We start from the raw sequence: 144179 nt of genomic DNA, 5'->3' as shown, positions 1-144179 counted from the left end.
AATGCTTGTTTCTCTCCCCACCACCACCATCCCAGTGTACAGTGATCCTGGCAAGCCTGTGGGTGAAGCCAGCATCCTTCCTCCCCACTGCCTCCAGCCGCAGCAGCAAGCAGTCAAGAAGGCATGCATGGACCCTTCCTTAACATGTGCTCAAAGGCAATTAGCAACTCTTTCTAGTATTTTATTGCATGGTCCCTGGGGGGCCTCCCCCCAGAACCGGGAACATCTTCAGAGTTTTTTCTGCCCGCCCATCCATCCATCCCTCCCCCTGCTTCCACACCACAGCTGACCACAGGGAGCCAGGTAGTGAAGGTAATGGTGGAGCAACCTATTATGGGACATTCAGTTGTTTTGGTCCTACCACCACCAGTGGTAGTGTATGTGCTGTCCCCCACTGCGCTCATGTTCCATCCAGCACCAGTGCCCCCTGCCTGCTGATGCTGTGACCAGTGTGAAGTTCAACGGAGAGCGCAGTGGCATCTCCAGGATGGAAAATTTGCAACAGTGTGTGGCAGCCCTTAACCCTTCAGTATTTCAAACCTTTGTATTTCTTATAATTCACATTTCTATTCCAGTATCCGCTCCCCCTGCCTGCTGGACCCACCACCACCACGGTGTTCAGCACTTCCCAGAATAGTGGCATCAACATAATGGTAAGTTTCCAACTTTCTAGAGTTTGGTACCTACCTACCCCTTAACTCTTCAATATTTCAAACCTTCCTATGTATTATAATTCCCATTCCAGAAACATGACGATTAGTCAAGGTGGATGCTGCCTGCCAGACTGTCCCCCCAGTCTATGAAGCATCCCTGGTGATGTATAGGTAATAAATGTTCCAATGACCTTGGATGGTGGGGGTTCTGTGGGTGGGAGGCTGTTGTTTTGACTTTTGTTGGTTCAAACCCCTCTTCTTCATTTTTCTTCCTCTCCCTGCAGAACACTATTGACATCATAGATGGAATATTTTCAATATTGATACTATCAAGAAGCCACCTTTTTTTGTTAGGGTTATAAAATTCAGAAATTTGAAATTATGTCAGTTGTTTTTTCTTTTATACATACATACATAGGCAGACTGCGTTTTGGGAGTGGGTAGGGTCAGTTGGTTGGGAGCAGTGCTGGCTGCGCCTGCCCTTCTCAGCCTGGGAATTCTTTGCATGTACACAAGATAGTTTCACAAAAGACAGGAGGTCACATGAACCATTTGCTGTTAACAATTATTTATAAGATGGGCAGTTATAGACTCATGGCATTACTGGAAAAATGAGAGGTCCTCCAATGCTTTCTTTACCTGCAATCCCAAATCCAGGATCACCTTGTTGTAAGCAATAGTCATCCCATTGTCCACCACCCCCTTTGCCCATCCACCCCAGAACAGGACAGACAAGAAAAAGAAGCAAGCGGCAATACTTGGCCTTGCATACGTGCAGGGAGCTTGAATGAGGGCAATTCTTCTGTGTAATGGTTGGCCTTTATTTTTCCCATCACCCACCTCCAAAACACCATCCCTAGTCAATCAACCAAAACACCATCACCTGTCCAATCAGTCAAGCAGGAGCAAGTACAAATCAGCATTTTTTCTTTCTGCTCTTTATTTTTTCACAGTGAATTGAAATGTTATCTATTTTGATAGGGAAATCATAATACAGCTGAAACAGTATAGACATTTTTGCTTAATTAATATTGATCAATATTGACCACTATTACTATTATCAAGCATGTAGTAGCATAAGTGTGCATGTGCATGTGTGCACACATGTGTACATGTATGCGTGCGTGTATGTGTGCATAGACAGACTGGGAATTTTCCCCTGCCAGAAGCAGTGTCATATTTTAGCCCCAGCCCTGGGGCAACAGGAAGGGAGGGAGAGGCCACAGCCTAGGGTGCAACAGAGGGATGCTCAGGCCAAAGCTAGTTCAGAAATTGTATGCATGGCTTGTGAGGGCTGAGACACCACTTACACTTTATGGGAGCATGATAGCATGATTTTTTATTTTAATGAACACAATATTGTAAGCGTTTGGTTACTTGGTCTTCACCCCACCACTACCCTGAACCAGCCCTGGCTTCTTGAACTGGAGTGGTGGCTGCCTGGCTTTGGTGGCAGTGTGACTGCCCTTCCATGGCTCAAGAGCAGGCTAAGCTGTATTGGCTACCTCCTGGACAAAGGCAAACCAAGGGGAACTACTTTTGCCTTTCTGTATCCGCTTTTTAAAGTGGAAATTCAGCTGGAATCTGTTTTGACACTTGGATTTCACCATTTTGTCCAGGATAATCATGTATCAAGCCCCATATGACCTCTGGGACTCCGCAGCTATGTCTACCAATTTCTTCATGTTTTTTCACATGTCCTTCAAGATGGCATCATCTGAATGCATGGACGCACAGAGTTCATCCTGCCAGGACTCCTCTCATGACATTGGCTTGTGCTGGCTCTGCCAAAGCTTCCATCCAGGTTTCTCAGGAGCGTTGCTGCTACCAGTGCATGTCCCTGCAGTGCGAGCTGGAGTCTGCAGTTGGGTGGCACATCCCTGGCTGCATACCTACAGGCTGGGGAACTCCATTCTTGTCAGTACAGAGGCAGAAAAGGATCTTGGAGTCATCACTGATGCCAAGATGAACATGGGCCGGCAGTGTGGGGATGCAGTCAGGAAGGCCAACTGCACCTTGTCATGCATCCACAGATGCATCTCAAGCAGGGCCAAGGAGGTGATCCTCCCCCTCTATGCGGCACTGGTCAGGCGGCAGCTGGAGTACTGCATCCAGTTCTGGGCGCCGCACTTCAAGTGGGATGTGGACAACATGGAGAGGGTCCAGAGGAGGGCCACTTGCATGATCAGGGGGAAGCAGGGTAAGCCTTATGAGGAGAGGCTACGGGACCTGAACCTGTTCAGCCTCCAGAAGAGAAGGCTGAGGGGATATCTAGTGGCCTGTTACAAACTAGTTAGAGGGGACCAGCAGGCACTGGGAAATTCCCTGTTCCCCTAAGCACTGCCAGGAGTGACCAGGAATAACGGTCACAAGCTGGCAGAGGGTAGATTTAGGCTAGATATCAGGAGGCGCTACTTCAAGGTCAGGGCAGCTAGATCTGGAACCAACTTCCAAGAGAAGTGGTGCTGGCTACTACCCTGGGGGTCTTTAAGAGGAGGCTAGATGTACACCTGGCTGGGGTAGTTTGACCCCAGTACTCTTTCCTGCCATGGCAGGGGGTTGGACTAGATGATCTACTTAAGTCCCTTCTGACCCTAGAAACTGAAACTATGAAACAGATCTCAGGGCCTTGATCTTGTACCAGACCTGGATCCAGTTACAGTTGTGCCCTTAAGCCTGCATTGCTTTTGCAATGGCAACATAAACAGGCTTATTCCTCCTGTTTTCCAGCCTGTCTATGATGCTTTGCTCTGACCAAATGTTGATTAAGTCCTGCAGTTCTTTCTGAGTCCAGTTGGGTCCATGCATGTTGGAGGTATCAGCCTCCTGCTCCATGACCACCATACTGCTGGCCTTCACTTTCTGAGACATGGGGAAGCAGCTCATGGTCAAAAGTAAGTGATTCACAAATTGTCCCTGGCAAAATTTGGGGGTCTGCTTTATACAAATGCCACCAAAATTCAAATGATTCTGAAGCCATCACCTGTGCTGAAAGGTGAAGAAACAAACCTTTGCCAACAAAAGACTTGTTAATGGAATTGAGTATGGGACACAGAAAACCATTGTCCGTTGGGATGGCTGCTCAATGCCCAGGAATGTTACCAAAATTGATTAACGCCTACCCTGCCTGCTTGTGTTTTGGCCTGTTGTCCCCTAGTTAGTCCCATAATGAAGGCCTTTTTGTTATTGCTGAATAAAGTAATTTTATTGCAGAAACAAAGTCTGTTTTTGCAGACCTCACAAATGTATTCAGCTGGCTGGTCCAACATTAACTGGAGGGGACTATTACAAAATCTTCTGTTTGCAACCTTTTGATTACAGCTTGTCTTGAGCAAAGACTTGATGCATTGGAGCATGGCTGCACAAATGCCCAGTGCCCTGGGGCTACTTGTTGAAAAAACAGTGGTCACCTATAGAATGCAGCTAGGTAGACAGAAATCAACCCCGCCCCACCCCCTGCTGGTGTGGGGGGATGGTGATGATATACTAAATGTGTGAGATCTCACAAGTGGCTGATGACGAAGAAGGGCAAAATGGAGAATCAGGCAGAAACACAGGAGGAATGGAAGTGGAGAATGAAGAACAACACAGGCTCCTTTGACATGGAGAATCTGGAGGACATGGATGAACAGAAGGAGGAGAGGATGGTGGTGCTGAGATGGCGATGTAATGTACTGCTGACCTGGATCAGAGTAATGATGAACCGCCAGATAAGCATGCTAGTGTTTGCAGCATGTATGCATGCTGTTGGAATAGTGCAAAAAAGAAAAAGGGTGATATACCAGGGAGTGGTGGGAAAACACAGTGGAATGTGAAGATGCATTGGAATATGACTGGGCTGTGTTGAGAAAGCTCAGGAGCAGCATCCGCACCTTCTGGGCCTGCAAGAGCCGTTCAGAATGGTGGGAGCAAATCGTGCTAACCGCTTGGAACAACCAGCAGTGGCTGGAGATGTTTTATCATATTGTCTCAATGCCGGAGCCCTACATTGTGAGGCAGGACACCAACATGCATCAGGCTATCCCACCAGACAAGACAATGGCAATGGCCATCATGAAACTGGCCACCCTATGCAGCCTCTGCAACGTCACGAAACTCTTCAGTGTGGCTTCCTGCATGGCTAGGGTGGCAACTTGGGAGGCATGCTAGCTGCTAAAGGACATCACTGCAAATTTATCTGCCTCGGGAATGCGGAGCAGGTCATAGATGGCTTCGGTGACAAGGGGTTTCCTAACTGCTTGGGGGCTTTGGACAGCACTCACATCCCAGTGCTGTGCCTTTTGGAAAGGGGAGGTCTTTCACAAAACACAGGAGGGAGATCTTTCACAAAAGATAGATTTGTTTCTGTGATGCTACAAGCTGTGGTGGACCACTGGGGCTGGTTCGCAAACGTTTTTACCAGGTGGGCTGGCAGTGCGCATAATATACATGTGTCAGAAACTTTCCTCTTCTTGGCTTCATGGAGAAAGGACACTATGCACCCAAAGCCCACAAGACAGTCATCCTCAGTATTGCTGTTCCCCCGGTTATATTAGCAGACACTGCCTACCCCCTAAAGCGCTCGCTCATGAAGCCTTATGGAGGGAATGTTTCAGACCCGCAGAAGCTGCTTTTCAACTACCAACTGAGCAGCTGCAGAATGGCCATTGAATGCACCTTTGGCCAACTGAAAGGACATTGGCAGGCGCTTACGTGCTAGCTCAAGCTGGAGTCAGAAAATATCACGGCATGTGTAGTGGCAGCCTATGTGCTGCACAACATCTGTGAGACCCATGGGGAGGCTTTCAGGGAGTCCTGGGCTGAAGAAGCATGACAGGAAGTGGCCAGACAGAGACATGGCTGAGCAGCAGCACAGGTACTGAGGAGATATCAACAAGGAAAAGCTGGTTAAGCAGCGCTTGTGCAGGACTCCCTAGCAGGACATATTGCTGCTGAAAGCAACTAGCAGTGCTCTTTCTTTTCAATGCAATGAATGTTTTTAAGATTTACAACTAAACATCTGTGTCTGTCTGCAGGGGTGTGCGGTGTAGTGGATGGGGGGTGGAGGGGAGGGGAGGATGAGCAGGGTGGGGGGCAAGGTGGATTTGGGTAGGGGGTTGCTACTTGGAGGCTGGCAGTGGTTGGGGGGAGGCATTACACACTGGAACCTACTGTCCCATGGGTGGAAGGGTTAAGTACATTGGCTGCGGGGGGGGGGGTTGCCCGGCATGGGAAACAGGTGGGGGGTGAGTGAATATTCTGAAGTCCACCTGAGGAATGTGACCAAGTGGGGGGGGGGCATATTCCACCCAAAGCCCAACAGCAACCCACCATTTCAAAACTAAATTCAGAACACCCTCCCCTCCAAAAGACATTTGCAGCACCATTGATGTGTCCCCATGGAAACTGTTCCAAACACTGGAAGCTTGGGAAGTCTGGGAAATGTAGCTCTAAAAGGTCAGAAAAGTTCACCATCAGCCACACAAAATCGCCAACCAACTGGGGTGGCAACAAACACCCACCCACATGCTACTTTCCATCCCATACAATTCTGATATCCTATCAGTTCTTTATATATAAAAGCGACAAAAATCATATATAGATGCACCAGCCTGAGCCTAGGCGGCTGCAAGTAACAGGTTTTTGGGGGCAGGGACTGTGGAGATTTACATGCACCTCCTACCATAATTCATTAGGAAAGATAAACTTGGGGGGGAGACTGGTATTTAGCTACCCTTGCTGGAATCTGCATGGAATGTCACATGAGACCTAACTCACTCAAAGCACCTGTCATGCAAACACAAATGCGTCGCACCAAAATAACCAGGGTTAACATTTTTAAGGAGCTGGAAGTTAAGAAGGAACAGTTGCTGTGTCATCTACAAATGCCCTATAGTATTTTTCTGATGCTGCTGTGGGATTTCCTTATAGACTTAAAGACAGTGAAGGGTTCATGTTTTTCTTGGACAGCTATTGACAGCTAGGACAGTAATGTGACCAACAAGAAGGCTCTTTGGGTGAATAGCTAAATATTTATTGTTTCTTTGGTTCCCTGCTTGGTCTTAATCATCCAAAAAAAAATTGACTGCCGTTAGGAAAATGACAAAGGCCCAGAATATCCAGTGGAGTGTAAGTTTTGAAAGTGGTATGCAAGATTGACTCTATTACACTGGCATTCTCCTTAGCAATGTTTGCAATTCTTGAAAGATGGTTTACCATCATCCACTGCAACTATTTTATATTTAAGCATCTCTGGACCACACAATGACATAGATTACACATATAAACTAAGCCTATATCAAAGACCAAAATGCCTGCCAGAGTACTTTCCTCTTTTAGAGAAATGTGTACCCCAACTGTTTGGAGCAGGGTTCACCAATAATCATCCCACTGATACTCTACTACATTGACCCTTTCCAGCTGTGTGATACAACAACCTATATAGAGCTGGTCCAACAATATCCATCAAATATCAAAATCCAGAAAGCATTTTTTTGGTGTTTTGTTTAATAATACAAATAGTTCGTACCACTCCCAACCACCATATTTTCATTCAAAACTTGAAAACTTGTCTGGAAATAAAGAATTTCATTCCAGATGGTACACATATGAATTTGTGTTTGGGTGACTCATGCTTGGAAATCATTTCCCATGATGCATTATGCTCAGGGGACTCCAAGGAGGCACCACAGTGGGTGTACTAGGGAAGTGACCATGATACAGCATGGAAGATGTAATTCAGTTGGGAAGTCAGTGTCTTGGAAGAGACAGGGCCCTAAGATGGACCCATTTTACATCTTCTCTGATGTCATTATGGGAACAGATGAATTTAAGGACAAGTGCAGCATTGAAAAATATTTTTTGTTTTTAAGAAAAATAACTAGGACAAATTTATGAGGCCAGGGAATAAGCTGGATTGTTTTAAACTTCTAAACCAAATAGTTCTGAAAAATTAAAAAATATTTGAAATAATGAACAATTTTGTAGAGAGAGAAAAATGCAGTCCTGACCACTATAAATAATCACAATCCTATAGCAGTTTTCCTAAGAGTATGGATGTTTGCCTAATATCCTTTGATTTTTCAGCATGGGTAAATATATCAGCTACTAAATTTGGCTTATCTGTTTGGTACATCTAGCTTCACATAGTTATGGTGGTGTTCATCTTCTTACAGAAAGTACTTGCCTTACATGGTGGTGCTACAAAACAAATGCTAGATTTCACCTCAAAGACAGCTGCATTTCCTTGGTAAGTGAATAATTTACCTACCTCTCAGTGATGCTGTAAAGCTTTATTAATTGGTGTTGGTAAAGCACATTGACCTATTTAGATATGAGAAGTGCAAAGTGTATTGTTACCTGTAGTATTCTTTTCAATAGCCAGATTCTTTTTCAACCCAAGCCACTACTGGCTGAATGTGTTTGCTGCCTTCTCATTCATGGTTACTTCTCAAGTTACGGGTTCAGTCACGTTAGAATTCAAGGCATATTTTTATATATGGGTTGGGAGACGCACAGGCTAAAGCACTACAAAAGAATTGGCTAAACAAGATACTGAATTTCATCTCAAGTCCTGCCAACAGTTAGTCTTCTAGCCTTTGCCTACAGTTACATTGTTACATCAGTTTTGCAATATGTAGCTTCTTCAAAGGGGACTGCTGCTAATTAATAAATGGATGAAAAACAGCATGTATTTGGTTTACTGTTTTCCAGTATCACTGCATCCCTAGGCAGCGAAATCACCATCTTCTTCTCCTCCTCTTTTTAAAAACTATTCTCTTACAGAAAAGACAAATTAATGACCTGGTTCAGAACTGAAACTCCTCTTCATACTCGTGTAAGTGGCTTTATATGTATTCAAGCATGCTCCAGAACTATTGAAGGTTAGCTCATTCATTATATTGATTGACAGTAAAGCATCAAGAAAAGCATCTATCTGTGACCATTTTGTCAAGAGAAGCACTGTCTGTACCCTGCTATCTGCGTGTATCTTGGCATTTTGGCACAATATCTAAATCAGTAATGAATGAAATGCAGTTCTAACGAGCACAGTAGCATTGGCTCTGACAATGCTTTTAAAAACAAATACAGGATTACAAAGCTTCAAGTGAGAAAAGGGGGCAATGCTCTGAGAGCTTTCTCTGGAAAAAGTTTTCTTTTTTTTCTCACTTTATTATTTTCATTATAAAACCTCTTGAAAAGCAGTGTCACTATTAGTCTCTTTTGAATTTGTTACATATTTATGAGTCTAAAAAACCTCTTTCATTCTTTTACTTTTCTTTTGTTATGATTTTTGTTTTATTTTCTTGTCCTAGTAGTGTGTAATATTGAATAATCCAGTAGCTACCCTGGGGTTTTAGATAGGGCTTGATAAGGTGGTGTCTTTTAAGAAGGTATACTATTATAGGACAGCCAATTTGAAAAATGAGCTTGTCAGCATGATGGCTTGCAAAATCACTTCTGAAGATAAACAAATCATAAGGGAGACTGACTGATTTTTATTATTGTGCACAAGAAAGTGACATATGGTGGCTGCCAGAAGATTATTTCTATCGCACTGAAATCTAAAGTTTGACTATTTCCACTGGGTAGATTCTCAACTGAAATAAAAAAGAACAAGTAAAAATAAATAAATTCATGGTAAGATTTTGCAAAAGGTATGCTCACAATTTGAATAGACTTGCTTTCCTTGGGCAGCAATATGATAATTGGCAATTTTAAGTCAAATTAAAACTGAGTCTTACGTGAATTGAATAATCACCAAGATTCATTCATTAACATATTTTCATCTTTTGGAAAAAATGAAACTCAGGCATCTGGCTACTAAATCTATACCATTTCTTCATCTTAGTGCATATGTTATCAGAAATGAAATGAAAGACAATATTGTAACACCTTTATTCATGCCAAGTCTTACTTAGTACCATTGTAAGTGATCTCACAGGGGTCAGTGAGGTCACTGGGGGTGAGGGGGTTGAGCTGCCATTCAATAAGAATAAGACAAAAGGGACCATTTATGATTATAAAACTGCTGAAATGTTGACAAAGCAATAGCAGCCATTAGTCAAGAGAAATATGTAATGTAAGTGGGTCTCTGTACTCTTCTTCAGCTGAAACACAAATTTTAAAGGCCTTAACCTAGTTTCAGATGTTTTGCAACTTTTTATGCACTTGCATGAATAATTTTACATTTACATGCATCACACAGTTGTTCACACAAATGATGGAATGCCTGTACACCAAACAATCTTGACTTGTACTCACTGGTCAGGTACAGAAATTACACTTATTGCACAGTAGGCATGCAGAAAGCACTTTACAGTCATAACCACACAGGTGGTCAGGGCAAATAGAGTGCTGTGAATGTAGTGGATCCTGCTCTAAGATAACCCTGGATAGATGTGGTATCAGACTTCAGTGCTGTGGTTTGAGTGCCATAATTAACATCTGTACCAGATCCCGTCCTGACTCATGGTAGGTTGCATTATGCCAGCAACCTATGAGGCTTTGCCGGCCCCTGCTCATCCTCCCTCCCAAGGTGGCATTCTAGCCTTAGCCAGAGCTTGATTCCTCTGTCTATGTGCCAGGCTGACTCTGCCCCTGATAAAAGTCAGTGAATCCTCTGTCCTCAGGCCCATGTCTTTTCTCTTCATCTGGCCTTGCTGACTCACCATGTGGGTACAGTCTTGGCAATGATAGTTATTGCTCTTGCCCAATGTCTTTGCTTGGTCCATTTTCCTCTTTGGGCTACTTCTCCCCCCTCTGACTCCTTCACCTAGTGTAAACCCATGCACACAAATAAAACTGCTCACTGTTGAATTTGTCTTATTGCATAGTGTCATGGGTACAGGTAAGCAAGTGCTGAATGGGCTTCAGCTCCAGTTTCAGACTGAAAGAAACTAGGGATGCCTCTATTCACAATGATCTTATCTTAAGACTTACTTCATCTGCACTGATTTCTGGCAATGGGAAAATTCCCTATGAAAGTTAAAATTATACTTGAACGTGCCCAAAATGTACATCAGCACACCTATACATACTAATATGTAGCATCACTACTTTCCAACTTGTCTGGGGAAACTCTGTAAAATGTAGATTGTAAGAATCACTTACACTGCCTGTGCTCAATACAGGCCACAGGACCAGAAACCCATGAGTCCAGCTCACAGACCTGAAGTCCCAGAAACTTTGGATGTATACAATAGCCCACAAAGAAGCAGACAGTGTTTCTCTGTTCTTATGTCTTAAAGCCAATTTCTAATAATTCTGGTCACCTGAGGAATGGTTTAGAATGGCTTGATAGAAGGCTGGTTCAGATGGTCTGTTGCAGAGTTTGAGGTATACTGTTGGGAGCCCCAGCTACCTTTCTCTGTCAAGCTCTCATATTTTTTGTTTTATTGGTTACCGTTTTACAGTTGTAACGTTTCCTGGCTTTATGTATAATAATATCCAATGCTCATGCTAACCTAAATGAAGTGTTCCTTTCTTAGACCCACTCAACAATAAAAAATAAATAAAATAAAACCCTTCTTGGACACAGTGCCTCTGATGCTCCCTTTAGGAAACACCTTACATTCTTCAAAGAGAGGAGAGGAAACTCTTTTTTTGCCTTCTCAATCTGCTGCCTGCAAAACATTTTTTTCCCCTTCTGAAACCAGTAGATTGCTTAAAATCTGTACAGAATTTTGGAAGCTGAGAGACGAACCCTCCTGAAGGTCTAGTGAGTGGAGGTAGTCAGGTTGTCCTGCTTGCCAGTTCATGCCCCAGAAAAGATAAGTAAGGGTACTGACAGACATGCTCTCTCTGCTGTAACTCATGGCACTTTCCAGGAAGCACTATGAATTATAGCAATCCCTTGGACCCAACAGACATTTGCTGTTGGGTCCGGATGGGAGTTGGGCAATCAAGCTGCAGTTTGGAGTGGTTGCTGGTTTGCAGCCACTCTCCCATAGTGCCCCCCCACCACACACACATACACAATCCCCCAGTTCCAGTGCTGTCTTCAGAATGGAAGAGGAGGAAAGGAGTGGAGGGAGCCCATTCTGGGGTTTTCTCAGCCTCATCTGAATTTGGGGTGGGTGGATTGGAGCTCCTCCAAGGTGGAGCCCCACCTCATCCATCTACCCACCTTCCAGGCATACTTTAATAACTTTTCACTTCTTTCCTCCATTCAGTGGCTTTTTGGGGGAAAAGCTAACATAAAAGCAAACTGCATTTCTTTTTATCAGTACCTACAATCCATAATATCTATTCTCTCCATCTTGCATTCTCCAAAGTGATTACAGATGCATCTGATGCAATAAGAGGCTTCTTATTCTCAGAAGTATTTTGTAACGTTGTGATACAAACAGTGTCCTGTTCAAAACCTAGTTTATGTTTGCTTGAGATTTAGGTTAGTTCTGAACTCTGAACCAAAAACTCTCTGGACTCATCTATTTAATCAAAAATCACTTTCACATAGAGAAGGGATAAAGCTTTAAATATGAAATTTCAACTTAGGTGCATAGGGGAGAGTTTGCATTAGAGTCTTAGAACTGAATCTGGAATATGGTTTTAGTTCCGACACTAAAACAGGCTTGCTTATGTCTGTTTTTGAAGGGATACAGCTCTGGATGATAGAAAGTAATAAGAGGAGATGATCACTCCTAATCCCTGTCTCAGACCTCCTCTGCAATTTCCTTCCTTTTCAAAATGAATTTGTAATAACACAAAACAACCACTTGACAATGTGTTGCCTTGTGTCTTCTCACTTGTGACATCTATATTTATTTTGAAATCTCCTCAAAACAGGGACTTTGTACTGTATCAGTTCAGGGATGGGGAAAGAAAAAGTAGAAGTGAGGAAATGAAATCTAAAAAAAATGTACAAGTACTATTTTGAGTTGAAATTCATAACATGCCAGTAATACAATCCACTACATTAAAGTCCTCCACGTTATAAGGATGTAAAGCAAGGGTGGCTGAGTTGGGCCCTAAATATTTGCCAACCTTTTTTTTCTAGAGGGACTGTTCCTGCCATGACTTTCATTCTCATTCAATGCAGATAGTCTCCCCCTCTTTTTCCTCACTGGTCAAATAGCTAGTATATGATCAGTTAGGTAATTCAGTATGTGGGGGAATGAGGTTGGGGGGCGGGGGGGGGCAGTGAATGTCCAAGCCAGGGCAAGCACACACATCTCTGGAATTTAAGGAACCACATGGGCTGTGGAGCTTTGAATTTTGCAGCAAGGGTGGGGTGCTTGGCATAGTCGGAATCATGCTCGTGGACAATTTGAGATTCTGGAGGTGACCTAAGCAGCAGAGTCCAGGTGAAGTGGGAGCAAGGGCCCAGCCTCCAAAGGGAGAGCAAGAACCACATGCTGGGAATTGCACTCTTGTGAATCCACTGCTGCTTCCATCCATCCTTCCACCCTTCACCCACCCTTTTGGAGCCAGATCCTCACCCACCCATGGACAATGACACTCCACAGGCACTGCCACAGACCATAGATGAATCCCATCAGCCAAGTCCAGGAATCAAAGTGATAGTTCAGGGAAATAAAGGATCTCATCGCCATCTAAGGTAAGGAGGACATCCAGTGCCAGCTTCAGATAGGGCATCAAATCAGAAAAATCTTCAAGGGTATCACCCAGCAGAAGCAGGTGATGGGGCACAATGGAGACAGGGTGCAGTGCCTTGCTATAGTGATGAGGCGGCATTATTACCACATGCTTGATGCTACCAAGCAGTCTGTGAGCTGGAGGCAGAGCATGCCATTCTACAAAGACCTGTCCCACACACCAAAAAGAGTGCAGCTGTCACTCCCATGCCCATGGGACCAAGGGTGTTCCAGAGAAGTTGCTCACAGGTACCCTGACAAAGGAAGAGGAGGGACAAGGGGGTTCTATGTCACCATTCTCCATGAAGAATGCAACTGTTCCACAGAGAGTCCTATAACACACCTCCCAGAGGTGCAGCACATGTATCAGGTCCCCCAGTACCAGCACAATGACCAGTATACTGGCACCACTCACAGAACCCATGGCCATACCTCCTGACACTTCTCCTGACAAGTCAGGCCACGCACAAGGATGCTGTACAACCCATGATGGCAAGGTTCACTCCAGCTCCATGCGACTGTGACAGGGACTCAGGTTCCAGGGAGATGCAGAGTCCCTGGGGGGAGGGAAGGAAGGAAGGGACAGTGGGAGGAGCTGCGGCTGTTACAGGCTACCCCCTGCAGTGATAGCCCTCTCTCAGGTCATTATGGCTGAGAAACCCACAAAGGAATTGGGGCGGAAGGGTGAGGGGTTAGGAATGCTGGGGTGCAGGGGAGGCTGAATCACCTGCTTTCTGCACAACCCCTCCTTCCCCTGCTGAAGCCTGGAACCCAAGCAAGGTAGCAAATTTCCCTTCTTGCTACCCTGACCAGCTCTTGGGTCCTTAAGAGAGCATGTCCTATTGAATGGGGTCATAAATATGTGCAATTGACATGTCCTTGCCATTTCTCTCAGGGCCCCAATATGCTTCATAAGAGATTGGAGTCTAAACACAGATAACCCTATTGCTCACAAGTAAACAGCTCCCCTACCCTCCAGAGCATTCACAGAACAGCATCAGCAGTGTTTAATGAGCTCAGCAGGGAAAAAGTAAACAGCAGTTTTGGCAGAGAGCACCCCCATGGTCAGAGACATGAGATGATGCGGCTATGTCTGGCAACCACTAAACAAATGAGGGGAAAAAAGTCTCCTTGCCAAAATAACCCAGATTTCCTAACCCTCCCTTCATCCCTCCCTCCTTCCCCGTAACTCCAGGAAAGGGACACTGTGACAGAAGGATTCCCACATGGGAACCATTATCTTAGTTGCTTGGCTCTTGCTGCTAGGGTGACTCCCAGGTTCTGCACCTGGACAGGTTGGTAAGTGGCCCAGCAGTACTTTTGGCCTTCCCCTCTGATCTGATCTGTGGGTGAAGTCCAGTGGACACCGTTTGATTCCAGTTCTTATGGTGCAGGCACTCACTGCATTGACTCCTTGGGACAACCCCCAATCCCCATCCCATGATTGTGGGCCCATCCTGGCCCTAGACCTTCCCCCGCTCACCACTTCTATAAGCTAAACAACCCCACCCTTTTGTCTGTAGGCTCTGCATCTTTGCACAGAAGGTCAGATCACAGCAGACAGCATAGTGGGTTCAGGACAGGTGGCCAAACAATTGCAGAGAAAATGAAAGGTGTGCATATGAGGCACTGGCAAAACAAAAGAGATACTACAGGCTGTGGTTGCAGCTTCCCAGCTTGGGCTGGCATTCTGACATGAGCCCCAGGTGTTGGTGAGGGTTGCGGGTTCATGGTTCTTGGGGGAGATATGGCTCTGAGGGTTGAGAGGCTGAGGGTCCATATGGGAGATCCAGGAGTCCTTGGCACCTACTATGGTGGTGCCCCTGCCCCTCATCCAAGCACAGCAGCTACCTCAGCCTGCAACTTTCTCAGACGCACTTTGGGCCTGGGATCATGGAGAGGGAGAGGGAAAGGGGAATGATGCCCAGGCAGCAGTGCCTATGACACTAGACCAGAGGAGCCTGTGGCGGGAGACCCATGGTAGGATGCTAGGGCAAGGCCAATTAAAGCCCTCTGGGCCTACTTATCTGGAGAGGGCTCACAGTCCATGTGGGTGAGAAGCTAGTTGGCCATGGCTTTGCAGATCTAGACAGCCTACCACTGTGTGGGGCTGGGGCCACCAACGTTATGGGGGGTGGTGAGAAATACAGGCATTTGGGATACAAACACATATGTACACACAGAACCCAGTGCCTGATACACACGCAGACACTTAGCAGGCATGGGGTACACTGGAGGGGGGCACACAGGACAAAAAGCTGGTGGCCTGTGGCCATGAAAGCTCATGCCATGACAAGCTGCTGCCATGTCAGGTCCATGATATCCCTGCCAGACAATCAGTGGTGGGTTGCCTGTTCAGCTCTGCTAGGGAGTTCTTGGAGCCTCGGGAGCCTGAGGGGCATGCTGAGAGGCATGCAAGAGACCCCCTCCCCGACCTGCTGGGCTTGGGCCATGCAAGCAGGCTCCAAGCACCTTCCCTTCCCCCCAAAAAAGGGGGTTAGGTGTGTTTTGCTTGCTCCCGACCTAACCTTGAGTGATTAAAGTTAGAAAGTTAGAGCACTTTCACTTCAAGTGTCTTGAACCCCAGTACTTAGCCACTGTATGAAGTCACTGTAAATGGGGCTGCCACATATAACTTGTGGGTAAAATTTGCATGCATAAATAAGAACTTTTTTTTTAATTTGCCCGTGGTTTAAAACTCTTCAGATGGAGATTTAATTAATAATGGGCCAAATTCTAATATCTATATTCAAGTTTGAAAGTGTTAATCTGTGAGTAATAAGCCCATAGAAATGCTTGTGAGCTAAGGTACTCTTGCTTGTCTCACTTCATTATTGGTCACACAAAACCATGTAAAACTCTTCCAGGTTCAGAAACAAAAAGGAATGGGCTTGGAAGAGACAAAGATATGTTTCTTGGCAGGCAGACTTAAGAAATTGAGGGAGTGTCTACATGTGCATTTACACTGGCTTAAAATTACTATGCAGTAAATTACTGCACAGTAAGCAGGAATAGGCCAGCATCTACACGTGCCTGCCCCCTCCCCCCCGTAGTATTAAAAGATTCTGTTGTTCTAATATTCTGCTTCTCTTCTTTTTTTTATAGGAAGCAAAGGAGCCAAAATAAACCTAATGTTGATTATAAATTTCTGGGTACTAATCAGGAGTAAATTTCATACCTACATGATGCAGGTATCAAATATATGACCAAGTCAGTGTAAGTCACCATATTTACTGCACAGTATGAGCCTTCATGTGTGGACACATGCCCATACTGTGCAGTAATTTTGGTTACTGCTCAGTAATGAACACTTGTAGACACACCTTGAGAGCAGAAAAACGAGAGTGTGGAGACAGTGATGCATCTCCTATTTTCCCTTCTTGTTTTCCTACCTCCCAAAAGATTGTTTATCTGTGACTTAATTATTTATGTTACCACTTGTTTCCTCTTCCAAAGCAGTATTTAAAAGATTCTGCTTCTCTCTTTTTTTTTCTTCCCATAGGAAACAAATGAGCCAAAATCAGCTTAATGTTGAGTATAAAATTCTGGGCACTTAAAGCCATTTTGTAACCACTTGAAAGCAGATCTCTCCCTGTCATTCATATCCAAGTCAGTTAAACTTCCAAAAAACCCACTGCTCACAGTCTATATTTTATTTTCAGATTTGTGCACTTTGCTAGTTTTTATTTATTCCTTTTGATATCCATATTATCTTGTGGTGTTTGATGGAGAGATGGCATGGCTGAAAAAAAAACAAATAGAATCTTCTACTCCAAGAATTTTGGGTTCTTATAGATATGCAGGGAGCCTGCTCCAATGTGCTGGAAATCCAGTTCGTTGGAGCAGACTCAATCTATTCTGCCAGAGCACAGAAATTGACATGCTCTGGCAACCTTTCATGTCACGTGTATCAGCATCTCCATGCATCCCTGCACTGAAAAAATGTCAGCAGGGCATTTTGTAATAAAACGCATCCAATAAGCTTTAGTTCAAAGTGACCTGTTGCCATTTATTTGGTGCAGGGTCATGCAGAGCTGCTGATGCATATGATGTGCGGGCGCTTTTAATTAGCACTGCTTACCAGTTAAAGCACCTGGTGCTGCATCCCAAACCACGTGTAAAAATGTCCTTTGTGTCTAAATTCAGAAGCAATGTTTATTCTCTTGTCTTTCTAGTAAGTGAAACCAACCTCATTGGCATGTCTCTAAGCCATCAGATGTGAATCTTGATCTAAACTTTGGGCCTAGTTTTACTTGTGATCCCAAACAACCTGGGATTTCTGACTCTCTAACTGGCTTATTGCGTTTGGGAAAATGGCATATGACAGCAAATTGTTGCACAAAGGAGGAGAAAATAGAGGAGAGAGAATACGTTGAAATGTGCTATGAAACTTGAAAATAAAATGAAATATGGGTTTGTTTCCTACAATCATGTTCATCTCATCTGTAATAACAAATGTTGGAGGCTGGTGGAAAGTTTGGAGAGAAACAATAATTAGAAATAAAAGTCTGGGTGTATCTATACCAGATCTATGTTGATCCCAAAACCATTGCTGAGAAACGACCCCCACCTACTGCCTCTTGGTCCACATGTGTCATTTGCCAAAAAAATATCCATGTAGCCAATACTTGACGCAGGCCAAAGGACACTGATAGGATCTCAGTGTAGGATGTGCTTTGAGACATACACCTGGCTCTGCTCTAGTGGTGGCCACATGATATTCTTTTGGCATGCGGTACATAAACAGAAGGAGTGAGTGATCAGGGTTTGTGTGTTGGCAGCAGACTCAAAGTGACCATGGAGGGTGGTATGGCATAACAATCTAGGGCAATGAGAAGAGGGAGACTGGAATAGTAAGACTGAAAGAGGGATAAATTGTGGGGGTCAGACACTGGTCTGTGTTGAGGATGGAACCACACAATTCCATGTGGAGTTCACACATCACAGAGGTAGAGATAAAAAAATACTTACAAAAGCTCTTTGAAAGGACTAAGGTGGAAGTATGGGGTTGCTGCAACTGGAGGGCAGCTAATCCAATAGATTTGCGTTTTAGCTTCCTTTACAAAGTTCATTTTGTGTGCTGCAGTGACTGATGGAAAGAGGTAAACTGTAGTATTGCGCTGTAACAGAATCTTAGCAATGTGATCGTGCCTCAAGGACACTTACTGGTGTTGACTGCATATTTACAAGGATCCAACCTCTGTCCTGCATGCAAAAACCAATTGCTTTTTTATGTTTTTTCCCCCATTTTACTGAACTTTAAGGCACAAACCATTTTTAGAAGGGTTTTTTTTTTAGTGTGTCATATTTGAAGGAATGTGGTAATTTCTTTAGTATATATTTCAGGCAAAGCATTTTTTCAGTGTTATCAAAACCCAACCCTATGTGTTAAAGCAGAATATACCTCAGAACGTCAATTAGTTTGCGCTGCTTCTGACTTTTTTCATTTTAATCTGCATAGGAATGTCTGCAAACATGTAGTCCTCCTGAATTTATTTCTTCATTGTTGTGGCTCAGTTGAGGGGAAATTAATTTAGTCTTATATTTATTTTATTATGCTGAATTGTTCCTTTCAAAGATGCTGGGAGCAATTGAGACAGTTACGCAAGAGAAAATGGAAAATTGTTAAATATGCATTGTTTTAGCAGCCTCTGTAGACAGTTAAAATTGTGAAAAGTCTATTAATTTAAACCAGTATCATTAGAATGCTGCTGTTTTAGCAAAATGAATCTCAAAGTATATGAATTCAGAATTGGTATCAACAGGAAAGAACCAGAACTCTACTTGGTGCAAATTAGCACAGAGCCTTTGAGGTCCATCACTGAGGTGCCCAAGGATAGTTTTGGCCCTGCTTGTTTGTTTATGACCACCCTTTTCTCTCTAGTTTCTAAACAGAGACCATAGGATTTTTTATTCAGGTTTAGGGAAATTAAATCTGCATAGTCCCTCATGAAACACAGTAACAACCAGTGATTTTAGGCTGAAGTGCTAGACTTTTATAGTACAAAAGCGTGCATGGTCATCAGAAGTTTACCAGTAGATGGATGCCTCCATAACTTACAGGAGGGATTCACCATCCACCACCACCTGTTATTTCCTCTTGGCATCAGTGGTCTCAATCTTTCCCTTGCTAGGAGTGCATGGCTTAGTCTCTTCTGCTACTAGAATCCAGGACTCCACCTGGAGAAAAGGTATGAAGCCCTGGCACTGGGTGAGAAGGAGCCCACTTCAGTACCAGGAAAGGCCAAGACTTTCACCCCTAGTAGGGGGAGAATCGAGACCACTGCTATCAAGTGAATGTGTTGGTTGATGGTGATTGGCATTTTCCTCCTGTGGGGCAAGGAAGTATCCACCTGCCCATTGGCTCAGGAGGTCTGCTGCCCATCAAGCAGGGGAGATCATGCTCAGGGACAACCAGCATGGGTTCATCAAAGGCAGGTCTTGCCTGACCAACCTGATTGCCTTTTATGACCAGGTAACTAAATCCTTGCATGATGGTGTTGCTGTGAAAGTAGCCTTTCTAGACTTTAAGAAGACCTTTGATACTGTCTCTCACCCCATCCTCATTAATAAATTAAATGACTGTGGCATTGATGCCTACACAGTTGGATGGGTAAAAAACTGCCTGATGGGTTGCACCTAGAGAGTAGTGGTGGATCGGTCGTACTCAACCTGGCAAGATGTGAGCAGTGGGGTCTTCCAGGGCTCAGTCCTTGGGCCCGCACTGTTTAACATCTTCATCAGTGACTTGGACGAGGGGGTTGAAAGCACATTGTCCAAGTTTGCTTGGATGACACTAAGATGCGGGGTGAGGTGGGCACACTTGAAGGGAGAGAGAGGCTGCAACTAGATTTAGACAGACTACAACAGTGGGCAGATGAGAATAGGACGGGGTTCAACGTAGATAAATGCAGAGTGCTGCACCTTGGGAGAAGCAATCCACAGCATACATACAGGCTGGGGAGTTCCCCTCTTGAAAGCACAGAAGTAGAACGGGATCTTGGAGTCATTATTGACTCCAAGATGAACATGACCCGCCAATCCCAGACTTCAGCCATCAACGCCAGCCATACCTTGTCATGCATCCAAAGATGCATCTCAAGCCGGTCTAGAGAGGTGATCCTCCTCCTCTATGCAACACTGGTAGGGCCGCAGTTGGAGTACTGCATCCAGTTCTGGGTGCCGCACTTTAAAAAGGATGTGGCCAGCCTGGAGAGAGTTCAGAGGAGGGCCACCCATTTGGTGAGAGAGCAGCAGGACAGGCCCTATGAGGAGAGACTGAGGGGCCTGAACCTGTTCAGCCTCAGCAAGAGGAGGCTGAGGGGGTACATGGTAGCCGCCTAGAAACTCATCGGGGAGATCATCAGCAAATAGGAAGAGCCCTATTCTCCCCAGCACCACCTGGGGTGACAAGGAACAATGGTAATAAGCTGATGGAGAATAGGTTTAGGTTAGAGATCAGGAGGCAATATTTTACAGTTAGGGTGGCCAGAATCTGGAACCAGCTTTCTAGGGAAGTGGTCCTTGCCTCTACCTTGGGTAAATTCAAAAAGAGGTTAGATGGTCACCTGTCTGGGGTCTTTTGAACACAGCATTCATTCCTGCCTGTGGCAGGGGGTCAGGCTAGATGATCTGTTCAGGTCCCTCCTGACCCTAGCTACTATGAAATTATAATAATCTTCAAATACCTGAAGGGAGATCAGAGAGAGGATGAAGATGGGCCTAGCAAATTTGCAGAAGACACCACGTTGTGTGGAGTTGCAGACACTCTGGAGGATAGGACTAGGATCCAGAATGACCTGGATAGACTAGAGAAATAGTCCACAATTAAGTAGATGCAACTCAACAAGGACAAGTGCAAAGTCCTGCACTTTGGACAGAATAATTATATGCACAAATACAGACTGGAGAATGAGTGTCTAGGTTTGCAGTACTACAGAGAAAGAACTGGGGGTTATGGTAGACCCTGTCATGGAAAAATCTTAAATGTATGCTGACAACACAGAAGAGGTTAAACTGACATGCACGGTTTGAAGCTGTGAGTGGAAAGTTCCAAGGCTCACCCAGCCCTTGCCCCCTGGGTGACCTGCGGACCTGTCAATCATTGTTGACCTACTTTCCCCACAGACCCATGCTCAGATTGTGTCAGCTTCTGGCTGAGAGCATGCTCAGTCAGAACTTGACATGAGGTAATCTGACTAGAAATTTCTCTGCAGAGAGCGTTCTGATTGGCTACCAAATTCGTATAAAAGTTCAGTGAACCCCTCCCTCGGGGGGAGATCGCGTTAACTGAAGACACAGGCTGCTGCTGCAGGGACTGTCTCTCAGTCAGGCTTTAGGGCCTATTGATCTTCTCCGTCTCCTTTGCTTGGCACTTCGTGTTGCTTGTTCTACTATGGCTTCCACTCAACTTACCTGGCTTCCGACTCACCTTCACACTGACTTTCGGCTACGATTTTGGATCACCCTTTCGGACTTTGTTTAACCTCGGCTCGACTCACCTGGTTTTGACTTCGGCTTCCGACATCACCGCTTCTCATCATTGTCCTGTGGGACTGGCATCACGCGACTTAACGTGTACAGTGTTACAGTTTACGTTTTGTTGTTTGTATTCCCCATTAATGAGCTGTTGACCAGCCCTGGGACTAGGTCTTCGGACTGAACCTCGTGGGCCAATAGACCCCTCTGTTGTTAATTGTTTGTGTTTCAGCAACTGTAACTGAAGAAAGCAACCTTGTGCCTCTGCTTCAAAGCGTGAGTAAATAAGTCATCTTTAGTTAAAACCATACGCTTGGGTGCCTCTCAGACTCCGCAGCCGCTAATCCCACCTGTCCGTATCCGATCGCCACCCCCGGCCCACCGTGACCTTGGGGCCCGATCCATTCGGTTCGGTTTTTCCCGACAGACCCTAAAGTGAATATGAATCAGCAGTGTCCTCTTGTTGCAAAAAAAGCCAACAGGATACTCGGTTGTATTAACAGGAGTGTCACTTTCACAGCAAAGGAAGCTATTTCTCTTTTTCTCTGTGGGATTAGCGGGCAGGCATAGGAACAATGGTCTCAAACTGAAGCAAAGGAAATTTAGCTTGGGAGTTAGGAGGAACTTTCTAACTATGACTATGGCCAAGCATTGGAACAGGATACCTAGAGAAGTTGTGGAATCTTCTTCCCTGGAAATTTTCAGGAATAGGTTAAACAGACATTTGGTTGGGATAGTTTAGTCAGGGGTGATCCTGCCTTGGGTAAGGAGCTGGACACGATGGCCTCTTGAGGTCACTTCCAGATCTACTTTCCTATGGTCCTATGATCCTAAGTGCTTCCCTATTTTGGACTATATACTCAGCCTTAACTTATTTTATTCATTTCCTTCTAATTACTCCTTAATCCCTGTGTTCAGAGGAAAAGCCAAAGTGGGGAGAGGGGGAGTTGTTTGTTTGGTTTTTTTTCCTCCCACCTCTTTCCTATCTAGACTACAGACCACCAATGTCCAACACTCTCAACATTTTTTCCTGGTGATGACTTAATAGATTCAGAGAGTCAAAGGATAGGGTAAAGTTTGTGCTGGACCTTGATTTTTATGATATTTTTAATGACTGTACAATCTCTTGATTTCTAAATTTTTCAGTACTCAGATAAATCCATATTCTTAGCTTGCAATTGCTGCTTTTGTAAGTCTTGCATTTTCTCAATTAATAGGTTGCATTGTTTTATCTTTAATTAGAACCTGTAGCCTGTAGGAAGTTTTTGTAAAGACTGTCAAGTCAATTATTGGTAACCACTGACGTAAAAACAAAACTCTAGAGCACTTTTTTTTTTTTGGGGGGTGGGGAGTCCTAGTGCTCAGCACCTCTGAAAATCAGCCTCCACATCTATATAACAGAAAGGACCAGAATCCAAAATTTTAACATTTTCAAACTTGGAAGTTAAAAAATCTGGATCTAGATATGAATTTACCCAAATGTTAATGTTGTCACACCTCTGAAATTGAATTCAATTTTAGATCCAGATCTTTTAATATGAAGTATAATTGACACAGAAAAATATAAGCATATCATGCAATAATTATTCTAAGGTTATTGGCACGTGTTATACTTAAGAAATGAGTAATCAGTTATTCACATGCACAGTAGTTACTGTCCATGTGTTAATGCAATTAATGGCATGATAAAGCAAGGAATAAGCTAGAAAGTTATAAAACAAAATATGTATAATAACTTGATGGCTGGTTCCTATCAAGCTATTAATTGAATGTGTGGCCAGGCTGATTAGGGTTCCAATCCTGGCAGCCCATCAGAGTCAAGGACCCAATGAGGGAAGAGGCAAAAGCCCCCCCAGTGCATCCCAAACCCTTGCCCAATGTGCCCTGATACTCACCATAGAAACTAAGATGAGCGGTGGCTGGAAGGAAACACCGACGCAGGCTCGGCAGTTCCAAAGCTGCCTGAGTCTGCAAATCAGCAAACATTGGGGGTGTGGCTCCCAAGAAGCACAGGCTGCTCAAAAGGCAGCCAGAGATTCAGCTGTGCCGGTGCCAGGGAGCAGGGAGCGGAATGCCGGCTGGGAAATGCCAGCTGCAGAGCCAGTAAGCTTAAGTCCTGGATGCCAGAGGAAGGGGCCGGGCATTTGCTGGAGGACCCAGTTGGGCAAGGCAGAGTGTAAGCCCCAGGACCCGATGGGCTTGAGGGAGCCCCACTGGGGAGCAGCAGCCTTACGGTACACCGCAGGGGAACAGCGGGCCTCCGACCAGGCGCTCAGATGCATGACAGGGGACTACAGGCACTCCTGGACAGCCCCACAGCAAGCAGAGCACCGGGGATCAAAGACTTCCGGGAGGGGGAAGTAAATGATGCCAGCTGGTTCCAGCTGGTCGAGGACAGCTCGACCAAGTCAGCTGGGCCCCAAGGAAGTCACGCTGGAAGAGCCAGCAGAGGCTGGCCACTGGGCAGATGCCTGTCCCCACACCTACTAGGACAGAAGGGACAGGTGAGTCCCCCAAGTTACCAAGGACCCAGGGAGATGGAATATCAGGAACCTGTCAGCAGATGCTGGCCATTTTTCAGTTAACTACAGTTACAGTTAGCTCTGGACGGGGCAGGGTTAGTTGCCCAAGGGGCCAGACCGAAGACAAGGGATGGACCCAGAAAGACTGAAGGCCAGGAAGACCCGACCCGTTCAAGGCGGGCCATGTGGATGAGGTGAGATCATCCAGGGGAAGATCTGTGGTGAGCAGCATCTGCCCAGGCCATGGACATGGTAAGGGTGGGATAAAGGGGAGGTTGGAGCTCCATGAAGAAAGGCCAGGGTTGAGACCCCCTTGGGCCACCTACAGGGAACTGCCTCCCCAACAACGAACATCAAAGACATGACAGGTGAGAAGGAGCAGCACCTGAACTATCTAGGTGGCACCGAAACCCAATCTCACCCTAACTTCGCTGGGTGGCAAGGCACCAACCAAAAAGGGGCCAAAGCCCTATAACACCTAGAAACGACAGACCCCAATGTTCCCCTGAAGCTGGGAACCACGATCAGCTGCTGCTCCCAGCCACAGGGGCACATTGTAGTGCTTGATTCGCTCCCTCGGCTGGGAAAAGCAGCAATTGGGGGTCCCAGCCTTCAGGGGACACCTGGAAGTAAGGTCTTCATTTGATCTGGGTTCCTAGCTATAGGAGTGTACTATGTGCCCCTTCACCTGGAAGCCATCGGCTGCAGGAAGTGTGATTGTGCGGATCACACATCAGATTCCACCCTGCCTTTAATTGTACATCTCCCAGGGGCCTTAGTAAAATCCAAAGCCTCAACAATACTACCAGAATAGTTAAGAGTTTTCCACTGTGAGTTCGCTAAAGTTTTATTTGTTTCATTGTTACAGAAACTATTGCTGCACTATAAACAAAATTTACTGCAAGAATGTTTTTGAAATGATTGTTTTTACTTTGGCTACCTGTCATCAGACTACTATTTGTTTACATCTTCATGAGCTGTATATATTAACTGTACATGAGCTAGCTATCAGATGAACCAAAAAGCAAATGTAAACCTCCAAGTTCTAGACTTTCCTCTGAATAGCATATAAAATTGACATTGACATCCGTTCCTCTGTGTATTTTTAAGTTTCATTAATTTTGATTATCATGCTCTGTGAACAGTTTAAATAAATGCTGAGCAACGAATATAACAAATTATTAATGTCACTCATATTTCAAAGACAGCTGCAAACTTGCATGCATTTATTCTTTGAATTCTCATGCCCTATTGTCATAATTTAGATTATGCTAAATGTTCCTTTGGGAATTATTAATTAGCCTAAATTCTATCAGCAATAATAAAGTTTCAAGTCTTTGATTGTGGAATAGTCTGTGATAATTACACTACTTTAGAAAACACTGAAACAAAAGAGATAGAAGGGTGAAGGGAGGAAGTATGATCTTCTGGTTAGCACAGGATACTGGGCTTCAAAATACCCAGCCTCTAATTACAGCTCTCAACCTTTAATCACTGTATGATCTTTTGCAAATGATTATTCTGTCTTTTTTTCCTCTTCCCCATCTGTCAAATGAGAAAATAATACCTAGCTCAGAGGGGTGTCATGATACTTTAGTAATTGCTGTTTCACTAAACACAGCCAGTGTGCTCATCTCTGTAGAAGACAAAGTTAACAAAATATTCATAAAATACCAGAATGAATACATTGTATGTAGGAGCCAGGTTTCCAATAAACATTTAATAAATTATCACACATGCCAAGCATACTTAAACAGAAACAGCATTGGCATCAGAACAAGTAATTGGGCCCAAACCATAAAAAAATTTATAGAGAAAAAAAATCAGTTCTTGGTGTCAAAATTTGAGTTCAAATGTCTCTATTCACATATTTAAATAGAAAGATGTGCTGTTCAAAGAAGTTGAACAACTGTGGTGGTATTAGTGAATGTTCCATCTATCCATCCATTTCTATAGTGGTGTCAAACATAAATTTATATGACTTGATTTTGAGTCCTTAGAATCATTTTGATTTCCTTATCATGCCTAATCACAGTTTGGCTACCACATTGAGTTTAATTTTTGGAACGAACATGTATCTGATCATAAGGTGTGTGCCCTTGTAATATGTATTTGTAGGATTGCATTTATATGTTGCATAGTAACAGAAAACAAGGTACTACATACGTTAAATGCATATTATACTAATGTGAATTCTGTCCCATTTTCCACAGCAAGCAAAATAAACGTGTGCAGAAGAGAATTCAGTACAAAAAAAGAAAGATAATTAATTTGAGAATCGGACTTTGTTTTCAGTTCTTTTTGAAAAAATACCCTGCCATATTTACTTGAATCTAAGATGACCTTGAATGTAAGACGACCCTTCAATAATTATATTCTATATGTGGAGAATTTGTATATTGATTATATTTTTCCATGTATAGAATCTAATTATTGGAGGGTTGTCTTTAATTGATTTCCCACCCCCCCGCCCCACTGTAGGCAGTAGGGGCAGCAGGTGGTATGGGGAGATCAAAAGCTTCTTCCCTATTTGTGCCTATCGCCCTGCCAACTCTTCCCCCTGCCTGCTTCACCCCCACAGCCATCTCCCCCCTGCATCCCCTTGTCCCCATCTCCCCCCCACCTATGCAGCGTCTGCTCCCCTGCCTGCCCCTTGCCCTCTTGCCCCACTCCCTTTGCTCTGAGCCAGCAGGATCCATTCCTGTTCTAGCCTGGGGCACTAAGCACAACCCCAGCCCAGTCCCTGCAGCAGCTCTGCAGGCTACACACCACTGCTACAGGGCTGGGCTGGGGCTATGCTCAATGCCCTAGGCTACAGCATCCACAGAACCTGCTGGCATGGAGCAAAGGTGACAGGGGAAGAAAGAAAGGAGCAGATGTGGGAGCAGAGGCTGCATAGGTGGGAAGAGATGGGGACAGGAGGATGTGCGGGGAGGAGGAGATGGCAGGGTGCAAGGTGGCAGAGGCTGGGAGGGGGCAGACAGCAGTTGTAGCTATGGCTCTGACCCTGGATAAGGGCTGTAGCCTGAGCCATAGCAGCTACCTACCTCCCAGTCACCTTTGTACATGATTCTAAGATGAGGGGCTTTCCTCCCTATGTTAAATGAGGGAAAAAACCTTGTCTTGGATTTGAGTCAATATGGTAAGTAACACTTGCACAAGAAAATCTGTTTTATAGTACAATTTTAAATGGGAAGCTTTAGGGGAAAGGAATGAATGAATAGGGAAACATCAACAATGAATTATGATTCAATTTTATTTGGATTGAAATGAGAACAAAATCATTTTGAATCCATTTATTGAAAAACATGGAAAAGTATAAATGAAGAATTCCCATTTATTTGATCAACCTTAAAACAAAGTGATATCAAACAAGGCTATTAACATTAAAGTTGTTCTTAAAGGACTTAATTCTCCTGTCATGCTAGTTTCAAAGAGTGAGTCAATGGAAGGGAAACAAAAGAAATATCAGGCTAACATTTATGTTTTGGGGAGTGGGAGGGTTATTAATGAAATACTATTTCACAAGCAAATTAATGTTAAGCAGATCTGTCATGAACTACTAATGATTTTTGTTTGAATGATTTGAACTTGAATTGATTTAATGGAACAGAAACAATTGTAACTTGCACATGAAGAAAGACAAAAGTATTCCTGAATATATTGGCAAAGTTTGGGGTTTAATGCTATCCAGGTTATTTAAAGCAAATTTCATACAAATAATTCCATGTAGAAATAAATTATTTTTAATGATGTACAAATGTCATTCAACCAGAGGAGCATGCAGTATGACCATTAGAGAAAGGTGCATATTAGTTGTGGGTCAAGTAATTATGTCCGTAAAGTTTATTAAAGTACTTTGGAATCCTTCAAGCTAAAAGATACTATGATATGGGTAAGATCATTATTACTGCATTACTCAAAACATAGTAATATTGCACATATTCACACTGGGCAGAAAAAAAGATGGGAAAAGATATTTTTCCTGAACTTTACAGTTTCTTTCACATGCATTGGCTATAATTAGTAGACTGTCATGGTGGCTGTGTTCTCTCATACAGGACTGAGTGTAAAGGGGCCCTGCCCCATTACTAAGAGGCGTGGAAAGGTCTTTAAGAAAAATGGCTGTTCATCCCACATGCAGAAAACACAATGTAAGCTGTGATTGACAGCTTGGTGGGGAAGTGGGGGGTCAGGACCTAGGGGATACAGCCACAGGTTTCATAAGGCTAGGACCATCGCTAAGGCCTCAGATCAGCCCTGACCTGCCAGGGCAAAGGAGCTCCAGACTATGGAGGTGATGAAGGAAGCTCAACAGCACCAGGCATTGAAGTTAAGTTAACTATTTTTTGTTAAATATTTATTCGTTATCCCTGTGGTTTGACACAGACTGAAGCTGGGGGTGAATTTTAGTTTGAGAGCAGCTGGCTTACACCAATGTTTAAGTTTACCCTGGGGCTAGGGACAGACATTCAAAAAGCCAGAACCTGAATTGATTCGACCTTTGCAGGTTAGTCTAACCTGGCTAGGCTGAACCAGTTTGTAACTTGACAGACATTCTCTCTGGACTGAGGAACTGTGAGCACATGTCTGCAGTTGCTTAGGCCAGGGGGTGCTAGAACACATTCTCAACTGCAGGGAAGCTGTGCTGGCGGGGGAGGGGCATAGCCAGTCTGGGCTGAACTGGCCAGGGAGGGGTTTAATTCCCCCTCTCTATCCCACTGGCAGGGACCAGAGCCAGGTCTGCTGGGTGCTCCCCCCTGGCTGTTGCAGGGACACCATGGCCCCTGAGGCAGATGGGAAGAGGGAGGAGAGTTAGCTTCCTCTCTACCCCCACTGGCAGCTGGGTCTGCCCACTGTCGCCACTGTGCTCCCTCCACCAGGGATAGGACCCCTGCTGTCCCCTCCACCAGACACCAGAGGGAGGAAGAATAACCCATCCCTGCCCCCCCAAGGGGCCCTGTCTGGCCATGCCCCCACCCCATCACTGCCGGGCTGGAGTCCCCTGACCCATCCCCTTTTCTGCCTCTGGGCCGGCTGAGGCTGGCAGGCAGTGTGTGGGGCAGAGGCCCGCAGTGGGGCTTGGCTCTGCCCCCAGAGCTGGGAGCCATGTCACCCTCTTTGCTGGCCAAGAGGATGAGAAGGCAATGTAGGGGGTGCACATGCAACCCCTGAGAGCACTGATGTACCCCCTGACAGCCAGCATGCCTCACTTAGGTGACGGGCAAGGGGGCAGGGGGGAGAGCTGGTATCACCCCTGAGAGCACCATCTGGGGAATGGGGGTGCTAGGAGAAGTGCTGCTGGCATTTCTGGGTGCAACCCCTGGCACTCCATGGTCGGCGTGATTGAGGCAGACTGTCCCCCCAGGCTGGTGCAATTGGCTGCAGGGGACCCCCACCCCGGTCAGTGACTGGCCGCTGCGGGGAGGGGGCAAGTTCCCCCCCCGACTCAGGAGGTACCAGTTGCTCATGTCTGGATCTCATCATATAAATTATGATCAGGGCCCTGGAGGCGCAGGTGAGGGAGCTCCAGGAGAAGATTAGCAGGCTGAGGGGAATCAAGGAGGTGGAGGAAGACATTGACAGCTATTTTCTTTCCCTGCAGGGTCACTCACCCAAGGAAGAAACACCTCAGGAGGTGCCCTCCAGTGCAGAGTGGCAGATGATCACCTCCAGAACCAGGGCTGCTTGTAATACAGCAGTACCAGTTCCTCCAGTCCAGCTGGAGAACAGGCACAAGGCCCTGGCAACTCTGGAGGAGAAGGAAGGAGAGGAGAAAACCAGAGAGGAGGCAACTCTCCACGCTCTTCACGTTCTGACCAGGCCGAAGGAGCTAAGCAGGCCAGGAGGAAAACGTGTCGAGTGATCATCATAGGCAACTCCATCCTGAGAGGTACAAGAGGGCCCCATCTGTCGCCAGGACCCTTCAACACGCGAGGTCTACTGCCTACTTGGAGCAAAGATTCAGGACATGAAGGGGATGATCCAAGCCGTGATCCAGCCCACCTATTACTACCCCATGGTCCTAATCCATGTGGGTACTAATGATGCAGCCAGGAGAAGCCCTGATCACCTGATGGTGGACTACCATGCTTTGGGATGAGTGCTAAAGGAGATAGGCACACAGGTGGTTTTCTCTTCTATCCTACCAGTGAGCGGACATGGAAGACAGCATGCAATGTGCATCGCGGAGACCAACTGGCGGCTTCAGGAAAGGTGTCTTGAGGCAGGCTTTGGCTTCCTTGACAATGACTGGCACATCACAACAAGAGACGTGCTTGGATGGGATGGGCTCCACCTTTCCCCTAAAGGTAAGTGTGTGTTCTCTTCTAGGTTGGCGGATCTCCTCCGGCGGGCTTTAAACTAGGCTAGTCACGGGAAGGGGAAGATGAGGGTGGAGGAAACATTGGACTGCCAGACCAAGCAACATCCACAAGTACAGCCCAGCCTAGGCCAACAAGCAGAACATATACACAGGTAAGCAACAGGGGCCAGGATAATGCTGAAAGTAGGAGGCCAGTGCACACATCCACAGGAGGCCTCAAATGCCTCTACACAAACACTCGTAGAATGGGAAACAAGCAGGAGGAACTTACCCTCCTGCTAGCTGACACCAACCCAGACATAGTGGGGCTCACTGAAATGTGGTGACTATCAAGTGCTATAGGCTGTACAGGAGGGACAGGATAGGAAGGAAAAGTGGGGGCGTGGCACTCTATATTAAGGAGGAATACACATATTCATCAAGTAGCAAAGAATCAGAGGATGGGCACTCAGAAGTGCTTTGCATCAGGCGAACACCCAATGGAAGGGAAGCGCCATTACCAGGGAGGACTATACTGCAGTTGCTTGGAGTTGCAGGGGGGCAGTTAGGAAGGCCAAGGCAGAGATGGAACTGGGACTAGCTTCCCTGATCAAGGACAACAAGAAGACATTTTTTAAATACATAGGGAGCAAAAAGAAGGTTCCGGGTAACCTGGGGCCCCTGCAGGACACGCTAGGAAATTTGGTCATCACACCAGATGACAAAGCCAATATATTTAACGATTTCTTTGCCTCCATTTTCCTGAGCAGGGACCAGAACAGTCACCTCCCCTCTGGGCCCCCCTTAGATCCCAAGGGAGGTGCATCTAGGCCAAGGGTTAGTGAGGAACTAGTTAGGGAACTTCTGGAGAGACTGTATGTATTCAAATCAGTTGGTCTGGATGATCTCCACCCTAGAGTACTGAGGGAATTGGCTGAGGTCATTGCAAGACCCCTGGCGCGGCTTTACGAGCACTCGTGGTGCTCTGGTGTGGTGCCAGAGGACTGGAAGAGGGCCAATGTAGTTCCCATCTTCAAAAAGGGGAGGAAGGAGGACCCAGGAAACTATATCCCTATTTATTACATTGTAAAGTGGGTTCCCTTTATGTGAATTCGAGTTATGCACTGTTTTCTAGGAACACGTGTACGGCATAAAACGAGGGGAACCTGTATCAAGTGTGTAAATAGACTGAAACATGTAAGTGAGATGCTATTCCATACCGCATGGGTCCCTGAAAACTATTACTACAAAAAGATGGTTGATTCCTCCTGCTTCTCCCTGCTTTTTTTGATTCAGTCTTACTGGGAAGAGAGGGGTAGATTTGACAGCAGGGGTATTAATACAGGGGTGGCCAACCCGTGTTACAGGTGCCACAAGTAGCATGGGCAGCATCTGTGTGTGGCATGTGGTAGATCAGGCAGGGAACAAAGGGCAGGAAACAGAAAGCAGAGCATCAGATTGGGTAGGGGAAAAGGGTACTGGAGTGGTATTCTGGGAGGATATGGGGCTAATAAAAACATAAGAACTGCTGTTTACTGAGTCAGACCATAGTTCAGAAATGCCCAGTGTCACACAGTGGCAGACAGTGGATGCTGAAAGGGAGAATAAATAGGATATGGCCAGGGCTTTCTCTGTTGTTCCTTTCTTACTTGCAGTCTCCACCGTTTAATTTGTGAAACACCTGCAAAAACAAGTAGGCTTCTGTTGTATTAATGAATTTTCAGGGACTTGAACAAGGAGGAATAGAATCACATTTTCATGCCTAAATCCACTTGTTTAATAGGTGAAAAAGAATGTGGACTCTGTAACCAGTATTTTCACCGGGAGTAATATTTCTGAAAAAGGCATTGTTGGGTAGGTTGGAGGGATGGACAGACTAAGAGAAGCAATCAAAATGTCATTGCTTAAGGCTATTTCATATTAAAACTCTGCTGCTTATATTCTATTTGCCATCTTTTCACCTGCTATTACTTTAAAATATTCTCTCTGTCATGTCTGACCATTTCGTCTCTCCATGAGTTTATTCTTTTTGTTTTAGTTTTGTTTGCTTTCCTTCTCCGTTGTTTTTACCTCCTGGATTTCAAGCAAAGATTGCCTTTTATCCCCAGAACTGGTCTCCACAGATTAAGCCAAGCACTAGAATGTTTTGTGAAGCTTCTGAACAATTGAAATCTCTGAGTTCCTCCAGTGGAGTTTAGATGTATGCACATCTTTGCTGCTGTTGTTGCAGCAACTGTTACAATCTCATAATAAAAAGGAAAAAAAATCCATTAGGGTTTCAGTAACTAAGGCTCACAAGCTGTACTTTTAATTGACACTATAAAGAATATCAGTTGAGAAATTCAGTGCAATGTGCATTTTCAAAGGATGTTAATGATGTGCACCAGTCTCATAATTTGAATGACAGATCTACTCTAAAAACTAACTGAAAATAAAGCCATTTTACCAAGACTGCTGCTATAGGTGAAGAGATAACTAAAAATGCATTCATTTTAAATGTATACTTAATGGTTAAGATGGTGAAATAAATGAAGTAAAAAGGTTACTTCAGCAATGAATTCTCTCAAACTATCAGACCTGTGGAACAGACTCTTTTTAAAATTATTTTCCAGTTTTCTGGGAAACTCTGCAATTTGGGATATTTTCCATTCTGAAATGGAAGAAATGAGCAGACAAAAACATTCCTAAATTTTCTGTGAAATGAAGCCAGGAATGGTTCCAAGTTGACTGCAACATGCCACCTCCTTTCAAATTTTTAAAATGTTTTTATGTAAAAAGAAAAAACATCTGACCAGGTCTACTTATTATGGTACCGATCCTGATATGGGACACATGCAAATAAACATTTTCATCTACGGTGTGTCAGGAGGGTCCCATTAAGTTCAGAGATGCATTCAACAGTTCTTAACTCTGGTATCCAACACAGGATTTACAATTGATTTGCTACTTCAGTATGTTGCACAGTGGGCGCATCTATATGAGATGCTACTGAGCAGTGGTTACTGAGCACTTATTTAGTACTTGATTATACAAGTATTAAATAAATGTGCAGTAACTGGAGCTACTACACAGTAGTGCCAACAAACACCTTTTAAATGATGCTACTGCGCAGTAGCGTATTAGCATGGTTGGTCTTGTGACATGCTACTGCACAGTATTATTTGGCTACTGTGCAGTCAGCATCTCATGTAGATGTGCCCAGTGTGTTCATTTTTGAAGTGAGAAATGGGATGAAACCAGAGCCCTTTAAAATCTCTGGGGCTGAGAGACCAACAAGGATCCTTCAGATTTAGATGCCCACAGAAAAGTGAGAAAATCTTTAATTCCCACCCCCCCACTATTTGGCATAATTTTGAATTTTGTGTACCTTTCTGGCCTGGCAAATATCTCATTAATAGTCCCTATGAGCCATTTTATTTAAGGCATCTGGAGTATCTCATGTATCAACATCCATGTGCTTAAAATGGTGGCAGGGGCTCTTAAGCTTGTCAAACGAGCTTTAGTTAAAGCACCCTTGCCACCATTTTTAAGGGTGGGAACACAGGTACATGAGATGCTGGAGTCTGTTGGAGCGCAGTAATTATCACACTCCAGCAGACTCAATTAATTGAATTTGCTCCAACACACTGTAATTACAGCATGTTAGAGTTGCCTCGTTGCTCATGTATAGGTGCCCTAAAATAGCTACCAACCAGCAGTTTTGTCAGGCTAAATAACCTACAATAGTCATCAACTGCCATTGCATTTCCTCTACTTTTTTCTTTTATTGTATTTCTATAGCTTATTTCTGTAGACTTCTACTGCTGCAATATATACAGGACAGATCTGAGGGCCAATTTAGTTAATTGAAGTGTTTCCATTTACCTGGCTTGGTTTTGTTTCAGGATCACTGTAGAACCCCCAAATTTATACATCTGTCTTCCTAAAACCTCTGTGATGGGGAAGTATGATTTCATTATTTCTGCCTTACACAGTAGGAATTAGGGCAGAGAGAAGTTAAGAGACCTCCCCGAGGTCACACAGGAATTCTGTGGCTGTCAAGAATGGAAGCTTCACTTCCTCATTGTCAGAAGTGATCTTTTAACCACAGGAGCACCATAGTCAACTTTGTTGAAAATCTTAAGTATCAGCAATAAATTGTTTTTGTTTACAGGGATTTAATGCTGTCTAAATGGTAAATGGTGCCAGCAACTTAAGTGAGTATCCCCAGGGTTCGTTTGCTCATTGCCTATGTGACATTTAGAATTTTAGAACAGAGAATGAGGAGACCTTCTCCTTTAAACCTCATTGCTGGAAGTCTCACATCCACTGTAGTTTCTCTGGGAATGTGTCCTCAGGAAAATGTATGGTGACTGCCAAATGAGAGGGTGTTGAGATGCTGTTGGGCATATTTTAAGATATATATTTCTATTTTAGTCAAGATTATCAAAATATATGACAAACAGTTCATGTCCACTTTGCCATTGTTTAAATATTAGCATGTTTATTTTGTTGGACACCAAAGGAGGTTGGAGATGGATGGACTGGTTTGTTAGAGATGATATATGTTTGTTTGGAAAAGTTCTGCTGATTGGGCTCAGTTAACAATGGAGTTTATGCTGAAGGCATGTTGCTGTCTTTGTTCTTTGTTGCATTAGTGCTTTATGTAATGTCACAAGTGTCCAGATAGAAACAGGTGGTTGCCTTTCTGTACTGTAATTACCAGGGATCCAACTTTTCTATTTGACACAGAAAAATATGGTAAAACTTGGATTTTCTCCTTTAAAGAAGAAAAACATGGGAAACAGTGTGTTTCCTCTTGCAGCCTGGCAGAGTTCCAGTAGTCAAGGGTTGGTGGGGGGGAGCAGAAAGAGGGTGATCAGCAGGGGGCGCCATGTGCATGTGTGCACATACACATGCACGTCAGCCTGGGGAGCAGCTCCTTGCAGATAAGTCTTGTGGAGAGGGAGAGAGGGAAGGAAATGAGGACCCCATAGTGAGAGAGAGAGTTGGTCAGGGCTGGAGCTGGGGCTGAGGATGGGGCTGCCCAGCTGGACAGTGCATGGGGCAGTGGGGGGGAGAGTGAGAGGCACCTGTGGGGCAGGGGGTAGCTGTGGGTTAGGAGTGAGGAACAATGGCATGGGCAGGGCAGTGGCATATCAGGGCTGCTCAGCAGCACAAAGCAGTGGGGCGTGGGGGCTAGACCTGTATCTTGATGAGTGAAGGGGGAAGGGAGAGCTCTGATTTTCCATGATAAAAAATCCAAAATCAAATGCCAAAATGTATAGGTATTTCGAATTTATTTTATTGTAGTGATTGAGGTACTGGTAGGCTTTCAGTTTGTTTTAAAATAGTTTCATAGTAGCTAGAGTCGGAAGGGACCTAGGTAGATCATCTAGTCCGACCCCCTGCCTTAGCAGGAAAGAGCACCGGGGTCAGATGACCCCGGCAAGGTGCTCATCTAACTTCCTTTTAAAAATCCCCAGGCTAGGAGCCTGCACCACTTCCCCTGGAAGCTGGTTCCAGGCCCTAGCCGCCCTGACTGTGAAGTAGCGCCTCCTAATATCTAATCTAAACTTACCCTCCGCCAGCTTGTGACCGTTATTCCTGGTCACTCCTGGCAGCGCACGGGGGAACAGGGACTCCCCCAATACCTGCTGATCCCCCTTGACCAGTTTGTAGCAGGCCACAAGGTCCCCCCTTAACCTTCTCTTGTGGAGGCTAAACAGGTTCAGGTCCCGTAGCCTCTCCTCATAAGGCCTGCCCTGCTGACCCCTGATCATACAAGTGGCCCTCCTCTGAACTCTTTCCATATTGTCCACGTCCCTCTTGAAGTGTGGCGCCCAGAACTGGACGCAGTACTCCAGCTGCGGCCTGACCAGTGCCGCATAGAGGGGGAGGATCACCTCCCTGGACCTGCTCGAGATGCATCTGTGGATGCATGACAGGGTACGGTTGGCCTTCTTGACTGCCTCCCCACACTGCCGGCCCATGTTCATCGTGGAGTTAATGACGACTCCAAGATCCTTTTCCGTCTCCGTCCTGGCAAGAGGGGAGTTCCCCAACCTGTAAGTGTGGTGCCGGTTCTTCCTCCCCATGTGCAACACCTTGCACTTATCAGTGTTAAACCCCATCCTATTCTCATCCGCCCACCGTTGCAACCTGTCAAGGTCAGCTTGTAGCCTATTGCACCCTTCTAGTGCACCCACATCCCCCCACATCTTAGTGTCATCAGCAAACTTGAACAGGGTGCTTTCTACCCCGTCATCCAAGTCACTGATGAAGATGTTGAACAGTGCGGGCCCGAGGACTGAGCCCTGCGGAACCCCACTGCCCACATCCTTCCAGGTCGAGAAGAACCCATCCACTACCACCCTCTGGGTGCGGCCCTCCAACCAGTTGGCGACCCATTTGACCGTGTGGGCATCGACACCACAGTCTCCCAGCTTTTTGATGAGGACAGGGTGAGAGACAGTGTCGAAAGCCTTCCGGAAGTCCAAAAAGACTACATCCACAGCAACCCCTGCGTCTAATGATTTGGTGACCTGATCGTAAAAGGCCACCAGGTTGGTCTGACAAGACCTGCCACTGATGAACCCATGTTGGTTGCCCCTAAGCATGCATTCCCCCGCAAGGCCCTCCTGGATGTGTGCCAGGAGAATTTTTTCAAAGAGCTTACCCGGGATTGAGGTAAGACTAACTGGCCTGTAATTTCCCGGGTCCTCTTTTTTTCCCTTTTTGAAGATAGGGACCACATTGGCCCTCTTCCAGTCCTCCGGCACCTCGCCAGAGCACCACGAGTGCTCATAGAGCCGCGCCAGGGGTCCCGCAATGACCTCGGCCAGTTCCTGTAGAACCCTAGGGTGAAGATCGTCCAGACCAGCAGACTTGAACACATCCAGCCTCTCCAGAAGTACCCTAACTAACTCCTCGCTAACCCCTGGCCCAGGCGTGTCTCTCTCGGGGCCCGAGGGGGGCCCAGCAGGGAGGTGGCTGAACTGGTCCCTACTTAGGAAGACAGAGGCAAAGAAATCGTTAAATATGTTAGCTTTGTCATCTGGCGTGATGACTAAGTTGCCCATCGTGTCCTGCAGGGGCCCCACATTACCCGGGACCCTCTTTTTACCCCCTATGTATTTGAAGAAGGACTTCTTATTGTCCTTAATCCGGGAAGCTAGTCCTATCTCCAACTCTGCCTTGGCCCTCCTGACTGCCCCCCTACATCCTCGGGCGACTGTAACATAGTCCTTCTTGGTGATGACCCCATCTCTCCATTGGGTATATGCCTCCCTTTTAGCAAGGAGACATTCCCGGATGCTCTTAGTGAGCCATGGGGGTTTATGTGCCCTCCTGCTCCCTTTGACCCTTGTTGGGATTACCTCCCTTTGGGCATGGAGGATCGTCTCCTTAAGGAGCAACCACTCCCCTTCGACATCTGATTCCCTTCCCCTCTGGGTCCTCAGCGCTTCCCCAACGATCCTCCTTAGCTTGTTGAAGTCAGCCCCCCTAAAGTCTAGGGCTGTTGCCTTGCTGCAGCCCTTTGCCACCTTACGCTGGATGGTGAATTCCAGCAAGCGATGATCACTGTCTCCCAGGTGGCCCATCACCCGCAGCCCCCTCACCAGGTCATCACCCGTGGCCAGCACCAGGTCCAACAAGGCATCTCCCCTGGTGGGACTGTGCACCTCCTGGGTTAGATGGAGGTCCTGCACTCTGGCTAAGAACCGACGTGAGCGATCAGACTTGGCTGACTGCTCCTCCCAGCAGATGTCTGGGAAGTTCAGGTCCCCCATGATGACCACATCCTTAACCCTCACTGCCTCTGTAAGCTGACCTAAGAATTCCTGGTCGAGCTCTTCTCCCTGGTTGGGAGGTCTATAGTAGACTCCCACCGTTAAGTCTCTCTCCCCTGGACTGCCTTTTACTCTAACCCAGAGCACCTCAGAGTGCCCCCCCTCTACCCCCTTGCTAATTAACGAGGAAGTATATTCCTCCTTGATGTAGAGTGCTACTCCTCCACCTTTCCTTCCTATCCTGTCCTTCCTGTATAGCCTATAGCCCTTGACACTCACCGCCCAGTCATGCGATGAGTCCCACCACGTTTCTGTGATCCCTACTATGTCAGGGCTGGTGACAGCTAGGAGGAGGGCGAGTTCCTCCTGCTTCTTCCCCATACTTCGAGCATTCGTGTAGAGGCATTTGAGGCCTCCAACGGTTGTGCCCACTGACCCCCTAGTCTCAGCAATGCCCCGTCCCCCATCGCTTACCTGTTTCTCCCTTTTGACCATTGGTCTGGGCTCGCTGGCTGTTGCTGGGCCTGGTAGTTCGTCTCCTCCGCCCTCACCTTCCCCCTCCCCCGACGAGCCTAGTTTAAAGCCCGCCGAAGGAGGTTCACCAACCTGGAAGAGAACACACGCTTACCTTTAGGGGAAAGGTGGAGCCCATCCCATCCCAGCATGTCTCTCATCACAATGTACCGGTCATGGCTGAGGAAGCCAAAGCCCGCCTCGAAGCACCATTCCTGTAGCCTCCAGTTGGTCTCCGCTATGCACATCTCGTGACGTCTGCCTCGACCGCTCACTGGCAGGATGGAAGAGAAGACCGCCTGTGCGCCCATCTCCCTCAGCACGCCTCCCAGAGCATGGTAGTCCTCCATCAGGCGATCAGGGGCTCTCCTGGCCGCATCGTTAGTACCCACATGGACAAGGACCATGGGGTAATAATCGGTGGGCTGGATGATGGACTGGAGCATCCCCTTCACATCCTGAATCTTCGCTCCGGGCAGGCAGTAGACCTCACGTGCTGAGGGATCCTGGCGACAGATGGGTCCCTCCGTACCTCTCAGGATGGAGTCACCAATCACGATGACGCGACGCTTCCTCCTCTTAGGCCTCTTGACTCCCGCCGCCCGCACAGGACATTGTGTGCACAAAGTCTCCTCCCTGGAATCTTCCACTGCTCCCTCCTCCTCCAGGGCTGCCAGGACCTCATATCTGTTCTCCAGATGGACAGGAGGAACTGGTGCCGCAACATGGTTAATAGCCCTGGCGCGGGAGACCGTCTGCCACTCAGCAGTGGAGGGCTCATCCCGGGCTGCCCTCTCCTCGGTCGTACCACCCTGCAGAGAAAGAAAATACCTATCAATTTCCTCCTCTGCCTCACGGATTCCCCTCAGCCTGCTAACCTCCTCCAGGAGCTCCTGCACCCGCTCCTCCAGGGTCCTAAGGCGGATACCTACAGGACAGGTGCAGGAGTCCCCAGTCCCTGCCCCCGCAGACCTTGCCGGGCAGTTCCCGCAGGCCAGGGGGTTGGAGGACGGCAGCCCCCCCGAGGGCTCTGTCTGGGTGGAGGCCTCGGACAAGCCAGTAAATATACCAATAAGACATTTTGCTTAACTGATACGTGTGTGTGTGTGTGTGTATAGTGGCATTTCATTTTAATCATGGAAAAACATGGATTTGGGGGGGTTAATCAGATAATTTGCAAAAAAAAATTTATCAGATAATTTGTGATTTTCAAACAGAAAACCAGGATCCCTGGTAACTGCCAATTAATTAACAAAATACTTTGTCTGCTCCTGGTATTACTGAAATCAATTAACTTGAATAGAGAAAGATCCAGACCCAGAAAAGGTTAGTAAGGCAAGGTCTGTGTTGTTTGATGGCTTCATTTTGCTTGGGCCTGTGTGACCTTCTCCTGTATTTATACTTTGTACAGCACATTCCCCTAAATGAATTTCTACTTGAAATGAACTATGGCTTTTGCACAGTGCTTAGTATGAAAGATAGAATGGCCTGTGTTTCCTCAAAACATTTATAAGAGAGTTTTAAGTCAACCTCAGAACTTTAGTTCAACCTGGACTGAATATCAAGTTTCCTAGCAACAGCCCCCCCCCACCCCAAAAGAAAAGAAAAGAAAAGGGTTTTGTAACCAAAGGGGTTGAGTAGTGTATCTCAACCAGGCCATTTTGTTTGATTTTTGTCTTTGTCAATAAAATTTGTAATTTCATTGGGTTGTGGAGAAAAGAGATTCCAAAGTACCTCTATAGTATAGTGATAAATCTTCCTTAACCAAACCTTTAGAAGCTTGCTGAGCACTAACTAGATATTTTTGTGCAGGGAGTATGAAGAGTACCAGTTCCAATTTAAAGACATTGAGTTCTTAGTAACTGCTTTAGTAATCCTACTGTAAACATACCTGTGGCATACTTTTCATACGTCTTGGAGGAAAATTAATTAGATTTAACTTTTAGAGTAGACTGGCTAAACTGGTTAAATTGCATGAAATCCCTGTGTAGGCACTCATGTAGCCTTCATTCAGTTCAGTTCAGTTTATTAACTGTGAAAGTGAATTGAAAAAATTGAATTCAGACTACATCAGTACTGAATTATTGGGTGAAGTTATGGTACACTTAGACCATACTAAATCTGTGGAATATTAAGCCACGTTAAAGTTAGAATCTGCAGTTGCACCTTAAGAGTTAATACCTTCCCTTGCCTGCACAGCTCTGATGGCTAGAGGGCTGGTAAGCATGAATGTGGCTAGTAGCTTGCTCAATTCCTGCTCAGGGCGGTGGGAGTGGGGAGTGCTTGAAGCAGTGCATTCTGGGATGTTGGAAAACTGCAAATTTCTTGTATGATTTCTCTGGAGCAGAATGAAGTTGTGCTAACATAAGCTAGGTAGCATGGCCTGAAGTTAACCTTCACCTGAAGTGGCATAACTTGGAGATTCTCAAAGGGCACTTAGCGTGAATTAAGAAGCTCTATTGTGTGGACAATCAAATTTTAAGTGTAATGTGTAACTTCACTCTAAGCCTATTCAAAGAGTCATATTTTAGTTTTTGTTTGACCAGTTTTACTGTAACCAATCTACTTCTAATTCACATCTTCATATATTTTTGGATTAATTTTCCTGAATGTCCCTGTATAGATAGACAAATCCTTCTTCTCTGATTGAGGCAGTTTTCAAGGGCAAAAACTCTCAGGTAATCAGAAGATCCACATTAACATTACAGCCGCTTATTGCTCTGAAGTTCATTTATTGCTCTAGTGCACTGTTAATTTATTAAGTTCAATACATTGAATATGAACTTGTGCTCTCCTAATTTTGATTACACAATAATGATTCCCTTATGAAAAGTTTTGGGGAGGGTGTTCTTTAGGAATTTGTCTTTAAGAACTTCTTCTAAACAGATAGATCACTACTTAAATTCAGAGTTACTGGCACTATGGACAATTTATAGGTGAAAAACTTGGTTACTGTACAATTAAGTTTGCCTAGTGATAGATTTTGTCCTTCCAGAACACCAAGTTCTGCAAAACTCATACTTTCCAAGTGGTGTCCTATGATAACACAAAAAAGCAACATGGAAACATTATTGTTTGACTGTATTACATGGGGTCACTTCTGCAGAGTGCTGTAATATTTTATTACTACAGTCTGATGGGATCAAGTTAAATCTGTAACATGAGCTATTTCCATATGTACCTCTCCCACTGTTCTCCTATTGGTAATGTTCCTCATCTTTCTTTGCCAGGGGGTGGTTTACCTGCATGTAAAAAGTAAGAAAACACAAAAGGGATAAACACTGGGGGGGAAAAAAAAAAGAAAAAAAAAAAAGGAAAAAGAGAAAGATGGTTACATTAAAGAAACTTTGCAATGAGGTGAGTCTGGATACATTATTCATTTCCACTCATTATCGATGACCGCTCAGCGGTCATTCATATCTGTGCTACGCTCTGTCACTCATGAGTTATAAGGTTATCGGTAATGAGTGGAAATAAATAATGTATATACAATCTTCCTATTCAATATCCTTTGTGTTGTATATCTAATTCCTTGAAAGCATGTCTCCAGAGAAGCTCAGACCTTGTGAAAGGAATGCAGCATTCCAAAGATATAATGGTATTAACTAATTGTAGTCATACACTCTGTTTTGCATTATAAATTACCGTAGATTGCTGTTTTTCCTATTCAAGCTAGTCCTGCTCCAAGACTTTTTGAGCGAATGGGAAGAAGGCTCACACACCATTCACTGGGCTTTAAGGCCCAATTAGTTGTTATTCATTCATTTAGATTCTGCCACTGTATCCGTAAAGTAAGGCCTGGATGGGGATGGAGGGTAGCAGGATTGAAGAAGATTAATGAAACCCTCACTCCACATTCTCCCCAGGCTACAGAGTAAACCATTGTGTCACTCTATAGAGGCTACTTCTGTCCAATGGGCAATACATCCCATATGGGACATTTATGTGGACTACCCTGTAGAGGTGGATGAGAAACAGTTCTCCTTGCCATTTTACATCTGTGTCTCCCCAGTATGCCTCACTCCAGCATATAACAGAAATGTGCTGGTCCTGCATTTACAGACCAAAAAGAGGGACGGTTTAACTAGGCCTGCACCCTTGACAAACCCTGGGGAAAAGCAGGGGTGAGGAGACGGGAGGGTGGAGAAACATTGGAAGGGGGAGGGGGAGGGTTCTGGAAGCTGTGGGGGTGGGGGAGGAGGAGCATGCTGGAGTCTTACTATGCTGGTGACCCAAAAACTGTTCTCTGCTGCTGCCACTACTGCTCCCACAGCCACAGCCACAGCCAGAGCAAGTTCTGCCTGTCCCAGCTGTTGCATTTACAGGAGCAATGCAGTATACATGCACCAGCTGTGGCTGCAAAAGCAACACTATAGGGCTGCTTTTGCTGTTGGAGAGCTGATTCCACAGGGATTGGGAGGGTGGTGGGATATTCTGGTGCCCCTCCTAAACTGGTGCCTAGATCTGGTGCTCTGCTCACCTACCCCCAGTTATGCGACTAGCCAGTTTCACTACACAGTGCCACTCCTCCCTGCACGTGAAGCCATGATGTATAAAATCTCTAAAAATAAGTAAAGCAAAGATGTCTTGGAAGTTTTGTTCCCCTTGATTTCAAAAGAAGCAGGGCCGGGAGCTAGCTGGGCTTCCAGTTTCTCCATTGTTCGGTGACTTTCATTAATGGTTGCAGACTGTAGGATTTCACTTGTTGGATACTGTCTGTAGTGATGAGGTGCAGAAGTAGCCACTTACAAAGTAAGTTTGTTACAGTTGCACTAGGCCTGATGGTTTGCAAAACTCATTCTCATTTGAAAATTTTTCTGCCTCTTCTCTGACCTTGTGTCCTCTGTTGCCAAGCACTGCACTTTAAGCATGTTTTCCTTCTTTCTCTTTGCTTTACATTCAGTACGCTGACACAGCACCAATTTTGCTTCTAGTCTGCCTTAGCAATATATGTCAAATTCAGTTGAAAAGCCCAGTATGACTAACAGCCTTTTTGTAGACCTATTGTACGGTACCTCAAAATAGTCTTTCTCTGGTGTAACGAGTACAATAAGTGGGCATTAAGGACAAAACACTCATCTGTAACCTTTCCCAAGCTGATACTGACTAATCCTTTTTATAAGCAAGATAAGGCTACAGTTTCATCTGCGTTTGAGTGGGATTCTGGAGGAGAAGGAAGGAATGGGAATGAACCTAATGCAGAGCAACACAATTAGTATGAAAAATACTATCTTATTTTCTTTCAGAAGGTTTGTCACTATCTTAAAAAGAATTTGTATAGGCCCCACATGCTTATTAAAATTTATAAGGTTTTAACTTACCTGGCTCTGTCACCAACTGACAGGCTGTTCTTTTTTTTATCTGTTGCTGTCTCTACAAACTCATTTTCACATGAAAATGGGTTACTTTTGAATGTGATAACTATAAAAATGATGTCAATTTGATTTCTCTGTCCTCTATGTATCTCATTCTTTGTCAATCACGTCATCCATGTTTTGTATCTGGAGCTTTGTGATTCTCTTGTTTTGTTCCACTCTTCTTACTCTATCTTAAAAAAATAAAAGGCCTGACACGCAACACTGATAAACCCCTTAGATTATTACATACTGAGCACATATACACATGCCTTTGCTCCAGCCTGATTACTCTGGTGTAAGCTACTTAGGTATACCTATTTTCAGGCAGACACCTACACACGCAGGGATTAGGGGGAATATTTGGCCTGTTTCCTGCAGCCCTGCAATGAACTCCTATGGTCACTGCAGGGAGCTCTAGGCTCTGGCTGAAGCTAACAGAACCCAGCATCCGTCTTTAAAAAACCACACCTTCTGTCTGCTGTCTGGCCAGCCACTTCCTTGCCCAGGAGCAGTGTGCCAGGTGCAGGGACAGCACGCCGCAGCTTTCTCCTTGGCCACTCTCCTCCCCACGCTATGGCTGCTCCAGCCCCTTCCCTGGCAATGACGACCAGTGCCATGTGCAAATGAAGGACAATGCCCTGTTCTGCTGGTTGCCATGCTGGCCTGCTGGCTTGCTGCACTGACTGTTGCCTGGCCCATGGCTATCTCACCCCACACCCAGCAACTAACTCTGTGGCCACCAACCACCATCCCAGGGTTGCCACTGCAGTTGTGCCACAGCCTACAGGAGGGATGCTGATGACAGGCTCCATGATGTCACCTCAAAATAGAGCCCCTCCACTACCCGCCCCACCCACCAACAAAAAAAAACCCTTTTCCCTGTGCAAACTATTTACTAAATGATTTTTGTCAGGTCCCAGAGCTGGGGGCCATGAGGTGGGGGTGCCTAGGAGGCAGACCCTAGGGGCAAGTGGCCAGCACCCTGGCCTCTGGCTGTTTTCCCTGTGTGTTTGGACTCTGGGGCAAGTGGAAAGGGCTGGGGGTTCACCTGAGGCAATGGCAACAGTGCTCCTCTGGTGTGGCTGGCTGCTCCTCTGGTTGGCAGAGTCCAGGCCCAACATGGTCAGTGTATGGTTCTAGCACTACTCTAGGTAGCTGCCACTCCACACCCTGGGCCCAGACAGAGGGGTGGTTGGCAGGGCACCTGGGGTAAGGACCAGGCCAGGGGCACCTGGTGGCTAGAGGTGGTGGAAGACCTCCTCCCAGGTCCAGGCAGGGGCCTGCAGCAGGGCAGTGGGTGACTGCCAGGGGCCATCTGGGGCTAGGGCCAGGGGCTGAGCAGCAGGTGACATGAAATTTACCACCAGAGCCAGAACTGTGTCCAGCACCTAACGGTCATCATCTATGCCCTGCATTGCCTGGCCCAGGATGACATGCTGCACCCACAGCACCTGGTGGCCTTGGATTCCCTTCTCAGGGACCCTTTGCTACTCTGAAATCTCTACTTCTATATTCTTTTTCTCCCTCTTTTACATCTTTTACTCTTCATCTCTGGGCATTGTTGATTGGTCTCTGTCTGGTTGTCATACTCTCCATGTTCTGTCTTGTCAGCATATTCTTTTGTTTCACAAACCCATCACATGCACATGTCCTAATCTGGGCTTTTACCAGAGTCCTCCTAATTTGGTCCATCTACCAAAACTGGAAATCTCAAGGGCTCTGCAACTGGGCACTGTAACCTGGATAATGCAGCAGCATCCATTATCTCATGTTATGGAACAGTGTGGTACATGTCTTCAATAACCAAGCCTGTGTGTCTGCTTGCTGCTTGCCTGTGTCAGAAACAGTGGGCCTTGAAAAAACATTTAGAAATCAATTAACTTTTGCCATTGCCCTGGACCATAATTCTAATGCAATATCTACTTTATCTACAAGTCAATTCCTGAAAGCAAACCTCTAAATATCATTTTCTAGCCATCACTGCTGCTGCAACTCCAGACCCCACTGCCCCCCTCTCCTTCTGCAGGTCCACCACTCTGCTGTGCTGCCACCCAGCCCACAGTGCCTGGGCTCAGAAAGGACACAGGGCTCCCGGACAACTGGGATAGGAGCTGCCTGTGCCCCCACCCTCCCTGCAGGGGTCCTCTCCATGGGAGCACCCTGGGGCTAGCTTCTTGCCATGCTGCTGCTGGGTACTGAGCATGCCCATGCTGTGCATGCCCCAGCTGGTGCATGATGAGCTGTTTGCATGGTCTGAGAGGGTGCCTGACCCACTAACCCTTCTGCTGCTGATTCTCAGGGTGCCCTAGGTGCACCTACACACTTGGTATGGGACTGTGAGCTACAACAGCATGGGAGACAAGCCCAGGCTGCCCCACAACCTTTGCCACCACCTGAAGGGCTACCTGTGGCTGTGCTTATGTGTCTCTGCGAAGGAGGACATCACCACCACTATCAGCATGTTCCTAAGCATGTGAGAGGCCCATGCCCATCCAGCTGCTGGGGCATGGCTTGCTCAATAAAGTTTAGCGCTGTCTCCTTCCTCACTGTGTGATGGGGGGGGTCAGAACCTGGGGCCAGGGGAATGCGGCCAGGCCAGGTGGAGGGGGGCTGGGTTGGGGAGGGCCATCTTTCTTCCCAGTGCAGGGGCTTACCTTGTGGCTTTCTTTGATAATGTATCACTAGAGGTGCCAGGATGGGGTAGGGGCTCAGGCAGGCCACCTATGCTGGTGTAAACTGCATGGCTATAGTCTGGGTCCTGGGGCACCAGGATGGCCATCAGTTGCAGTATAAAGGGCATGCACTTACAGACATGGCCAGACCAACGATTGTGGTTGGTTATGGTAACCCACTATGCCTACAAGGCTTTGACCTTTATGTGGCATTGCTGCCTCAGGTTAACCCCCTAGTGGCTGGGCAGACCTGGAAGCAAGCTTGTTCCTGGGCCATGTCTACACGTGTTACTGTGCATTAACTAATCCCACTTAAATTTTCTACTTGTATTTACAAATTTGCATTTACAAATTTTCTGGATAAAAAAGTAGAAAATTTAGAAACAGAGAAAATAAAGTAGAAAATTAAAAAAATTTCTGCTTGCATTTACAAATTTGTAATTGCATTTACAAATGGAAGTAGCAAATTTAAGTGGGATCAAGGGTTTTAACTACTCAGTATGTATGTGCACATTTGGATGTGCGCAGCTACTGCACAGTAAACTATGCTAATGCACAGTACCAACTCTTTTGTAGACACGTCCACTGATAAACTTGTGGCATTGTGTATGTCAGAGCTGCTTCTACTCCTAACAGCCCTTTGGCTTCAACAATAAGATAAAATAAGTTTTTCTTTTATTCTTTTCTTTTTTTCCAATCTCATTATCCCTGTAAGTCACTTGAAATGTGAAATCTTTTTATTCCTTACTCAGAGCTCTATTTTTTCCATAATGATTTTTGTATGTTTGTTTTGAGGACTGTTTTAAAATAATTTGAAAGACAGAAAGGTAGAGAATGTTTGGCAGGGCAACATGGAATTGATATAATCACTCCTAATGCTGCAGATAGGAAGTGTATTCACCCAGGCCTTGAGCCAAAAGTTTTGGCAGTCAATAGTAGAGCTACCAGGGTTTAGAATCCAGCAACCCAATATGCTAACCTTCCTGAAGTCAAAAGAAATTTTCTCATTGACTTTAATGGGAGCAGGATCCCCAAAGAGTTTCTAGGACTAGAGCACATTTGTGCCTTTTCCCCCCTCACTAGGTGCATCTGCATGTATGTTTTACTGAGGAGTTGACTACCTAGTATTAGATTGCAGGAAATTAACTCTGCCATAGAGTACTGTCTGCCCCTGTACTACACAGTTATAGACTGTAACTATGTGTACTGAAATGCACATGTAGATGGTGACAGGGGCTGGTTGGGGCGCAAGGGTGCTAAAGTGCAGGGTGGGGTGGGGCTGCCTGCCGTCTAGCTTTGCGCTTTTGCACTCTCATCCCCCAGCCAGCCCTTTTGCCACCTGACTGCCACCCAAAACCTGGGGCTGACTCCCTGGGCCCCCTGCTCCACCCTGGCTTAAAGTGCTACAGTCCCAGGTACACGTGTAGGTGCTGCACCCAGGAGCAGCTTATTCCAATGCAAACCTCACCGGAGTTTATTTTGTTGCCTTAATAGCACATGTAGATGCACCCACTGATGCAGACAGGCCTGACAAATTGACAGTGCAGACCTTACAACAGAAGGGTACTGGTGGGTATTCAGAATTAAAGGAATTGATGTCCTTATGTACCTCTTCTCAAATATTGATTCACAGCAAAGTTAAGATGAAATACGTAAGTATTCCACCTATTTTTATAAATAGATAAAATGAGACAACATTCACCTGTCAGATGCTGTTTGCTGCCTTTTTCAGTATTTCCTTCTACTTCTTCTGTACTGTTTCTTTGTGCTTCTGATGGACACTCACCTTCACACCCCATCTCTGTTGGCTGGTTTTCTGTCATTTATCTCTGCAGTAGGTTGTGTTTGGTTCCCTAGGTAACATTCCACTAACATTTCATTTTTGTTCCCATATGCCACATTTTTCCCCTTCCATGACAGTCAGACAAATCTACAGTGCCTCCAGGAGGTGCTAGGAGAGTTCCATGATGAAGTACACATACCCATTCTGTGCAGGCTATGCTCCCCCCAAATGCATCTATCCATTTTGTTTTGGATGTCTTTTATTGGGGCACTGCCCCTGCTGCTCTAAGAATGGATGCATTGCATCTCTTTATTGTGTCAGGAGGTGAGTATGCTGTGTAGGAGGCCAATCCAGGGTAGGGAAGGTTCACAGAGGGGAAAGGAATGGGACACTGATGAAATCCCTAACACAGTCTGGAGGTAGTGTTGACAAGTCCTCACTGTCCCCTTGGCCATTTTGAACATGTGCTTGCTTGCAGACACCCAAATTCTATGATCCAGGGTTGCCACATGTTAATAGCGTGGTTCTTTGAATATTCAGAATTCTATAAAGTTGAAAAGTTCCTTTCCTAATAGCAACACTATTCATGATCATCCTGGATTCCCCATGCTTGAGACCTCTGGACTTATGCAGCCTCTCGGTATATCCCCTGAACTCAGCCCCAATGTAGCTTCTCGAAAGGTTGAGCCCCTGGCTCCTTGGACTCTGAGACCAAGTCCTTTAGTTCCTGACTTCCCTTGGTTGTCCTTCTGGCATATCTCCTGGAGAGAGACTTCATCTCCTCAGATGTATGGAGTGCAGAGCTGGAAGCTATCTTTAAATTATGCCAACTTTTATTAGTCCACAGCAAAACAGCAGGATCCTTGGGCCCTGAAATCCTGGTAGTCTGGACTGTTGTCTCTCATGCCTCTCAGGCTCTTTTCTTCCTTTCTTTATCACTCTTCTCCCTTGTGTTTAGGAGTTTCCCTTGCAAGGCAGTCTTTTCAAACAGGGCCCCTGTGACATCCCTCCTTAGCACCAAAAACAGCAGGGAGTTTTTCCAGGTGCCCGAGCTTGTGCAATGTCTGTGTGCCAACATGCACATATTAGTTCATTGTTGTCTAATAGCCCATTCTCTCTGGCAGATCTTCACTGATATACTTCAAACCACAATTAACTCCTTCTTTTGCAGTGTACAAGCTAATCAAAGGACCTGAGGCATGCAACATTATTAGAACATGGACACATTTAAGACAGAAATATTATAAGCAATACCAGTCTGTCACATGCTTGGTAGAGAATACTTTTAAATGTTTTGCCTGGGTTTTCACATGTCAGTTGATTGCTGTGGTTTAACACAATCTTTTTGTGTTTTGTATCTCCAAATGATGGAAATGAAGGGCTTGAATAGCATGTAGATAAATATTGCCTTTTCCTGATATGCAAACACCTGCTTTCACCCTTAGCTACTGCTTACATTAATTCATCACCTGGATTAAATGGGATGAGTGGGCCAATTTACATTGCCTCATTTTGGATTAATTTGTGGAACATCTTTATTCATTTGTTGTTGGGGGGGGGTTTAATGGAAAAAAAAAGATGTCATTGGGAACCAAAAAAGTACATTTCTTTTTAAGTGCGTATTAGAAGCTGTTTTGAACTGTTTATATTCGGCATTTTAGGATAGAAACACGGTTTCACTGATTGCAGGACATGGCCATATGTTGTCTAAAAGTTCAACATGATGAAAAGTTTGTAGTTACATGCTTTTTTTCTGACCTACTTATCGCCCTGCCCTAGGAAGAAAGAAGAATCAGAGAAATCTTAAATTCCCTTTCTGTTGTCCCCTCAAGGGAAGAGATTTGGTATCTCATTGGCTACATCTTGGCAATCACTTTCCCCTATTGTTGTTATCTGTGGAGCATCTCAGTAACCCACTGTACTTTTCTTCCATACTCTGTAATCCAGGGGGAGTGCCCACTTTTGTTTCCTTTTGTCATCTTCAGGAAAAAAAAAGTCCTGCCCTTCATATTTATTTGTAAGGTTCCTTCCCCTCAGGCAACATCTTAATTAAAAATATTGTGAAAAGTGCAAAAATTATCAAAACTTTTACAAGGGGGTTACCACTGAAAGGGCAGACTGGAGGTTGTCAGTGTAGAATTGGACCTTACAGCTTACATATTTTCATAGTGTTCAAATAATTATTTGTATATGTGTGGCTCTTAGCAAATTCTAATCCTCTTTTAGTAAATGTAAATAGATAATGTCATGAACTCAGCACTCTACAGTAACAAGGTAATATACATGTACAAATAAGAAAAAAAAATTTAGAGAGTCACATTTTATTGTCAGGCTACTACAGACTTACTCTAACTTAAGAAGAAAAACAGTTTTAACAATGATAAATGATACTTTGAACATTATCCTTTAAATAATCCTTTGCTGTTTTATTATAACAATATGAATCATGATGAATTAGTTTAACATTAATCTGGATGTAACGTGATTTGAAAGGCCTATTCAGTTTATAGTGAAAAGGCTTTAAAATTTTATGTCATAACAGTAAAAAATGAATATTATGTTACACGGCTATTAAATAACGTGGGATTTATAATACTGTATTTTAAATTTCATTTTCCTCCCCCATTAACGAGCATTCTAAGGCTGAAAAGACCAAGAATGGTTAGAGATGGCCTGCAGGTATTAAGTTCTAATATTATAGTTTTGTCTTGTTTTAAAACTATGCATATATCTCATTGTTTTGATGCCCATCTTGAAATACCTTAGCAGGCACTTTCTCAGGATCAGGACTTTGAGGTATGGAAATCAACATTTTTTTTTAATTGTTGTCTTTATGTTACCTTTAGGCTTGGACCAAAGATCATGATTAAGATCTATCATAGGATTATAAGAAAGTGTTTCATTCCAGTGCAGTTCAGCAGAAATGGTTAGGGAAAGTCAATAGTTTATCAGTCTATCTAGGTCTAGATGTATCATGATGTGTAGGTCTAGATGTGCATCATGCAAAACTGGACAGATATTTCATTACACTACATTACATTGTATTATATATTTGATTTTTTTTTGTTATGCAGGTTTTGACTTTGCCACAAAAAGTGGAAATTGTTTTTTTGAATTAGCCATTTTTATTTTTCTTATAAAGAATCAGAAAATTTTTTGGAAATCAGACAGATTTTATGGCAATTTTTGTTTCATGCAAAACTCAGCTTTATCCAAAAAAAAAAAGTTTTGGTGAATTATTTTTCTCTAGACTGAATAATTCTGTATATATACATTCACATACAAAAAGCAGAGATGAGCTTATGTTCATATCCCCCACTCTGTGTTTCTTGTGTTTGTAGGGTGTTAATTGTATGCACTTCTTTTCAAGGAAGTTACCTACTCCTGTTTTGTATGATGCCCAGCACAATGGGACACTGATCCAGACTGAGGCTTTTGAATATTTCAGTCATAACAGCAGGAAGAACAACAGGGGATCACAATCCTGTGTTTTTGTGTCATCACACCCAGTGAAGCATATGAATATAACATTCACCTCCTGGGCTCCAGAGTCATGCAAAAACAGGGGCTCTGGCCAGACCCTGTCATCAGACCTCATGTAGCTCAGCCAAAATGACAGGTGCCACAGCACCCCTTCTGCTCGCAGGGTTTTCTTTGCTATAGTAGATGACTGGGGAAGCACCTTTAGTGACCCATATAGAGTCACTAAAGAAGAATAGATGGAGCTGTAGTGTAACATTTAGGTGCTGAAGCACTACTTCCTAACTAGTTATGGGAATAGACAGAGGTTGCGTGTGTGGGCCAAAGGATAATAGTGGTGGTGATAATAATTATAATTCTCATAATAAAAAATGGGTTAGCTACTTAAGGACACTTCTGAAATTGACCTGACAGTGCAATTCTCCTCTTGCTGTGCTGCTGCTTCAAGCTTCAGTCCAGAACCCCCAGGGCTAATAGGGACCTTTCCTTTGGCTTCACCAGGTGTTAGATCTGATGGATTGCCGTTGGAAGCAGCACTGTGTATTCCCTATCACTTGAACAGCTGTCTTTGTTTGAGTTGTTAGTCTGGAAATTTATATTTGTATAAGACAGGAGTGGGCAAAAAGGGGATCCAGCCTGCCAATTGATTGTATCTGGCCCGTGAACAGGTGCCTGCAAACGCATGAGATCCAAAGCATGGGCAGCCAGAGGCTCTGGCTCTGGGTCTGGCTGCTGTGTGGTGCTGGAAGGGCAGAGCTCTTTCTGCCCACCACTGATGCAGCTGTGAGCTGTTACCAGATTTGTCCGCTACTTTGGGGTGTGCTCATTTATTAGGGCTAGGGTCTTGGTAATTCTATTAATGTGCTGCTTGTGTTACTTATGTTTCTATCCAGAGCTGTATCTCTCCCTTGTGCAAGCTCTCACCCCCAATGGAGCTATCTTGCAGGACTCAGTTCAGTGGAACTGGGTTCCTCCAGTCCCCAAATCAGTCATACACATGAACACACACAGATTAACGTGACACGCCTGACCTGGCCGGGTTGATCAGCATGGACAGGCTGACACCCTCATATGCCAAGAATCAGTTCATGAGAGCAACAATAACTACAGTCAGACACAAGTACACAGTTAAACAGAATACCTCTGAATCCAGCTGGGTGTCCAGATGACACCGTCATGGGCCAGCATTCAGTTCATTAGGGCATGTCTGACCCAAACTGGGTCAATCAGCCTGTACAAGCTGATCCCCTTATGTGTTTCAAATTCAGCCCATCCCAATCTTTTAGCCTCTTGATGAGCAGACCCCACAGTATTTTTGGGTTACACGGGGATCTTTAGCTTAGGTAAAAGAAGCGTTGCTGCAGAGCAAGTGGGAAAGGAGAAGTAAAGAAGGCAAAATATACCCAGTTACCACCAGTTTGACTAAAAAAGTTATTTATTGCTAAGTATGAAATATACAATGGCACTAGCAGTAATAGACATACAAAGGAAAAACAAACACAAAGTCACAGTATACCCTGGTTTCACTAAGTATTTGGGGAAACTTAGCTCAAGCTTAACTAATACAGTTCAGGTTCAGAAATCTGTGCTTAGAGAGAGAGAAGAGAAAAGAGAGAGAGCTGGGATCTCACCAGTCCAAGGCACTCAGGTTGCAAAGCTGACAGGTTAAAGTTCTCAACATGATCTTTGAAGGGAAATGATCTGCTTCCTTCAGCCTCTCCAGAAGAAAGCGGGTGGTATCAGCACACACACTGCTGCTTCTTTTACAGATTTTTATACCCTCAGTTCAGCTTCTTTCAAGCATTCTCAGTAGTGTAAATCAAATTGTCTTTTCTATTGACAAGGGGTTATCTGGGTGGAACATCTCAGGAAACTGATTGATACTCAGGAAACACATACTTAGGAGCCAGCTTGACATTCCTATGGATAGCAGATATACTGATGGGATATCTCCTGGTGTCTTCAGAAACAATAGATAGCTTGCAGCATCAGGGTTTTAGATTTTTACTTGCTGTGAACAAGCCTCAGCTTAGCATGACTTTTCCAGATCTTACTATAGTCTTTTAACAGACTTAAGGCACTTATTGGAGTGTTCATAACCTTTTGTGGAGAGGACTTCCACCAGTCATCCCGGGAAAAGTATGACAATACTTGTGGTCAGGGCTCCAACGGGCTGGATGCTGTGATGAACCCATTAAATGTTGCCCATACCCCCTCTGACTCGGTCTATTGCCTCAGCATTCCCTCACCCGGCAACCGAGTTTTAGCCAATTAAGTTTACATAGGCCTTCCATAGTGGGACCGGGGAATGTACGGCCCGAGATGCCTAGTAAACTTACTTCTGCTTAGAGGTGTGTCTGTGGGGTGGGGTGGGGTGGAGGAAAACTCCTTTGTAAATCCAGATTAGAACTGGTCAGATAAATGCTGAGCTAGGTGTGTGGGTTGATTAGCACTTGGAGCACAGATTCCCTATCATGCAGTGCTCCCCTGCTTCACTGATCCCAGAATTCACTGCAGTCTCTGCTTCAGGCTTTCTGTTCTCCATCTCTCATGTAAATGGATGATCATCTGGTCCCATCTCAGATGCAAATGAGACCTAGGGCAGTTGTTTCACTCTTGTCACCCTTATCTGGAGGGTTTTAGGTGTGCCTTTCACTGCATCTTAATCAGTTTCTGTTTAGGTAGAGGAAGTGGGGGGGGGGGGAAACTCTTTGTGAGTCAGACAGTCTGCGTCCTGTGTCAGGGTTCCCCAAGAACATGGAGCTCAGAGGTAACAGGGCCTGGGTGGATGCCCCAGTCCCCACGTGGAACCTGCTGGTCATGTCCACAGCTATCACTGGTGTCCATCTGGGGTCACTTCCACTGTACCAGGCAGGTGCTGGTATAAGCTATGGATGCAACTGGCATGTTCCAGACGGGGTGGAGATTGGGGCGGGCTGCAGCTTGAAGTAGGGTGGGGATCAGGGCATGCTGAAGCTCTGGGCAAAGTGGTGATTGGGGAGTCAGGGAGCAGGGTTAGAAAGTGAGAGAGAGGATAGAGAAGTGTGGTCATTGAGAGGACACCAAAACTCATGAAGTGGCCCTCCAGTCAAAATAATTGACCACCTTTGATATAAGATCACAGCTGTACGTGATGCACAGGACTGAAGGACAGTACTTTTCCCTTCCCCTATTTTCATTTTATTATGGTGGGGGTTTTAGAGTGGGTTGGTATCACAGGTTTTCTCAGTGTCATATTGTTTTCTGCTCCATGGCTTCTCTCTCTAAACACAGTGATTATTTATTTTATAGCACTGAGTTGCCAAGAGGCCATGGCAGTTATAAATGCAAGATAAAGTTCTGGTGGCACTTGTTAATGTGTATTACCACAGTGGCCGGGCCTCCTTATGATTGGGGATAAATTCACCTAGGCTCTGTGTAGAAACCAGGGCTGGCATAACCAGCCAGGCAACACAGGCAGCCACCTCAAGTGGCCAATTGTAGGGTGCAGCAAAAACAGTGCACACACACCTTGCACATGCACACTGGGGGCTGCCTCTGGAATCTGAGCATACGCAGAAGTGAGTAGGGCATCTCTGGTGCTACTGAGCTGCCGCTTTGGGGCTTGGATGGTGCCTGCCTTTGGTTCCAGGAATGATGCATGGTGGGGCAGCTAAAATCCTTGTGCCACTGCTGGTAGACACAAAACAGAAGCCCTGGTCTTGAAGAACTTTCAGTCTCAGTGGTCACTTCTCAAAGCAGGTGTGGGGCAAAGGCTGTCAAGACTAGGTTAAGTTAGGCTTATTTCCTGCAGCCTGATCATATGGACCCAAAAAACTAACCAGAGCAGGCTGACCCAGCAGCTGGGGTAACTGAGCCTAATGAACAAACCAGTGCAAGCTGAGTCCTAGCCCCTTCCTTTGATTGGTTTTTGGTCTACTCTTAAGGAACTTTTCTGGCACCTGAGCCTTGCTACACAACTTACTGATCTTCAGTCCTTGCATGGCTCCAGTCCTGGTAATTCTGGTTCTCTGACTCCTTGGGCACCAGATACATGCCTGATGCCTACTCCAATGCCTTCTAATTAGAACATTTTGGAGCAGACTCAATTAATCAAGTCTGCTCAATCAGGTAAATTTGATTAGAACACTCCAGCAGCCTCAGCATCATGCATAGTTAGCATCTGGACATTTCAAAATGGCAGTGGGAAGACTTTAACAAAAGTTCATTGAACGAGCTCCAGTTAAAGCACCACCACCACTGTTTGACATGTGGGACACTGAATACACAACACACTGCAGGTGTTTTAATTAGAGCAGCCCCAAGAGCTGCTTTAATTAAAACACCCCCTGCCCCCTCACCCCCAAAAGTACATGTAAAGATTAGGACTGTGTGAAATTTCACCAGCTGTTTTGATTCAACTCTATTCCAACTCATTTCTAGCTCAAAACAGCAAATTGAATCAAAACAAAGGGCTTTGAAACAGCCTTGAAACAAAATGAGGATAGTTGAAATGTCTTGAAAGTTTTGAAATGTTTCGAGTTTCAAAGCAGCCAGCAGCAAGATGGTGGGAGATGGGAGAACCAGGGCTGTGTGCTCAGCAGCAGCTGGGAGCACAGCCCTGGCTCTCCCCATCTCCCACCACTGGGCTGTGGGAAGTCAACCACAGCACAAGGGAAGGGAACTGAGTCTGGGCTCAGTTCCCCTTCCAAACTCTGTAATCAGGCTGGGGAAAGGAACTGAGCTCAATTGCTCAGTTCCCCTCCCCAGCCCTATGATTGAGCTGGGGATGGGAACTCAGCCCAGCTGGCCTGATGTCCCATCCCCAGCCCAATTGTAGTGCTGGGGATGGGAACTCAGCCCAGCTGAGCTAACTTCCCAGCCCCAGCCCGACCATCACAATGAAGTTGGGAACTCAGCCCAGTTCAGCTGAGGTCCTTTCCACAGCGCGATGATTGGATGAAATGTCAAAACAGTGGCAAAATAGCCTTGCTGTTTCAACAAAATGAAACAGAACAGCTGTTTCAACCCAAATTGAAATTCAAAACAAAACGCTGTTCCGTCCAAACCTCGAAACTCAAGTTGAAATAGAACTGTGCTGTTTTGCACAGCCCTGGTGAAGATGTCCCCTGGTCCCTGGTAAACCCTCTGGTTCAGTGTTTGGACTCTGGTTTGACTTCAGCCTGCTTCATGGCCTCTGATCCCTGGGTAGTCCTCTGGTTTGGTTTGCAGACTTTGGGCTTTGGTTCCAGCTCTTCAGTTTAGAACACAGGTTGCACTCAGTTTCTCCCAACCCGCAGTTCATCCCTGCAACACTTCTGGTCCTCACTCCTGGCTCCCCCCACAAGGCCTCACTCACTTGTGAACTGTGACAAGGCCAGTCCAGTTCCCTTGCATCCTGTCTAGTACCCCATCCACAAGCCAGAGTATCATTGTCAGTAAAAATATGATATTGTCTTTGAATGCACCAGTTCATGGGCTTAAATTCAATGTCTGCATGACATCAGGATAAGAGTGCTTACCAGTTTGCAGGAGTGAACCCTAAAACTGCATTCACAATGCAGACTGTATTTTGAGACAGAAAGATAAGGACGTCCATTACAAAACTGGGGATCATAACTGAGGTCCCAATGTATAATGGCAACATTTTTAGTGTTTGTCCATTATTAATCTCATTATTACTTACGATGAGAATTCATATTGCAATTAACTTATTGTGTATTAGTGAGGATGTAATATATGAATTAAAAGACGTATTAATTCTATGCAAGAAGCAATTAAACTTTTATGGCAGAATATCAGGAACATGGACCTGAGGGTATTATGAGAGTGATAAAGCATAGTGGAATGCTATTTTAGCAGAGAACAAAAGGGAGCCTTGGCCCATTTAAAAAACTTTTGAGTCAAATCCCCAGTTGGTGTAATTCAGCTCCAGTGATTGGTGGAATGCTGTCTATACAATGTCAGTAGCTGCATATATGGTTATGTGGCGTTCTAGCTTTGTAAAAATGGAAAGTTTCTCCTTATAATTTATTTTCTTCTTTCCTTTTTCAGGAGATATTTAACCTGTGAAAAAGAATAGTCACATGTTCACGTGTATATCCATTTCAAAATGTATATACTATGGCATTATGGCACAAATTACTCAATACCTCTTACGGCTGTCTGTACTCTGCTGTTGATAGTTTAAGCACAAAACCCCAGTGTTGTAGACAGAGATTCTTGCTCAAAATCTGATTGCTTGACCTCTGTTCTGATGAGGTTCAGAGGTTCACACCATATATTTATTGCACACCAGTGTAAGGTAACACTGGTTTTTACTTTTTATTTATTTATTTAGCAAGTAACCTCTGCTTTATAACATACATAGCTCTCCATTAACTTGGGAGATGAAGAAAGGCTAGCTGCAGCCAGCATGTCACTTCATTCACCTTAATTCATTTCCAAGAATAATTCACAGCCTAAATTGGCAAAATAAAATTGAAAAGTTTAAAATAAGAAAAGAGAAATATCAGTAACAGAGTGTGTGTCTGTGCCTGGTATAACAATACACTGAGAGAGACTGCCCAACAGGAAACAACAGACTAGGAAACTGAATCACAGAATACAGAGCCCAGGAGTCCATCGCTAATGGCCACTTCGGGACTCAAAAGGCCTCCACTGAATAGCTGGTTTTTTATTCTTCTCCCATGATCAATTTTTTGATCCACATCAGTTTCCTTTTTCTGTTGTAATTTTCTATCTTAGCAATTGACCACTGATATGAAACTTTGGCAAACATCTTCTGAAAATGTAAGCATGTAAGTAGAGTTACCATATTTCCGAGTCTTAAAATGGGACGTTCCATTTTCACTCCCCCACCCTCTGCCCCAGCTCTCTGTGCTCTACCATAATCAGTTGTCTCTGTGCTCCAGTCTCAGTGGAATACAAAAAGGTGTCAGGAGGGGCTAGGAGTGAATCTGACCCCTCTCTCATGCCTCATTTGCTGGAGTGGCACTGCATTGCCACTGAAAACAGGATAAAAGTGTTTATTTGATTAAACTGACAGGATACCTGGGACAAGCATTTAAAACGTGATCGTCTAGGCAAAAATTGGACATATGGTCACCCTAGATATATTCTCTCTTTGTCTCCATTGTTTAGCAAGGGGGGTCTCATCTTCAGAGGCCCAAACAAAAGCAGACATTACTTCCTCTTCCAGATTTTAATCAAGTGGTCCTTTACCATCTGACTTTATCAAACAATAAACTGTTTCACAGCTAGAGATAAATCTATAAAGCCTCAAATTCAGGAAAGATATATTCAGAAGGGATATAGGCTACGGAGGTAATTTATTCCTACCAGCTATACAATAATTATAAAATATGCCCTTAACTTTTAGAATATTACTCCAAGCACCTTGTTAAATGAAAGGAATATTTTAAACCCTCAGTTTAATGTCTTCTCTAAGTTTAAGCTACTCTACCTACAGATATTATGGAATTAACATTATAATTGGTCATTTTGCTGTGATGTTTTAAAAAGTGTGAGCAGAATTTCATATACTCATGTTGACTACTGGTTCTTTTAATAAGGATCAAAGTTTGGAAATTTAATTCAGGATAGCTCGGCCCACTTATTTTGTAAAAGATCACAAACAATCTGCCATATAAAGTATGTGTTACCAGTTCTTGGTCTGTGGCATGGATGTAGCAATTCAAATGGTGCAACTACACTGTATAACTTGATAAAACCCTTACTGTAGCTCATAGGATCAAACGTATGGCCTGTGGGCTGGATCTGGCCTGTGGAACCATTCCAGCTGACCTGATGGTAGTTCAGTATACTACCAGAAACTGAAGGGGATGTGCCCAGTGAGGTGTGGCCTGTTGCAGAACTTGGGGGTCCCTGGAACCCAATGGATTTGGTCATTGGGTAAGGTGGAGCTGTGCAGATGCAGTGCTTGCTTGCCCTGCTCCTGCCTGCCACAGACCTGTACTAACACCAGCTTCCACACTCCACTCTAACACCTGCCCTTGAACCCATGCTGCTCCATCAAAGTGGACCTGCACCACTGGAATGCAGTGTAGGAGGAGCCCACACAGTTTCTTTTCAGCCCAAGGTCCAGGATAAGTCTAACTTGCTGTACCTAACTTGCTGTACCTCTCCAAAGCCTCATGCTCTGGGATCAGGCCCTGCACTGTCTGCAAATGCTGGGATCAGGCCCTGGCACACCATACTAGCCCTGTCCACCAGAATTGCATCCTGAGGCCTAGCACCATCTTCTTCTGGCCCCACATGCCAGGATTGAGCCCGTGCCTCTCCTGCCCCACCCTTAGTGACAGGATCATGCCTGTGCTGCCCTGCCCTGCATACTGTGATTGGGCCCTGCACTCCAGATCCTGGGTCTGGCACTAGTCTAGGGTTCCCATATGTGTGGGTTTTCCCAGATGTCCTCTTTTTTGGCCCCCTATCCTGCATCTGAGCAGGTTTTTAAAATAAGAACAAAATGTCCAGGTTTTTTGTTGTTCTGCCATCCCAGGCTGGCTGGGAGCAGATGGGAGCAGCAGGCCAGGTGACTGGCTGTCAGGGGGGTCATGGAACCCCAAAAGCCAATCACCTTGCAGTAGAGCACAAGAACAGCATAAAAAAAAAATGGGGATGGAGGGAGCAATGGACAGTGAGAGAGCAATGCGGGAGCTAATTGGGCAGCAGGGCTGGGGGGCAGAGTGCTGCAAGTCAGGAGTGAGGGCCACTGGCAGGGTTGGGGGGCAGGGGGCTGTGGGTGGGGAGTGAGGGGAAGCAGCAGGGTTTGGGGGGGCAGGAGCCACAGGTCAGGGGTGAGAGGCACTGCCTGAGTTGCTGGGGGTCTGCAGGTCAGGGGCGAGGGGTGGGCAGGGGACTGCAGGTTGGGAGGGCCACCATCAGGGCTGATGGGCAGGGCAGGGGGGTGCAGATTGGGAGTGAGGGGCACTGACAGGGCTGGGAGGGGCTCAGGGGGCTGTGGGTCTGGAGTAAGGGGCACTGGTGGGGGGGAGGGGCTGCAGGTAGGGAGCAAGGGGCACCATCAGGGTTGGGTGGGGAGCAGGGGGCTGCAGATTGGAAATGAGGGGCATGGGGGATGGGATGGGTAACTGCAGGTTGGGTGTGCAGAATACTGGCAACACCAGGGGGCTGTGGGTTGGGAGTATGGGGCATCAGAAAGGGGTGGAGGGAGCAGGGTACTGCTGCTTGGGAGTGAGGGGTACTTGCAGTGCTGGGGTCATTGGACCTGGAGTGAGGGGCAGCAGCAGGAGGTGTGGCTTGTCAGTGAGGGGCAACAGAATGGGCAGGGGCAGGGCACCGGCATGTCATTGCCCCGTCCCCCCGCATCATATCCCCCTCCCTGCTCCCCATGACAGATGTCCTCTTTTTTGGATCTGCAAATATGGTAACCCTACACCGGCCCCACCTAGCCCTGTGTACCGGGATCGCGCACCATGCCACCCTTCACACCTGATCTAGCACACAGAGACTAGGACTCCGCACAGGTCTAGAAATTTGGAAGCAGTGGAGTACTGGATTATACAGCTCTGGGTCTGGACCTGATCCATACAGGACTTCAAACCATACAGAACTTACTTATTCCCTTGTGCTCATCTCAAAAAGAGCTTTATAATGAAAATATACTAAGTAAATAAATCATCCTTTGAGGGAATCACTTGGCATTCTTAAAAGATGACAGGAAAAAAAGACATTGTTCATTCAGTTCATTACTAACCATTCTTAAAAACAGTTGACTAGACTAAAGGCTGTACAACATTTAGTTAAGCCAGTAGCATAACTAGGCAGGGTAAGCTGGACACTAGCCATTATGGTGCCTCTTGTTCCCCCAGTCTTTGCTCTAGCAGAAACAGTCCTGCATCACCCAGCCATAGGAGCTTACTCTGTTAATCACACAAAATAATATCAGATGCCAATGACCACAAATTGACTACACCAGGTATGTGACGATGCATGAACAACTTGGTGGTTTTCATGCGAGTATACATGTACAGATGTACAGATTAAGTCTGTTTACCTGTACTGTGTGCATGCAACTTGGACATAAGCAGAAGATCACACACTTTTTGAGACAATGTATCTAAGGTTTTTTATGAATCTGAAAAGTTTGTCTAAATAAAAGGGAGACAAGTGGTTAAGCTAGTCCCTGCCTGGAAGATCCTCCATCCTTTTTGTTCAGCCCTTGTGTAAAGAGGTAAATACTGTAATATGTAAATTAGTTTTGTAAATTGAGTGGTACCCAATTTAAAAAAGTTATGAGGGGTGCCTCAGGACCGGTGAAGGTACCCTGAGTCCAAACAGATTGAGAACCACTGATTTTTTTCCACTTACATCTGTCCGTTCCTACAGCATTGTTTCAGTTGCATTGGAAAATCTTGTGCTGGTAAAAATGAATGCTGTATAACTGTTACATAAGTCCATTTATTTGGGAATAATCCATATTTGCTTCACAAAATAAAAACTCTTTAAAATGGATTATTTTTATCCAGAAGGCAAGAAGGATTTGGATATAGACCTCAGAAACTTCTAGCTTCATATTAACATATATTACTTTTTTGTTTATCTTCCCCAATTCATACAGTGTTTATGTAGGATTAGGAAGGTCTTCATTGAGTTCAGTCCCCTGCTACCACAAGCAACCAACATCAAAAAATTCCATTAATAAATATAGCAAGGTGTCTTCTAAAAGTAAGTATGTTGCCTGCTACTGGAAGGCTGTTCAATGGTGCTACCAAGAGTGAGCTAGGTCTTCAGCTGAGCATAACCTGTTCTAGACCTCAAGGGCTGTAGAGAGATTCAGTAGCTACAGAGGCTGTCTGATAGTTCCTCCATGCCATTTAACCCCAAAAAACTGGACACAGTAGAAAATCTAAGTCCCTTCTTCCTTCCTGTGGAACAGGGGTATCAACTCACCTGCCCTGTGGGCCAAATCCAGGTTGTGGGGCTCCCTGCAAGCCAGTGGCTGGCAGTGCCAGAGCCAGTGGCTGCAGTGGTAGTGGCAAAGGCAGTGGAGGTGGCAGCAGGGACAGTGTCAGTAGGCCAAGTACCCATGAGGTGAGTAGCAGAGGGCCAAGCTGTGGAGTGAAGCGCAGTGGGCCAAGCAGCCACAGGACAGGGGCAAGCCAAAGCTGTGTGGGCCCAGCCCTTGCTTATCCCCCTGTCACCACTGGTCATGTCCAATGAGGCCCCATAGTCTTGGATTCTGTAGCAGGCCCTGCTCCCCACTAGCCTATCCCTGAATTACCTGGCCTGCCAGGAGCTCTGTGGGCTGGAGGAACAACTCTGCATGGTGTAAGTTTGATGCCCTGGGTGTAGAAACATTATTCTTTAAATATTAAATGTGTATGGTATCTCTTGTCTGAGGAATTTTACAGCCTAGTTGTGTGTGTGTGTGCGCGTATGTATGTGGATATATGTATAATTGTACAGTACTAATGGAACAAGTGGTGGATGAAAAGAGCATATGCTCTCTCTCTCTCTCAATCTTCAATGTCCTATATTTTACTATTGTCCTATATACTTTTTTAATATTTAATTTGTGAGTTGAAGTCCACACTCATTGCTGTAGATAGGTGCTACCAAAATTATTTAAGAATTGTAGCAGGAGGCTTAGTATTTTGTTTCTTAAAGTGGTCCTGCTACTTTAAGAGAAGGCAGGATGCATGAGAAGCAGCCTGCAGATGTGGCTGGGGGCAATTAGAAACCACATGACCTAAAGGGGCTGGGCTACCACAATATAAGCCCATGACTTAGGATGAGCAGGAAGTCTAGCCCTGACAGCTTTGGAAGAAACACCTCCTGAGGGGCAGGGCTGAGGCAAGGCTCCTGAGTGATACTGAGCTGTGGCAAGCAAGACTGGTGATTTAGAGCTTGAGACTGTATGGGTGGTGGAGGCCTCAACTGGCCAAGCAGAGGGGCCAGGGCCTGAGGGAGAGGGGCCAAAGCTGAAGAGTGCCACAGTCAGGTTCAGGGACCCATAGCCCAGGAGAGACAAGAACCAGGGTCATGGACCTGAAGCCCAGGGGGGATGAGAACAAGTAGGGCCAGAGAGCCCATAGCCCAAGAGGTTTCAAGTAGCCAAGGAGTGGAGCCAGGGCCCAAGAGTAGGGACCAAAGATTGAGGAGGAGCCACAGCTGGAGACTGCTGGGGCTAAGGAGCCCAGAGATCTGAACTGGCCTAGAAGTGAGCCCAGGGCCTAGGGAGAGGGGTCAAAAACTGAAGAAGGACATAGCTGGAGAGTGACAGGGAAAGGGACACATGGCTCAGGAGAGGATAGAAACAGGGAGAGGGGCCTGGTGTCTCTGAGAGGTGGAAACAGGATCAGGTACCCAGGGCCATACCTGGGAGTAGCCAAGATGGGGAAAGTGCTTAGGCATGGGTGGAAGGAGACAGAGGCCTGAGCCCAGAGGACTCAGCTCTGAACTAGTGGGTGACTGGTAACATCTGCAAAGCTTGAACATGGCTAAAAGAGGAGATGAGGAAGTCACGTAATTATCCCTTAAGGTGGTGAGCAGTGACATCTGAGTTCATGACTGGTCCATCTTGCTTAGAGGTCTCCTTTCTTATAAAGACATAATTACAAGAAGGCATGGCACGTAGAAAGGGACATTCTCTAAATAAATCAAAGGCTGATTGATAAGGGCTGAGGGACAGGACAGCCACCCCTGGGGCAGGACCCCAATACAAGGATCTACTCTTTTACTTTTTACCAGTGAAAGAACTCCTATTGTTTCAACAGGAGCAGGACTGAGCTTCTAAAAGGCAGCTCTTGTCTTCTGCATAATTCAACAAGCCTGCTAAGACCTTATGGAGTCCTGAAATAACCCGGAAAACTTTATTTCTTCCTTGAAGACATGGGCACTGAGCAAAAGTACAACTTTTTCTGCTATTTTTCAAAATGCAGTCATTATGATTACAGCTCATTCCTTTATATTGGACATCTTTAACAAGAAAAGAGGTTACAGTGTTTAGAATGTCCTGTATATTTCCCAAGGAATAATTCATTACATGACGCACTTTGGTGATGACCCAGGAATGTCCTAGATTTATAAAATAAATCCGTTAATTTCTAATATTAAGGGGCTGGATGAGGACTTGGATTGTGTGTCCATGCAGGGAAGTAAAAATGATTTAGAGACACCCTTATACCTCTATACATTATAACTCTGCATAGGCTCCCTGGAACTTGGGTCCAGGGCCATACAGATAATTAGAGCTATGTGTCCATTCATTTCTCTGTGAAGATGAACAGGGAATGAAAGTCTTAGTTCTATCCTCTGTATCCACTACCCATAGAAATTCAGCCAGTATATGGGAAGGATAGTTATTTACTGCTAGTTTAAACCAACTATAATCCTGTAATACAGCACAGAACTATCTGAGAGAGACGTTTCTGGGGCTAGGTTTAGACATTAAAAAAACCTGAGGTGGAATTAATCCAAGTTACACAGTTTTCTTTAAGTGGCATTGTTTAGTTTGGTAGTGAACAGAACACACATTCGGGCAAATCTTAGGCCAGGGTCCACCATTTTTAAACCATTCTATGTGAGCTGAACTTCTGTTAGGGGCCCTGTTACAGCTATAGACTAATTATGTTTGCCAAACTTCTGTTCTGTTATGGGTATAGACTGGTTTCTTATCACTTTTACCAGTAAAAGTGTAGTGTCTGTACCTGGCCCAGGTCACAGTGGTTCCTGTGTTCCAGGGCTGGCACAGCTAGTGACCACTTGCTACTCCGTGGCTGTACCAGAAGTCAGAATCTCACCCTATAACTCTTTTCTCTCATTATTGCAAACAATTCTCACTTAAATAATTCCCCAAAGCACCTGAAACACAAGCAACCACAACAATTTGACGATAACAAAAAACAAGTTGAAAACAATCTTAAATAGCAACAGTTCTCCAAGTGCAGAACACCTTAATCATTAGGAAGAACTTGGGTCTTGATGGCAAAATGGTACATGGGAGCATTGGGGGGCGGGGGGTAGTTCCCTGCATAATCAGCGGTAGACCTGAAAGTGGACCAGAAGTATTTTCAGTCCACTTCTGGGTCCACCACTGAGTGTGGCGGGGGGTGCCCCCAGGTCAGTGATTGGTGCCTCCTTGGTCTGGGGAGGCACCCAGGGTTCCCCTGCAGTTGTTTGCTGAGCTAAGGGGTGTGCAGGGGGTGTCCCCCATGTGCTTGGCAGTGGATGCAGAAGTGGACCAGAAATACTTCTGGTCCACTTCTGGGTCTGCACTGAGTGTGCAGGGGACTCCCTCCCCCCTCCCATGCTTTTGTGGAATGCTCCATCTGCCCCACCATCTCAGCATTCATGAGGTGTGTCTGGTGACCTTGAGTATGCTATGGCTTTGAGCTTGTTTGTATGATGTTTCTTTTCTTTTCTACCATGGTGAGAAGTTTTTCTAACATAACAGTGATAGCATTGTTACCAGCTCAAATTAACTTAACCTGGCACTAACCAGCTAAATCAGAGGGATGAAATGACTGGACATGTTAATGAAAGGTGATAAGAGGTAACCAATGGACAATGCCCAAATCAAGATACTGGTAAAGGACCAAATTAGGAGATGTGCATGTGACGGGTCTGTTGAACAAAGGAATATGCAGACAGGATACAATATGGACAGTAGGTTGACTGCAGGGAAACCAGTCCAAAAGCAGCCATCAGAGTAGCAAAGTCGAAGCAAAGCATAAAACAGTCAGCAAGAAAGTTATGTGTGTGTTCAGTCTTCAACACCTATCTAGATTTTGATTGTGCCAGCCATAAAGACTTTCCACTGACTATCTACTGACATACTCTCTGCTTTCAGGAACTAATCAGCCACCTTTTCTTTTGAGCAGAGTTACCATCTGGAAATTGGGTGAGATTATTGTAATTAGTGTTTTTTTCTCTCTCTGCATATAGAAACTGATAAGATAACATTTGTTGTATCAATAATGTTAGACTTTTATTAAGTCAACTGTTTTTTTCATATTTCATGTCCATTTAAGGGTCAGTTGTGCTTTAACAATCCCTTAGTGCTATCTGGTGGACAGTGGTGCTAACATGAGTTTATATCCATGTAAAATCCAATGTGAATTATGGTTTACATGCATAATTATAAACATACCAAGTCAAAAGAAATGCCAAGGAGTTCTAATTATTTTTTTTTTCCTACATCACTTCTATCACTTTAAGGTAAAGTTAGTCAGGTTAAATTCTCTCTAAATCTCCATGTAACAGAACCCAACATGAAATAACCAAGGTAAGTCCTATATAGTGGTCTTGTGTGAATGTTTGATTAACATCTCTGAAGTAAACTGTGTTGGCAATGGAATTTGTCGGGCTATGCATGTAGACAGAGGTTGATTTAATCATAGTGATTTTCAACTGCCACAAATAATGTTACATCATGATGAAGAAAATAGTCACATCTTGGAAGCAGCCCATGTGGATCTTAAAGAATTTATATGTTGGTTGGTTATAATATTATAATTTCCAGTGGAAGCCATTATATTGATTACAATCAATTAGTAATACACTTCTGTTTACACTGATTAGTACTTTTCCTTTAGAAGGATTGTAGCAGGGCACTAAGGTGCCTGCTACTTGTACAGCCGGGAGAACTACCCAGGTGCCGGTTGCTAGGGCAGCCAGAGGGAACTAGTGACCCACACCTGCCAGCGGTCAGCTGACGGGAAGGGGCAGGGCCTGGCTCCCATTTAAACCCCAGGGCTGAGGCCAGGTGCGCAGTTCCTTACTGGCAGCTAAGGGGAAAGGAGCTCTGCCTGAGCAAGTAAAGAGAAGAGGTCTGAATGCACAAGCAGCTTGATCCTGGTGAGAGATGGAGCACCCTTGGGGTGGTGTGAATGATGTTTTTGCTGAGTGGTGTGAATTTATGTTATAGCCCAGGGGCTTGTGTTTTGTTTGCTGCTTTAGCCTGGAGGTTTGAGTGAGGCTAGTAAGGGTTGGAGGAGGCCTCGTAGGGGACCCACGGCTCCTTGGAGCTACCATATGCTTACTAGAACAATCTTAACCAGTCACTTGACCTCTGTATGCCTACGCTTTTTAGTTAATGGAATCACCTACTGGTCAGAGGCATGCAGAGAGACATTTCTAATTCAGGTCAAATATAGATGAGCTTCCAGTATTAACACAGTTTCAAATGGAGTAGGCAGTAACCACCTCAGGATTCAGTCAGCAGTAGACATGTAGGGTGCTAGCCACATGGAGGTTTAGGACATGAAACTTGTTACTGGGTTGAACTCAGAGGATTAAAATATGTGTCTAAAACAGTACCTACTAGGGCTGTGCAAGTCTTCGGATCCCGCTTCGGCACTTCCGGATCAAAGCAGGATCCCAGTAATGGTGTACGGAGTGGGTTGGGGGCATCCAAAGTGTTTTGGACCCACTTCAGATGCTTCAGAGCTGCTTTGGCCATTTTGAGGCATTTAGAAGAGGGATGGAGAGTGGGGGGGGGGAGGGAAGGGGAGCATGGCGGGGAAGACTGATGTCTGTAGGTAGCCAGTGAGAAGGATTTCTCCCTGCCTGCTGCTTTGTCATGTTATAAAAGAGTGGTTGGGATTTAGCTTAGCTGAGCTTAGTTTATCTTAGCTATTCAATTCAATTAGTAGTATTACAATTCAATTTATTTCTTTGAATTATTTTTTTGGGAACTTGTTTTGGAAACTTTGCAAAAACACAGTTGAGTTTTCCCAGCCAGTGTTACCTATCACTGTGCATGGAGGCACAGATTGCTTGCATACACACATGCACATACACAGAGACCCAGAATATAGAAAAAAATCACAGTGGAAGAAGACAGACAGATATTACAGAAGAACAAGACACAGATAATATATTGAGACACAGGAAGACACACAAATAATTTTGTTCACAGCCCAAGATAGACACAGATCTTCACAGGAGAACAAGACAGACAGATATCCAAAAGGATTCACACACACACACAGGCCTTTTGCAGCACAGTAAAGATCAACATGAAGCGTGCTGGAAAGGCAGGTGCCAGGTCTTCTGGCAGGGGAGGGAGAGGGGGTATGGGGAGAGCTAGAGCTGTAAGCCCCCTCCTCTGCCATCCCAAACAGAGACACATTCTATTCCCGAGCAGCCATGACATCAGTGCTGCTAGTGGAAGCCAGGTGGTGGGAGCAGTGTCTGCACCTAATGTCCCTGCACCTGCATCACCTCTGCTCGGTCCAGAAGTGGGCACCAGCAGTGGAATCACTGTCTCCTCCACCTCAATTTCAGCTCTCAGCATGAGCCTCCCACTGCCAGACAAGGAGCTGGAGCTGGAACCTGGGATGCTGAGCGCACTGGCTCAGGCAATTCTGGGGATTGAGGGGGAATCAGAGTTTGTACTCCATACCCCTCAAGTTTCCCCTAGACCCAGGTCTGCTCTGGAAAGTAGCACCTCAAAGGAGGCTGAGGTTGTGGAGGCAAGTGGCTTAGCTGAGGCAGCTCCTCCTGCTGTTCAGCCTCAGCCTGCTAAGAAGAGGGAAAAGGCAGCATCCTTGCCCTCAACCCAGAAGCGGGGGAGTAGTGTAGTGTGGGATCATTTTGAGGTGGCAGATAATCCCAGGTTTGCCATCTGCCAGCACTGGCGAAGGCACATGAGCTGTGGCAAGGACGTGAAACGCTTCTCTACCATGACCATGCTGCTGCATCTGAGGAGGCACCACCCCCTTGCCCTTCTTCCTGCTGCTCAGCCTGGCACCAGCGCAAGTGTGCCGAAAAGGAAGTCCTCCACTCACTCCGAAGTCCCTTTACCCCCAAAGCAGGGGTAGGCCACCCTGGACCAGTGGAGGAAAGGTGTGCAGAAAGGGGGGCACATTCCCAAGGTGCACGAGATCACCCAGAGCAGTGGGGAGATGCTTGCTCTGGATAGCCAGCCCTTCTCCCTAATTGAGTGAGCAGGGTTCAGGCAGTTGGTAGCACTTCTGGCCCCATTTTACAAAGTGCCCACACACGCCACCTTTAGCAGGGCGGTGGTCCCCTCCCTGTATCAGACATGCAGGTAGTACTTGAGGGAGGAGCTGCGCAAGGCAGGGCCACAGGTAGCCTTGTACTTCACCTCCGACATCTGGAGAAGCCAGGGTGGCGATTACGCCTACCACTCCCTCACAGGGCACAGGTGCGATCAGTCAAGCCATCAGTGGGCTCTACTACAAGCCGAGGTGCTGGATGAGATCCACAAATCAAGAGAGATCATGGGGGCAATGAACCACGTGGTGCAGGGGTGGCTCATTGGGAAGACTGACCTCACCCATAGGTTCATGGTCACTGACAATGGGGCCAATATGGTGATGCTGTCTGTGATGCCAACTTTGTTGGCTTCCACTGCATGGCACACAGGTTGCACCTAATAGTGAGGGATGCCTTGGAGGGGGACAGGGCTGCCAGTGACAGCACCACCACTAGTATTGCTACAAGTAAGGTGATTTCGAAATGCAGGAAGGTGGCGGGCTACTTATACCACAGCATCAATGGAGCAAGATGCTGTGGGAGAAACGGGCATATCTGCTTATGAGGAAACAGTTCAGTATGGAGAGGGTCAGAATCAAGGCTCTTCCCCTCAGTATCCACTTTCTTCCACTTTGTGATGCAGGATACTAGACTAGGTAGACCTGGGGACTGACCCAGTATGGTACTTTTGATTTTCTTATCTGACTAACTTCTTTGAGAATCCATCCACAGCCTATAACCCTCTCCCAAAAGTAGGTCCTTACACTCTTTCTTTAGAAAATTTAGCAGAGGTCACCTTTTTTCTTAATAAATAAATAGATAGCCAGAGAAGAAGGTTCTCTTTAATGTGATGCCTAGCAGTTAGGGCACTCACCCAGACTGGGAGATGAGGATTAAAATCCAGTAGTAGCCATCACTGCATTTTGTGCAAAGCCCCAACCCAGCAGTTATTCATTGGACACACTTTTTGGACCATCTCCCAAGTCAAGCCACTTAGGAGGTTTAGGTGGAATACATTCATGAGACTCCTGTGAAGATTTTAAAATATGTTGTGTCCAGTCAACAGTGTCAAATAACAGTTACCAAACTGAGCATTCACATGCAGTCATAAAAATAATTACTAAGCATGATCATTTACATTTAAAATATGATGCTAATAGGAAACTGCAAATTAGGGTTATATCCTGCCATCATTTCATGCTTGAGATTCTCAATAAAGTTAATGGAAATTTTAATGTTATGAGGAGTAGCTGTACTGGATGTACACTCCATACTGGATAAATCTCTAAGCTATGAATGAAAGTATGTTGAAAAAACTGTGGTAAAACTTTCTGAAGAGAAACTTATGCAAACAATAAAACTGACAGACCAACACCATAACACCATTATTGGTCACATTTATTATAATAACTATAATAATAAAACTTGCATATATCTGGAAACTTTCATAGTCAGAGGATCCTCAAGTGTCTTGGATAAGTATAGTGATATCAAGAAAAGGAACAGCAAACTCTAAAACCATCTTGTATAATATTACATTTATGAATATAAAATAGTCAATAAATAATTTATGAAAAAAGTTTTAAAACTAAGTAGAGCAGACTGGAAATTTTTCAGACAAAAAGTTTTAAATAAAAAAATGTCCCTTTTTGGAGAAAAGGAAATTGTTCATGTAAAACTGTTGATATTGTCAAAATGTATTATTTTCATGAAAACTCTGGGGCTTTTTTGGTATCTTCAGTCCCTTCCTCGCACTGCCCTCTCTCCCCCATCCCCCAGCCCCACAAGTCAGGATCAAGTCACAGGGCCCTGCAGTCCCCATGCCCTGTTCCGTCATGTTAGTATTGGGCACTGGGACACTGCACCATCTCTGTGTGGCTCACTGCATCAGGGTCACAATCAGGCTCTGGGACCTGACACCACCCTGCTGGGCCCTTCATGTTGGGATCAGGTCCCATGTACAAGACCTAACATGCAGGGCCACCGTCCATAGGATCCCTATGGACCCATGGGTAGGGTTGCAAATCATCCAGGATTGCCCTGGAGTCTGCAGGAGTTAGATATAAATCTCTAGGAGACTGCAGAGAGTCACCCAGGAGATAAATGATAGGGCAGTCGTTAAAATAAATATTAAATGTTGAATCCAATTTATACAGTAGTCTAGTAGGTTTTTAAAATGTAATAGTAATGTGCATTTGCCTTCCTGATGTAAACTCTACACACCGTAATCTCTAACTGATATATGCAAGCACACAGGTATGTTTGTGTTATGGGTACTGGGCACATTAGTGTTCTGGAAACCTCCCAGAATAGGTTCAAACAGAGTTGGTGATCTTACTTGTGGGCTGGATGACATGGCACCACGGCTGTATCTGGCTTTCAGGCTGAGGGCTGAGCAGTCCTGAATTAGTCGAATGTTAGTATGATGGGTCTAGGAAACCAAATGCTGGCATAGAAGAGTTGAGGGGCCAGTAAAGTAGGTGGAGATCACTTTGGACTGCTGCTTGATTCTATCTCTTTCCTCCCTGAGGATATCAAGACTGCAAGGTGCAGAGTTGTTGTGGCCTGGCCCAGAGATAGGCCATTCCTAGTGCATAAGATGTCCTTCTAGTCGCAAGCCATAGGGAAGGAATGGAGACAGCAGAGAGGCTTCAATGAGAGAAAAAGATGAGACTCTAGGAAGGGTAAAATACAATGAATGCTGGAGGACTGAGGTAGGAAGGGGTCTACTGAATGTTGGGGTCTAAATAAGTCTTGCTGGGCTGAACACAGACCCGAGCAGGGACTTCTAAGAGCAGAAAAGGCTTAAGTCCTCTTCTGCCGCTCTCATTGGTAAGACAGCCATCAAAGGCTACACTTGAGGCTCTAGTGACTATGGCAATGGCCGTTTACAGCAAGCAAAACTACTCTCAAAGGATGAAAAAAGCAGCAGAAAGAGTACAGCAGAGTGTGGTGGACCACGTATGGATCTGTAAACCCGTCAGGCATGGTGGTGGGGAAAGACTTTCCAAACTCCCCCATTACAGTTAGAAACTGCAGGTCTGGGTGGATGCTGTGATAATGTTGTAGGAGGGCTATGAGTGATTTTATAAGATGGCAGTGGTAAATCAGTGTACAGTGGGGAGATATCTTAAACTGTTGTTTGGGTGTAGGGTTCCTATTCACCATTCATGTTGTATTCACACAATCAGGCTTTTTGTCATTTTGATCAGCCTCTTGTGAGTCTGTATGCATCTGCTGCAGATCAAGGTCAGCTTCAGACTGTACTGAGGTAAACTGCTTAAAGAGGATGTGAGAACTAGTAACCATTGTGATGTCTGGAATTCCAATGACAGGAACAAATTCCAAATCCAATCTAATTTGAAAAGTAAATACTACATGCTTTGAAAATCTGGGGAAGAGTTGGGGGTTTTTTAGATCAATATTTATCTAGATATGTGAACTGCTTGGGATATTGACTTAATTCAAACTATGTCGTAATTATCTTACTGTATTTTCAATGAAGTCATTGTTTCTGAATGAGATAAGAAAATGTATAGTCTTTTAAAATAATTTTTTTATTAATTCACAGAACATAAAAGCTGAGGGCAGCAATAACTTTAAGTGTATAGGTATGATTACAGTGGTACACCTCCTTCTCCTCTCCTGATTTGTGATAATGGTACCAGTAGAAATGAAAGGTGCTTTATATCACTATAACCAGTCTCATAGGGGGAAGGGGAATTAGCTACACTGGTATAAATTATATTTATCTGGGCTTAATAATGTCTGCATGAGGAGGTGTTCTGGCCTGACTATTTTGGTAAAATATCTTGTGCTGAATTGAAATGGTCATTCTTGTTAAAAACAATCTGTGTAGGCAAAACTGGCTTTTCCACTTCTTTGCATAATATCCAGTAATCAACATTAATATGACGATAAATGTAAAACGAATGCCAAATCCTGCCATACAGATTTGATAATGTTTCATACATGATCATTAGTCTGCATTCACAAGTCAAAGACTGCACAATAACAAGGCAGCTGAGAATGTAGTCTGTGCAGTATAAACTAAAGCAACACTTTCTTCATCACAGTCACTAGCCATTGTACCTTATTTTTTTGCTCAGTAGAGGTTATTTTTTAGGGTAGAAATATAGTTTAATCTCCATAATCTTTTGATTATTGGCCTTTCTGATGAGCCTGCCAATGTGGGGTGCCAATTCCTATCAGTTGGACGTTGGTTGATTGATGTGGACAGCTGTCCAGTAGCAGTAGACTGACACCATTAACTCATTCATTTAGTTCACTCTCAGGCAGATGGTGCTGAATTTTGGTTACAGTCATCTTTGGCTGGATTTCATTTAGAAGTAAAAGATTCTGCATTCTGTTACCGCTCTCTTTAGTTATCCAGTTCTACATGGACATTTGTCTCAGAGATAGGGCTGATGAAAATATGGGTAAACAGGTGGTAAGAAGAATTAAGACTGTCTGTTCTGAAAGTAAGATTTGATTAGACAAGGCACTGTAATATTATTTTAAATTCTGATACTGACTATGGCAAAGAGGACAATAGGTATTTGTCAATGGACAGAAAAAAATAGAAGTAAGAACAATTTAGCAAGGGGTTACGGAAGTTTCAATCTGTTGAAGATAAGGAAGGAAATAACCAAATGCAACTTGACCTGGGAAAAACTATCTTAATGTTAAACTAAATCTATTCTGATTACAAGTTTTTAGACCAAACTTTATCCACTTAAATCTAGTTAAAACTCCACAGTCTTTTTTTATATTATTTTTGGAATGGCACAGCTGATAAGAATGAGCTTCATGCTTCTTACCCCAGGAGAAGTCTGGTAGCTTTTTACCAGCATGGGCCCATGCATATCCTGTGTTTTGAATCTTTGGAGAGCACCTCCTCTTTTGATTTTTGCAAGGGAACGATCATCCATGTAAGACCTTTCATAGTCTGCCATGTAAGACCTTTCATTGTGACAAAGACCTAAAGCTGTCTAACTGCAAGAGGATTGCGACAGGTTTAATACATACAGTCATATGGACCTTATAATTGACCCTAGAACTACCAAAATGATCCCATAGGAAGATTCAGTGAAAATTGTTCCCACAAAGATCTAGACTATGAGACCGTGTAGAAGAAGAAGGTTCTTTCCTGACTCATCAGCAACACCTAAAGCAATGGCCTCTCTCTTCCATGAAAAGGCATCCAAAGAAGGAAGAACGAAAAGCCTCCATTCTTGGGATATACCAGCCTGATTGCTCATCTGCTTCCAAGAGACTCCTGCTGGTTTCAAGATCTGATCAAGCTGCTCCATCACTTGGTTCCAGAAACAACAATCACGTGAGTCAGGGATACCTAGGGAACAAAACAAAAGTACTAACTTTTTTTCTTATGGGAGGAATGACTCTTTGCTCTTTCAGTACATGATGAGTAGGGTGTGTGTATATATATATATATATATATATGTTTGTTGGGAAATGGTACTATTAATAATTCCCCAAAAATGGATCCCATCCTTTCTCCCTAGTGTGTTACCTAAATTTGTGAGTTCCATCAAGGTTAAAAGGACTAATTCAGAATTACTGTGAATTATTCATTAATTACCTCTTTAATTTCCTTTACAAATTCTGCAGTGTTGTTGTTCTGTGCAAGTGTGTATTGGTAAAAGCAGTATAGTATTCTGGGTGTTTCCTTGTAACTAGCCAAGTTGGTTTCACTGCCTGCTTTGGGTGATGTACTCTGGTAAAGTTTCTAATGCCAGAATATGACATTAAGTCCTTTGCAAAAGCTCCCATTGTAGATGGGATGGCCACAGATTCTGCCCTTCTTCTCCCTTACTATCCGTTGGATCCAGCACCTGTGCTGTGGTGTTGCCTACAGTGGAGTTTGCTGCACATGCAGCAAGTGTCCCAGAACAGCCAGAGAGGGCTCTGTGTGTTGCCCAGTTCTAGACTGTTTGAGTTAGACTGGATGCAGCATGGATGCTGGACTAGCCCAGGTGAGGCTGGTCTGATGCATGCTGCCAGGGCTGGATACAGGCCAAGGTGAACTGGGCAGCCATTCAGGGCCCAGACAGAAAAGGGGCCTGAAAATAGTATTTTAAAATTATTATTATTATTATTATCATTATCTCTGGCAAAGAGGGGCCCAATACTAAAAGTTCATCCAGGGCTGCCAGAAGTTGAGGTATGGTGTTGCATGCAGCACGTGGGTCAACTCTGAGACCCAGGGGCACCACTGGGATTCCAAAGATGGGGCTGCACAGGTTAGCTCTGACCCATAGATGGTAGCTTCAATGTTCCTGGTTGATGAAGTTATATTAGCTTAGCCCCAGCAATGTGTGGGTTTAGGTTTTCATTTATTCATTTTTTCTTCTTTGTAATTCAGTTTGTAAAAACACATAGAACTTGGTGGTTTTTTTACAATATATCATAGAATATTACCTCTAAGAGAAACTGTAGAGAATTATTTGGCCTTGTTTCCAATAGTTAATATATATTTTTCCCTAAGATTTATAAAGCTGAGTTTATGGAACTCTGCTCCAGATTTGCCAGCACTATTCAATTTCATGAATGGGAATTCTGCTCCTCATAGACCCAGAATGAATTTAAGTTATAGTCCTTTTTAAAATTGAATTAAAGAACAAACAAAAATCCTAAAAGCCTTGCTTTCCAACCTCTTCCTATATTACCATCTTATTTCCAGTTATCAGATGATATCTCAAAAAATAAATTGCAGAGTATTTGCATAGTATTCTCTATGTCTTTTTAGTATCTTTTCTCACTTTTTCATTCCAGTCCCTTTCTTTCTAATCACTGTCACCGGGGCACTCAGGTGCCCTGTTCCTAAGGGAGAAGGGCAGCTGCCAATCTCCAGAGCAGCGCAGGTGCTGGTTGCTGGGGCAACTGCACTGGTCAGGTGACCAGAAGGGGGCAGGGCCGGGCCTTTATAAACAGCCCAGGCCGAAGCCTATGTGGCAGTTCCCCTCTGGCAGCCTACGGAGCGACAGTTCTGCTGCAGGGCAGGGCAGGGCAGGGCAGGGCAGCCTAGCCTGATTGTCTGAGTGGCTGCAGCATGGTACGGGGTGGAGAGAACCCTGACAGGGAGGCTTGGAAAGTGAGCCACAGTGGCACAGAATTTTTGTTCTAGCCAGGGGGTTTGTTTTGAGTGATAGCCAGTTGGCTTTTGGCTTTATGTTCCCTAGTGTGTTATTGCTGAACCGGAGGACTGGGTGTGGCTATAAGGGGTGGAAGGAGGCCTCATAGGAGCACCCCAACAGGGTGGGGTTTCCTGGTGCCAGTGAGGGCACGATAGTCAGGTGCCAGCGAGGGCACACTCATATGGAATGGGGGGCCCGGTAAGGCTACAGCCACCTGAGCCCTATTGGGAGAAGCCCAAGCAGGGCATAAGACCCCAGACGGTGGGTCAGGGGGCCAGGCACAGCTATGGCCACCTGAGCCCCAACCGTCAGAAGTGCGGGTGATGAGACCCGAGTGCAAGTGACCGCGGGAAGCATGAGGCACAAGTCTGAATGCGGGTAACCACAGGAGAGATGGGAGGCAGGCCCCCGGAGTGGGCGCACACTGAGAGAGGCGAGCCCGGTAAGAGTGAACATTCGGGCGGAGGCCTTTAGAGAAGGCCTCTAGGGAAGGTATGTTGGCAGGATAACGTCCAGAAGATCTGTGAGGCTTGGGGCGTGCTAAAGGGGAGGTATGAGGCACGCATAGCCCATAAGGCTGGGGTGTACCAGGTCACTCTGTACAGAGCAGGAGCCCAGACAATCCTAGCACCGTGTCCAAGGCAACAAGAGTCAGCCTCCCTTCTAAAACCATATAACAACAAGACATGGCGGGCGATAAAGAGGGTGCTGGATCATCTACTTGGCATGGTAGGGGGCGCTAGAGAGATCACAGCCTCTCCTAGGCCCCACTCCGTGACAATCATAATAATAATTCAATATTCCACACTTAGCCACTTTCATTCTCAAGTTCTGCACAACTGTTGATCAGTCTTCAAGTGGCAGAGTACCTGGAACTCTCCTTAGTTTGTGAGGTTGTTAAATCTCACAATGCCCTTGAAAATCAGACCAACACTAGTGAGATGCAGCTAGCTTTGGGTGGGTAGCCAGCAGTCAAACATATAACCCATTCACTACATAACAATGAAGAAAGAAGATTTTTTAGTCAAGAATACAGACACAGATCCAGACTTTGTTTTATCTTCCAAGTTCTGAAATGATTCTGCTGGGGCTCAAACTTATGACTCTGGGCTACAGTAAATTTTCAGGTCTTAAACAGCCAATTAAGCCATTGCTTTCAGTTCTGGTCAGCATACTACACATTACCTGTATTCATGAATAAATATTGGTAAAGATTCAGTTGCAAAAGTATTTTAAATCAGGATGAGGTTCATAGTTTGCTTGAGTGCTAAGGTTTTAGAATCACTAACATGATGTCATACCTTTGCTGTCATTTAGAGCGGAGAGTTATAAAACTGGAAATAATTGTATACCAAAAAGTATATTTTTTCTCTTGCTGCAAAGTTCACTAATTGTTGAAAGTTGTAGCCAAGCCTGGTTCAAAGTGAAATGTTCTTTACCAAACAGGCAGATGTTGTTTTCATTTTAAATCCAAGAAAAGCAATTAAATATGAATGATATCACTGTCTTTGGCATGTTATATGTTCCAAAAGCTAATTCCTTGGATAATGAGAGATGCTCATTTTCATTAGATCAAATGTCCATGCTTTAGCAGCAAGTAATGAAAGTACAGGATACTGTTACAACTTTGAACTGGTCCTGGTGGAGTAGTCTAATAAAAGAAAACTAAATTAGGTATCAGTATTATATAAAAAATATTTTAAACTGGTAAAATAGATATTGCAAATAACATATAGAGTAAGTTTTTTTTTTTTTTTGCAGAAAGACTATTATTTTAGGTTTCTGGATTAACTGATGTACTTAATATTTAATAGGCTTAACTATATGTAATATTTAACTATTACATAGCATTTTTCAGCAGGTCTATTAATTTAACAGAATGCCATTCAAAGAGCTCAGTAACAGTTATAATGAAATATTCACTTAAGTCCCTTTCCTGACTTCCTTTTCCCCTCAAGAAGGTCCTAGTGATCTTAGCACTTGCATAAGAAAATAAGTCTAGTGCTTTTATTGGGGCATCAAAAAACAAAGACTTAATACTGGTCCCATAGAAGTGGGTGGCTAGGTTGCTATCAGGCTGTTTCAGAGATTATTTTGAAAATGTCCTTTTGTTTTCAGGCAATTGATTTAAATCATGGAAATCCTGCAATGAGCTTGCATGAATCAGGGCTGCATGAAAGCAATTTAGATTATATATGTGCATCCCCAATTTGAACTATGTTTCTTAAGTGAGTGCACTTAGGTATGCACCTGCGTGAAGAAGTAGCCCAAACCAAATGTGTTGAATCAATAATTGAATGGAATAGGATGAGATGGATAGAAATTTTGCAAGTCCCCAAACTGGCCATCAGGAGATTAAAATACCCAACTAGCAGTCTAATCAGAGGGATTATGCTGAATGACCAGAACAAACTCCCTGGCTGATCTATCCTGATCATCCTAACCACTTTCTAAATTAACCAATTCTGAGAGGTCCAATGCACCTTAATTTATATCTGATCATCTCAGCAAATCTATTGTATTTTGTCTTTTGGTAAGATGGAACTTTATTGAGCACTAAATTCCTCTGTTTGGTGTCTTCATATTCAAGAATCTCTTTGTAGAGGTCTAATTTTACACTGACAGGCTTTTTAAGATTCTTTTGGACTTGTATCGTGGATTGAAAACGTGGCCACAGTTCATTGCAAGGACATAACTGTTCCTTCTACAGCTGAGGTCTGGTTTGGAAATCGAACCCTAAATGTCTTTTTATAATAAATATTTTAAGTGGGTGGTGCGTGATTTGTTATACAAGCTAGGTACTATTGAAGGTGACTTTTTAACTTAGGTTCCTGTGAAAATTCAAGCCATAATTCTTATAATATATCCATACCTTTTGGCATTCATTCCTTTAAGCAGGCTTTACTGTTCTGTGCTTGCACATCCTCTGTCTCACACAAATTTCTTTGAGTTTTACTTTGGGAAAATGGTGTCTGTACTTACAGAAAACTGAGCAAGATATTTGGGATTCAAAATCCATGTTAAATTAGCTAGAACTTTACAAACTTAGATTTTGCAAAGGTGAAACTCTCTTGGGCTAATAACATCACCTTGCTCTGTAGAAAGCATCTGATTACAATATTTCTGAAGCTTCCATTGTATTCATGAGGAAAACTAGTTTTATAAGGCTGTTAATTATATGGAAAACTAATATAAAACTGTGTAAGAGCAGGGGAGACAACCTACAAAACAGGTTCATAGATTTATGGCTAAGTGGTGCCATTTTCTGTATTTTAATTCTAATACTAGTTTCTGCCTTTTGTTCACCAGTCAAAACAAGGCAAGGCCAATAGCTATATCGCACTGTATTAGCTCACCTTCACACCCTACATTTCTATTGACAAATTGCATCAAATTATGAAACCTGAACATGAAGTGGATGATGGATGAGGGAGCATCAAACAAGCTTCAGCAAGCACCTTATGAACTGTCTGAAGTGTTACAGTCAAAGCTAGAAGAATGATTGTCCTTCTTGTGAGGATGCTTTGATGTGTTTTACTGCCAAAGTAATTTACTTGTATTTCTAGAATGAACAAAGGAAGAGATTTACATTTTATTCAAAAGCAGGACAAAATATAAGGTAACATAGACCCTTCAATTTATCCAACTGTGACATAATCCAATAGTTCTGGTAGAATATAATTATAATAATAGACTAATTGAAAGTAAATTAAACAAGACTATGACCAAGTGCTGTCACACTAAATGAAAATTTAAATTATGCCAGAAACAGGCAGCCTCATACTGAAATTATGACTTAAGAAATATGACTTTTTCTTTTCAGGTTAACCAGTGAAGGCTTCACAAATATTTTGAAGCTGTTCTTGATATTTTGTAGGTAAAATGTAAATTTAAACTCTTGGTGGGAAAACAAAAGCAGTCAAGTCAGTTTGCTTAAAAACAAAGCAGTCAAGTCAGTTTGCTTTGGAAAGGGGAGGAACATAAAAAGGGAGAAAACATGGGTAGATACAAAAATGAACTTTAGTGGCCTACAAGCTAGCTGCTGTAAATGCCTAAAATTTAGGCACCCAACAAACAAGTAGAATTCAAAACCAGGAGTAGAGCACTTCAGCCCAATTCTATTACCCAGCTGCATAACTGCTTTTTGGCACTTGCATACAGTTTGTGATCCTATTCCACATGCAGTGTGGATGCATAATAATCAACATGGCTACTGTTCAAGCTCAATAGGCTATGCACTGGCTGGGCAGCAACGTGGCTGTGCACATATATAAATTACAAAAGTTATAGCTGAACGAAAATTGAAGATAAGGAGGTAGCTGGCAATACTCTCATGCTTTCACCCCATTTGCTCAGGGGTTCAGGTACTCGCCCAGGAACTGGGCTACCAGTGTCCCAGGGTCTCTCTGACTTCAAAGCATAGAGTTCTAACTGCTGTGCCACAGGTCAGGCATTGTCCTGACCTTTGTCCAGCTCTCCTTTGAAGTTAGCACCCTGAATAGCAAAGAAAAGGAGATATGTGGGGCCAGGAAAAACAGAACAAGTTTGAGAGTGTATAATTTAATGAGATGGCTTCTCCTCCTGAAGGGAGCAGGTCCTGGAATTTAGACTGCTGCCTGTTCCTAATGGGACAGAAACTTGCCTACTGTTCTTCATCCATTTTATCCAAAGATTGTTAAATGTAATATGAATTGGCTTAGTTTCAAAAGAAGCATTGGAGAAGGGACAAGATAGATGCCAATACAAGTATTTTTTGTATTGCAGTTTCAGACTTAGACTCCTCAAGTCTGCCTAAGTCCTGTTCTAGGTACCAAACTACTTTCTTGAGTGTGTTTGGAATATCATTACAAAGCTTCTTTTCAATCTATACACAAGCCTTAGGATATATTTTGTTTGGTGTCCACCCTTCCTTCCTACCTACCTACCATGCACTTGTCATACTAAAATAAATGCTTATTTGTGGATGGGCCACAGCTCAGTGCACAGACAGTATAAGACAACTTGAGCTTTCCTATTATACCGAAAGTCAGATATTTTCTCTCTCCTTCCTATCTCGCGGCACTGTTGCCCCTACAGTTACCTTGATGTTATTCTTTCCTGATTGTTTCAGAGCTCCTTTCTCTGAAAATGTCCATGTTGCCACTCGCACAACAATGTCCATGAAAACCATTGCCTATGGTGACATATCTGCTTATGATGAAATGTTCACCTCGCTATCACAGCTTTCTTCTGAGTGATCTCTGTAAATTCTTGGTCTACAGATATACAGCAAGTGCTGTTTCTTCTCACCCAGAAAGAAAAATGAGCACAACAAACAGTTCTACCAACTCCCCACTCACTTCATGAGCCAATTTTTTGACTTACCTTCCTTGTTTTTAAAAATCTCTATGAACTCTCTTCAGGATAACTCAATTCTGCGAATCTTTTACCACCTCCTTGTTGCCCCACAACTCTAGAATGAGTCTCTGCAGAAAATCAGTAATTTGCAAGTGTGGTTTGTTGGCTGTATGCTCTGAGTGCAATCTCCTGCTCTTCAGCAACAGATTTTCATATATCTAACAAAATGCCTGCATGGCTCACAGACTGCACATTTCACCAATCTGTCAATGCACAGCTGGTGCCCTTATGTGGTTTTCTATTGAGAATTCAGTCTAGTCTTTTCAAATGTTCAGAGCAGTCTACACTATCAGCTCCACCAGGGAAAATCTGTGGTAGGAACAGAGCTTCCAGATAACTTCATTCAACTGATCCTCTGCGGTCAGCTAACAAAGCTCATAATAATTTGTCATCCCTGACAATTCCGATAAGGTTAGACCTATTTCATCATTGTAGTGAGGATTGATCCTGGAATGATTTAATAATCGGGGATCCTTAATAATTAGGGATCCTGGTTTTCTCTGATTTTTTTTCCTTTTTTTTTTTTTTTAAAACCCCCAATTTTTAGTTTAAAAAAGTAACCCCAAATCCACATTTTTCCATGATTAAAAGGAAACATCACTATCTATCTGTCTACCTATCTATATATTAGTGATGTTTCATTTCAATCATGGGAAAATGTGGATTTGGGGTTACCTTTTTTTTAATCGAAAATTGAGGGGTTTTTTTAAATCAGAGAAAACTGGGATCCCTGTTTAATAATGCAGCCCAATATGATGCTTAACTTTTTCTCCTAGTAGAAATAACCCATCTCTATTGCAGGGCTGCTCTAACGTTTCACTGGTTATTATAAAAAGCAAAGGAAGGATACAGAGCTCTATTCAAATATGTTTAAAATTGAGGTAATTGAAACAGAAAAATGTTGCCATATCAGTGGTTCCTACCACTTCTGAATGATCTATTCCTAACACGCTAGGGACAATTTCATTCCTTTCTTTTTAAAAAATGAGGTATTAGATATTCCATATGTGAATGAATGCATGAGTTCCTTTTCATGTTAACAAAACATGGTCGGGGTTCATCAAAGAAATGGTCTTCAATACAGAAATTTTTTCAGAGGAAATCATAATCCTTTTTATTATCCAATATAATGGAAAAAATAATGATTGAACAGTTTTAAATGCTTCTTCCTCATTTCTCAATAGCTCCCTGTCATGGCCAACTGGAACCAGGATGTACTTTACATGTATGTGGAGCATTCAAGGCAAATTGTACAGATTGAATGATGTCATTTTGCACAAACTGAAGCTCAGATGCCTATGAAGAGACCTGTCCTTTTCATTTGTTTTTAAAAAGTTAGATACTTTTTGGGTTTCATTTGTATATTGAGAAGAATTTATGATGTATCAGAAAACTAGAGAAGCACTTTGTAGTACCACACTTGCAGGTAAAAAAATGTGTTTTTAAAATTATTTAAATTATTATTAAATTATTCACAGAGCTAGCTACTTATACTTTCCCAAATATCTTACAGTATTTATCATGAATGATCCATAAGAGTGATTGCTTTTATATTTGCTGATATAAGAATTTTCAGCTTCTTCTCAAAGAAAACAAAATTTCAGGAGCCAGTCTTTCAGTTTTGCCACTGACTTCAAATTGAGTAGTGGGACAAGTAGCAGCTGGATTAGTTCTGGGTTACAAGCAATGGGAATCCAGAGTGCTGAAACACTGATGCCTATTCAAGTATGTGGAGTCGTGGTTCCGGGGTCACCCTGGTCTCCCTACGTCGGGGACTGCTTCCTGGGATTAAGGGTTGCTCACCTGTGGGTTGCACACGTCCAACTTGACTGCCATGACTTTGGTAATCTGGTTCAGTTATATTGTCTGACACACGTGAGTCCAAAAGTGAGACTCCTTGCCTCTCAGGGTCCCGCGTTGAGGGCTCTGCCACCCCTACACCCTCGCCCGTACCACCGGTCACGTGACCACTGCTTATGAGTCTGTCACGTCGTCTGACCTTTGTCTCTCGGACTAATCCACAGCAAAATACAGAAGAACAACACAAACACAGCGCCGAACTGGCACGCCAGAGCTTGGACTCTCACTCCAGACCTCAGCAGAGTCCACCGCTCTTTCCCTGGTTTCTCCCAAAGGGGGTTCTTCAATTCTCCTTAGGGCTCTGTGAGATCGCTCGACCCCTTACTGCTGCCACAGTGAATTCACCATCTGAGTGCCCCCTTATTAAGGGCTTTACGGTATATGCGCCTGTTGGGTGCCAGCCACTCCCGGCCAACTAAATTAGTCCTTTAGCTTGTTGGGCTCTCCGCCTGTGTTCACGAACCCCGTGAGGGGCTTACCCTTGCTCCAAAAGGTGCAGCCGTGGTACTGGGTGGCGCGCATCTGCCCGCATGAGCTCCTGCCAGCGTCCATCTCCCTGCCGGACTCTTCCGGTTCCGCCGGGGCTTCGTTTAGCGCCGGCGTCTCATTTATACCGGCCCTCTCTGTCCGGGCCCCTCCTTCCTCCCTACACCTGCAAGAGGTAGGTTCACGCCCCATACTCAGGGTTGGGGAGGGGTGTTGCACGGTGACTGCACCGGGGAAAGGAGTTTCGGCGTCCGCCGGCTCCTTCCCTCCCTCACAGTGTAAAATACAAAGGGCTCTTCCAATGAGAGCTTTAAAAACAAGGTAAATAACAGTACAGGATGTGCACAAAGTGCCACATGTGCATTATTAATGCATGGCTGCACAGTAATAACCTGTAGACCTGAAGTTCACCAAGGTCTGCTACTTCCTAGTTCCTACTGCCAAGCCTACCTGTGGGTTCATTAATAGGATCTATGCCTATTAGCTATTTGCATGTTTCTCAGCCATTTCATACTTTTATGATTCAAAGCAGTGTGGTACCATCCCCATAGGATAATATTTAGCAGTGTGGTACCATCCCCATAGGATAATATTTAGCAGAAGACTATAATATGGATACATACCGGGGGTCTGATTTTTCTGTGCACCTACGTTTATACTCTTTTATTCTGCTGTAATTCTTAGAGCCATAAAATGGATACTTGCACTTGATAGCTTCAGAATGGGCGATTAATGAAAGAGGCGTTAAAACTGGCTCTGTGTTGTTATTTGTTTAGTTAGTAACAAAACTTGTTAGAGCTCACTGAATATGAGCAAGCTAAGTCAATGAATAAATTAGACTATGAAAAGCAGAAACTTTAACTGACTAATGAATTTGGCGAATAGTGTTTTATTGGTTTTAGTGCTTATAAGTAGTTATTATGAGACTGTGCTTGTGTAAAAGTTAGGACCTACAAAAATGTACTGATAGATGGATGTGCCCAAGCTGTGTTATGACAAATGTGAATGTGCACTTTTAAATGTGCATTTACAAAATTTCAGTCCTGTGATTGTACATTTGTAAGGACTACTGCAGAGAATTGAGCAGTTAGTATCACTTAGTAGCAATTACTAAAGCACGTGAATGGGATAAATAAACCATAAATGATGCCTTTTAGATATTGTCAATTAAGTATGGATGTTTTCCAGTGATCAGGTCTCTCTAGTTTCCCATTAATACGTGCTTATTAAAATTAAATTATAAATACAATAGTGATTGATGTCCTAAAAATGTTTTCTTAGTATGATTTATTCCATTTATCACTCTGCAACACAAGGTGGTACTGCACATTTATGTGTGCTAAATGACAATGAAATGCATAACAAAGATTGTGCTTCATGCTCCTTACTCATTAATGAGTTTATTCTCTTCTGATCCCTTTGGACTGCAGGATGCAAAGACATGTTTGAGAACATGTTTCCCAAAGCTAAGATTGTACATAAGGGAACTGGGCTTATTTAGTTTGCAAAAGAGAAGACTGAGGGGAAATTTGATAGAAGGTCTTAACTACCGGAAGTGGGGTTCTAAAGAAGATGGAGCTAGACTTTTCAATGTGGTAGATAACAGAATGAGGAGCGATGGTCTCAAATTGTGGCAAGGGAAGTTTAGGTTGGATATTTGGAAAAATGTTCTCATTAGAAGGGTGGTGAAGCACTGGAATAGGTTACCTACAGAGGTTGTGGAATCTCCATCCTTGGAGGTTTTTAAGGCCTGACTTGACAAAGGCCTGACTGGAATAATTTAGTTGGGGATGGTCCTGCTTTGATCAGGAGGTTGGATTAGATAACCTCCTGAGGTCCCTGTAGCAGGACAAAAGGAAAAGGGGAGAGAATGTGTTGCTTGCTGGAGTAAATCCTGGAGCATGCCAATGTTGCTGCCAGCCTTGCTGGGTCACTACACAGGCTGGCTGAGAGCGGATATTTCCCCTTCCTGAAGTGAGGGGCAGGGGTTGCTGCTATCTCCACCAGCTCTAGAGAAGAGCTTTTCTCCTTCCAGAGCGAGGAGCGGGTCTGGCTACCATCATTGCCAGCTCTGCTGAAGGGCAGGGGAGGCACCAAGCAGATGTCACAGGGGAAGCCTATGCAGGACGCTGGGGAAGCCCAGGAGTTGGCTTCCTTGACAATGACCGGCACATCACAACAAGAGACATGCTCAGATAGGATCGGCTCCACCTTTCCCCTAAAGGTAAGCGTGTGTTTTCTTCTAGGTTGGTGCATCTCCTCTGGCAGGCTTTAAACTAGGCTCGTTGGGGTAAGGAGAAGACAGGGGTGGAGGAAACATCAAACTGCCAGACCAAGCAACACCCACAAGTACAGCCCAGCCTAGACTGATGAGCGGAACATGTACACAGGTAAGTGACAGGGGCCAGGGTAATGCTGTGCTTAGGGGGCCAGTTCACACATCCATGGGAGGCCTCAAATGCCTCTACACAAATGCTCGTAGTATGGGGAACAATCAGGAGGAACTTACCCTCCTGCTAGCCAACACCAACCCAGACATAGTGGGGTCACTGAAACATGGTGGGACTCAACCCATGACTGGGCGGTGAATGTCAAGGGATATAGGCTGTACAGGAGGGGCAGGATAGGAAGGAAAGGTGGGGGCGTGACACTCTATATTAAGGAGGAATACACATCCTCGTCAATTAACAAAGACTCAGAGGAGGGGCATTCTGTAGTGCTCTGGGTTAGAATACAAGGGAGTCGAGGGGAAAGAGACTTAACGGTGGGGGTCTACTACAGACCTCCCAACCAAGGGGAAGAGTTTGACCAGGACTTCTTAAGTCAGCTCACGGGGGTAGTGAAGTCAAAGGATGTGGTCATCATGGGTGACCTGATCTTTCCAGACATCTGCTGGGAAGAGCAGTCAGCCAAGTCTGACCGCTCACATAGGTTCCTAGCCAGAATGCAGAACCTCCTTCTAACCCAGAACCTCCTTCTAACCCAGGAGGTGCACAGCCCCAACAGGGGAGATGCCTTGTTGGACCTTGTGCTGTCCACAGGAGATGACCTGGTGAGGGGGCTGCCGGTGCTTGACCACCTGGGCGACAGTGATCATCACCTGCTGGAGTTCGTCATCCAGTGCAGGGTGGCAAAGGCCTACAGCAAGGCAGCAGCCCTAGATTTCAGGAGGGCAGACTTCAGTGAGCTAAGGAGAATAGTTGGGGAAGCACTAAGGTCCCAGAAGGGAGGGGAGCCAGCTGTCCAAGGAGAGTGGTCGGTCCTTAAGGAGACGATCCTCCAAGCCCAAAGGGAGGTAATCCCAACAGGAATCAAAGGGAACAGGAGGGCACATAAGCCCCCATGGCTCACCCAAAGCATCCGAGAATGTCTCCTAGCAAAAAGGGAGGCATACACCCAATGGAAGGGAGGGGCCATCACCAGGGAGGACTATACTGTAGTTGCTCGGGGATGCAGGGGGGCAGTCAGGAAGGCCAAGGCAGAGATGGAACTGGGACTAGCTTCGCAGATTAAGGACAACAAGAAGTCCTTTTTTAAATACATAGGGGCCAAAAAGAAAGTTCCGGGTAATGTGGGGCCCCTGCAGAACACATTAGGAAATTTGGTTGTCACACCAGATGACAAAGCCAACATATTTAATGATTTCTTTGCCTCCATTTTCCCAAACAGGGACCAGAATAGTCACCCCCCTGCTGGGTCCACCTCATGCCCCAGGGGAGGCTCACCTAGGCCGAGGGTTAGTGAGGAACTAGTTAGGGAACTTCTGGAGGGACTGGATGTATTCAAGTCAGCTGGTCCGGACGATCTCCACCCTAGAGTACTGAGGGAATTGGCTGAGGTCATTTCAGGACCCCAGCACAGATTTACGAGCACTTGTGGTGCTCTGGAGTGGTGCCAGAGGACTGGAAGAGAGCCAACGTGGTCCCTATCTTCAAAAAGGAGAAGGAAGATCTGGGAAACTATAGGCCAGTTAGTCTTACCTTGATCATGGGCAAGCTTTTTGGGAGAATTCTTCTGGCACATATCCACAAGAGGCCAGCAGGGGAGATTATGCTTAGGGGCAACCAACGTGGGTAAATTAGTGGCAGGTCCTGTCAGACCAACCTGGTGGCCTTCTATGACCATATCACCAAATCCTTAGATGCAGGGGTAGCAGTGGACGTAGTCTTCCTGGACTTTAGGAAGGCCTTCGACACTGTGTCTCACCCCGTTCTCATTAAGAAACTGGGGGACTGTGGTGTCGACACCCACACAGTCAATTGGGTCGCCAGCTGGCTGGAGGGCTGCACCCAGAGAGTGGTGGTGGATGGGTCATTTTCGACTTGGAGGGATGCGGGCAGTGGGGTTCCACAGGGCTTGGTCCTCGGGCCTGCACTGTTCAACATCTTCATCAGTGACTTGGATGAGGGGGTAAAAAGCACCCTGTTCAAATTTGCAGGTGACACTAAGATGTGGGGGGATGTGGGCACGCTAGAAGGGAGGAATAGGCTGCAATTAGCAGTAGACCGCTTACAAGGGTGGGCGGATGACAATAGGATGGGATTCAAGACTGACAAGTGCAAAGTGATGCACCTGGGGAGGAAAAACTGGCACCATACCTACAGGCTGGGGAACTCCCTTCTCATCAGTACAGAGGCAGAAAAGGATTTTGGAGTCATCATTGACTCTAAGATGAACATGGGCTGGCAGTGTGGGGATGCAGTCAGGAAGGCCATCCGCATCTTGTCATGCATCCACAGATGTATCTTAAGCAGGTCCAACAAGGTGATACTCCCCCTCTATGTGGCACTGGTCAGGCTGCAGCTGGAGTACTGCGTCCAGTTCTGGGCGCCACACTTCAGGAGGGATATGGACAACATGGAGAGGGTCCAGAGGAGGGCCACTCGCATGATCAGGGGGCAGCAGGGCAGGCCCTATGAGGAGAGGGTACAGGACCTGAACCTGTTCAGCCTCCACAAGAGAAGGCTGAAGGAGGATCTAGTGGCCTGTTACAAACTGGTCAGAGGGGACCAGCAAGCACTGGGAAAGTCCCTGGTCCCTCCAGCATTGCCAGGAGTGACCAGAAATAAGTCACAAGCTGGCAGAGGGTAGATTTAGGCTAGATATCAGGAGGCGCTATATCACGGTCAGGACGGCTAGGATCTGGAGATTGGAATGCTGTCATGCTGCAAGTACACAACTCTGATCAGCCATATGGAAGCACAGGAAGAAGAGTGAAGGCCCTTGGATGAGAAGCTGAGGAGGGAGCACCAGAAACTGGTGATTCTGTCCACATTTTTGTTTGTTTATTCAAGATGGACTTTTAGGGAACCTCAGTGGGAAGACCGGAATTTATTCCTTAGAAAGGCACTCTAAACTGAGCTGGGGGGAGGGTTAGATGCATTTTGAAGTACTCCCAGCCCAAACTGGAGCCCCAGTGACTGATTTAAAGGCTCAGAGGTTTGTGGAGGGAATGTAGGGCTGGAGGAGCTTCCAGTAGTTCCCTTTGACCTCGCTTAAGATGATGTCCCTCTGCGGTGAGAAAGGGCCACCCTTTTGGTTAGTGCATAAAAGGAGAAGGGACATGAATGATGGATTTGGCATCATGAAAAGAGCAATGTCATGCTGAGATGAAGGGCTGGCCCACAATTTTTTGGGGCTCCCTAAAAGATATAGTTTTGGGGCCCCTGACATGAAGAAACCAGTGGAATCAGCAGGAGTGGGTGAGAAGGGAGGCAAGCGGCTGAAGAAGCCACCGGTGGCATTGGCAGTGGCGGGGGGGAGGAGGCTGGGACGGTGTGGTGAGCAGCTGGATATGAAGCTGGTGGAAGCCACAGCATCAACCCAGCGTGTTCATGGCCACAAAGTATTCATGGTGGAGTGTTCATGGCTGCAGGGGGCCACTCAGGTTCTGCAGGGTAGGGTAGACTGGCACTGTTGAGATGGCAGGCATTGCCACTTATGTTAGAATGGACAAGGTTCTCCAGGACTAGCAACTTGGCAGGATGGGAGGGCCCCCATCAGAAGAATTTTACCTTTTAATATCAAGTCATGGTAGGTAAGTCTGGAGGTGGGGCCACATCTTCCTGCCCATGGGCAACTGGTGCTGCCTTAGTCAGGGGGGCATGTGGTCTGACTGACCAGGGGGAGGGTCCCCTCTTGGGCAATCCCATGATGGCCAATCGCTGTAGCCAATCACTGCAGCCACTTCCAGGAGTGGCTATGCCGCTTCTGGGAGCAAGTGCTGGAAGATCACTGCAGCTGCTCCCAGAAGCGGCTGCAGCCACTTCTGGAAGCAGCTGCAGCTGCAGCTATCGTAGCAATTGGCTGGCACTTTCAGAGTGGGTACTGGTGTTCCTGCCTGCCTCCCCTGCCCATTGCCTAAGCAGCGATTGTGGCCAGTCAGGAGGTGCACCAGCACTCTCAGGGGGTGAATGTGCACCCCCGTGAACCCTCTACACGTCACCACTGTTCCTGCCTGATGTTGCTAAAAGGCCAAAATCTGCTGGGCACAGCTGTGACGTGTTACAGCCTCTTCCAACCATAATTTTCTATGATTCTATGTTGGCTGCTCTCTGTTCAGTCAAGGAGCACTGTATTGGATCTAATTCCTTTTTTGAATATATTGTTTGTGCATGCTGAGTTCTGAACAACAGGAATGGCACTGTTGGGCATGGGTTGCTAACTTATATGGTATATTTTTAATTTTTCTCATGAGCATTAAACCAATGTATCTTCATTCATTTTCACGTGCCATAAACATTTGTCTCTTGCAGCAGGTCTCCTGTTAGAAATGTTCATGTAGATATCTTTGAAGATGTTGGAGGGAGAAGAGAGAAGATAGAAGATGAAGCATGATGAAGAAACCAGTAAACTAGTGAAAACAAGCTAAAAAATATAAGAACAGCATTTGGTATAAGAAGATATTGTGGGTGTAATCTACAATCAATATAGTCCCTGTAGGTCCATTGATTTAAAAGATACAACAACTGTATTCTTCATATCGCAGAACTTAACAAAGTTGAAATAAGGTCTTCTAGAAAAATATGGTCTTATAGGTGGTGTTATGGCTAGAAAGACAGGTGGGGAAATTCTCAGGAAACAATATCCTTACTGAGGAGGCATTTTAATGTATATTATATATCACTTTTCATTGCACAGAGCCTTTGCTTCCCAGGCTGGCACACTGAGCCTCTCGCTAGGTTGTTGGACTAGGAAGACTAAGGATGTCCAGGATGTCATGCAAGAGGACCCATCTGCTTTGTTTGACAACAGCTTGTCTGAGGCATGTGTATTTGCTTTTAATGCCCGACTGCAATAATATGGAAAGAGGAAAAAGGCTTGTAAGAAGAGCCAGGAGGTCTTAAGGAAGGAGTAAGAGGTGAAGACAAAGGAAGAATATTATATCAGGAGTAGGCCATGCAAGAGTCAGATTACATTTTTTTTTTTTTTTTTACAGCAAATTGAGGGAAGGTTTAGCAGTGGCAGGTGATATAGTGCTTTGTCACAATTCACTTTCCTAATGGAATGGAGTCAAAATAAAAATGTAATGCCATTTTTAAGCAATTTTATTTTAAAAAAAAAAAATTCAATCACCTATTGCAAGAAGTAGGCAGTGTGAAGGCAACTCCTAAATCACACAGGCTGGGCAGTAGGAATATGCACAGTAGATTTCGTGGGGAAATGGGGCATGTGAGGAAGTACATTTTTTATCAGCAACAGTAGCTCTATTGGTCCCATTGTAAACAACTGGAATAATTTCCACACAGATTTGGGCTAAATAGCTGCTGCTTCAACTCACTCAGCAGTTTAGCTCTTCAGAAACCTCTTCATTTTGTGTTTTGGAAATGTGAAATAAGAAAGGAGAGGGAAGAGACAGAGTACTTTATGATAGATGCAAGCAGCAACCAGCAAATGCATTCTAGGAAGCTGGTAAGAATGCTGAGAACTAGGAGGTGACTGGCAAAGGACAATGGGAGGGATCAACCATTTTAGATGAGCTTTCATGTGTGCTGCTATGAGACATGAAGAAGGGTAAGAAATAGAGGATAAGCATCCCTCTCCTCGTTGCTCTGAGGTTTATCCTGACTGACAGTAGGCATGTCTCTAATTACAGAGGCAATCACTAGATGTAAGATGCCTTTAATTGAACAACTGATTTTGTATGATAACACTGACAGCTTCTCTCCTATTGCAAGGCCTTTTAGCCTGTTCCTTACAGAAGTTCTGTAATATATCATTGACCTTTAATCATTTTGTATGAAAGGGAGTAATCCTGATAAATTAACAGTGACTTGCAACAGCCAATAATGACTAATATATGAAACACTGCAGGCCCAGAACTCTGTTCTCTACCCTGACAAAACTAACTGAAGTCATAAGAACAAAAGACATGCCATACTGGCTCAGACCACAAGTCCATTTAAGTAGGTAACTTGTACTCTGATTTCTCTTCAGCCCAATTAAATCTTGTATCTCACAATAGTAGAGAACTCATGCTGAAGGAAAAAGTATACAGGTAGAGCCTATCTAGACTGATCTGACCCATCTGTCTTTTCTTGCATTTTCCAGCATTCAGAGGCCAGGGAAACCCTTTTCTGGAAGGTGCAACTCCAGCTATCGTGTTTAACTAAGAACAACACACAAAGCAGCCATACACAATTTTACTTCTAGAGATGGCTTGGTCATACCTTGAGCATTTAGACATACACATTTATGCACCCTAAAAAGAACGGTCATTTTTAGTAGGTTGCCACAATCTTTCCTTTCTCTAAGGCTGTAAACAGATACCTCATTGGATGAGGTTCTGACTGTCCTAGGTTTTGATCTGGATCAAGACAGAAGCAGCACAGCTATTTACATATGTAACCATTTCAAGGTACTACTACTGTTCATTTGCTGATAGGTGGCCAGTGGGAGCACACAGCCTGACAGGCTTGTTTCTTGAGTGACTCGCAATTAATATGAGTGCCCTGCAGTTAACTTACAGAGGCACAGGGTCATATCCTGGGGAAAAAGTGTTGTCACTTCCATACTTCACCGGTACTTAAAGTGAGACAATGTACTCCTACATCTGTAGGATTCCAGGACAAAAGATTTTCTCTAAAGGTTTTCTCTAAAAAGAAATACAACATCTGTTTATAGCCTAAGCAAATAATAACTATTATTTAATGCTTGCAAACCATATTTTTTGGGAAAGGAATGAAATCATTCTGTAATATCCTGTTTAATGGGAGCAATGTATCAAGATTCAGTTACAGCAAGACCACAAAAATTATCTAAATGCTTAAGTAATCATTTCTGTTGGTGTGTTACTAATATTAATGGGTGCATCCATAGGCGACAGAAGGCTAGGGCTAACAGGGCTTAGGACCCCCTTCCCCCAAACTAATTTTGAGGTAGCCAGCAACAGCAGCAGCACCTAGGACCATGTGGTTCCATTGCTCCAGTGGCACCACCGTACCCTGCCACCGCGGTGCCATACCCAGCACCCCTGCTGCACACTCCTTTGCCATGACCAACAGCACCAGCATGCACTGGCCCTGTAACTTAGTGCCCCATCCAATAATATTTATTCCTGCCACTTGTAGGTGCATCTACATGTGCAATTAGTGCAATACAATAAACTCCCTTGCAGTTTGTGCCAGAATCAGCTGTTCCTGGGCACAGTGTTTACATGTGCAACCAGGACTGCAGCACATTGAGCTGGGGTGGAGCAGCTCTGGGCTGGCAGTAGGCCCAGGGGGTCAGTCCTGGGCTCCAGGTAGTGGCATTGGGTGGCAGAGGGGCTGGCTAGAGCAAAAGGGTTCTACAGTGTAGGGCTAGCTGGCAAGCAGCCTCCACACTTTAGCACGCTTGTGCCCCAGTCAGCCCCTGCCACAGTCTACAGGTGCGTTTGGTTGCACATAAGTACTCTACCACAAGATAGTACTGCCCCTGAGAGTACTATCTTATGGTGGAGTTAATTTATCTACTTTGCCCCAATACTGGTGCATATGTAGACTGTGATGCTATACTGTGGAGCTAATTAGTCTACTGTGAGGTAAAATGCACATGTAGATGCATGCACTGTGAACCAAACAGAAGCTAATGCCACTTTACCAATCACATGTCTAACTGTGATGGACATAGCCCATATTTTTGAGGAGCAGAGGCCTGGCAATGGAATTATTTTGGCTCACATCTGAGCTAAAACACAAGTGAAACAAAACCCATACATGACTTCATAATGAGTGTCTGACACCTGATATATTCTTCTCCTCTCATTGAAAAATTTAATTGACCTGGAAATGAAACTGTGTCCTGTTTATTAAGAGTAGAAAAATGTACTCACTGCCATGACTGGTCAAATTTCAGCATGGCCTCTATCTATTCTTCAACTGTTTATGTGCAAAATACCATATATACTACCAAAAATGCCTCGCACCACTACCAAAAAATCCCAATGCCTCTATGATCAAGTTTAAAAATTCTAGCCAGAAAACTGTGTTTATATTAGATATGAGTTCTAAGTATTTTGTATGTATAAATTGTGTATTTAGAATATATTTACAGGTACGTGTACAGAATGGGTGGTATATGTAAAGGCTGCTCTTCACAGGAGAAAGCAGACGTGTTATTTCATACAGAAGCACTCAGGGGCATCCACAGTGAGTGAGTGTGAAGTTGCTAGTGTGTTGTTAATTTACAGTCTAGGTTTCTAAGCAGTAATGTCCCTATATAGATGTTTGATGTGTAGGTATTAAGGTGTGCTCACAGAACTGGAAACAGGAGGTGAGTAATCTGGCCCTGTCATAGCAACTCCACTGTCATTTTTCTTGATATTCCATCTATATTCTTGCTATCTTATTTTTAAATCCCATGTAGTATAAAACTGCCTTTCATCTACATTTTTAAATCTTGACTTTTGAAAAAAATATATCAGCCATCTGGCCACACAAAAGTGATTGGATTTTTTTTTTCTTAGAGTAAAACCCTATCAAACTATTTGCTTTTCAATATATTTCTCATTCTCTTCCACTTTGAATCCTAAACATGAGTTTTCATCTCTGGGGAAAGTCATTAGGTTTGACAGTTTTTTAAAAATGTTGTCTTTTGAAATTGTTTGTGGCATTGATGATGTTTTTAAATCTGGCAGCTCAGCCCATGCCTCCACTCTCTCCCCCTCCCCCCTCCCTCCGGCTGCAGTTACATTTGAAAAAATAACAGATGGGGACAATATCAGAGCAAATTATGTCTATCTGCTTCTGGTAATGTTTCTACAGCTTGTGATACAACTACAGCCCTATTATAATGGTAAGAGAAATTATCTAGTGCTACGGACACACTCACAGAATACCACTTGGATTTATTAATGGAGGTAAAGTAAACCCCTGCTAACATGCTGAATTGATCTCTTACTCACCTTCCTTCAAGTCTCTGCTGAGATTAGTTATAGCACCATTACTTTCGATAAGGTAATTATGTTATTTTACATCAGTACTATCTATAAAAAATAAAATAAAAAAAAAAATCTTTAGAAGGAGCATGGCAAACCCTGTCAGTTTATATGAAACTAAACTAACCTAAAATATAATATGCACATCATTAGTAATCATAGAAGAGGATAAATAGGAATGTTGTGATATTATATTAGTTGCAATGTGCAGTAAATCAGGAGTTTACTAACATGAAGCTGGAATCTGCAGGATGGAAAAACAAACATATTTACATATATCACATAAATATCATATACAGTGTTAAAAAAAGTTCCAAAAATATTCTCCAGTTGCCATTAGTCTCTTCCAGTTTATCATTTCTTCCCCTAACGAACAGTAACTGTTAACTATGGCACAAATTCTGGACTGGGCTATTTTTTTCTATTGTCTTGTTTGCAAACATAAATTAAAGTCTTATTTCCCCCTCTTTGGTTCATATAAACTTTTTACACACATACCATCCCTTATGCTGCTAGTATGGGGACGGATTCTGATGACTTCATTCATCTTCCTACCTGTAAGATCTCATTGGCTTCAGTTAGACCAATTGGAGACTAAAGTACCATTCATGAGGGGCATCTGCCTGTACAATTAGCAAGTAGTAATAAACTCTGGCGCAGTTTGCACTGGAGTTCATTGCTCCCAGGCACAGTATTTACACATGTGCCTGGGACGTCAGCATGTTTAGCCAGGATGAAGCAGCCTCGGTCGGCAGGGAGCCCAGGGAGGGAGGCCAGCCTGCCAGCTCAGGGATACTCCCTCCAGCAAAATGTGCTCTGGAGGGAATGGCTGGAGCATGAAGGTGCTATAGTGTGGGGCTAGTCAGCAGGCAGCCCCCACCCTGAAGCACCCTCATGCTTCAGCCAGCCCCAGTAGCCATCTACACATATGTTGTGGTGCATGTAACTACTCTACTGTAGGATAGTACTTGTTCATTATAGTACTATCCTACCGTGTAATTAGTTAGTTTACTGTGTGTTAATATGGATGCACATGTAGATAGAGATGCTTTACTGAGGAGCTAATAAGCCCCTCAGTAAAGCACACATGTAGGTGCACACACAGCAAGTGAGATTAGCTAAATCTGGTCAAGAAAATGGAAATGTGATGAAGCATTAAAATCTGTCTAGGAAATAACCTAAATATGGTTGGAAAAATCTGAAAAATATTTCATTAAAAAACCTCAAACTGTTGCCTTTGCAGTCAGTGCAGACCCTTACCTGAAATGATGCCAATGAAAAAATGTTTGTTCCTTTAATCCTGTTAGCCATGGAACATGAACTTTCCTGTTTCTCTTGCTCTCACATGGTGATGTAGTAGTGCACCTCAAGACTCTTACCTTTAGCCAGTTGCACAACCTTTTGGAGGGGGAGATCACCATATGGAGTCACACAAGGTTTTTTGTTTTTTATCATTTCCTATGATGTTCAGAGCCCATTGGAAGGATGTGAAGCAGGGTATTTTGCTGTCCCTTTCTGAGTAGGTTCAGAGAAGTATCTTTACCAAAATTTAGGAATGAAATCACAGAAGTTGACTGTGACTGTTACCATAGTCCATATCTTCTCTTTGGTGTTGGTTTACTAGGTGGCTTCCAAAAGTTAATCCTGTCTGAAGTTCTGTGAAAAATGAAAGAGGAAAGATAATTTTGGTCCCAGTGAATGTTTATAAACTAAAAAATATATAGCTGTGATTCAGAGCAGCAGCTAAGAGTACTGTAAATACTTTGTATGCTTTTGTCACATTTGAACATGAAAAACATAGCAATGATATGTTTTGGGAATAATGCGACAGTTGATGCACAAAAGGAAGACAGACAAGAAAGAGCTCTCCCAAGTGTGTATACTGATTTGCTTACTGAGGCATGGGAAGGATGGAGGACAATGTCTGATCTCTCCTGGCATCCTACCACTTTACATTGCAATGACAGCTACTGTACAAAACATGTTCTGATTTTCTATTTGGGAAATGCCCCAACTCTTTAGTTTGCTTGTGGAAAGTTCTGTGATGCCCCCCAGTCTATGAACGGAGGCATGATGGTGATGACAATAATAATTTGTTAGACCCCCAACTCCATGTAGTGCCCAACAACTAGGGAGACAATGATCCAATTGCTCATGGATCCAGAGCAAGCAGGGAGCAAACGCCACCACACATTGCTCACAACACCTTTATTCAGAATGGAGACAGCTTCGGACAAAAGTCCCAAAAAACCAACAAACCGGGGACCTGAACTGAACATTAGTTCTTTTCACATTTTATACACCTTGGTTCATGCTCATTAACATTTACTTCACCTTCGTCTCTCCTTCTGTTCCATCCATTAGCATGGAATTGCCTATGCATTTCATTAATTTACATGCCTCTCTGCTAAAAGCACATGCTCAAGACTTTGACCCCGGCTTCCTCCAGTCATTTGCTGGTTCTTTCTAGTTTCTTGCTGACTCCATCTTCATCTCCAAGGTCTTGCTTCTGATTTATCTCCTGATGATAGCTGGTGAGCTGCATCTTGTTCTCCTTACACAGTGAACTATCTTTGCAACACTACTCCATATTTGCAAGAAACTACTTGCCTACGCATTTTGCAATGTTATTTTTAATATATCATTTTGCCTTGTGCCCAGCAGCTCTGCTAGCCACAAGGTACAGCCTTATATTCAGCTGCAAATCCAATGCTTCCCAAGATGCAAATATTGTCACCCTACCAATAATAATAATAATTAACACATGAATTGGAGCTAATGGTAATTAATAAAGGTGGTGTCCTTTTATAAATTTCTTCAGAGGGAAAATTCAGTTATGAAAGAAAGTAACACAAAAGGGGAAAATGCTTTTTGCTCGCTGGGTAATTGAGAAGTTCACACCTGGCTTACTAAGATGAAGAATCTTGTTACGCCTTACATTGTGAGCTGCACAAATGTTGATGGGTGTTAGTGCTAGCTCAAGTTTGGAGTAGTCACACTTCAGGCCAATGGGGGCTGGAGGCTTGAAAGCTAAGCATCCCCCCTCCTTTCATTCTGTGCTTCCTCCAATACCCCCCAGTCCCCTGGGCCTCCCAAGGTTGCCCCTGCCCTCCTCCCCCACCATCTCTGCTCCACTGGTGGTGAATTAAGATTTATTGGGGCCCCAGGCAAACAAAAAATTGGAGGACCCCCACACCCCATTATAAACATGAATGTATCAAAAAGTGCCACCACCACCATTTTAAAGCATGGGGATGCTGATACATGAGATGCTGTGAGCAGCTCTCAGAGCCACTCTAATTGAAGTGCCACCTCCCTCCACCCCTGGAGCACATGTAAAAGCAGCTTCAGGAGCCTGCCCAGCAGGGCTGAGGAGGAAGGTGTTAGCCTTCCTGGCTGCCCAGGGCTGGGTGGTCTCTGAGCTAGGGTCCCCAATCCCCTCCCTCTGCCCAGGGCAGGGCCATGGAGCTATTCCAGGCCTGGAGAAACTGGACCACTCCTCCCACACAGCCAGGCACCAGGTCCTGGGAGCTAGACTTTCAGCAGGGGGAGGGGCTGCCTCCGCTCCGGGTGCTGCTGCTGCCAAGGGCAGGTCAGGCCTCCATGCCCCATGAGGTAGGCTGAATGGACCCAGCTGAGCCGGGGGTGGGGTAGCACATGCCTATCTCTCCTCCCTATGTCCTGCCCTCCCCACTACTATGGCCAGAGAAGAGCCAAGTGGGGAGAGGGCAGATGCAGGCTGCCCGCTCTGGACTTGGGGCTCTCCACTCTGCTGCTTTTGCCTTGGGAATCCCACACTGGCTGCATGCCCCTTGGGGCACAACTCACCACCTCCACAGCTGCTGCATGGGCAGGGGGCATGCAGCCAGCATGGGGCTCCCAAGGGAAAGGCAGCAGAATGGAGAGTCCTGAGCCCACAGCAAGCAGCCCATATTTGCCCCACACACAAATATAGGGGGACACAGCCCACCATGCCTTCCTTGGGGGGGATGCACACAGTGGTGGGGAGTCACCCCCCCCATCCCTTCCTGCACCTCCTGGATGAGCCACCCATGGCTCCATTCTGCTGCCAACCCCAGTCTCAGATCCCCCAACCCCAGCCCTAGCCCCTACCCCTCTCCACTCCCTCACTATGGGAGCCAAGTCAGCAGGCCTGGATGAGCTGCATCTGAAGGTACTGAGGGAATTGGCGAGTGTTATAGCAGAACCACTGGCATAGCTGTTTGAGTGCTCATGGCACTTGGGTTAGGACACAGAGTACTGGAAGAGGGCCAATGTGGTCCCTATTTTCAAGAAGTTGAGAAAGGAGGATCTGAGTAATTATAGGCCAATCAGTCTCACCTATATCCTTGGAAAGGTCTTTGAAAAGATTATGAAGGATCATATCTGTAGGAGTCCAACAGAAAAAATGATGCAGCAGGGCAAACAGCATGGATTTGTAGCAGGTAGATCATGCCTAACCAATTTGGTTTCATGTTATGACAGGGTCACAAAATGCTTAGATGCAAGAGTAAAGGTGGATATCATTTTCTTGGACTTTAGCAAAGCCTTTAATATGGTATCTTATCCTATTCTCATAAATAAATTAAGAGGCTGTGACATAGATGTTTACATGGTCAAGTGGGTGGCAAATTGGCTTAGTGGTCACACCCAGAGAGTGGTAGTAGATGGGTCAGTATCGACCTGGAAGGATGTGGGTAGTGGGGTCCTGCAGGGTTTGGTCCTTGGACCTGTACTCTTCAATATCTTCATCAGTGACTTGGATGTGGGTGTGAAGTGTACTTTGTCTGCATTTGTGGAGGATACTAAATTGTGGGGTGTAGCACACACTGCAGAGGGTAGGGAACAATTGCAGGCAGACCTGGACAGGTTAGAAAAGTGGGCAGTACACAATAGGATGCAGTACAACAAGGACAAGTGCAGAGTGCTGTCCCTAGGGTGCAAAAATATCCAGCACATCTACTGGCTGGGAAGTGACCCTCTCAGCAGCACAGAAGTGGAAAGGGATCTTGGAGTCATAGTGGACTCCAAGATGAACACAAGTCATCAGTGTGATGAAATCATCAGCAAAGCTAGCTGCACTTTATCATGCATCAGCAGATGCATGACAAATAGATCCAAGAAGGTGATACTTCCCCTCTATGTGGCATTGGTCAGATCAAAGTTGGAGTACAGCGTCCAGTTTTTGGCGCCATACTTCAAGAAGGATGTTGATAGACTCAAGACGGTCCGGAAGAGGGCCACCCATATGGTTAGGGGCTTACAGGACAAGCTCTATGAAGAGAGATTGGGGGACCTGAACCTCTTCAGCCTCCACAAAAGAAGGCTGAGAGGTGATCCTGTGGCTGCCTATAGATTCATTAGGGGGATGCAGCAAGGGATCAGAGATGCTCTGTTCACCAGGGCGCCTCTTGGGGTAACAAGGAACAATGATCACAAACTGACAGAGAGCAGATTTAGGCTAGATATCAGGAAAAACTTCTTCACAGGGTGACCAAAGTTTGGAATGGGCTTCCAAGGGAGGTGGTGCTCTCCCCTACCTTGGGGTCTTTAAGAGAAGACCGGATAGGCATCTGGCTGGGGTCATTTGACCGCAGCACTCTTTCCTGCCTCAGCAGGGAGTCAGACTCGATGATCTGCTGAGGTCCCTTCTGACCCTAGCATCTATGAATCTGCCCCCCATACCTCTTCCCTCCCCCTTGCCTTTCCTCCCATTAGACTGACCTGCAAGGAGCTGCTGTCCATGCTGCCTGGCTGTTTTCCTGGCCACATGTATGCATGCTGTGTCTTGCTCCTAGCAGCCCCAAGCAGGACTCCTTGCAGGCTAAAATGCTGCCCCATCTGCAAGGGGAAACCTGCTGTTTCCCAAGGGAACCCAGGCATCCAGGGGGTGCCTGGGCCTGGGCCTGGGCCCCATGGGCCTGTGTGTTAATACTCCTATGCACTCTGCTTACTTGTGGTTGCCTGCACTCTCTGTCCCAAGCAGGGAAGGGTTAACCTGGGGATCTGACTGGTCCCCACTGCCAAGGCTGCTGGGCTGTTGCTCTCCTTCAGGCTAAGCTTGCCCAAAGATTAACAATGGTAGTAGTCAGCAGTGGCAGTGGTGGCAGCTGGGCAGGCAGGTTAACCTTTCCTTCCTGCTTTCCTGGGACAGACATAATCATGGGGAGAAGGGGGTGAGAGGGGATCTGAGGTGCTGGGAAGTATGGAGTGGGGTGTGGGTAAGATCCAGGCTAGCTGGGGAGCAGGGATGGATAGGGTGTTTTTTGAGAGGAACAGATTCAGTTGTACAGAAAGTAACTCAGAAGGGGAAATGCTTGCTGCTTGCTGGAGTAATTGAGATATTCACTTGACTTACTAAACCTTACTCATCTTAGGGTAACGTGAGCTAGGTAATACAGATCACAGATAATCCTGCCCTGGTGCGTTGTAACTTTGAGCAGCATAATGAGTGCTTAAAACTTGTTTCACATGTTAATGTTGACAATTCAGTGTTTAAGAGCTCCAGAGATTCCCAAAATTACCGTGTAACAGGGCCCACATCTTCCAATCACCATTCAATTTCCAAACAGGTGTATACTATTCAGTTGTCTTTTCATTGCAAATTTGTTGCCTGTTTGGTCCTCTGTGTCCTTATCAACTCTCTTCTCAGTCTCCCTCTCTACCTCCTTTCTACCACACATCTTTGAATGTTTGTTTGCTCCCACACAATCTGGGGACCAAGCAACTTCAGATCTTGACAAAACTCAACAGTCTCAATAATGAATAAAACTTCATAGTAAAATGTAGGCTGAAATTCTACATCCTCTGTTGTTGTGGCGTGGAGGGACTTTTGGGTGCCTATACATGTGCAGCAAGGCTGTTCCAACACTGTAATAACAGCATGGCAGAGCAGACTCAATTAATCTAGTCTGCTGGAGTGTAGGCATTACCATGCTCCAACAGACTGCAGTATCACCTGTATCAATGTCCCTGCACTGAAAAAATGGCAGCGGAGGTGCTTTAAATAAGCTTGTTGAACCCCTGCTGCCATTTTTCATTGCAGGGACACTGATACACATGATGCTCCAGGTGGTTTAATTAGAGCGGTTCTCAGAGCCGCTCTAGTTAAAGCACCCCTTCCCCTCACTCCCAGAGCAAGTGTATAAATGACCCTTGAGTCCAACTTCAATTACACATTTAGCTTATGTGCACTGCAGGAAACAAGTAAAGTTTAAGTTCTTAATTTCAAGTGAGTCATTTTGCACATCTGCAAATAATAATTAGGAGATACATAATCAAGTCTTGGAATCCATATAATTGAACTCTGAAGGAGTTCCAGTACTATGGAGTGAGTGTATTTTAAATACAAAATAATATCTGGTGCATCCTTATTGTTCTTAGCATTATGATTGGATCATATAAAAAAGAAATATGCCTTAATCATTGGGCATTTTTATTTTTGGGAGAAGCCACATAACCAGTATTTACATTTAGTTCAGTGCATCACTACTCACCCCCCCCCATTAGATAAGTTATATTTTTATATAATTACAATAAATGTTGCCTCTGGAAAACATTTCACTATATCTGAGAACAAATGAAAAACAGCTGAAACCCCCATTGTGACACAATGACAGTTTTGTGAGTTCTGCCTGAAGTGCTCTAAGAGGTGATATGCTTTCTAACTCCTAGAGCAGAGACAATTAAGGCTGAAAGATAGAAAAGTTGAAAATTATCAGGCAAAAGATGGCAAGGTCAAGATGTCAAGGCACATCAAGAAATGTTAATGCCGATAAGAGGTTCAGTACAAAGTCTACTGACTATAGGCGCATTTTGTAGCACTTGAAAATAAGCCGTATAAAATCATATTGAAGTAGAATATGCCTCTGGAGGTATAATATTAATTTACTAGGGTCGTTAACTAAACTAAATATGTGAATGACGAATAGAAACTTGCACTGTAGGGAAGAAAGTGATAAATGTCTAGATTCACAATATTAGCAGCAGCACAAACAAAAAACAGAATGTAATTGTTTCTTATAGGAACATTTTGATAGAGATTGTCCTATACCTAAACATAATTCATGTGAGTCACTGGACTGGCACCAGCTGGAAAGCTGCCGTTATGTGTTCCCATAATTCATGGTTTCTATATCTGTTTTTGCTCTATATTGAGATGAGACTCTGAAGAGACCTGTCAACATTCTTCATAAAAAAATACCACCGAGATGCCCCAAAACAGCTGATTGAAGGTGAGTGACCCCATAGCTCAGTGATTAGGTCACATAAAAATAGGAGGCCTGAGTTCAGCTGCTTACTCTGAATCAGACAATGCAAGGATCTGAGCTTGGGTCTTTCAGCTGGTGCCTTTAGCAGTAGAACATCATCTGTTTCTTTCTCTTTTGACCAGGCATTTCATTCTGGAGCTCAAACACATTTCTAATGAAAGTTTCATCAAACTGGGATGTTCCCTTTAAAAGATTGTTTCAATGGATTGGCATTTTCTGACCAAAACCAAAAATCATTAGAAAATGTTCAACCAGATCTAAGCTGGATACATATCTGGTGAATCATCTGTATCAAAACCTTGTTCACGTTGCTGGTCTTCTTGTGAACGTTGGGGAGTCCCAAATGTTTGCTCATTGGTATCAGCAAGTTTTGAATCTCACTTTTTAATCCCTAGGTCACCCTATCTCCCAGTTTGAGTCTACTGTAGCCTTTTCAGGTAATTCTTTTGATACAACAATTGAAAATCAAGCCCTTGGGAATGGAAACAGATTCCAAGGTACATGAATTTAATAGAAGGCATAAGACTGCAATTAGAGCAGAAGAGCTATCATAGACCACTGGGTTTCTGACTTCCAGCTTCAGCTACTTTCAGTATAAGCTCCCCTGTGATCACCAGCACAACAAAACCAAGTTCCACAGCAACGGTTAAAAAATCTCACAGTAACCTTCATTTATTATAGAGTTTATTCTTCACTTCCACTCTTCCAACAAAAATGAACAGCTCTTGCTATTGGAGAAAATACTTATTCATGTAAAGTTTATTGATCACTACTTTCAAGAATAAGGTGGTTTTTTTTCATAGTGACTCAACTTCCTCAGCCTTGGCTGTCTTGGGTTAGTCTATAGAGCTTGGCTTGGAACTTCCTTTTCCTCTTTTGGCCTAGAACTTATAGTCAACCCATGTCCCTACCTCAGGGGTGGGTCATTGCTCCACAGAACAGTGCAATTTACCATTTTTACAAGGAAAGGTGGAGAACATGAAGCAGCTGTAGGAAAGTCCCAACAGTACAGGGAAAAAAAACAGATACCTGACTTGTTCAAAATAGTAAATCCTGAAGCAAAAATCCTGATTTTCATGGCATCTTGTAAAAATGCCAAATTGTTCAGCTGCAGAATCAAGGAGTTTATCTAGTCTTGCCTGAGTTCAGGCTTTCAGGTTTTCCCTACAGTCAATACCGAACACTTAAATTCATTTTTTAAATGAAAACTGTGATTCTGAAGTACTATTTTAGGTCTAAGCAAGAATTATACCAAAAAGACAGCAGTCCAACACAACAGCAGCAGCTTAGACATCCTTAATGTGCTTAAGGATACAACACTTTGGGATTTCAATGATACAGTTTTCAGTGTTATGTTGATTAACAAAACTTGTATTCCACACATGGATTGGCAAATCCTTTTATGGTACTCTTTGGAACCTGCTGATCATATTACTTTATCATCTTTTTCTGTTTCCCCCTGATAATTAAATGTAGATGAGTTGGTACTCTCCCAGAACTTGGATGGGAGATTTCCAAAGATAATCCACAATTAAACCAGAAGTCAAATTGGAGATTTTAGTAGGTAGCATTCCTCTTTTTGTCAGTAGTCCAGTTTATTATTATGAGATGCTGCATGAGACTGGTCTTCCTCATTAAGGAAATGTAAAACAAAAATCTTAATCATTTTTCTTTATAAAGATCCCTTTGCTAGTACTAGCTGGGAATTTTTGGATCATTTTTGTTTTGGCCATAACATGCTGATTTGTCAAAACCAAAGCTTTTCATGGGAGCAAATAGTTTTGATGGGGCAAAACAGAAGTCAGATCCAGGAGGGCATTCCGGCTGAAATTCAAGAGAGAGAACTCTAAAATAGGGAGATTATTAGTGATTTTCTTTGGAACAGTATGCCACAAATTAGCCTTGCAACCTCCCCAAGTGTTGCTCCAGTCTGCTTTCTCTGCCTGATCTGCAGCTCTGTTTCTCCTCCCAGCCTTATGCCAGCTGCCTGATATGCTGCTCTGCTTTCTGCTTCTTTTCCTGTGCTGTCTGTCCAGTTTGCTGCTTAACTTTCTCCTTCCTGCCATATTTGCTGCTGAAATGCCTGTCCCTTCCCTAGTCTGCCATGTGCCACAGGAAGGGGCTACCTTGGCCATGTGTGGTACCTGTGCCACAGGTTGGTCACCCTTGCTCTGCAACATGAGTTATAGGTTCAAGTCCCTCCTCCAAATGGGAGGAGAAGGCATTTGAGCCTAGTCTTCCATATCCTAGGTGAGTTCTCTGACCCCGAGGATACTGGCATTCTGAGTTCTGCCCCCTTCTTGTCTCTTCCACAGGGGTGGCTTCACATTTTAGAAATAATTAAATATCCATTTGAACAGACCACTTGTTATTTTGGGGTATTTCTCTGTTTCTTCACAAAATACTTAGAAAGTTGTTGTTCCATTCAAATTCAGGAATGTTTTTGAAAACTGGAATCTTTTTGTGGAATGGGGAAAGTATTTTTGGCCTTGCTCTAAACTTCTCACAATTTGTGTGGGTTCAAATGTCAACATGTATAATTGTATTCTGCTTACCTATGTTTGCCTGCCAGTTGCAATTACATGTGATATTCAGTGGCATTTCCTGTGCTAACCTGTGTTAGCTTTGCCAGGTTCTGTTAAGCTGCTCTGGCATTTTATCATACCAAAATCTGCATTCCAGTAGTGGTGAAGTGATATTACTGTACATACACTTTGGGAATGATTTTGGAATCCTGTAAGATTAAAGAAGTTCATCTGAAATAAAAATATTCTTTATTGATACAACATTTAAAGATATAATCTATGACTATGGTGAATAGGAGAAGTAAAGGAATGTTAAAAAGAAGCTGTAGTACTGGTAATAAGCAAGCAAAAATGAAAGTCAAATGATGCAGAAATTCATATCTAATGCAAAAAGCCTTTTAAATATATGTGTTGTAGAGATATAGCAAACAAACAAAAAAATTAAACCATTAAAACTGTGTAGTGTTAATACTTAAAAATTAATCAGAAGAGAAATCCAATTTGCTAATCCCTCACTAATCACAATGTCAAATAGGTCTCTCGTGTCCAGTTTCAGTATCAGGAATAAAGATCTGCTAGGGTAAAGAACAAAAGCTTGGGCTGTCTACAGGCAACTTTTAAAAAAAGTTAATGTTAATATTATGAGAGTTTTGAGTCGTACTGTCCAAATTGTGGATACAGGTGTTCTTAAATTGAATGGGATAGACAGCTGTGAATTTGTTTTGGCACAGATTAGAAATAGGGACATGCCATAAAACTCAAGTCTGGCCCTAGGACTAAACTTCTTCTAATGTTGACATTATTGCTAGGTTGTAAAGGTGCAAAAAACGGCATACCTCACAAATATTATGTTGTCCATCTCTAACATACACATTATTGCCACCTCACCAATTGCTCCTTAGGTCAGGAAATGAAACATAATTGCCCTCACTTTCTGTTATCTGTGCTGGATACTAGTCCTGAAACTGGCAAACAGGGCAAGCTTCAAGGAGGTGCTCTGCATATGGTACCCAGCTAGATTGTACAGGAACCCCTCCCATGTGGCAAAACAAACATGTACCTGCATTGACTCAGATTAAAATAGTGGTAGAAGCATTGCAGTGCCAGGAAAAAACTTCCTGGAGCCACTCTTCCTGTCCTGGTTTAGACTCCCTTCATATACTGCTCCCCAAGATTTATTCCCTCCGGTTTGCAGATGCATAGAAACTCAGTGGTGAGTCCAAGAGAAAGACAACCCTAAAAAACGCAACCTAGTTAATGGGAACAATTTCACCAATTTTCCTTGGGGCTTTGGATTACATTTGCTAAAGATAAAAAAAAATCAAACGAGTCTAAATTGAATCTTGCCATCAGATATGCAAAGACCTGTGTTGTATAACAATTCCCTTTCCAGGAGACAACAAAAAAAGTGGATTTTTCTTGTTCTGGTTTATGAAGAAGGAACATACTTGAATGCGATGACATATCTATTGTACTTAACATGATAAAAAGAGACATCATTTGTTCACTCTACTGGAATTTATCTCGAAAGGCACTCTGCATCCAAGCTTCTGTTTGAACAGGTTTTTACATTATCTCCTAATGTACAGTGAAAACCCATAGGACTACAAATTGGTTCTCATGATGTGATCAGGACTGGAGCCAGTAGTGCAGTATTCACCTGCAAAGTAACATTCGTGTCCCTAGATGAATAATATGCCATGCAATCATCATGGACTATTTCTTTACCTCCTCCTATTGTTTTCAAGTCTCCTGCTTCTGTCAGTTCTTCAAGCTCTAAAGACATTAAAGAATCACTGTCTGCTTTTATCATGGCTTGAGTGAAGCATGAGAATAATAGGATTGTGCAAATAAAGTGAAATACTTGAACAAATCTGGTGCATAGCTAGCAAGATCTGGGCATGCAATACCTTTAGTGCCAATTTGACTAACACATCCACAAACCATCTAAAGCACATTATGCTTGAGTCCAGAGACTATTGTCTCTGAATTTTATTATCATAGGGCAGCAATGCACAGTAAGGGATCCTGAAGGCCTGTCTTATTTTCAGACAAAAAAAGCCTTTGGTGAGCACACAATATTAGCATGAGACTATTAAGGCATACTGTGATCAAGGATATAGCTTACCGCATATGGTATTTTGGAGTTTCAAACAAAAAAATCAGAAATTGTCTATGCTTTTTCTTATTTCTAATACTGAACAGAAACTGAAATATTTTGTCAGGTAAAAATATTTAGGGGACATTAAAATACTAAGCAAAACTCCAGTGCTTAGAAATTAAAAGGCAGACAAGGTTCTTTGCGTGAATCTGATATCTTTTATTAGACCAACTTAAATAGTTGGAAAACAATTATTAAGCAAGATTTCGGGTTCAAAAACCCTTTGTCAGGCTAAGGAAGGAACCCGAAAGCTTGCTTAATAATTGTTTTCCAACTATTTAAGTTGGTCTAATAAAAGATATCAGATTCACGCAAAGAACCTTGTCTGCCTATGTCCTTAGACCAACATGGCTACAACCTACACCCCTGTAGAAATTAAAAGGATGCTTTCTCTAACAAAGGTTTTCTCTTGTGAAGGAACCAATACTGGTCTCTGTTGAGGTTAGGATATGGGACTACAGCTTTAGTTCAATATAGCGTCTCCTATATTTCTATGGTTTTTGTCTAACACTCTCATCTCCAGGGTCTCATCCACCATTTTTTTTCAATTGTCACATGGATCTACACCTTTAAGATTAAAGAAATACCAAAATATTTTTCCAAGGACATAGCCTAAGAAGAATTTCAATTCATGGCTCAAATTTTTGAGGTTTCAAAAAAGTCTGATAGGCATCCAACATTTCCCCTGGCAGGAATGAGATGAAATTCAGATATTGCCATTGCTGGGATAAGACAATTGGGTCAGATAAGCCTCCTATCCCATGGCCTTAAAACCTTGACCTTTGAGACAGGGAGTGGGTGGACAAGTAAGTAAGGACTATGTGTCCACTATCCCAATGAGCAAGCAAGAGAGATGTAGTTAAATCTTTGGTCCACTCCAGGAAAGTGAAACTCAGGGTGAAAGAACAAATGTCCCTTAAATACACATGTAGGGCAGAATACTGTTCTCTGGAGAAAGGGAATACCAGAGAAAATCATGCCTATCCCCGGGTGGTTCTAAGACAGCATTGCTCTCTCCTAACATTTCCAACAGGCAGATGGTATCAGCCTAGGCATGTACAAACATTATATTACTTTTATCTCCAAATCTAATGAGCACAGCATTAAAATTAAGGGGAGAAAGTTTGAGTAGTAGGAGTGATCAACATTGTTTTCTATTTTTCCTTTTTTCCCCCTTGGCTGAAAAGAATGTAATTGTAGCAGAGCCTTAGGTGATGTTACCCCACTCTCCCTGTCTATCATGGATGTCCTTCTGAATAGAAAGTTAGCAGCCCAATAAATTTTTAAATTTAATTTGGGCTGTGTTTCTGTTCCATGGCTCAATGCCAACATTTAGTCCAAGGAAAGTATGGTAATGATTTTGATTTCACATAAAGGGCAGCATATTGGAAATATTCTTCATAATGAGACTTTGATTTATGACATTGGCAATGTGATCTCTTCCAGCAGTGAGTTATTAGCAAATATTTAGTGGTTAAAAAGGTCCTGAAACCAGACAGCTAAATCCATTCATTAAATGCCTTTATATATTTGTGAGACTGCATTATCAAGTAAATCATGGATTGGTTCCTAGAATGTTTTGGGTGATATTCTTTTCTCTATGAATAGGCATCTTCTCTTGTTTTTATGGAGTATATTTATCAACTCTGTATACAGAATTTTTTTTCGCACTTGAGCGTGTCTACATGAGCTATTAATGTGATATAGACTTACTGTGCAGTAAAATACTGTACAGTATACTTACTGTGCTTACACTATGTGCTTAGTATGTTTACACTGCTTACTGTGCAGTAAAATACTGCATGTGTAAACATGCTCCTGGGGAAGGATTGCTGTGCAGTAAAATACTGCGCAATGATCCTTCCCTGAGAGCATGTTTACACATGCACTCTGTTGGGAGCAAATCTGCTTCCAATGGAAATAGCTTGGTACAGGGTTGCTCCTGCCCTGCTCTGCCCCCCTGCAGTAGCTTCCTGATGTGCTAGCCCAGGAGCTGGCAGAGGGCACTGGGGAGTGGTCCTGATGTGCACAGAGCCAAGAGAGCTCTGCCAGCTGCAGCAGCACCTGTCTCTTGGCCCTGTGCATATCAGAAGGGGTCAATGTGCATGGGTCTAGGAGATAGGTCCCACTGCAGCTAGCAGAGCTTCCCTGGCCCTGTGCACATCGGTTCACACAACTGCCTGTTAGTCTTGTGACCAGTGGGGCTTCGCTGCCCAGCAGGAAGCTCACTAGGAGCTATCCCACTTGTTGGGGCACCTGTTTTTACAGGCAATAGAAAACTGCCCATTAGCCTAATTTACTATGCAGTGATTACTGTGTACATACATGTTTAAGCCTTACTGTGCAGTACATTAGTCTATTGTACAGTAAAGTGTTTCATGTAGACACACCCAATGAGTGCTCAATTTGAAAAAACTCAGGAAAAATATATTATGAACCATTTTGGAGGTTTAATGTTAACATGTTATTGTAAGTGCTGGACTCCCTACTGTCTCTGTTCATGAGCTTCACAGCTTTCATCTTGTCCCTATAATACACTTCTCTTCCAAAGGATAATCCATATCATCTAACAAGAAGCCACCCAGAGCAAAAATGAAGCCTTTCTAAGGAAAATTTTCAACCAGGCTGTATCATCATAAGAAATGGAAATAAGGCTCAATGGAAAAGGAATATTTTATTCCCAGCTTAAACACAAAGAGAAGAAACATGGCACAAATGCTAAGGAGCTGTCATCAATGGAAGGAGCTGCGGCCTGAGGGGAGAGGTTTGCACATTGCAGAAGAAGACAGCTTTTATAGATGGGAAGTAGTTATATAACATGATGAGATGAAGAGAGGCAGAGCTCCAGGGGACAATCATCCTCTACGAGCTGGATGCCCAGTCATGCAAAAAACATTTCCAAACAACAAATTAATTTAACAGGAATTGCAGCTGCATAGGAAAGAATGGCAGGCTCAGCGATAAAAGTACCCTGGCGGGGCGGGGAAACAACCTAACAACCTACGCATTCAACATATGGAAGTAGATGCAAGGAAAGATCCTTGTAAATTGTTTGCTCTAGAATGACAAGTTTCTCTTCTCCATTTTTTTCTCTTTTTACTCCACCTTCCACCCCACTCTAAGACCTTGATCCTGCATAAATGAATGCCCAAGTTCATGCATGTGAATAATTCCTTGGAGTTTAGAAATTTTGGCAGGTGTTAGTGTTTGTAGGACTGGATCTGTAGTAAAGATACATGAGTTGTCATTTGGAAGTAAAACAAAATATATAACTTGTGGCCTAGCTTTCCTGAGGACATGTTAGATGTAAATGTATGGCCTACTACAGATAGTATTGGTCTGGTACTCTGGAGACCTCATTCAGCTTCCAGCCCTGCCAGTTACCTACTGTGTTGCCTTGGCTATGTCACTTCACATTTCTGGGATCATTTCCCCAAGCTGTGCCTGTCATGTCTATTTACATTGTAAATTCTTCAATGCAGAGACTGTCTCTTCACATGTTTGTACACTAGGTAACGTGCTGGGGCCATAATCTCATTTGGAACTCCCAAAAGTCACTGTAATATAATAACAGCCATAATTTTCCCCTCCCCCCATACTACATGCATGTTACCATACTCTTTCTGTAAATCTTTGTCTTGCACATATATACGGTTAGATAGGTACCAGCATAACTAATGTAGAGATATACCTGTACTTGGCCTTTACTGAGTTCATAAATTGTGTGTGCTGTTGCAATATTTTTCTCCTTACCTCCTTGTTTTCTATAAATGATGATATCAAGGCTCTTTGCTTCAAGTTCAAAAACAAAGTGAATTCTGGTCAGCCTGATGTTTGACATATCTGCAATTCCACAATGTCCAGACCTGGATCAGCTAAACTCAAAGGAGCAGACCCTGAAAAAAGGTCAGTGTTGTTTCTGTTAGCCAAGCGTGCCTGAATCGCTCTTCAGTTACCTCATGTCCCTAGCCTATCTTGATTGATTTTCTTCTAGCTGTGTAGTTCTATAGTCTACAATTAGGAAAAATCCTAATCAAATGAAGGCTCTTAAGGAAAGAAACAAGACATAGAGCACTTCGATGGATGTGGAAGATTGTCAGAACAGGCTGAACCAGGGAAAAGATAATCAATGTACATAGTTTAACTATGGGACAACTTAAGGACAAATGTTGGAGAAATATAACATTTTGTAAGCATCACTAATCTGATATATATGGCGACTGAAATTGTTTTTTCTACCAGGACAGTTGCTGTGGGTCTACGACCTGAAGCCAGAAAACATCATAGCCTTTATAGTGGCAGCCTTTATGCTGCACAATATTTGTGAGACCCAGAGGAAGATTTTCAGTCAGTTGTGTGCTGACAAAGTGCAAGAGGCAGTGGCAGCGGCAGCAGTGGCCAGCAGAGATGTGGGCAGGCAGCCATGGCACTAGACAGTATCAACATGGAGAAGCGGGTCTGGCGGTCCTTGTACAGAATTGCCTGAAAGTGCTAGTTTTTGGCATCATCCATAATATGTAGTGATTGTTCTTCATTATATTTGTTTTGCTTATTTACAACAGAAACCATCAGTGTCTGTCTGCAGTGCATTTCTGTGAAAAGTAATGGAGAGAAGTTATCAGTTTGGGTGGAGGGGGAATGAGGGTGGAGGATGAGCAGGGTATAGGGGGCGGGGTTGGAGCAGCTGTCTTGACTGGGCTAGGGGGCTATTGTTTGCAGGCTGGCATTGGTCTGGTGGCGGGGGAGGGGGGGGGGCACAGCTCACTACCTGACACCACCTAGCCACCCTGAATCATGTCCTGTGAAGGGTTAATTAAACCTCTCATTGGGCAGGTGGGGGTTGGGTGGGTGGGATAGGGAGTGGTATGAACAGCCTGCAGGAGGCCTCTGTTTTTTTTGGGGGGGGGGTGCACTTGCCTAGGTTGTTGGGAGGACCAAAATCCTCCTAAAATGTCTGCTGTATCCAGCTGCTTCTTACCTACCTTCTATATCCAACTGCAAAGAACATTTTTTGAATTAAAGAAAAGGTCTCCATTTACTACACCATAATTATTTATCAAGGTGCTGAGATGCTGACATGCTGACACATGGAAAGATTGACAGGGAAGGAAATGGTGGGGGGGGTGCAGTCCACATTAATCCCAACATTTCACAAAGCCGTATGCTGTGCAAAACACACAATGTTGATGTGCTGTCTGTAGCTATTCACAGTGTCATGGCACCACATGGGCAGGGGGAAGGGAGGGGAGGAAGCAAGCCCTGTCAGGGGTCCCCATGGAAACTGTTCCAAGGCCGGACAGCTGGGGAATGCTGAGAAACGTAGTCCTAAAACGTGGAAAACTAACAACTGTCGAATGGACCCAAGGTTTTGCTCCCCTCCTCCCACACACACACTGTACTATTACTACACCATTAAGTTTTGTAATAAGCATTCATGGCACATCTGTTTTGGCAGCACACCACCACTGCACACCACCACTACCCACCACCAACAGCTGTAATTGCCAATGGTGATGTGGAGGAGGATGAGGAGCTGGGGCAGCACCTGCTCCTCTCTTCTCATAGAAATATATATTTCTAATATGATATAGTTTAAAAAAATCATATATACATTTACATTATATTCTAACATGGGAGTTCACACTGTTCAGAGCAGGGGCTGTGGGAGCGATGCACTTGGCTTGGCATGGGGATTCCCACCATGGGGTCACCTGCTGGAGACTGCATGGAGCCTAGTGGGGTGCAAGTAGCAGGGTTTTGGGGTGACTGCAGTTTGGCAGGGGGAGGGGGAGGGGCTTAGTGTGAGGCCTCCGGGGGGCACAGGGACTGTGGAGGGAGGGGATTACTTGTTATTACTTAATGGTTTACTGGTAACCATGCACCTCCTGCTGTAATTCAGTAGGGAAGACAGCACCAGGGTATATTGTTATTTGGCTCCCTCTGCTGGAATTTACAGGAAATTGCACACCGGGGTTAATTCATTCAAAAGCCCTGTGCATACAAACACAGACGCAATGCACCAAACTAAACAAATTTAAATGTTATAATCCTCTATAAATTAATGAGGATTAAATGCCACGGTGTGTACACGAGCCTTTCTACATTGTTCTGGCCACATGGCTAAGCCAATGGCCTAAGATGTGGGGGGATGTGGGTGCACTAGAAGGGTGCAATAGGCTACAAGCTGACCTTGACAGGTTGCAACGGTGGGCGGAGGAGAATAGGATGGGGTTTAACACTGATAAGTGCAAGGTGTTGCACATGGGGAGGAAGAACCGGCACCACACTTACAGGTTGGGGAACTCCCCTCTTGCCAGCACGGAGACGGAAAAGGATCTTGGAGTCGTCATTGACTCCACGATGAACATGGGCCGGCAGTGTGGGGAGGCAGTCAAGAAGGCCAACCGTACCTTGTCATGCATCCACAGATGCATCTCGAGCAGGTCCAGGGAGGTGATCCTCCCCCTCTATGTGGCACTGGTCAGGCCGCAGCTGGAGTACTGCGTCCAGTTCTGGGTGCCACACTTCAAGAGGGACGTGGACGATATGGAAAGAGTCCAGAGGAGGGCCACTCGTATGATCAGGGGTCAGCAGGGCAGGCCTTATGAGGAGAGGCTACAGGACCTGAACCTGTTTAGCCTCCACAAGAGAAGGTTAAGGGGGGACCTTGTGGCCTGCTACAAACTGGTCAAGGGGGATCAGCAGGTATTGGGGGAGTCCCTGTTCCCCCGTGCGCTGCCAGGAGTGACCAGGAATAACGGTCACAAGCTGGCGGAGGGTAGGTTTAGACTAGATATTAGGAGGCGCTACTTCACAGTCAGGGCGGCTAGGGCCTGGAACCAGCTTCCAGGGGAAGTGGTGCAGGCTCCTAGCCTGGGGATTTTTAAAAGGAAGTTAGATGAGCACCTTGCCCGGGCCATCTGACCCCGGTGCTCTTTCCTGCCAAGGCAGGGGGTCGGACTAGATGATCTACTTAGGTCCCTTCCGACTGTAGCTACTATGAAACTATGAAACTAAAGGGAATAAATGACTTGTTAAGCATTTATATCTATTCATTCCTTGGTTTTTCTGCTGGGACCGCCTAATAAGGTGCTAATTGTAGTGAAAGTGGAAATATTAGAGACATGAGCATTTATCCACTGGCAACTGGACTGTTAATGTGAAGTTACATATAAGATAGAGGTGGGCAGTATTTTAAAGCCTGAATGGTTCAGAGGGGCATGAACTTTTCTAGGAAACAGCTTTGTCAAGATGCCATGACCATAGTGACTTTCTTTAGTAGTGGATCCAGGAATGGGATGAATATCGCTGTTCTCCACCTTTCTACTCTATACTGAAATCAGAAGCAGGTAAATGGATGTGGCCAGCAGCAGTAACAACATTTGCCCCATTGGGTCCAGAGCCCTGCAAGAGCAGGGGCTCTGGCCTTCCCCACACCAAGAGTTCACGTGCAGCATAGCTAATGGGGCTGTGCAACCGTATGATTGCACCCCCTCTGAATCCACCCCTACCTTTGTTGTAGCAAAGTAAGTGTCTGTTGCTGCTGCTCTTTGCTGGTGCCATTCATTTGTTCACTGTCAACAGGCTCCATGTCTTCTATGAAAGTCTCAAAAGTATCTTGATATCTTATTTATCCTGCTCTCCATTATTGCACCTGAACAGCTTTTCTGTCTGATGATGCAGTCTGTGCAACTGGTGCATGTTTGAAGTGTACAGTTGGAGGCTAGCCTTTGCCCCTCTGTTTCTACATAGGGTAACCATACATCTGGGTTTTCCAGACATCCTTTTTTTTGGGTCCTCCCATTGCAGTCCAGGCATCTTTTTAAATTATCAACAAATATCCAGGATTTTGCTCTGCTCAGCATCAAGTTTTTCCTGGCACTTCCCACCTTGCCTAGGAAGGAGCTGCTTGAGGCTGGGGGGAGCAGTGGGAGAGCGATTGGAGGCAGGGGGCATCATGTGCAACTGCGCATGCACATCCACTTGGCTGGCATGCAGCCAGGCAGGGTGGTGGGGGTGCTGGCTCTGGATTTAGGATCCAGATACCTTGTTTGGGGCAGGGGGACCCACCCAACCCCTGCCCCACCCAACCTTTCCATTCAATAAGAGGCAAATTTATTGATACACAGTGATAACAAAAGAGAAACAATACTTCTGCATATCTACCAAATCCTAGGGCTGTCATCAGAATCAAAGTACATCTGGTCAGGATGCAGGCTCCACTCTGAGGCTGTCTCTTAGGTGTTAGATGTCAGCATGGTATGTCAGTATTTTGGAGGTGGGATCCTGAGGCCCACAACCCCACTCCAGTCGGGTGTATGAGACGGGTTGGCCATGTGGCCTTGGGGACCCTTCCTGGGGGATGGAGACAGGGAACCCCTCTCGGGGAGGAGAAGGAGGAGAAATGGGAAGAGATGAAAAGAAAGAGAAAGGGGGACCAAAGCGAGAGAGGGACAGAGACAGACTCTTGTTACTTTCCAGTTTCTGCTTTTGTATTCTCCTTCTCCCTTGATGACTCCTGATGACTCTACATCTGTGGCTATCTCTGGTTGGTTGTCTCTTTGTGGTCACACATCCACATAGCCTTCCAGACCTTCTTCTAATTTGGCCTGTTTCCCCAAAACTGGGACTCGGGTTCCCCTGCTGCTCTGGGGCCTTGTAGCTGGTGTCACTTATCTTGTGTTATGGGACGGTATGGTACATACTCCCCTGGTTTCCAGGCTGTTGTCTAGGATACGTTTCATAGAATCATAGAATCATAGAAGTAGGGTTGGAAGGGACCTTGTAGATCTTCAAATCCAACCCCCTGCCTGGGCACGAGAAAAACAGGGCTCAAATGTCTCCAGCCAGATAGGCATCAAGCCTCTTCTTAAAGACCCCCAGGGTAGGAGCCAGCACCACTTCCCATGGAAGTTGGTTCCAGATCCTAGCCGCCCTGACTGTGAAGTAGTTCTTATGGATGTCTAATCTAAACCTACTCTCCAGCAACTTATGGCATATTACCCTTGTTATGCCAGGGGGTACTAGGGGAAACAAGGTCTCTCCCAAACCCTTCTGGTCCCCCCAGTGAGTATATAGATGGTCACCAGGTCCCCCCTCCGCCTTCTCTTGTGAAGGCTGAACAGGTTCAGGTTCCGCAGTCTCTCATTGTAGGGGCTGCCCTGTTGTCCCTGGATCATGTGGGTGGCCCTCCTCTGGACCCTCTCAATGTTGTCCACATCCCTCCTGAAGTGGGGCGCACAGAACTGGACATAGTACTCCAGCTGTGGCCTGGCCAGTGTCACGTAGAGGGGGAGGATCACCTCCTTGGCCCTACTTGAGATGCACCTGTGGATGCACGACAAGGTCCAGTTAGCCCTGCCAGCCGTGACCTTGCATTGTCGGCCCATGTTCATCTTGGAGTCAATAATGATTCCAAGATGCCTTTCTGCCTCCATACTCTCAAGAAGGGAGATTCCCATCTTATAAGTGTGCTGCTGGTTACTACTGCCTGAGTAATATTGTCAGTATTGAAATGCATCCTGTTTTTGTTAGCCCACCCCTGTAACTTATCTAGGTCTTGCTGAAGTCTTTCCCTACCTACTATCGTGCTCGCCTCACCCCAAATTTTGGTATCATCAGTGTGGGGATGTGGGGTATGTCACCCGCAAGTGAGATCCCCAATTTCCCCGGATGTCCCCTGGAGAGGAGGGGGTACACGCCGGACCGCCGCGTCGCTGCCAATCTCGCCTGCCACGACTTGATGGAAAACAAAAAGGGGTTCACCCGGGCGGTGAGTTGACGGTCTCCGTAACAGGGTACCCCGACTCCAAAGTCCAGGGGTCCTGAGGGCTCCTCCACCCCTACACCCTCGCCCGAGCCTCCGGGATAGGGGGGCCCCACTGGGATGCCCCCCCGATGGAATAGTCCGGCGGGATACTCGTCTACTGACGAGCCCGCCTCGGAGTCCCCCCCAGTACCTAGTGTCCCTGATACTGGGGCTCCTCGAGTCCGTATTTTTCCGGCCCTAACGGGCCTGCGTCTCTAGACCCGGGTTGGCTACAAAGTCCGCCGCCCTGCCCGCAGGTCCTCCTCCGTGACCAACCGGCCACCATCCGCCGGAGGAGGGTCCCTCCGGCCGAGGTTCCCTTTTCGAGACCCTCCGTCGGAACCGCCACCGGTCCCTGTGCTACTTGTGACGTGGCGGGACGCCTCGCTGCTCCTGGCTCCACTGTGGTCCCCTCTGTTGCCGCCGGGGTTCGCCGCGTGGCGTCCGGTCCCGTTGCTGCATGCCCTGTTAGCGCCGGCTCCGCTGCTCCCGGTTCCGCGCTTACCGGTTCCGCGCCTCCCGGCTTCGCTGCTCCCGGTGCCGCTGCCGCCGGCTCCGTCGCAGTCCGCACCTCCCGCGCTGCTCCCGGCCCCGCTGCTCCTGAAGCTGCCGCCGCTGGCTCCGCTGCTGTCGACGTCTCTCGTGCCGCTCCCAGCTCCGCCGCTCCCGAAGCTGCCGCCGCCGGCTCCGCCGCCGTCCGCGCCTCCCGCGCTGGTCCCGGCTCCGCTGCTCCCGGGTCTGGCTCCCGTCAGAGCCTCCGTCTCCCTCTGCACGGGGTAGGGGTGCTCCTTTTATTTCCCTGGGCCGGTCCCACGCCGGCCCGGTTTACGTTCCAGGGGACTTCAAAGTCCCGACCAGACTTCCGGGTTAGGTCCCGGAAGCTGGGCGGAAACCCGGGCTTCCTTCCTCGGGCCCGGTCCCCTGTGGTCCCGGCGCCCTCACACACCCCACCCCTGGAGACGCCGCTAGGCATTCTTTTAACTGCTATCGGCTCAGCCTCTATTGGCTGCGGCCCTCTTGTGAGGGGTGGTTCCGAGGGTGCCGAAAGTGCCTCACTCCCCCCGAACCTAGACAAAAAGTCAGCTACCGTGTTACTCTGCCCAGGTTTGTAACCTATTTCAAATTGATATGGCTGTAGGGCAAGTGCCCACCCCATTATTCTGGCATTCTCCGTTTTGGCGGAGTTCAGCCATCGCAGCGGGGCGTGATCAGTTATGAGCCGGAACTTCCGGCCCAATAAATAGTATCTAAAGTACTCTATCCCCCACCTTATTGCGAGGCACTCCCTCTCTATTGTGGAATACCTCTCCTCATGTACGTTGAGTCTGCGGCTCGCGAATGCCACTGGACGCTCCTCTCCCTCCACCTCTTGGGAGAGGACGGCTCCCAAGGCGTATGCCGAAGCGTCAGTCTGTAAAATGAAGGGGATAGTAAAGTCTGGGGTGTGCAATACTACCCCCTGACACAGGGCTCGCCTCAGTTCCTCAAACGCTCGATGCCTTTCGGGGGTCCAGTGGACACGGGGCGGTTCTCGGCCCTTAGTGGTATCAACCAAGGGGTTGGCCAGTTCAGCAAACCGCGGTATGAACCGCCGATAATAGCTGGCCAGTCCCAGGAAGGCTCGCATTTGTTTTTTAGTTACAGGAGCCTCATAGTCCCGTAATGCCGCTACTTTATCCTTGAGGGGCCTTACCTGTCCTCGGCCCACCAGGAAGCCCAGGTATTTTGTTTCGGCTTTGCCTAGTGCACACTTCCTCGGGTTGACCGTTAGGCCCTTTGCTTGTAATTCCTGCAATACCTTCCTTAGGGCCTGAAGGTGTTGGGCCCATGTTTTGGTGTAAATGACGATGTCATCAATGTACGCTGTGGCGTACGCTTGGTGGGGCGCCAGGAGCCAATCGATGAGCCTTTGGAAGGTGGCTGCCGCCCCGTTCAGCCCGAAGGGCATTCGCTTAAACTCGTAAAGGCCCCACGGGGTTCCGAAGGCCGTCTTGGGTTGGTCCTCTTTTCGTAAGGGGATCTGCCAGTAACCTTTGGCTAGATCCAAGGTGGAAATGAAATTGGCCTGGCCAATACGCTCCACGAGTTTGGTTACCTGTGGCATGGGGAAAGCATCGAATTGAGTAATAGCGTTCAGTTTTCTGAAGTCGATGCATATCCTCAAACTGCCGTCTGGCTTCTCTACGGCTACCAGCGGGCTCCGCCATGGGCTGCGGGACGGGGTGATGATGCCTTGAGCTAGCATGTTGTCAATTTCGTTCTTGATGGATTGGCGCTTAAAGAAAGGGATCCGCCTTCTCTCTAGCCACCTGGCCCCGTGGCATCCGGATGGTATGTTCTACCCCGTCAGCCTTTCCCGGAGTCTCGGTGAACACGTCCTGGAACTCCGCCATGAGCCGCTGCAGCTCCCTCTGCTGGGGCGGCGAAAGGGGCGTTCCACCCTCGGGGTGTCTCTCGGTCAGGGGTTTAGGACTCACTTCTGGGTTGGAATCTTGATCGTCTCTAAGCTCCTGATCTAATTCCAACAGGAGTCCTTGGGGTTCCTGCCACTCCTTTAATAAATTAATATGAAGAATCTGGGATGACCTCTGACGGCCTTCCCTCTGAACTTCGTAGGTCACTGGGCCGGTTCGCCGGATGACCCGGGCTGGCCCTTGCCATCTGGCCTCGAATTTACTGGGCTGGTTGTGCAACATAACCAGCACCTTTTGGCCGGGCTGTAGCTCCCTTTCTTGGGTCCCTCGATCGTACCGGCGCTTTTGCTGCACTTGAGCCTGAGCGAGATTGTCTTGAGCCGCTTGCTGGGCCCTGTGGAGACGCTCCTGGAACTCTTGCGCGTATCCGTCTACCTGCCGGCTTCCCCGCGCACTGTTCTCCCAGCTTTCTCTAACAATGTCTAATAGGCTCCGCGGCTGGTGTCCGAAGACCAGCCCAAACGGGGAATAACCCGTTGAGGCCTGTGGGGCATCGCGCACCGCGAACAGTAACGGGGGCACCAGGAGATCCCATTTAGCCGGGTCTTCCTGGGCACACCGCCGGAGCATGCCTTTCAGCGTGGCGTTGAAACGTTCTACGAGTCCGTTCGTCTGGGGGTGGTAGATCGTTGTCCGTAGGTGGGAGACATGGAGCACCCGGCACAGAGCGGCCATCACTGCTGACATGAAGTTGGTGCCTTGATCCGTCACGATCTCCTTTGGGATACCGAATCGGGACACCCACTTCATGAGTTCTTCGGCTACCTTGGCGCCCGTCACTGCCCGTAAGGGGATAGCTTCAGGAAAGCGGGTGGCATAGTCAATGAACACCAACAGGAACCGGTGTCCGGAAGTGCTACGTAGTAAAGGGCCCACCATGTCTAAAGCCACCCTAGCGAATGGCTCTTGGATGATCGGCATCACTTGCAGAGGAGCCCGGGAGGGCTTGTGTGCACTCACTAGTTGACAAGCCCGGCACCCCTTGCAGTATCTTTCCACGTTGTCATACAAGTGTGGCCAGAAGCACCACCGTGTCAGGCGTGCTTCCGTCTTCCCTTTCCCCAAGTGCCCCCCCATCGGATTTCCATGAGCTAACTGAAGGAGAGGTGCCCGATACCGGCTTGGGATCAAAAGCTGTTCCGTTTCTGCCCCTGTTCGGGGTTCAGGCTTGACACAGTACAGCAGGCCCCGCCTCAATTCCACCCGGAGGCCCCGCCCAGAACCCGCGGAGGGGCTTACCGGTTGTCGGAGGGCTTGGAGGGCCTCTTCACGGAAAGGTTGTAGTTCGTCATCTTCCTCTTGGGCCTCCCGGAATTGGTAATTGTTGGCCAAACCTCTCAGCTCATCCGGCCAGGGTTGTTCAACCTCCTCCCCCGCCAAGCCTGCCGTTAACTCCTTCCATGGCCGGAGGGTGTCCAGGACTTCATATATTTCGGGCCAGTCTCGTCCCACAATCAAGGGGTGTAAAATATCCTCGCTTAGACCCACCGGCAGCCGCCGCGAGACCCCCTGAAGGCGAACCTCCAGGAGCCGCCGCTCAAAGTACGTCCGCTGGTTGTGGAGGCAGACCAGGTAGATCCCCTTACACCGGGGTGCTCGCTGCCACTCGATCAGAGAGGGCCGAACCACAGTCTGCGCACACCCCGTATCAATTACAGCCTCCAGCGGCCGCTGCCCCACCCAGGCTTTAACCTGGGGTAACGGTTGGGGGGGGACCTCCTCTCAGTCTGCCACCCCGCACTCCATCGGCTCCTCTCGAGGAACCTCCTTTTCCCTACTGGCCCCCTTGAGGTATGGGGTCCCCTTAACCAGGGGATACTCAACCTCTGACGGACAGGGCCTAGCTAAATGCCCTCTGCCTCCACACCAGAAACAACTAAAGGGTTTGCCCTCGTGAGTCTTCTCTCCCTTGCCCCCTTTTCCTTTAAGGGGGGAACTTTCCACCCGGGGTTTCCCTTGGGAGAAGTGATGCCCGGCCTGGGCCGCTGTATACTGTTCCGCCCATTGGAGTGCCTGAAGGGAGGAAGTGGGACAGTGGCATCTTACCCATCGTTGGGTGTCGTCCTCCAGATCTGCCAGGAACTGCTCGAGTAGGATCTGGTCGCATATTTCCTCCTTCGTGGCAGTATTGGGCCTCAGCCACTTCGTCAGTTCATCCCTCAGGTCATGCCACAGTGCCTTAGGGGTCTTCTGCGCCTTGGCTTTGATTCCCCTAAAGGCCTGTCTGTGTTTTCCCGGTGTGATCTCTAGGCGTTGGAGAATCTCCGCTTTCACGCGATCATAATCGCTGGCCTCCGCCCGCATTAGGGCTCGGTAGGCCGCCTGGGCCGGTCCGATTAGCAGGATCCCTAATCTGCTGGCCCACCTTCCTTTATCTAGCCCTGCGGCTAACGCGGCCCTCTCGAATGACTCTAAGAAAGCCTCAACATCATCTTCTTTAGTCAAGCGAGGCATGTTCAATTCCTCCTGATACAGGCCCCCCCTAGCCTGTCCCTGTTGGAGGATGAGCTCTTGTAAGCTCACCTGTCGCAAGGTCGTCTGTTGCTGCTGCTGTAACAGCTGCGCAATGAGGTGTAGCGCTTGTGGCGCCACCTCCGGGCCCGTGGGGAGTTCCATTGTCTTCTGGTGCTCTGGTTATTGGGGCCGGGTTTGGAGTTCCCGGCCAATGCACCAGTTGTGGGGATGTGGGGTATGTCACCCGCAAGTGAGATCCCCAATTTCCCCGGATGTCCCCTGGAGAGGAGGGGGTACGCGCCGGACCGCCGCGTCGCTGCCAATCTCGCCTGCCATGACTTGATGGAAAACAAAAAGGGGTTCACCCGGGCGGTGAGTTGACGGTCTCCGTAACAGGGTACCCCGACTCCAAAGTCCAGGGGTCCTGAGGGCTCCTCCACCCCTACACCCTCGCCCGAGCCTCCGGGATAGGGGGGCCCCACTGGGATGCCCCCCCGATGGAATAGTCCGGCGGGATACTCGTCTACTGACGAGCCCGCCTCGGAGTCCCCCCCAGTACCTAGTGTCCCTGATACTGGGGCTCCTCGAGTCCGTATTTTTCCGGCCCTAACGGGCCTGCGTCTCTAGACCCGGGTTGGCTACAAAGTCCGCCGCCCTGCCCGCAGGTCCTCCTCCGTGACCAACCGGCCACCATCCGCCGGAGGAGGGTCCCTCCGGCCGAGGTTCCCTTTTCGAGACCCTCCGTCGGAACCGCCACCGGTCCCTGTGCTACCTGTGACGTGGCGGGACGCCTCGCTGCTCCTGGCTCCACTGTGGTCCCCTCTGCTGCCGCCGGGGTTCGCCGCGTGGCGTCCGGTCCCGTTGCTGCATGCCCTGTTAGCGCCGGCTCCGCTGCTCCCGGTTCCGCGCTTACCGGTTCCGCGCCTCCCGGCTTCGCTGCTCCCGGTGCCGCTGCCACCGGCTCCGCCGCAGTCCGCGCCTCCCGCGCTGCTCCCGGCCCCGCTGCTCCTGAAGCTGCCGCCGCTGGCTCCGCTGCTGTCGACGTCTCTCGTGCCGCTCCCAGCTCCGCCGCTCCCGAAGCTGCCGCCGCCGGCTCCGTCGCCGTCCGCGCCTCCCGCGCTGGTCCCGGCTCCGCTGCTCCCGGGTCTGGCTCCCGTCGGAGCCTCCGTCCCCCTCTGCACGGGGTAGGGGTGCTCCTTTTATTTCCCCGGGCCGGTCCCACGCCGGCCCGGTTTACGTTCCGGGAGACTTCAAAGTCCCGACCAGACTTCCGGGTTAGGTCCCGGAAGCTGGGCGGAAACCCGGGCTTCCTTCCTTGGGCCCGGTCCCCTGTGGTCCCGGCGCCCTCACAATCAGCAAATTGAAACAGGTTGCTTTTCACCCCATCATCCAAATCGTTGATAAAGAAATTGAACAGCACAGGCCCAAGGACCAAGCCCTGGGGGACTCTGCTTCCCACTTCCCCCCAGGTTGAATATGACCTGTCCACCACCACTTTCTGAGTATGACCCTTCAGCCAATCTGCAATCCATCTGACTGTGTAGGCATCAATGCCACAGTTGCCTATTTTTTTAATGAGGATGGGGTGGGAGACAGTGTCAAAGGCCTTGCTGAAGTCCAGAAAGACTACGTCCACAGCAACACCTGCATCCAATGCTTTTGTGACCTGACCATAAAAGGCAATCAGGTTGGTCTGACATGACCTGCCCCTAATGAAATCGTGCTGGTTGCCCTTGAGCATCATCCCTGAAGCCGGCCCATGCGCTCCATGATAATCTTCTCAAAGAGTTTCCCTAGGATTGAGATAAGACTGACGGGCCTATAGTTGCCCGGGTCCTCCCTCCTCCCTTTTTTAAAGATGGCGACCACGTTGGCTATCTTCCAATCATCTGGCACCTGGCCCGAGCACCACAAGCACTTGTAAAGCCATGCCAAGGGCCTTGCAATAACCCCTGCTAGTTCCCTCAACACCCTGGGGTGGAGAGCATCTGGACCCACTGATTTGAACATGTCCAGCCCCTCCAGAAGCTCTCTAACATGGTCCTCCCCAACCTGAGGTCTGGAGGCGTTCCCCTCAAGTCCGTCTTGCATCATGGTGGGGAAGTCCCGGTCCCTGCACAAGAAAACGGAGGTGAAGAATTCGTTAAAGAGATTTGCTTTCTCCTCTGGTGCAACCTTGTTGTCCTTGTTGTGTTGGACAACCTGTCTGCCTTGAAGGCTGTGATCTCGTGTTATGGCATGCCCCCCTCAGTTGTCAGGCTGTGTTCATCTGTTGGCCTTATTGTGCTAGAAAGCTTGTCTGCTTCCAGGGTCTATATGGAACTCTGTGTGTAAGACCCAAGCTCACTATATACCAATTAACCCCTGCTGCCCATCTTGAACCCTTATGTAGCTGGCTTACCTTTTGGAGCTTGGGTTGAGTCCCAGGCTAGAGAATCTGCTGCTTGATTGCTAGAGCCCATCCACCTATCAAGAGACAGCAAGAGAAGTGAAGCCATTCCCCTTTCCTGAGGGGAGGGAGAGAGAAGCTCCCCAGATGTGATTGTAGACTGCAACACTGTCGGGTCCAGAAGACTTCAGGGAAGAGTATATAAAGAGCAGCATGTCTGGCATGAGGGGAGATGTGGCAAGGGACTTAAGAGTGAAGCCAAGAAAATCCAGGGAGCTCCTCCTCAGCAGACAATAGGCCCCAGGCTCATGCAGCTGCCACTAAAGGAGCAGCCTTGGGAGCGGTGCGAGACCACTCAGGCTCTTGACAGCATGCAGGAAGAGCCCAGTCTTCGGGAGCTGCAAGCAGGGACTGAAGCCTACAACCCCAGCAGGTGGCTGGGCATCTCAATGCACATTTTGGTGCATGGAGCCCAGGCTTTGGGAGCCACAAGAAGCAGCTCAAGCCTTCAACCCCAGAGGACCAGTGGGCCACCTGGTTCACTTGGCAGTGCATGGTGTCCCAAACCCTGGAGCAGCACCAGACTGCTCAGGTTAGCAACCACTTCCCTGGCATGAGGCCAAGCATGCAGAGGCACCAGCTGGACGCAACAGGAGCCTAGAGGTATGAGTTTCAGAACCCGCACTAGGCGGCCTGAGCCCCAGCAAATGGCAGAAGGTGAAAGCAGGCATTGGGACCCACATGAGGTGGTCCTGGCCTCAATGGAGGATCTGAGGGGCAGGGACCAGGGCAGCACAACAGAGCACCCATGACTCCAGGAGATCCCTCCCAGGTGGATCCTTGGGCTTGTGAGTTCCTGGGGAATGAGTCCCCCCTCCCCATCCCCCCAGCAGGAACATGGGAAGTGCCAGGTTCTCCACCCTGAGGGAATGCTGAAGGGTCTCACCCAATAGAGTGTGTGGAGAAGGGAGGGAAGACTTGTGCCTCCTGTGTAGGAACCAGTTGTATTTTGAGAGAGTTTTATATATCTATATCTATATATACCAGTGTTGTAATGATATTAAGATGATTCAGGTTGGGTTGTTTAGTTGATGTGTGAATTTATTGATAGCTATTTGTGTTTAGTTGGTTGTGTCTTTATCTGTGGTTATCATATATATTTGTTTCTTTTATGATCCTTATCTATTGTTAATATTCTTATTGTATTGTATATGAATAGCTATTTTGTTATTGAGTAAACAATAATAAATCTGTATATAGATAAGAGTTTGTATTGGCCTGGCTTTATAGAGAAAAGGGAATTATCCTCCAATGACACACCCCTCTCACAGCACTCTCACCTGACCACCCATCCCTTCCAACTGATGACAGGGCATGCCCCAAGGATGTACCTGGGCTACACTTATAATGCATATATCTATACCTATAAGCTAATTCCTAAGAAACAAACCTTTAAATATGATTTTCAAGCCAACAGGAGCAGCCCTGGCAGCTGGATGCAGGTAAGTCTATGGGAGGTGGGGTTGAAAGGACAGGGCTTAGGGACTGTCCAAGGGTGGTGTGTGTGTGTGTGTGTGTGTGTATAGCAGGGGTGTGTGGAGGGGATGGGTGCCTGCTGGTCCTGGGAGAAGCTATCACTGCCCTCTTACCCCTACAATCATATTACCCACCCCTCTTGACAGATGTCCTGTTTTTTGAAACTGGAAATATGGTAACCCTATTTCTACATCCTTCACAATACTTCTACTTGGCTGTAGATGGTTGCTTTGAATTTGCACCAGCTTCCTTACCCACGTTTATTTCTTGTTCATTTTGATTCCCAGTGTACTCCAGGGATATTTCACTAACTTTATATGCAGCTGAATTTGTTTTACATGTACCATTTGTCTAAAAGTTATTTTTTTAAAGATCCCTGCAACAGTTAAATATCTTATACCAGATGGCATGTTAATACCTGTAACAAGCAGCTTGGTACTCTTGCTCCTTTAAGAGAGGGCAGGCTGCCTAAGAAGCAGCCTGCAGGTGTGGCAGTGGCAAATCAGTGTCACCTGACCAGAAGGGAGTAGGTCTTGAAGCATAGAGCCCCAGGGCCTGAGGTGGTCAGGCACTCTAGATCCTGGACAGATCTGTTTAGTTGATTGTCAGGTGATCCGCAGCAGCCACAGGACAGTCTTGTGCTAGAAATACATATATATACACACACACATACACACACACATATATAATTATTTTTGCAAAAAAAACCCAAAATAGGGCTGCAGCTGTGCTCCTGTTTAATATCTGAGCTGTGGTAAGTAACTCTGGAGGTTAGAGGAAGGGATTAAGGAGAGAAGGGAGGTCCCAATAGGCCTGGGAGCAGGGCAAAGAAAGACAATGATCTGGGATTAAGGCCAGAGCCCAGGAGCAGGGCAGAGAAGGGGCTAGAGAGCCCAGGGCCTAAGGGAGGGTCTGAGAGAGAGAGCAAAGAGGAATACAGCCAAGTGCCAACTAGATTGAGACTGGGGCTGAAGACCCAAGGAACTGATTGATGGTAAGATCTGCAAGGCATAGGCACTGGAGAGAATGGAGTCCACATAACTGGTCCTTAAGGCAATGAGCAATGACACTGGCACTTGTGAGGAGATCTGACTTGGGAAGCCCTGGAGAAGCCTGCCTTTTTGGAAAGGATCACTTCATCACAGTGTGGCAGGTGATGAGAAGGGGATATAGCCCTCATGAACTTTGCTCTCTTATGCTGGTCTGCACAGAGAGGGCTCCTGGGGCATCATGTCCACCCCTGGCTGGGATCTTGTTACAGTACCAAAGTTAGGGTTCTCTTCTGCAGTGTTTTTACAAACTCCTGAACTTTATGGTTACTGTCCCTGGCACAGAGCTTGCTGAGAGTTTGCCTTGTTCCCTGTGCTTCCAAGTCACTGTTATCATCTATATATATGAAAGCAAACCATTTAACAATGCATTAGGGTTACAGAGTTCGGCGCAGCTGTAAAAAACAGCATGAGGGCTGTTTTGATCGTTTCTCTTCCCAGTAGTCTAGTCTAATTTTGGAATGTATCTTTGGACATCCTAGTTTTAAAACTTTATACTAAGTTACTTGACATCACAACAACAGTGTGGCAGATTTAAGAACATAATCCAAGTCTTGGTAAGTAAGTAATGTGTAAAACAAACAGCATTATAAGAAACAGAGATGTATAAAATGTCCAGGGGAGGCAGTATTCTCGCTTATTTTAAGCCAGAGACAGTTGCTTAGGAGTATAGGAGCTATCCTCTTAGACATACATTTTTAATCTATTGTCCCCCAAATACATCTTTCCAGACACCTGATTCTCTTTTTCTAATACCACCCACCATATTGTGTACTGACCTACACTAGCTCTCAGTCACAATTAGTTAGATGTGATATTTAGATAATTTAAAGTTTTCAAAAATGTTTCACCAATTAAATATCATTCACCACCATAAAATATTACAAAATACTAATTTGCTAAAGAAGTCAGTTATGAATATTTTGACACAATATTTTGAGCATCTGAGAAAAAACAAAAGGAGAAGCTAAATATCTGATTGTGAGGGAGTGGGGCCTAGGAGCGGCCGTGAACTCCCCTACCGCTACGTTAGGGTGGACTGGGCACCCTTGAATCCTCGCCCGCCACGACTTTGATGACAAATAAGTTGTATGGGAGGCCGCCTCTGTTCCCCTAGTTAACGGTACCGATGCTCCTGCTCCTGCTCCGAAATAGGGTATCTCTATGCGCCCCGCCTTAAGGGCTATGCGTGCCTCCAACCTCCCCTTCAGCACGCCCCAAGCCTTGCAGCTGTTCTGTGGGATGTTGTACAGTCCCTCGCCCCTCTGGTGCCCAATCTCTCTCTCTCGGGCACCCTGGGCTCCTCGCCCACCTGGCGCCCCCTTGGGCCGGGCTCCTATCCTCCAGCCCGCTCCCTGCACCCTGGGCCTGTCTCGCCGGCGTCCGGCTATTGCTGGTGCCCCCTGGGTCTGGCTCGCTACTGCTGCCCTACTACCGGTGCCCTTGGGCCTGGCTCGCTACCGCCGCCCTACTACCGGCGCCCTTGGGCCTGGCTCGCTACCGCCGCCCTAATACCGGTACCTCTGGGCCTGGCTCGCTACCGCCGCCCTAATACCGGCGCCCCTGGGCCTGGCTCGCTACCACCGCCCTAATACCGGCGCCCTTGCTGGCGTCCCTCGCCTGTTCTCTCTCTCTCTCTTTCTCTGCCCCGCTCTGGGGCCTTGCCCTCTCTGGGGCCAACACTGTGTGCCTCGTGCTCTTTTCTCTGCCCCGCTCTGGGGCCTTGCCCTCTCTGGGGTCGACACCACGCGCCTCGCACTCTCTCTTGGCCTGCTCTGGGGCCTTGCCCTCCCTGGCTCAAACACTAGTGCCCCTCTGGCACTGGGCCGCTGTTGCCCCCACTGGGCAAACGCCGCCCATATGGGCTGGGGTCTCTGACCCCTCTTGCCGCGCCTCGCCAGTGCAAACCGCGCCCCTCTGGTACAAACAATAGTGCCCCTCTGGCACAAACAATAGTGCCCCTCTGGCACTGTGCCCTAGCTGGGCACCAGGAACCCCCAGGCTGTTGGGGAGCCCCACTGAGGCCTCCTCACTCCCCTACAGCCTCACCCGGTCCTCCGGTTTAACTGTAACATAAACTCAAGCCTGATGGCTGCAACCCAAACAATAGATCCTCCTGCTCATAACAAACTCCAAGCCTGTCTGGGGCTTGTAACTGCCCCCTTCTGGCCACCTGACCCGCCTGGTCGCCCTGGTAACCAGCACCTGAGCTGTCTGGGTGATTGGCAGCTCTGTCAATCACCCTCACAGTCATGGGGCCCTTACGTGACTCCGTGACACTGATATTCACAAAAAGTATATTGTTTTTACGAGGTATTGGCATCTAATGGGCCAATTTGTACCTGTTATTTCTGCACTGAGCAAATTTATCAATCACAATATTTCTGTAAAAGTCAAAAGACCTAATAAAAATACCATGAACTATTTGCTAAACTTGTGTTTAACTGGGTAGTTTGCAAAACCATTTTGAAAAGGACCACAGGATTGCTTTGGAAGCAATTCACCAGAGGTAAGTCATGAAATGGAAGGAGCCATCATATTCATTGTGTTGATGAAAAAATAATAATGTATTTACAAATTGTTATCATTTGAGTTTAGAATAAGGAAACAAGTCCATGATTACTGAGAAACTTTCAGAGGATAAATGATTTCTAGGAAAAAAATTTAATAAAAAACTTTTAGTCTGTCTAACCATTGGATGAAATGCTATTAAATACAATGATTTAAGTGCTTTGTTTTTGTTACTACTTTATCATTTTACTTACCTTACAACTTGTACTTGAAAGAAATTTGGCTTCAATACTCAAATAAATTACATAATAAGGAAATTTCCCAATTAAATGGGTGAAAGCCTGTGTTGAGTGACTATCTTATTATATCTTGTCTTCAAATTATGTACTTTTGAAATGCTCTAGTGGCTTTTAGTAACGTGCTAGTTCACAAGGGTACTTAATCACAAAAATAACGTGCGATAGTTCAGTGGTTGATGACAAATACAATCTTAAAAAGTTCTTCAGAAAATGAATAATAAAATGTTCATGATTTACAGCAGTCAACACAAGGTTTACCATCTAAAGTTGCAGGCAAAGGGAGGAAACACTATGAGAAGTTGGCGAAAAAAAGAATTGCCTTCCATTTTTACCCTGTGTATTAATTATGAGAAATGGCTCAAACCCCACATGCTTAAGATTTCAAAGGCACTGCCCATCTGATTTGAAAAGTAGGAGAAAGCATTAGCATATAAAGATTTTTTTTTCATCTTAAGCAGTTCACATACTAAATAAGATAGACTATAAAGTCCTTAAACTATGGAGACTCTTCATAATGTAATTTTTGCTTTGCTAATAAGATCTAGCCCAGTTTCCCTTAAGAAGAGGTTTTCCATGTTCCTTTGTTGTTAGTGAAATTCATGGGAGTGAACAGTTTGCATTTTAAAAGTTATTTGCTCCAGTCAAATTGGGCTGAATCTCATTGACAAAAGCATTACTTTCACTGAAAACATATTGTGTAGTGCTGGACAACCTCTTGTCACTTGAAGAGATCCAGATTGAATTGGTTGAAAATGAATGCCAGAACATTCCCTCTTCATTTGAAAAGAAGCCAGAAGGTTTCATCTATGTTTTAAATAAGCAACCAGTAGTAAACCATATGTAAAGAACTCCATTCCAAGCCTGTCCAAATGAAACAACAAAGCTTCAGAAGGTGTCATGGTTTCTTCCTCATGCTTTACTACTAACTTTTTAATCTAAAAACCACATTTTTTTCCACATAGCATCTTTTATGAGTTGGGGCACCTAAGTCAGCAGCCCACAGTGATGTTACCTGATGCCTAGTTAGGGAAATGCTAAGTTTTGTGCTTAAAACAGATTAACAGCAACATGGTCGGGGCAGATCAGCTTTCAAAATATCATCCTCAGTAAAGTCCATAAGAGTGTACCTTTTACTCCACCGGAGCCATGATTTCATCATGTGTCCAGGTAGGTCATTTTTAGTGTGTACACATCCTTCACTTGTAATTCGGGCATTGAAATTGGACCTTGGGAATTGCCAAGAAAATGTAAGCATTAGAAAATGTAAAAGAACATGAAGCTAGATGGGTACAGAAACCAGTAAATCTGAGTAGGTGGAAGTCACTAGTAAAAAACTAGTTGTCATTAAGATAATACTGAAGTCCTCTGCCAAAAGAGAAAATAAATCAGGTGCACTTATAAAGCCAATACTATAGGGTCTGGCATCATTTGCAGACCATAGACCAATAGAAATACCTTTTCATAGATACAGACACTGAGCTAATATTGACTAAAGTCCATGGAAAGCTTCCTTGATGAAATGCTGATTTTGTTGTTGTAAGCAACAAGCTGCTCCTGGTTTCAGGGGGTCCCAGGACTTCACCCCAGATTGCCCCCCTGGATTGGTTTTCAATGTAAACATGTTGGTTTTAAATATCAAGTCTGGCTTTGAAAATATTTCTCCCTCAGGATTTCTTACAGGCAGGCCAAGCCCAGAATATTACATATATGTGCAACTAAGGACATGTTCTTTTTCATGAGATAATCTACTTCGCTAAGGAAGCCAATATGCCCTTAGATGGTGTCACCTAAGATCCTGGGAGGACTCCAGGGACTTTAACCTCTTTCCCACGCTCTCCCCTAAAGTCCAGAAAGCTGAGATCTTTTCAGCTCAGGCCCAGAGGTGGAAAGATGATGGCAATAGACTCTGCATGGATACATTCTGGAGCAGAATTTTGGCTTTATTATGTCATGCATTTCTAACATAGCAAATATGTATAATAAAGCTTCCTTTAAAAAGATGGTGCCATGGATATTCATAGGAGCATGACACAGAAATGATCAAAATAAATGTGATTTAGAATTACCACTAAACTTGTTTAAAGTTTAATAAACCTTCACAGCACGCGTTTTTGTGCATTTATACTGCTGAATTCTGTATGCTCACTGTTGGCAGTTCTTCAATGTTTCTTGATGACTGTAGCAATCTTGCGATCTGCCATGCATAAATATCATGCAAAGCTTTCGTAGAAAGTTCACTGAACAGTTTTTCCTGGCTTATTTTTCTATAGTTAATTTATTCACAGCCTCACATTATTACCAACATATTTTCAAAAATTGGGAGACTAAAGTAACACATTGGAAATGATGGGAGAAAAATATTTTCTATGAACAGCTTGCTTTACTGCTTGCATCTGTAGAGTAAAAGCATTTTATAAACCTTGATCACACACTAACATCATACCACTTCACCAAAGTTTTCCATTTGTTCTTCAGTTGCCTTATGTTCATTTCATAACAGCAGTGTGTGCAGTTCAGTCTAGAGGCACATGAATTAACCTACTGTATTCTAGCCTCAAAGATGCGAAGTTTAGATGAGTGGCCAACAAAAGTTTGAATACTTATGTGGAGTTCATTTGAATTGTTTGACTCTCACGTACTTAAAAAATTGCCCTGGAAAGCTTATCCAAACAGGCTTACTTTTAATGTTTCTAATTCTTCCCAGTCAAATTGTCACTATACTGGTTTTGACTCAAGGGTTTAAATTCAGCAAAAGAATTCTTATTGAGACCTGGGATCAAAACAGATTTCCTCCATTCCTCTTGCTCTTAGCCTAGTCTGGTCACTTATCCTGCAATAGCACAGTTTATAATATCTCCCAGAAATATTGCCCTAATGTCAAATTATCCATTAGGAAAGGGGTGGCCAGCATATGGCTATTGTGCCACAAGTCATGAATAACTGGTGCCTCTTGAGTCAGTGACTGGAGGGGAGTGTCGCCTGGCAGGCGATCCCACTGACTGAGGGGGGTCCCCCACTGGCCAATCCCACTGACCTGGCAACCAATCCCACTGACCGGGGGGGGTCCCCCACAGCTGATCTTACTCACCAAAAAGCAGTCACATCACTTACGGAAGTCCCACAGCCAGCGCTCACAGGTGAGTGGTGCTCCTGTCTGCCCCCCTGCCCACCAGCTCAACAGGGAGCGCAGCCTGACAGGGGGTGCACTGGCGCTCTCACCCCCGTGCACCCCCTACACATCACCACTGCTACAAGTGTTCGGGCAGCCTCTGTGTGTGGCACATCACAGAGGGAATCAGAGGCAGACAGAGCAGAGAGTGAAAAAGCAAAGCAGCAGATTCAGCAGGGGAAAGGGATTTGGAGTGGCACCCATGGAGGGTGCAGAATTAGTTTGTGGCTTGTCTTCCAAAAAAGGTTGGCCTCCACTGCATTAGAACATATCTTACAAATAACCCAGCAACTCAGCATTGCTTGTATAGCATAGTATTTTTTTTTTTATCTCTCAGTCCATTGCTTGTGTTGTATGGCAACATCAGCCAGCTTTCTGAAGGACGTTGATTAAAACTGAATCATGAAAAAAGCTGGACTGAGACATACAAATCCATTACTGGCCCACCACAAAACAGTCATTCCAGTTGGAATTGGAGTGATGTCAGAGATGGTGGTGATGGGAGTAGCACTGATGTGCTAGCCACCCAGACTTCTGGATGCTATAGTAATTTCATTTCTGAAAGTGCCATTCTTTGGCTCATGCAATACTACTGGGTATTTATAACATGCCACTTGCTTTCAGTATCATAGCCAGTCAATTTATTCACTATTAATATATATGAAGATGTTTGGAATTTTTCACAATTTTTTTAATTTGATTTTTGAATAAATATGTTTGTTCCTTTACCATAGTCAGTGATAGTCAGATAATATGTTTCATGTAATTTAGGTGATGGTCTTTCCCCATCACTCTAACAAGGAAAGCTTGTTTTTTTCATTTGGCCAATTCTAGACAGCTGGCCAGATTCACCACTGTCTTACTCTATGTAATTATACTGGACTAATACACTTTTGCACCAGGCCCAGTAACTTCATTTTCATAAATGTCAATACTAAATGAGCCTTTTGGACATACACACCATGTACAGATGTTCAAAAAGCCAGGGGAGACATTAATCCAAGTTACACAGTTTTCTCTTAGTGACCTAGTTTAGACTGAGAGTGAACAGTATACACATTTGCCATTGCAAGGTGGGTGGGGCATGCAGGCAGCCTGCAGTGGTGGAGTCCCACAGGTAGGCGACATTCCTGCATGCTTCTCAGGGTGTCCTGTGGGCTCCTCAGGTTGCTTGAGACCGGTGAGCACAGCCAAGCACCTGGGCCACCCCTGATTGGCTGCTGGGTGCTGGCAACCATCCCCCCAGCCCCTGCTCTCCCTCACCATGGAACTTATTCTACATCCCACTCAAAGGCTTCCAGAAGAGCCCCAGAAGTACCCTTCGTTGCACATGCCTCAATTTCCTGGCCTGCCCACACCTCCCCATGGTGCCCCACCACCTACACCAAAGCCCACAGACCCAAAAGCAGTAGTGCATCCTGCTTGCAGTCCTGACTGACTCTCACTGTAGGGTGCAAGACATACGTGGCCAACTGGACATGGACCTGGACCATGCCCAGGAACTGGCAACTGGCCATTTCGTAAGAGGTCACCTACTATGCCATGCAGCCACCAAGCATCTTGGCTTGTGCTACTGACTTCCATGTGATCAAAGAGGATGAGGTCACCCAGGATGCCATGAATGCTGGGGTGCTCTGGCACCACCTCCAGGCTGTCAAACACCAGTTCTGGGCTCATGTCATCAGCCTCAACTAGTGGGAGTGGCTTGTTCTGGACACCTGGAATGACAAATTGTGAGTCCATACCTTCCACATGCACCAAGCCACATTCATGGGCAGGCACTTAGAGGCAATGACAAAAGCCTGCAGCATCTCCTCCTTTCTTCAATGCCTGTTTCTGACATCTCCTATAAGCCATGCAGCTGTGCACCCCTACCCCTGGCCCTGAGATGTCATCATATCCACCACATACTGTAGTATTTCTGCAGTTTGACACAGGACACACAGAGCCTTTGTGTGAAGTAGCAACTTTTGCTGATAGCAAGAAGTATATGGGCAGTTGTTTAAGACCATCCCAGCAGTTTCCTGGGCACCCAGTTGGAGATGGCAAGGTAGCTATGATAAGTTTTCTCTGTTGACCCTCCTACCCCTCTTCAGGGAAAGCAGCTATGCCACTGCTCTCTATCCAGCTTTCCTTCTGCTCCTGCACATTTTGGTCTACATACTCAACCATGCCCAAGAAGATGACAAGGAGCTCAGGTCCATCAGGTGTACCTCTGCTACTACATCTTTCAATATTCTCAGGGACCACCACCAGCAGCAGACCTTGTTCAGTGCAGTGCAGCCCCTGGGAACCTGCTCCTGGGCACCTGGTTGTCTCATCACACCAGGGCTTTCCTGAACCACCTCCTGCTGACAACTCCTTCCTGCTCATAATGCCATTCATGTGTGGGGTGGTGATGGCTCTGTCAGTGGTGAGGAAGTGAGATAGCTCCTCACAGAAGAGATGGAATGCCTTCTACTTCTGGTCTTTTTATTGGTGTCATGCATGCATTTGTCTTGGACTGTCATCCATTTTGTCTTGGCTTGCAACTGCACCCAGTCCCTGTTTTGGCCCTGTTCTTGCATCTGTTGGGCAATGTACTTGAATACATGACTCTTGCAGTGCCGTTTGTGGAGCTGGTCCTGAGTCTCCTGCTCATCCCAGATGGTGATAAAATCCCTCCATGTGGCCCCAGTTGTGTGATCAGGGCTGGGTACTGAAAGAGGAGAGGATGGGTTCTTCCATGGTACTGCTTGTTGGGTCTCAGCATCCACAGGTGGGCGAAAGTCCAGCTATGAGGAGGTGCATGGATGGACAGATGGAAGGGTGGATGGATGGAAGGAATGGGGGATGCACATAGGTGAGGGTCCTGGCAGATGGCTCTTCCTCTGGCTCAATCTGAGTGCATCCCCAGCTCCAGAGTGACCAGGGCTCCACTGGTCAGGTGACTCCTGTGATCTCAAACTTTCCACGAACTTACAGCAGATGCCACTGTCAATGCTGGTAATGCCTCACTCCTCAGCCTGGATATTTCCAGTGATCTCTGTCTGCAGCTCCAATGTGGCTGGCTGCTGTTCACATGCTGCTGAAGTTAAGCATATAATATATCATCATCATAATAACAAGAACAGTGCCTTCTTGCAGTATCTTTTCTAAAATACATTTAAAAGTTATGACAAGTGTTAGAGGGACGGAAAGGGAAGCTGAAGTCCTTCATTTCTGATAGAACTAGTACAACATAGGCAAGGGAAACCCCCAATGGAGATCCACTGATGCATCTTATCTCATTAGTAAATTAGCAATTAATAATGTAAGTGCATACCACGGGATTTTATTTAGCTCAGATCTTCACGCTATTTATAAAGGTGGATAAGCATTGTCATCCTGACTTTTCCAATAGGAAAACTGAGGTACAGAAGGGTAAAGCACTCCATGGAATTTGATTTCCATCAGAACCCAGCTGGGTTTTTTTCAGCGTTTCCAGAGACTACCATTAGCCAGGAAACCTCAGGCTGGTAACAGAATAGCCAGAAAACCTCAGGTCAGTAACTGAATTATAATGCTGCAGTTGCTTTCGATGACTGCAGGCCTGAGGCTGATTTGAATCAGTGGCCAAAGGGATTAATAGCATCTTAAGAGGCTTACCATGGTTCTGTGGAGCCTCTTTATGGCCACCATGGATATTTTAATTCAAGCATGGGACAGATCTCTGGAAACGGGAATCTTCAGCCTTTGGAGCAGGCTGTTCTTAAAACAGCACCATACATGTAAAGAATGACCTGCTCTCACAAGGGCCAAATCCCAACTTCTCATTAAGTATTTGGAGAAAGGAAGAGTCACCTTTAGACTTCTGTCCAGTTTTTTAACATTGCTTTTTTAAAAAAATCAATATAGGCAGTCCTCGACTTACAACGTTTTGAGTTACATCATTTTGCACTTACAATATTTATAAAGTGACACCCTGTTTCAACTTTATGACATCAGTTTCGACTTTACAATGCTTGATCCAATACAACACCATACCAGTGAGCAAGTTTGCTGCGTCACTCATCTCCCTGGAGAGCTTCTGTCCAAACTTCCTTGGACACTTCCTTTAAGAAAGCAGACAAGACTTCAGAAAAACCTGCAGACAAGACTCCTGAAAAGACTCCAGCCAAGAACCCTTCAAAAACTCCAACCAAGAGCCTTTCAAAAAGTCTAGCAAAGTCACCTCAAAGAAGTCCTTCCAAATCAACATGATTGCTATTTACAATATAAACACATTGATAACATACAAAATTCTGGGGTATTTTCGTGAAAACAGGGTATCGGGCCTTGGTTCAGGAACCAATCCCCCATTTATAACATTGTTTCCTATGAGAAAATTGGTTCCAAGTTACAACGTTTCCACTTAAGATGTGGTTTTCAGGAACCAATTGTTTTGTAAGTCTGAGGACTGCCTATACCTTTAAAATATACCTTTTTTCCCCAAAGAAAGTCAAATGCAGCAGCAGGACTTTCCTCAGCCAAAAGCAAGCTCAACCATGCCTTTTGGAAGAGCCGCCTTATGAGATTAGTGCAAAGACAAATGGCCGCTCCAGGATCTCTTGGAAGTCTTGCATCATGATTGGCCCACTGGTTCCCAGGAGCAAGGGAGCTACTGTTCTGTTTTTCCTACAAACTCCCTTCTCCATAAGCCATTCGCATCTCTCCCCTCATCTGTTCTGGAAAGGCCAACAATGCCATCCAAGGCCTTTGGCAGATATTACCCTTAAGACGTGATTAACCAGTGATTCATGTATTAAGTAGTAACCTGGCCATAGATCATGCATTTAATGTTGCAATAAAACAAGACATAAACCATAGACACAAAATATGTCTAATAATTTGTGGGGGGGTTTTATCATATGGGCACAACATGTGGCTGCTCTGAGCCTCAGAAGCACACCAGAGACTTGAAGGGCTCCAGTGCACTTCAGCAACTGGGAAAACATCAGAGCCCATTGCTTCAGTGAGCCTCCACAGCTGGAAGTGGCAGTGAACTGGCTGGTGCTTGCTAGTGCAGAAGGAGTCCAGGATTATGATCTTGGGTTCCCCCTGCACTGGCAACAGGGTACAATTGGGATCTGATCCTCGATTCCACAATTGCGCCTCCAACCATACCACATGGCATGTTAGAAAGTTTGATTGTTATGATTATGGATCAGATTGCATCACACCTTTAATTGAATGTCTGTCAGTAGCCCAAAAGACAAGTACACAGTTCCCCCAAGGGAAAGTCCACCCTGCCAATGTAAGGGTATAGCTTGAAGACAAACATCTGGAATCAAGATTGCAAGCTAGTTGTCTGACTTCTGTTTTATTCCTACCTTGCCACAGCATATCCCTTAAACTAAGCCTTCAGGAAAAGTTAAATAGCAAAGCTAGCCTGGCCATCTATTCCACAAGGTCCCTGCATTCAGGATAGGCCATTGTCCCTCTAGAGAGCTATTTAATTTCTCTCCTGTTGCAAGGCAAATTTATTTGTTAGGTAAAGCAAATTATATTTAAGTGTATTTGTGTTTGTCTGTGGATAACTATTTGTAAGTTCTACTCAAAATTCCACCCACTAATTAGACTATAAGTAGAAATATGCCCCCCCCCACAGGATTTAAACAATAATTAAATCCTAATTTCCAGATGTGTTGCCCTTCATCTTTATTTGAGGAGAGAAATAACAGCTTATTGAGAGGAAAGGGCATCTTAAAAATCTGCAATATTTAATGGGTTACAAAATAATTGAAATGCTTCTCATGTGCAGATGGGCTGTTGACCTTGTAAATCCCATGAATTTTAACAGAAGGTGCATTATGGACATTTTCAGGTATTATTTGACAAGATCATGTCATTTTAGCTTGTAAAAATGGGTATAGTCTGATAAAAAATTCTATTATCACTAAACAGTTGAGTTTGCATCTTTCCTAAATGATATCAATGCCTGGCTACTAAATATAAGAATGTACTGACTTTGTTTTTTTCCATTTGCAGATGCAGAAGGGGGAGAAACCCAAATGATCATATTCATTCAGTGGATGTTGGTAATACATTAATTAATGACACAATCTGAAGCATGAACCACAATGATAACATGTACAGATATCAACAAGAACAGTCTTTTGAGATGTTACAAATCAGAAGTATTACTCTATTATTTATTCAGTTTATCCAGCAGCCAAGATCCTGCCTCTATAAATGCTACGTTGTGAGGAACAACAATGATATAAAGGTAATAGAGGTAGTAGTGTATGAGAATGTCCAAAGACATATATGTAAAGGGAAATGTTGTTTTATCCAAAATATAAAAGGCACATGGAAAAGAGAAGTAGGTCTCATCTTATCATTTTACCATCAGCTTCTTACATCCCAGTTCTTTTTTTTCTGAAATCCCACTGAAATCTGCTGGCATGCTCTGAAGGACTAAAACCCCAAGCAGGCTGATCTATTTACAGGATTGGGCCCTACGTCCTAAATATCTGATTGGCTAATGTGAATCAGGCAGCCACCCCTGTTAGTGTGATGAGCTTCTGCATGTCAGGTAAAATAGTACTCTTCCTTAAACTTCAATACTATTTGCCTGCCTTAATGAAACATTTACTAGCCATTAATTTATGAGTTCCAGATCCCAGGAATGGGCTTCTGGGGATACTTTCACATTCAATACTGATATATTCAACAGATACATTCTTTCAGACATTAGCATGATGAGTATCTGGGAAGAGGTAGCCCTGAATAAGGGTATATTGTTACGCTTTTTAACGGTGAGCTGCTTATTTATGTCTCTTTTAATAGTCAGAGCTTGTTTGTTTTCATGCAGTTGAAAAGATGAAAATAAATACAGGCAGTCCTCGACTTACAGTGATTTGTACTTGAGGTGCTCTGCCATTTACACCCATGATATTACTTACGGTGCTGGATCCTCGCACTTACGGCATAACGGCAACTCAGGCGGCACACAGTCAATCTGCTTCCTGATGTGCTCTGGCGTGTAAGTTTCTTGTATTCTTAGAAAAGTTTTATCTTATCTTCACTGCAAATCTTCTAAGGAAGTATTTTACAAAAATAAAAACAGAGAATTTATCCTAAAATGGGGGGAAAAACAATTTGCTTAATTCCCTAGAACCTATTTCTATTTATTTAGACTCTTCAATTTACTCCATGAGAGATTTTCCAGCGTATTGCAAGGAACTGTACATGTATGTCAAAACAATACGTAAGGAGCATAATAGCAATGTTGTACTTAAGAATGACTCAAGTGATTAGAGTAAACACTGAAATATGGTTTCCCAGATTTGTGATTTTTTTTACTCTATTAAGCAGTAGAGGATTATTTCTACCTCATTGTTTCACTTGACTTACCTTTAATTAGATATGAAATTGATGCTGTTGCAGATGCTATTATTTTTGTTGCTCATAGATTTTTATCACTTGATAATAAAATATACTATGAAGCCCTAATATATAGCATCTTTCAGATAAGCATCTAAAAGCACTTTACAATCATTAATTAATGAAGCCTCATGTAAACTCGAGGTCTGAGTATTATTGCACTCACTTTACAGATAGGTAAATTAAAATTAGTGGACAGCAACAGTCAGAGACATCATCAAGATGACAAAATAAGTCCACTGTGGAGCTGGGAATACAAACCAGAGTTTTTGCTTTTCAGGGCTGCGGGTTCACAGAGACAGAATTTTGTTATATCTGCTTATGCTAATCATAACAGTTTACCTTGTCCTCCCTTATTTATTATACTCCTTTATCTTATCCCGTCTTACACTTAGATCATAATCTATTTTATCCAGAAATTATTGAAGCAAGTGACATTTTTCATTATATTTGTCCACTGCTTAGCTAAATGAGGTCTCTCTCTTTCAGATTGGGCTTTTTGCATTAATATGAAAATATATACATGGGTAGAGCTAGGATTTTGAAAAGAGAGGTGCAGATGGTGTGGCACATAATCAAATTTGAAGTAACATATTTTTTCTCTAGTTAAAAAGAAACTAGATGTTTCAGTAATATGGTAGAGGGCTAGCACTGTATTATTTAGTTAAAAGTCAAAGCAAAAAACAAACACAACTATTGGAATGTGCACTAATTTGCTAGATTATATATAAAGTTTAAAAAACATAACTAGGCAAAAATAGTCAAAGGCCAATGTATCATTAGTCTTGTAGTCATTATGGGTAAGTGTACATCTTTTATTCAGATGCATAAAACAAAAAATAGCCTTCTAGAGCATCTTGGCAAAGCCTCCAGTACTTCATTGTTAGCATTTTTACACCTGAGTTAATATTACCATACCTAATTTAAGGTTTTTAGATAGACCTAAAAACAGTCTGCAAAGATACAGCAAGATTGCAGAAGAAAGAATAGTCTGAATAATGAAACAAGAATATTAACAAGGATAGAAGGTTGCTAACACCTGTAGAGTGGTAAGAGATTAGCAGGAATCAGGGAGATGATAATGGGCCATTTGATTCTAACAGGACTGCCTGAATAAAAATGTTGCTGCTCCTCCCAGTTCATTTTAAAGTGTGGATGAAGGAGAAATTAAAATGGGGTGTAACTGCACCATTGCACCTCTACTGGATCTATCCCTGAATATATACCAGTAATAATAGATATTGCTCTTTTCTGAAAGGATAATCTCCCTGTGAAAACCCAAGTGTGGTGCAGTGCAGACATGCTGAGCTACTTTTAAGAGACCTGGTTCATGGATGGGTACCAGTCTAGTCACAGAGGCCTGTGAGCTGAGGGTGGAGTAATTTACTCTGCTTCTCAGGTAGGTTTGGCAGCTCAGAAACAGCTCTGTGCTGCACTCACTAGACTGTCCCCAAGCTAGGTCATAGCCTTTACAGGGACCTGAGCAGGTTAGTTTAAATTTAGCTCTGTCATCCCTCCACTAAATTGCTCTTGTATTTCTACATCACACCTTCATTCTAAAACTGGATCAAATTCTACTTGACACAATCATGCAATTAGACTCAGGAGGGTAATATGACCAGAATTAGGGCCATCATTATCATTAACATTGACTTCAGTAGCACTACTTATATTTAAATTAAGCGTGTGTGAAAGTGGTTTGCTGGATCAGAGCCAGAGTATTCCACACCTGCCAAGATAAAGGCCTGTTTCT

General features: G+C 45.2%; 1 protein-coding gene across 1 annotated transcript; it reads right to left on the bottom strand.

The window, feature by feature from the left end:
- Positions 1 to 38813: 38813 nt before the first annotated feature.
- On the bottom strand, positions 38814 to 116942 carry LOC149864394 (uncharacterized). The gene is made up of 3 exons (XM_090049780.1): positions 116863 to 116942; positions 38992 to 39558; positions 38814 to 38913 (listed from the first exon to the last, which is right to left on the bottom strand). Exons 1-3 carry the CDS (start codon positions 116940 to 116942, stop codon positions 38880 to 38882), a joined length of 681 nt encoding a protein of 226 aa, XP_089905906.1. The 3' UTR covers positions 38814 to 38879.
- Positions 116943 to 144179: the final 27237 nt, after the last annotated feature.

This window comes from Crocodylus siamensis, chromosome 5, assembly GCF_052110815.1.
Source record: "Crocodylus siamensis isolate JL-2025a chromosome 5, ASM5211081v1, whole genome shotgun sequence".
In the NCBI taxonomy this organism is placed as follows: Eukaryota; Metazoa; Chordata; order Crocodylia; family Crocodylidae; genus Crocodylus; species Crocodylus siamensis.
Note: the sequence above shows the minus strand (reverse complement) of the source record. Positions and strands in the feature narration are given on the sequence as shown.

What these genes read in the sequence shown, in the direction of transcription:
- LOC149864394 (XM_090049780.1), bottom strand. Translation starts at nt 116,942, where the DNA reads ATGGAGCCTGTTGACAGTGAACAAATGAATGGCACCAGCAAAGAGCAG. An exon ending in CTTACTTTGCTACAACAAAG is followed by an intron (nt 39,559 to 116,862) that starts GTAGGGGTGGAT and finishes CTCCCGCGCCAG; the next exon opens with GGCTATTAACCATGTTGCGG. An exon ending in GGCTTCCTCAGCCATGACCG is followed by an intron (nt 38,914 to 38,991) that starts GTACATTGTGAT and finishes GTTCTCTTCCAG; the next exon opens with GTTGGTGAACCTCCTTCGGC.